Source organism: Clinocottus analis, unplaced genomic scaffold (assembly GCF_023055335.1).
Source record: "Clinocottus analis isolate CAN_PGR_092001 unplaced genomic scaffold, fCliAna1.0.p SCAF_9, whole genome shotgun sequence".
In the NCBI taxonomy this organism is placed as follows: Eukaryota; Metazoa; Chordata; class Actinopteri; order Perciformes; family Cottidae; genus Clinocottus; species Clinocottus analis.
The window spans coordinates 11,544,076-11,661,763 of record NW_027176251.1 but is presented as its reverse complement, the minus strand read 5'-3'; the positions used below and the strand labels follow the sequence as shown (position 1 = coordinate 11,661,763).

Here is a 117,688-nt window from a genome sequence, read left to right as displayed (position 1 = left end):
AAGAGAGTCGTTGGCGGTTTCTTTCCACTCGTGTGGATGAGAGGAGAGGAGCCTGTCCCCACACAGAGCTGCTGAAGGATCTGGAAAAAGGTACTGCTGACCAAAAAATGGCTGTAGATAGTGACAGGATTGTTTTTTCCCAAGCTTTACAAAGATGTTTCTTGTGTCAACAAAGAACAATCATCTATGAAAAGCAATATCAAAACAAAGGACACTGATATATGAATAGCAATATCAAAAAAAGGCTTGGACAGTTTAGTGTAACACATTAAATAGCTTGTGCATATGTAGATAGTGCATCATGTTATAGATTAAACTACCCAGCTTTGTATAAAGCAGAGACAATTACCTGCACCTGGAGCAGCTACAACAGACAGATTATACATGTTAAGGCATTATTATTATACAATCCAGTAATAAGATAAGACTTTATTAAGAGGGTAACTTCAGCTAGATATATATATATATATATATATATATATATATATATATATATATATATATATATATATATATATATATATATGGTTCATGACCTAGTTAACATTAAAAAGCAAGCAGTAAACAGACAGTATCCACAAACTGGATATTAGCAGTATATATTCTTTAGAGATGTATCCAAGCCAATAGTTCTACTGGCTTGGATTTGGAAAAATGCAAGACGCTTACTAGTATTAGTGTTGAACTAGTATAAAACACTGTGGTACTTCTTCCCCCACTGTAAAAAAAAATGTTATCGCTTACTGGTGGTGAGTTCAAGGGGTTTAGCAAAAGCGGGGGAAACGGACCACTTTGTACCTCCCGTCACTTAAAAAAAATAATAAATGTTGGACTGTCTAGTCCAGAGCATATACATGTTATTTCTTTTTTTTTCAGATACACTGGCCCTTTAAGAAGCTCCACCGCTGCACTTCTGTGTTTTTTTTTCTCCTTCTCTTTCTCCCCCTCCAGTTGTGTTTCACTATGGCGAACGTATAAACAAACAGAGCCCAATGGGTTGGAAAACGGCAGTAACGGTGCACACGTCTCTGCAGTGGTGACTAACTAACACCAGTGAGTTAACGGTCCGGTGACTGGCGGTTGGGTTTTCGGCGAGGGTGTGCTCTCGGGACACGGATGCTGTCAGCGCGGATAGCGATGGGAAAAACAAAGCGACAATAGTTCGCTTGTCCCTGAACACCTCGGCGGTGGCAGCCGGTGAAGCAGACCAACCGTTACCGGACCCTTTCTTCTTCTTCTTCTTCTTCTTCTTCTTCTTCTTCTTCTTCTTCTTCTTCTCCTCGTTTTCTTTTTCTTCTTCTTCTCTCTCTGCTATAAAATGACTAGAGGAGAGCAATTGACACAGCGACAGTTATCTTAGAATATCTTGTGGGGTTTTTTTTCATCATTTTTTGGGTGTTTTTTGTCTTCCTTTTTTTAATCGAGTTGATTATTGTCGTCAAAAATGTTGACGGGATCTAAAACGACGTTCAAAGTGAGACAAATGCTCCCGGATATCAAGGTAAGGTCCCAACGTTGAATTAGTTAACCCAGGTTAGGTTAGCTCACGGTGACTGGCGTTAGTTAGCGTTATTTTGTTAGCTTTATACAGTGACTTTAACAGTAGTAGAATTTATTTCATTTATCCCGTTTTAAACGGTCGCACAACTATAGACCGAGCTTTAATTTTAGGTATTAAAAACTGGAGTTTTTTTATTTTACCTTTATTAATTTCTATGCTTTTAAAATGTATAGTTTGGTTTGTGTTTAATAGTAATTTAACCCCCATCTTCTCTGTTCTTGGGATTTGTCACTGCTTTAGTGTGAAGTGTGTCGGTAATAGTCAGGTAAATCATGATTCGAGCTTTGAGTTCTCGCTGTATGTTTATTTCACAACAGTCAATAATATTGGTCTTAGTGGTGCATGTCAACAGTCCTGGTGTGAGGTGACCCCCGAGAGCACATGCAGCAGGAAACGCCATCATTCACCATGCAGAGCTGTACATGTTACATTCAGGTAGTTTATTGCCTCCTCAGGGGTCTCTCTGTGAGCCTCTTTCAGATTTGGTCTCCTGTTCTGGGCTGCAAAGGGCTGCTGTTCCCTCCTGTCTGGCCAACACCCCCTGTTTTGGGGGGATGCATAACTACCCTAACATAACGTCTCTCTCTTTGGCTGCTTGCCTTTTAAAGACCAATTAAGGGGTGGCTAATTTTTGTCATTTCTAGTGGCATGGGGGGGTTCCCTCATATGGGATTAAGATGCTGTGCAGTCACCATTATCTCCCGTGCAGCGAACAGCTGTAATGAATTGCTTTGGAATGCTCAAAGTAAAGAATCCTTGCATTTCAAGTAATCAGGGAGTTACTGCCCCAGTTTTTGGAGCACCTGGTAGGATGGAGGGTCCAGAGGACTTGTTTGGTGGACAGCACAAAACAATGTGTGTGTAAGTGTGTGTGTGTGTGTGTACACGCAGTGTGAATGTGCTCACTCCTTTGGGAACAGGCCATCAGCTCCGTCTTTGTGTTGCCGGGCTTTTTTTGTCCACTCCCTGGTTATTTTCAGCAGCCGCGGGGGGAAACGGTAACAGATGCCTCTTTGCTCTGCCTCCAGGGCGAGGCTTGCATGTGGAGTGTGTGTGTGTGTGTGGGGGGGTGGGGGGGGCGCACAACATCTGGCTGTCGCCATGGAGATGACAGTCTGGAGGAAGAGGCGTTTATTTTTTATTTTTATTTGATTACCTCCGAGTGAGACAAGTAGACATCATCACGTAGTATGAGAATGTGGCCAAGCCGAGGATATGTTAATGTAGAGTAGTAGGCTGTGTAGATGATATGCACAGGCCACCCACACACTCCCGTGGGTTTCACTTCCATGAGCACGCATTAAGACTGCTTTAGAAAACTGAATCCAATAATCAGGCTGAATTTGGGCCATATGGTTTTAGCAGTTTGCATCTACTGAAGAATCTTCTCTTCTTTTAATACCTAAGTAATTTTTGGACGGCATGAATTATGACAGGGCTGTAACTAAACCCATGTTTATTTAGTGGATTACTTTCTTGATGAATCAATTATTTGTTTTACAAGAACAGTACGAAAATAGGTGTGTCACAATGCCTTAAAGCCACAAACGTCTTCAAATTGCTTGGTTTGTTCGGCCAATAGTCCAGAAATCCAAAGAAATCTAGTTTACAGTCGCGTAAGACAAAGAAAAGCAGTTGATCCTCACAATTTAAGAAGCTTGAAGGAGGCAAACATTTGGCATTTTTGCTTAAAATATGAAGGAATAAGAAAACAGCAGTCCTGCTTCATAAGGATGCTGAGGCTTGCATCATAGCAGGCTTATTCAGGCTTATTTTTGGCTCTGCCAATCCCCTGGAGTTCACTCTATCTGCATCTCCCAGCCAGCTTTGAAGCAGTCAGCATGAAAGGCACACAGCACAAAGCTCCACAGAAGCAAAAAAAGAAAATGCCAGAGGACGGATCATCTGAGCTCTGTTCCGAGCAGCTGAAGATCCAAGCCTGATATGAGTGGGCCACAAGCAGTACAGTCACCAACACCCGCTCCCACCGGACACAGACACAACATTCACTGAAAGCCCCTGAGCTGCCGAGGATCCCACTGCTTAAACACAGCACGACAATGGGCTCCTCTTAATGGCTGATCAGATTTATGGTCCCCTTTTGGAGGGTGTATCGATCTGGCATGGGGTGATAATTAACCACAGGCACGATTCACTCGCCAAAGGGCAGAGGGCCAAAGTCCTTTGTTTTCGAGTGTATGTAATGGCTGTGATCATCTAACTTGTGGGAACCGAACCGTCGGGAGCAGAGGCGACTGTCGAAAAGCTTGTCACGCATGTCTAAAAATGATGTTGAGCCACCGAGGACGCAATCTGCTGCATTTGATGTTCCCCTCATCCGTTCGGCTGGCGCTGACATTTGCAATGATGTGAATGTTAATGAAACTCTAAAGAGGTTCAGAGATGCAAGTGTGCTCCAGAGACCAAAGAGGAGGAAACACATCATTGATGGACATGCTGCAGTTTGTGGCTGAAGGACATGTGACCTTTTAGTAACTCGCGGAGTGGTCCGGAATTGGTAAAAAATGTTATTTGTGAATGCAGGCTGACGATCCCCTGACCTTTCATTTAGTGCCACTATGTGGTCAACGTGTGTGGCTTTGATTGAAGTGTCTCAACCACAATCTGATAGACTATTCTGAAATTTGGTCATGAAGATTTCCTGATCCCTCATCCGAGGCCTTTTTATTTGGGTATTTTGTCTACAGAGGTCAATCTCTTTTTCTTTTTTTTTTCATTTACATAAATGCTGATTTACATATCTAACTTTTTAGTGTTGAGCTGTACTCTGTGTTCATCGGGAAAAGAAAACGTTAGCATTCACTCAACATGGTCAACATCACGTTGCTAAACATCGGACTGTAAGCGTCTTCAATGTGAGCATGATCGCATGCTATTTACTCGTTAGCCTCTAGGCTAACGTACCGCCGTACCTATGGTACAAACCTTTACTACTAAAATGCTATTGTGTTTGGTTGTATATGTCCTTTGACCCTTCCTATGCAGACCTTGTGATCATTAACTGCACAAACATCTGTTTAGCTGAACAATTCAGCCCTAAGAGGAGGGGATAATGATAACACGCTGTGAGAAAATTAATTGCAAATGATTCAGTGGGGACACCATTAAAAGAGTCAGTAGTTATCTGTTTGTTGTGCATCGAGAAGTCTAGACTGATGTTATAATGAAGAATGGATAAGAAGAATGCCGAGTCGACACAGCTGTAAATATGCCGTTGTTTCCAGGCTTTCATCGAAGATTCCAGAATAAAACGTTGCAGTAAGGAGAGCTGTTCTAAATGCAGGAGACTTCCACAGAGAAATGGGTAAAAAGCTGGAGATCCACGATAGTGAGATGCAGACATTTTCTCATGAAATATTTATCCTCTGGATTCTCAATTCATGAAACATTGATTCATATTTCACTCTATATTTCAGAATCTGTTTGTCTTTTCTGTCACGTTGAGTCCAAAATGCAGCTTTTGCTGTAATGCAGTTATTTATTATACACTAACTATAGGTTGTTCCACTGCTGAATATACAGTATATTAAGGGCAGTTATTTTTGTCCTTTTGCTTTTAGTGCATTAATATATTTCATATTATATAAAGAGCAGTATAGTATTGCAGGTCTGCTTTGAGAGGAGAGACAAGGAATTGAAGGAAAGACACGGTGAAGTTCTCAGTCTAATTTGTTTCTTGTAGACAAAAAAAGAGATATCATGTTGTTCTGCATGGAGTAAGAGGAAACGCTTCAAAGAGAGACACTTTTAGCAATACTACATCATGTTCTCATTTTCCTTCCAAGCCAATGAAAAGCTCAATACAAAGGAACAGGGTTGTGACTCTGTTCAGCACAGCGAGCAGCGGCAAAAAGGGTCTTTCACAAGTCCAAGAGAAGCTTTCAAAAGACACTCTGATTGTTCGTCTCACCAACGGACGGCCACTGTGTGTTTTATCTCAAATGGGTCAACCACACATTTTAAAGAAATCTACACTTGACAAATTACAACTTTGTTTCATGTATGCATTATTGAAAACATATACACGTGTTGAAGATTGAATGGATGAGATAAAATAAATGGGAGTTGACAGGCTTTTGTTTTTTTTCTTCATCAGTAAAACAAACGATATACGCTTGTCTTTTTAATTGGATTCAATGTCAAAAGTATGTTACAATTTTCAGGACAATAGAAACATTCAGGCTTCCTCATGTGGCTTAAAGGTGTACTGCGGATGTAAAAGATAGCGGAAGGATGTCAATGCTACATTTTTTGGCGCCCCTGACAGATTATCTTTGGGACAGATTTTTCTCTTAACTCCTAGTTATCTCATTGCATTGTTCTACGTAAAATAAGAATTTTATTGTTTGGGCATTCTATTCTTCCAGTGTTCCTCCAAAAGTCCCGTTTGTTCCCCCCCCCCCCCACTGTTGTTGTATAAGAAGGGAGAAGTATGTTCCAGACCCAGGAACAAGTACACTTTAGTGCATTGCAGAAATCTGGCCGCAGTAACAAGGGGAAGCCATGAGCAATGGAAACTGCAATAAGTCTTGGCTGCTGTCCCTGAGGATGAAGGGAAGGAGCAGAGGAGGGCAAAAGTGGGGCAGAGAGGGGGAGAGACAGAGACGCAATGCAAGTGACACGATTAACGCAAAAGTAAAATGTTAGCCAAAACACGGCCCTGCAAATGTGTTTTTGGAGTGATATGTGACTCTCAGATGAAGGCAGCTTTGCAGCAAAATTATGCTTGGATATTATCTTGTTTCCATTTTCCTTATCTCGGTTGCTCGGTTTACGTCTGTGGTGCAAAACCTGCAAGTGAAGAAGAATGCAAATTCACATAAAATTGAAACAAAATAATGCAACTGCTGTTCTGTCACAAATCAATCTTATGCTATTGAACCGATGGGAGCTGCACTCGTAAATCCCTTATCACATTATGTACACGGCCCGGTCTGCAGCGCATTGCCAGCAGTACTTCACCTTGTGTATCACAGAGTTATCTAGCGAGTTCACTTGCCTCGCAAGACCCTGAGGCCTAAGTCTACCAGTCTTGTCGACCCTGAAAGGACACTCGACTCAAAATAAATAACAAAACAAGTCTTAATAAGCCTCTAATGTTCTTGAAAAGAGGAGAAGGAATTCAGCCGCAGGTTTGCAGTGGGTGTTGATGGAGAGACTGAGGGAAAGCATAAAACATTTTAGGGCCAGATGAGAGCAAAAACTGAACAATGCTTTGGCAAGCAGAAACTAAGTCTTGTAAAATGTGAGTGTCCTGCTGTATAATCAAAAATGGTTTGTTTTTCTCCAGCAGTTTTTACTAGAAGAGCTTTCTGCCTTGTAATTTGGTCAGTGACATGGTTGGAACTATGGCCAGATTTTTAAATGTATGTCAGGCCATGCTATTGATTAATGCTTGTAGATTTCTTTGTAGATGTTTCATTTAAGTTGGCAGTATAGAACCATGTTATAACTCGCCCATGTGAGATTATTATTTCTCGTATTATGTGGGTCCATTCAAGCAGTTTCATACTACCATGATCTTGGCTGAGTTTAATGAATGGGTGAATGAATATGTACGATGAGAGCTACGTGACACTGGAGTCAAATTCCATGTATTTGTAAACACACATGGCCAATGAAGCTTATTTTCTTTTTAAGCAGTTTACAAAGTGTTCTATCCTACATTTTCATTTTCGAAAAGTGTTGTAAATGTATGGTTACGTTACCAGAGTGTATGAATTAAAATATTTGCTTCATATTGCATTATATAAAAAACTAAAACCTTCTTGATAACTAACCTAACCTTAACCCCAATTGCAGAATCTATGCTCACACAAAGAAAACCACCAGCTATGAATAAGTGTGATTTTACGAGCTTTTAAAAGGGCAAAGGTGCTCATTGTTAAACTTTATTTTTTATGAGGGGCCACAGACTTGGTCTTCACGAGCAGGCTGCTAACACACATCTGTTAGCGTAGCACTGGCGACTGAGTGGATCCATTGTTGTTCAAGAGTTCATGCTGACTCGCAGAAACGTTTGGCGACAGAGCTGGTGCCGTAAACTGAAACGATGATTAATGGTTCTTACCGTGGGCAAAACTCAGATGGAATAGCTGAGGAAGATGTTTTGAGGCTCAACAACGTATAGTTTTCACGGATGCCTGACTCTATTTCTGTGCGGGCTTGATCACCACCTGTGTAATCACGGTGTCCTCTCACGTTGCAGGCCTTAGCGTATTATGGGATTTGAAGTCGATAAATGTAAATGGCCTTCGCAAGCAGGAGGGGGGGTTCGCAGAGAAGTTAATTGTAAGCATATGTTCTGTAGAGCTGCAGTCTGATTATAGAAACCTCTGTGGCTCTGAGGGCTAGTGTTGGATTCTTGCTTGTAGAAAAGTACGTGAGGCTTCATGACTCTTATAGAAAGCAAAAACAATCAGCAACATGGAAAGTAAGAATCGTGGAGCACTGAGTGGTCGACTTTTCTTCTTTGTCTGAATTGAAAATGAGTCCATTGAGACCAGCCATACTTTTGAACTTTAATTCTAATAGACAAGACCGGAGATGACATATGATGCTTATTGATTGAAGAATTAAAAGAGTCCGCGGGCATAGGTTAGAAATATTTTGTTTCTTGCCGGAGTCGGATGAGAAGACCGGTTCCACTCACGCGTGTTATATTTGAGGCTCCATCCACAGGCCAGTTAGCTTAGCGTTGCACGAAGAGTAATCCTTACTCATGGCAAGAAAGCAAACGAGCAAGTCCCTGAGATGTCAAACTATTCCTTTAAACACAGGGCATCTCTTGTCTCATTGATTGCTCTGGAGGAGGATTAAACCGTGCTAATGTCTGCTGTTTCTCTTACAGGAGAGGATGCTGAGTCAAAGTGGCGTGGCCGCACGGAGTCGAGATGTTTTTGGGCTACGCTGCCTACCAGGTAGGGTTGTGCTTTTCAATGTACTATTGTACTTCCTAAATAATGACAAATGACCATTGCAGCCAGTCAGGCGCAATAAATGTATAAACATTCTGAAATGATACAACACCTCTCAACACAAACTTCAATCGACAACTGCCACGCTGCTCTAGGACCAGATTAAATACAGAAAACTGCTGCTGCATTCATTGTTTTCTGTGGTTTGAAATCTCTGTGTTGCACTTACAGCCACACCTGGACCAGGAATGTCAGGGCAGGCGCTTTCCCTTTATGAGATGGGAAACATCAGCTGATAAAAAGCAAATCTGAACATACAAAAGGGTTTTCTGCGTGTGGTCAAGATCAAACGAGTCTTGTAGCTTTATTGCAAAATGAAAAGTGCTCTGATGTCAACAAAATAAAGTTATAATCGGCAGCTGAAGGTGAGGCGTTGCAGAGCTTAAGATAATAGACGCTTGCAACACAAAGACTGACTTATAGTCAATGCAGAATTTAACCGTTTGCGAGCAACACCACTACAAATGTATATTACAAGTCAGTGTTGTGTATTCACATTTGTATTATTCACTTTGTGTTAACGAGTGACAGTTGTGGTCACTTTCTGGTTGGCCTCGCTGTGTTCTTGGAGCACACCATCCTGCACTCCCCCAGGGTGGACTAACTGAAACATTGTTAAGTCCCGCCCCTTGAAGCCTGACGAGCCAATCATAGCTTAGCAAAGGGTCAATTTTGTTGTTATGTTGCCCCACCAACTGTGATCCTGATCACCCTGAAATCACTCCACTTTCCTCCGTCTGCTGTCGAGAGCTGATCCAAATAGTTTAACCAGAGGTCGACCCTCGTAACCCAAGTGATAATCTGCTTGTTGGTGCTGGGCCACAGACAATCTTTGATGCTGCAGTCTCAGTTGTTTCCTGAGCCCAAACCCTGCTCATATTTCTGTGTCAGCACCACCCTGCTGGAGCTTTTTATGACAATGGCAGCAGACCAGAGGGCCTGGATCTGAGACCGGTTTATCTTTTAATACTGAACATCAGCAGTTACTTACAGCGCTCTTCGCCAGAGCAGATGTAAAGGAGTGTGTGGGTGTGTTCGACAGGAGATTACGAGGTGGGGAGATGCCTCCATGGTGTTTTTAGTCTCAGCACATCATCCTATGACCTTTTCAGTTTAAATTTGTTCACAAAAACTTCGAATATAAGTTCAATTTTACGTCATATTTGTTTTGATGGTTTTATTCTTTTTTTTCTAATTAAGATCCTGTAAGTCATAATTGTGAGACAGTTAAGTCATAATTATGAGATACTATCTTATAATTATGACTTAACGATCTCATAATTTCAGTATAGCATTGAATAATTTGGACTTCGCAATACAACCTTCGTAGGTAACAGCCAACGAGAGGAAGCTAACATGTAGAATAGTGATAATTATCAATGCTATTTTCGGCTATTTTGACAGCAGTGTCTCGATATGTTTATCTTAACCACAGATACTTCATCGAATTTTTGAGACGGTATCTCATAAATATGAGATTATAATTACAGGATCTTAATTGTTTCATCACTGTGGCGTAAATCGGCCTCCATACCTTTCACACAAAAACAGTTATACACAAACAGCACACACAATCATTCATGTCAGCCTTTCTTATCATTCAGAGTCAGCTTCATTTGTTTTTCAGCAGTGTGTTTTCATCCAATACTTTCCAGACACAGCTGATCCTTGACACACGGAGATCCTATTCTTAGCTGTTAACATTCCACTGTGAAATGTTGACTCTCCTTACCTCATATTCTTATCCCCCTGCCGGCTTTCAACTTCATCTCCATCTCCAACACCATCCTACCCCTCCCCCCGTACCTCCCTTCACTCTCTCTCCCTCTTTATTTATTTTTTTCACTAACACCGAGGAGCTAAATTTACTAGCTAATTAGCCTGCTGTAAATGTATTGTTTGATTTCATTTTGAACACCTTATGTAAACCGATTCAGATTTCAGGCAGGGAAATTGATCCCCTTGGCCCAGTGCACGTTTTGCGGAGTAAGTGTTGAGACAATTTGTGAGAACAAGTTCACTTTCAGACACAAAGGAGTCGCGAGTCGGTGTTACCCCACCGAGGAAAAAGGGCTCACATTGCACCTGTAGACTCTCTCTTTCTCTTTCATGCACGTACTCTGCAGAAGGATGGATCATCAGTCCACGCTGCATACATTTGTTTTCGATTTCTGGGGGTTCAGTAGTGGTGCTTTTGTTGCATGGCCGGATATATATATATATATATATATATATATATATATATATATATATATATATATATATATATATATATATATATATATATATATATATATATTAAAAGGCTCAAGCCGTCTCAAGCTCAATCCACCGACAAGTTGAGAACAACTACGGGAATCTCAAAATCAGAAATATCTTTGCAGAAGTTGTCCCGTTCTCCCAGTAGTTAACGGGCAGTGCTCGGTGTCCCCGGTGTTCTCATGTGACACCGGGACACAGGACCGCAGAAACCGAGCCGGCTTGCGGGAGGGCAAACGGGTCAGGACAGCTCCGGCAGCCATAGGTAGATCATGTACCTTTTCAAAGCTGCGAGAGGGGGAGGGGGTATACTGTCCATTCACACACAATGCCAAGAGTCCAGGACCCCCTTCAGAGCAACTTCACAATCCCCTTTCTCCACAGTCTTATGTTACTGTGGGATTAAAAGGCTGTCAATCAGCTTTATACCTCGTTGATTGATGGACAAGAGGCCAGAGCATCGATGTTTGTATACTTGGGTTTCGATCTTTAAATCGGGTATTAAATTCTCTTTTATTTTTTTGGTGGGACTTTTATATTTCTGATACTCAATATGTCTGGAGACATAGTGTATTATATTGTTGTTTAAACTATAATACATACAACTTCTGGGGATTTTTCTCCTTGTGTGAATAACCTCATCAGTGACTAGCTTATTGAAACAACTGGATTCCTAGATTCCACCCAACATGGCCCATTCCTGGTCTTTACTCGTCCTCTCAGTGAGTCGAGGAGGGCCTGGAACCTTTTCTGCTCGGCATGCATCCTTTGCTGGAAATGAGGAACAAATCTGGATGAAAACAAATAAAACTGAGACTGAGAGCGTGTGGTTCAAATCCTTCTCAGCTGTATTTTCTCAGGCTGATTCTTCAGGTCACTCTCTCCTCATCAGTGGCCGCAACATCAACAGAAGCCACTGAAGACATTAAAGTGGAAACTAATATTGAAAGTTCATGTGGAAAAACTTCCTTTATTTTTTGCCTAACAAGGAATGCAAACACTTTTAAAATACTTTCTTTAACACATCCCTGAAATATTCTGGTCTTGTAATGTTTCATCCAACGGTTAAATATTTAAACCTTTCTCCCTCGCAGTCCGCCATTGGTCTGTCCATTAAGCTCACATCTCATCTTGGATACATATGTTTGTTTTTTTCTCGCGTCTGCTTCTGCAAGGATTAGAGGTTAAAGAAGCTACTGCGTTCATACAGCAATCGTTACAGTCTCTCCGTAGCTCTCCAGGAAGCACATAAAATGTTTTATTGATTAAAGGACAACAGTCTTGTAAAACACATTCACTTTTTCACAGCTGACTCATTTAGGGCTGAATCACCTGCTCACACAAACATCGTAAATCTCACCAAAGGGTGCTCAGGAGCCTCTACTCCCGGCCTTTCTCTTCCTCCCCCCAGCTCTGAAATCTGCACGCTACAGGAATGTTTTCAGCTCTGTTGCACCCTGGGGAGACATTAAAACATGGCCTCGGGAAAAGCTACAGATTGTCCTTTAGAAAGACAACAAGGGTTCACTTGTGTCCACTGTGATACTACGCATCTCAAATCTGTCGCGACATCATGTTGTTTGGTCGGATTTAATTGATAAGTCCAGCCTCGGGTTCCATGCCTGCTTTGGAGGTAAAAGGGAATCGGCATAATCATAGAGCGCACCCGAAAAACTCCTTAAACACTTCTTGTGCAATCAGTAAATTATGCTCTTGGAAATAAAGGCCCCTCTTTCTCTCAAAGCACAAACAAGTGTTTCATGTGTAAAAATGTCTTCTTCCTGTTTACGCTTTAAACTAAGCAGCCCAACTGCAAATCTGTCATGTTCAGTGTGAAGGACCGAGCTCGTTCCTTCCACATGTGCAGGGAAGGAATGTTGTAGTTTTCTTCCGTTTTTTATGGACGAGCAGTCTTTCCTCAGCTATTTCATGCTCTTTTGAGCCCATATGAAAATATTTGCCGTGCCATGTGTTTGTCCAAACACAAAGCCCATTTTCTCATCGCTACCCGAACCTGGACTCTGTTGCCATGGAAACCCACAGTCTAGCTGGCAAAGGCTTTGTATTCCTGTGAGGAGCTAAAATCTGCTGTGTGTGTGTGTGTGTGTGTGTGTGTGTGCGTGTGAGAGAAACTGTTCCTTGTCAGAGAATTCTTTGGGTGAAAAGTTTTGTTTTTGGGAGCTTTTGTCCTGGAATTTCAACGCTTCTTCAACCTTCCTCTCCACTAGTGTATTTATCACTTGGTCTCAATCAACAGATTACTATTACCAGATAACATTTCTCAAAATCTATATATTTATTTTACAGATTTAAACTTTCATCTAAAGCCTATTCAGTAGACCATATTCATCTTCTCAGTCATAAACCCTCATTGGCCTTTCCTTAAACAATGGTTACCCAATTATTAAAAATGTTTTGCAAATCATCCTCTGAATTTCATTTCTCGTGCAGTTTTCAAATATTACTTGATTTTATATCTACAACAACTTCCTGTGTGTTAAAATGGCCATTGAAACGTCTTTGGGAGATCTCTGCTATACCTCTGTGAATTATAACTTAGATTTGGTGTTTCACCAATAAAACTTGTCAGGTTTCAAGCGTTTATCAGCAAACAGATGAGTGTAATATCACTTAGAACAGAGTCTCTGGCATCTGTAAGACAGCTTTTCTGTTGTTGTCCTTCCTGCTCCTCCCGGTTCCTCCTCTGTGACCTGTGGACTTGCAACAATAAACAGCTTGACCTTTCTGTTTGAAGATATTCGTTACACCCACTCCCAGTAGCTCCCTCAGTGAACTTTTCATGCTGCTGTTTGTTTCTCTGTTTCACTTCCTGTTATGTATCCTCTGAAGAGCCCCCACCTCAGCACACTCGGTTATGTAATTTCATCTGACATGTAGAAAACTGCAATACCCAGAAGCTCCATCCTGTAACCGCTGCATTCCACCTCCCTTTTGTCCCCCACTAGGCGAGTGTGTGCTTCAGCGAGCCATTATGGTGAGGAAGAAGTTGACTGCCAGGGAAGGAAGGGGTTGGGTGTCTGGGACCCTCTTCTGTACCCACTTCAGAGTGGCCTTTGTGCCGCAGGACAGTCCCAAACCTGACGTGAGTCCTTCTTAGCATCTTTGCGGATTAAATACTCATACTTTATCATGCTGTAATAACTTGTTGTTATTGTCTGTTTGAAAGAATGATTCATTGTGAAAAACATGAAAGTATATTTTTTTTGGAGTACATGTATATATTTGTATTTAAATACCCATCATGTTGCAGGACAATGCAGATCCAGTACTTTTAGGAGATTATGATGTGGCTTTGGCGTCCATAGAGAAGGTTGTGGTTGGTAAGTAAAACCTTAATCTATGTCCACATTTGAACTGCTGACCAGAAAGACTGCAGAGGATATATTGCAATGACTGGAGATCGTTGTGTCCAATCAAAGACTAGTAAACTGTATAGCATGCCTTCTGCTGTGATGACATAAATACTACAGCTAACAACGATCAGATTTTATTTTTCCATACTTATGTTACTTATAATGAAGATAAGACGACACTGTCATCTTTCATAGTCAGTTAAAACGGTTTTGATAAAACTTCCAAACAGAGTGGTTATGATTATCATTAAATTAGTTTGGATGAAAATTATGATTTTTAGACTTTCCAACACCGTGACAATTCAAAGTACGAGAGAGGTGTTTACTGAATGTAAGAAAACATGCTAACCATAAAATATTATCAAAAATGGAATTTAAATTCATATAAAATTTAAGGTTTATAAACTTGCATGATAGCCGTAACTATGGATTCGTATTACAAGTAATAAGGAAAGTTCTCTCTCCATTATTCATAAAATGTAATTATGCAAAATTTGATATTTAAATAATGTGTGGGTTTTTTGGCTCCTTTGCAAAGTTATTTTCAGTATAGTCCACATACTATACATCACGCGTACTTCAGGTGTTTTCTGGTTCTTGCCCCAATTTTCTGTCTAATGTTGAATAAGCCCGCCTCCTGTGTTGCAGTGGGACCAAACAGGACCAAACTAGTGACCCCAAACTCCTCACTGAAGTTCACTCCGGAGGAGCTGGTGCTTTACTGCAAAGACCTGCGAGTCATCTGCTTCCTGTTCGACCGCCTCACTCCTGACGCACAAGTCATTGAGGTGTGTGTTCATCCTCTGATTTAAGGAATTTGATCTTCTCATTTTAGTTCCTAAAAGCTACAAAAGACTGAACTCTTGTGTGTCCAGTCCAAAAACAGGAAATTGCAGACAACCACAGATGTTCTTTTCCAGCCTTTAGAACAACTCTTTATAGTTTTTTGTTATTGAATGCAGGTTTTTTTCCTTGTTCTTTTTAAATCAAGTTAATTCTCTGTGTGTTTCAGTATGCCCTATTTTATGCCTTTTTTTTATATGCGCTTTCAAAATTATTCTCCTAGAGATGTGTGTGTATTTGCATGAGCCTGCATCTTTCAGGGGGCTGTGTGTATGTGTTGGCTTAGATTCAAGGCTCTGGTTACTGTCATTCTGTTCTCCAGTCATTTCAGAGTCTAAAGACTTCTGCGTGGAGAAGCTGATCGGTGCCATACACCGCTGATCAGACTCTGCGCGGCATTGATCTTGAAAGATGATGACCTTTTGTCATGTTGATGGGCTTACTGTGGTTTCCCTCCTCAGATAACCTACACCATCGCCAAGACCTACCAGCCTCTTAAACCAGGGTCCGTTTTATCTTTCCAGAACGCTGCCCTGGGGAGTGTAGGTGAGTAGATTAATGCACTAACCCTCGTATACAGCTCATATAGAGCCAGACATATTCCCTCCCTGGACCCGATACAATAGCTCATCAGTCTGTCTATCATCCTGCAGCTATGGTGAGTCATCAAGGACAAAGAGAGGGAGCTTCAATATAGCTCACATATTTTTGAGGTTTTCCATCATTTGGTTTGGTTATACTAGACAATATAAATGATGATAGGTGATTCAGTCTAAATAGTGTATAAATCTGCATGTGTGAACCTATTCACAACAATCTTAACATACTAACCTCGAGCAAATAGTCTGTAGAGTATAATGCAGAAATACGTGTTGAATTAAATAATGTTTCCGGCTCCATAGTGTGTCTGTCTGTTTGGATGTGTATGACACGGAAATGATCTATGAAGTATTTATCAGTAAATCTGTCAATCATTCTTTTCTGTGCATATTTCACTGTGATGATTATTCATAGAAATAACAGCTCCGTAAAAGTGAGAAATGTCCACATGACTCAAATACACAGCATGAACGTGTCAGTCATGCACTGCACTTGCTTTCTAAAGGTTTGTGTGTTTTCTCCTGATGAGCCTTCCATCAAGTCTGTTCTCACTTTGATTTTCACTCGCTCTCGATCCAGGAACAGAATGTACCCAAGAAATACTGCTTGGCCTTCACACAAGACTTCCACTCCGTTTGATCTATTTTGGTTTCTGTCTACGTCTACAAACGTTAAACAGGGAACATAATCATATCTGTGCAGACCAGAATGACAGAATAAAAAGCTCACATCCTCTCGGTTGGCAAAATTATAAACAAACTCTCGGCCATTATGATTAAAAATGTTCTCTTTGAAACCATGCCCAGATGTGAGGAAATCTCTGACTGGTTTGAAAGCAAGTCACAAAACATTTTCATGGGCGGATTTTGACGGAGATTGAAAGCCTCAATTTATGAAAGGTTAAACCACAGTAAATAAACGAAATACTGTGCTATCAGGGAGGGAATCCAACACAGTGTCAGCAAATGTAACATACTTTACCTCTTTTTAATAAAACAAAAATGATTATGCCCAATTGTAACTAAGCCACTGGCTGTTCACCACAACCATATACAGTAATATGAGCCTGGCTGTACAATATATTATGCTATGTTAAAGCCACGGCAGGCTGACCAGGCTGTGGTAGACTGTCAGCGGTTGGATAAATAATGCAGGGCCCCCCCTATAAAACAAGTCGCAAGATGACCTACAGTTAAACTCTGCCTCAGGGGTCAAGTGTGTCCAGTGTGTGGTCAGTGCGTTGACGACGTGACTTTAACATTGTGATTCTCCAAAAGACTCAATTGCAGTTGTTGTGTTTGTTTAAATTATAAACAAAAAGTCACAATATTGTCACACACTGTACCTGGTCATGTCACTGAGTGTGTTATCAGTATGAAAACAATATTTGCTCTCCGACATAAGATATCGTGTATTATTGAGATGTTACTTTTTTTTCTCGCAGAAATGAAGCAGTTTCTAAGCAACCGTCGGCGAAACACCCACATGAACTGGTTTGAGTCTGCCTCGGACTGGGAGCAAGAGCTGGAGCGATGCGGGGCCACTGGCTGGAGAGTCAGCTCAGTCAACGACCGCTTCGAGATGTCCACCAGGTAAAATCTCATTTGAGGTGAATAGTAATCAACAATTCTTGGGTTTTTAAAGCCATGTTTTAACGTGGTACAATATGGAATATCCATTTCCCAGATATGAGGCACAGTCGAGTCTAAACTTCTATCAACCACTCGGTCTGCCCCATTGATGTGTTCTGAAAGGTCAAACCGGTGGCGCTTTGAATACATAAAAATCTCATCCATTCAAAACAGTGCATTCTTTCTGTTTCCTGTCAGCCTGCCGAGATCCATCGTGGTTCCACAGAAGGTCTTGGACACTGAGCTGAAGAAAAGCTTCGCCCACTTCAATGAAGGACGCATCCCTGTGAGTGCACTTAGTGTTGCAAAATGTTCTGATTTATCTGCCACTTCACGCACCACCATTTGTAAAAGATTGGTTCATTAAAGACCCAGTGAAACTGAATTTAGAGCACTTTAGCTTCTCTACTGTGACTAATCCTCAGTGAAATATTTAAGCGGCGTACAGTCACAAGAGGGTATTAAATAAAATATCTTCCATTTGATTGGACGGCTGCAAAGGGGGCGTGCTTACAATGCAGTGCGATATGAGCGACAGAGGACTCCAGCTCCACTCACACGTCCCTCGTCGCAAAGATGCAGAGTGATTGATGGATGGATGTCATGATATCGTTTGTTGAAATTACTCATAACTAGTTTACGTACGCACACTTAATATTAAGGAAAATCATTTAAACTTGATTTTAATTCATATGTTAACAGCCATTTTATTTTTTAAAAAAAAATTGTATTTCATTTGTATATTTTACACATATTTTTCTTATTATTCGGTCCTTGACTGTATGTGTAAATACTGTATTTGTAACTCCAAAACCAAGACACTAAATAAATGTAATTGACGGTAGAGCTGCTTTCAAAACATGTTTATGATGCTTCAGGGACGATACTCCTTTAATATTCGAACTGTAAACCAACTGTGCTGCCATAGAATAAACCACATTTGTTTATACAAATTCAAACAAACAAAGTCTCTCAACTGGAGCCTTAAATACAAACAACATTACATGTTTGACTTGACATTGTCGTGCTGTAAGGAGGTGCTGATTTTCACAATTTGTCCTTCCCTAGTGCATATTAAATATTGCTAAATAAAGATGCAGCCATCTTTAAATACATCTTCCTTTTTTAATAACATTCCTGTGAGAGAAATTACAACCGATTGCCTTTGAGGGAGTTTTAACAATGTGGAACGTGTTATTAAAGAGGGGGAAATGGTGTTTTGTGTTGTAGCGCTGGTGTTGGCGACACCCTCGAGGCAGTGATCTACTGCGAATGGCCAGCTTCCAGAACAACATCTACCACGAGAAGGACGACATCAGGTGTGTTTGTTATTGTGTATGTGTGTCAGCTTTAGGATTAACATGTGGATGTGTTCAAAGAAGGTTTAGCTGTAGTCTTGACTGTAGACTAACTCTCACAAGACAAAGCAGTAGAACAGGAAACTAATAACAGGTTTGATGTCACGCCTTAAAGTTACAGCTGGAAACAAGCAATTAGCAGTCTGTTTATTTTAAATCATCCTGTAGAGAAGATGCAGTGTTGTGATTGTTAGTTATGTGAATACAGGAAACAAAACTACTGAAATAGTCCTCACAAACATATTTGCTGAGCCTAAATACTGCAAGCTGTTAAAGGAGCTTGAGACTCCAGTTTAAAAGCAACATAATTCAGAATTAAGTCAGAATAGCAGACTCAACTTTCATTAGGTTTTTACAGCAGATGTAACATTTAAACCAACTTCTTCTGAAAACTAGTGTTCACAAAGACGTGACTAAAAAGCCACCGAAAGGCAGACAACCTATTTGCAAAGTTTGCCGATGTGGCAGTGTGTTAACAGCAGGGTGTGCTCTCTAGAAACCTGGAGATGGTCCTGTTTGGTTGCCAGTCGTCTCTGTGTGTGGTGGTGGAGCTGGGCGAGGAGCTGCCCTCACCTGCAGATATCCAGCTGGCTCACGGCCGCCTGCGCGCCCTCAGTCTGGGAGGTGGGGATGAAACGCACATAACACCTGAGCAAATATGTATTTACGCCCAGCATAAAAGAAAACCTCTTGCACCTACTGAATTGTGACAAATAAAGCATCCTTTTATTCACGTAAAGATAAAATATGCCTAAAGACAACTAGACCCATGTTCTATATTTGGTTGAATTGTGTCACATTATCCCAAATGTTTCCAATAACTTTGAGAAATCCGTAATTTGTCATAAATTGGCTTTTTAATCATGTCGTCTCGCAGTGGCTCCTTGGGGCCCCCTAACAGCAGAAAATTACATATTCCACATTTAAGCCACTTTGTCATCCAAACCACTGAGGCTCTCTATATTTTCCACAAAATGCCTGCTTTCTTTTCTACATTTAAGAATCTATAACGACATCACTCTTTTGTAGAGTTGTTTTGGGTCTGAAACTCCAGCACAAGCAGCTCACAACAGGCTTTGTGACATGGCCTTTTTTGTTTTGTTTTTGTCATGTAGGCACACATAGAACATTCCACAGTTGAGTAAACAGATAGATGACAAACCTCATAGCCGTCTACAAACTACTGGCCCTGGAACTGAAACGCTGAGCTGTCACACGCACTCACACACACACTCTCTTTTGCACACGGACAATGTGTAAAGGTCATCGATTATCACGGTTCACACATTTGTCTGCTCAGTGTTTTGTCTTTTGTGCGTAAGTGCGTCACAGCTCAGACGACTGTTGTGATGTATTTGGTCGGCTCACTGAAAGTGAGCTTTGAGTCTTCACAACAGCTAAATATGAAATTAGACTTTGCGGATTGAATTAAAGGCGTCTCTGTCTGATGTTTATTTTCCATTCAGGGTCCCAATTTAGATGTGGATGATTTATTTTGAGGAAGTAGCTTTTCATTTGTTGTGAAATAGTTGTTTTATGTTTTGAATAACACATTCTGTTCTCAGTCAGCAACGGCTGTATTAAAAAGTACTCATTTTAATGTGAGTTGACCCCAATCAGTGTCAGATTGTTCAATTGACAATAGTTGAAGTTGGATCTTTGGGTAAAACTTAGGCAAAAAAACAGGCAAAAGCTTTATACATTAAATTGTCAAGTTCATGACCCTATTTGCTAAATGAGCTTTCAGCATTTTGAAAAGAAACCCAAGACATGTTTTAATCAAAGCTTTTAGTAATAATACATCTTTATTTATAAATGCACACTATATCTTGTGTTGTGTCTGCTGTTATTTATTTGTTCTAACCATCAAATCAGCTGGACTGCAGAGATCATCCTTACTGAGCCCTTTTAAGGCTTCGGTGCATTTGTTGCGATGCATAATGTCTGAACATGAACTGTTTTGCTTACAGATATCTCCACATCTGTGTCAGTGCCTGACGACAAATGGCTATCTACCCTGGAAAGCACCCACTGGCTGGACTACACCAGGTAACGGCTCTGATTGGCCAGTCTGGAATACCTGGAATACAATTTTATAAGTACCATATTTAAATGCAGCATCCAAAGATTTCAGCTTTCTGTTCACTTGGGATCAATTTACTGTACGTTGGTTAAGTGCATCATCCTTGATAAGGAAACCCAAGAACGTTTCTCCAATGTTCATTACCTTGTTATTACTGGGAAAGATTCAGTGTAGCATGTATTTATTTACTAATTTGTGAATGTAGAAATAATTATTGTAATTGGCTTCACCCTCACAATTATAGGGAAACTTGAATACTAGATTATAACATTAGTGTTGTTTATATTCCTCAGTTATTACAGTATTTTTGACATATTTGTGATGTGATTGCTGCGTTTGTAAACATAATGAGAGGAATCTGGTAAGATATAATCCACGTGGCTCTCTGTCCCCCAGGGCCTGTCTGAGGAAGGCTTCAGAGGTTGCCTGCCTGCTCCGTGGCGGTCACCTGACTGTGGCACTGCAAGGTGAGTCACGTGACCCAGGCGTCGGCTCATATTATTCAATCCATTCATTATTCACGGCGTCTCCCTCTCATTATTCCCACATTAAGGCTTGTCCTGAAGTAGCGATATACCAGCGACAAGCACACTCTACTGAGCCTACATGCACACCGTCAATAGGCCCTTTGTGTCACCAGGCTGGAAATTAATAATAATAATAATAATATATTATTAAAGATATAAATTAATCTTAAGACCTTCGTACATTATGTTAATATAACATTTGTATTTTTAACATAAAGCAAATAGTTTTATAACTACTTATGACTATAAAGATGCACACAGTATGTGTCGCTGTACTGTGGGATTGAAAGAATACAGCCCACATTTGGCTAACAGATGTTTTACGTCTGTAACTGTTGTTAGCTGATAGCCAAACACAGCATCCAAAACACTTATAGTGAGCACAATACATATCTTGCCACAGAGTAGGGCCTGGGGTTCAAAGATGCACTCGGGTTGTGGTCTGCCCTGAATCGGCGCTGAGGAAAAGCTGCTGTGGTGTCGCGCAAGCTGTTGGAAATAATGGGTTTGCTGCATTCTGTGTGAAAAGCCCATTAGCTAGTGAGTGAGGAGTCAGCATGCAGTCAATAGCGTCATAAAGCAGGCAGTACAAGTTGTTTTCACCACAATCACAAGAGTTACTTAAGCTTGCAGCCATAAATGAGCGCTCAAAATATTGAGCAGTTTTCTGCAGCAGAATGCGAAAGACGAAGAGGTTCCCATACGCGACCGATCAAGAACATACTTCTTCAGAATCTGAATCAGCTTTAATGGCCATGTGTGTTTACACATACATGGAATATGACTCCGTTTTCACATAGCTTTCCATACTTTTATACATACACAATACATACTTCAATATAAACCCATACGTATGCTGCCACGGTTACTCTCAAGCCCCATCTGACTCTTGCTTTGTTGGAGTGTCCGCCTTAGAACAAGAGGGTCACCTCTCACAGTGTGTCGAGATAAAGATGACGCTGGCTATTGTTTGTTGTGGAGTAGAGGTGTCAACTGATCTCCAATTGGCAGTGAGTTGGATCAGGTGACAGGGAAAGCTGCTGGTCAGACCAGGTAAACCCAAATCGTGCAGTGAGGCTGAGCTCAGAGTGTCTGCCTGGGGCTCCTGTCTGCAAAGTCTTCAGCTTTCACCTCCTCAAGTTATTGCCAACAGGTTTATTGTGTTGTTGTTGTTCTGACTCTGTACATTGTCAATCCTGAGGCTACTGAGACATTTTGTCTGCCATCCAAGCTGTACTTATAGTGCCTCAGAGTGAAAGGAGAGGGACATAAAAAATAGAAAAAGGAGGGTGTTTTTAAAGAGATAATATGTTGCAGTAGATTCTATTTGATGACTCATTTCCCAGACAGTAGGATGTTGTTGATTTCTGATCATCTGGTCTGGCTTCCTGTGGGGAATTCATAAACACCCAGAGAGACAGACACGACACTGCTTACTCAAACAATGGCCGTTTTCAGCTGAGGATGTTTACTGCTTACAGCTGCGGGCTTTCTCTGCCACTCCGCAGCTGTAAGCGACCCAACATCAGGCCGGTCTTCATGAGGCCTGTTTAGGTTCATATATCAAGTAGTGCTTCAAGTCTCCTTCATGCAGCAGAGCTGACTCTGGCTGGGTCAGCCGTAAATATCCCTCTGCAGAAATGACTCACCGCACAAGCCCAAGAAAACTTGGTCTCTCCACATGCCTTTTCCTCTTGCTCTTGTTTTGCATGGCACTGGGTTTTTGGTCTTTGTATTCATTGTCATCACTTTTATCTGCAAGTCTGTCCAATTGACATTTGCTTTGCCTTTTTGCTCCCTCTCCCTTTTGTTGAACTGAATAGGCCTGAAAAAGATTCAGAGTAGAATTAAAGGGTGTTTGTAAATTAAAGGGTTGTTTTTCTGTCGTGGTGCTCTAAAAAACGTTAAACGCTTTAGCTCAACACACAGTTCAGGTAGATATCCATGAATTATATCAAACTTACTCTTCACCTTTTTCCAAGAGAAGTCTTAAACTAATAAAGCCACAGGTATTTTAGTAATGCAGGAGGAATCCAACACTTCACCTAAATGCTAAAATGATCATTACTAAGATATAGAAATGCATTCATAATAATGAAACAACAATGTTGCTGTTCTCCTGTCTGTTCATGTAAAAACAACAGGTAACAGCATAGAAGTTGAAGGCCTTTCAGCATGGGTTTATACGTTACAGAGGCGGACGACCGGGACATGGCCTGTGTGGTGTCCAGCCTGGTGCAGGTGATGTGCGACCCTCACTGTCGGACCCAGCACGGTTTCCAGAGCCTGGTACAGAAGGAGTGGGTGATGGCCGGCCACCGCTTCTACAGCCGCATCAACTACCACCGTGACAACGACAAGGAAGAGGTGAGAGTGACAATCACAAGTTTAACTGTGGAGATTTGGAAGTATACGTGCTAAAGAGAAATAAATAAAGTTAACTTGCCTGCTGACTTCGCTCCTCTCTGCTGTCTCTTGGTCCCTGCAGGCTCCAGTCTTCCTTCTCTTCCTGGACTGTGTTTGGCAGCTCTTCTCCCAGTATCCCTCTCGCTTCCAGCTGACAGATGACTTCCTGTTGGCCCTGCATGACAGCATCCACCTGCCACTCTTCTCCAGCTTCTTGGCCAACTGCCAGCGTGAGAGATGCAAACGCTCCCAGGTACTGGACACCTGAGAGGGGCTTTAGTATTTTGGCAACTCTATTGTGTCATCATTATAAAGGAGGCTTAGGGAGTGACACTATATTTATTTTAAAGTCCTTACAATATAGTTTGCTGCAGACACTAGAGATATGTCAGGATTTATGTGATACTTAATTTCCATGTTTTGTTTTTCATGGCAAAAGACCCTAGACAAATCCCTATTACCCATATAATCTATGAGAACACGTGTGCACAACGTTGCATTGAAAAAAAAAAAAAAACACTTTCAAAATGTATATCCCTCTCTACCCAGAACCTCGGGCAGTCCTACACACCAGTCAATGGCTGGAGAGATGTGGAGTCTTCCTCAGATCCCTCTGACCCACCTCTGCCCTCGGTGTGGGACTGGTCCCTGCAGTACAGCAAGCACAGACGAGACCGCTTCACCCAACCCGTCCCCCCAATCCCTCCTCTCCAACCACTGCTCAATGGCAACCTCAACACCAACCCAGACACACACAGGGTAGGTGACTCCTTCTTGATGCAACACACCCTCTAGTGGCTATGGTGGGGTCTTTAGATTTAACTGCAGACTCCAGAGAGCATCTCATGTTGGGATTTTCATTTCCTTGTAGCTTTTGACTTAAAACTTATCAGTTTGGTTTGTATCTAAACAGTTTTATGCAAAGGCAGATGTCAGTTTGGATGCTTACTAAAGGATTGGTGGAAAACAAACACTCTTCAGTGATGAATAAAAGTTAATATTAAAGACCTTAAATCAGGTTGTATTAAGGGGAAACTTGTCACCTGTAATGTAGAAACTTTACTGTATTTGTAACAAAGAAGCTAGAAATATTATATTAGTAAAAGTCTAATATAGCATAGATATTAAAGTCATGTAAAAACAAAAACAAGTCTTTCCGTGAAAATGTGTGCCAACAAAAACAACATCAACAAGCACAAGTATGCCTGGTTCAGTTCTCGCTCTGGTTTTTGTGACCGGCGGTAGTTTGGAGAGACAGAGCTTCTCATTTCCTCGTGGTGAAATATCTGGAAGTGCGTGACTCACGGTCACCAGTCACTCATGTGTAGACTCCTGACCTAGACTCCTTGCGTCGTGTGAACAGTGCGGCGATCTGACGATTATGAAAGTCCTGTAGTGTGAACACAACTTTACTGAGCTGAGATAATATTTTCAACGGGCCACTGCACCATCTTGTGGTAGCCATAAAATATGCATCTACCCCAAAATGACTCCTTGGGAACAGGGTGACCATGATGCCTTTCAAATTGAGCATCGGCTCATTTCTGAGATGTATTGCTCTTTTCTGGTAAGAGGACTGCAGATCAGACATGTTAGGTTACTATTATCTTTAAATACATAGCTACAGGACACTGCAGTAAATTCCCTTTACACCTCATGGCACATGGTTGAGACCTACGTCACACAATATTAGCTTGTTACTGCGAGTGGAACTTCTTATATTAAAATACTTAAGCAGGTGTCTGTGACCTAAAATCTTGACTCACGGTAGCTTTTCCTCCCGCCAGCTGGCTGACACCATCCCCGGCTCCGTCTTCCTCCTCTCTCGAGGCATCTTCTCCTGTCCTGCTAACCTGCTTCCTTGGCGCGGCGGCAGTTCAGGCGTTTACAAGAAGAGCCACCGGAGGGCGGCGTCCTCGGAGAACGTGCCCGGCCTGGAGAGGCTGCTGAAAGCCTGGGCCCTGGCTGAGTTTCCCCAAGGCCTCACTTCCACCGCTGGACCCCAAGGACCGCTTGACCCCTATGAGCCCTTACTGCCTCTCCTCATGGGGCCCTGCATGGGCCTGTGGAAGGAGTGCTACCTCCGGGGGGCGCTCCATGCACAGGTAAGATAGATTTTTCCCATAGGTGGTTTGGAATACTTCAATAAGAATGAAAGTGAAGTGACATACACTTCAGATTCTCAACAAAACATGTGTTTACTGATTCTTTTGGTTCTGTGCCACAGCCTGCTGTAACTAATGCATCAGTCTCACAGAACTCCATTGTTTCCTTTAGACACTCTCATTAGAGAACCACTCAACTATTTATTTCTAAATCACCAGAAACAAAATCAGGGTAACTTGGCATTTAGTATTTGCATTATAATGATTATTTTAAGCATGCATTTAAAGCCAAATATATATTTTAAAACATGCATCAGATAGGCGGCACTAATCACTGGCTGTCTAATTTAAATATTGCAGGATTTAGTGTCAAGTGGGCGACGTCGTCCACATCGTTTATTTATTTAAATTTGGCCCACAAAACCTCCGTGAGGCTCCACATATCTGCTGCGTTACATCTTCTCACATCATGGCTTCTTGTTCGAGTCTCTTTGAAGTGCAGATTAGTTTGAGCTGTTGATCGGGGAACTCCCGACATGGAGGCGGTGCAGCCTTTGTGATGTCTGCAGCAGCGCTGATCCGTGTCCCTGCGGTGATGTCAAGAATAGTCGAGGGCCGAGTGGGTGGATGCAGTCGTCTGTTTAATGGGAGCTGCAGAGGACCAAGTTCCACCTATCAAACGGCTCAAACGTCTAACTCAGGTTAACGGTGCAGAGAGATTAGAGTAAATTTTGTTCTTCGGTGTAATTTAAGTGTTTCCCCTTCAATTTCACACACCATTAAAGTGTGCCCCTCCCTCACCCCCGCAGGCCAACAAAAACCCTTTTCTGTCTTTTTCTCTTAGCAGCGTTGACATAAGATCTATTCATTCAGAAATCACTGTGCTTGGGAACCTCTGCACAGCTCAACTCCAAAGCAAACACCAGTTAGTTTTATTACCCAGAGAACTGGAGCAGCAGCCAGTCTAAGTCTGGTTTAATGCAGCTGTTGGCAGCAGTTTCCTTGCCGTGTCACAGTTGTAGCAACATCTTGACACGACTCCAAACAAAACTCACGTGTGATGCATTTTAGCGCAACCAGAACACTGACAAACATCCTAAAAAATACTGTACACCTCCCTAACTGTGTCGACAACAAAAACCTAAATGTTGTTTTTCCGGCTTAGCTTCTTGGGTTTTCACAACGGCCGGCGTAGTTCTCCTACGGGGTTGAAACACTGGATGCGCTTTACCACTAAACGACGCCAAATCCAAACATTGCACATTTAACGAAAATGCTTGGTGATACTCAATTTTGATGTTAGTTCATCTTTCATTAGTTTCCAAATCCCCTACCTTCCTTTGTTTTTTGCACCCAGACACAAGAGGGTGGAACAAAAAAACATATCCACAGCCATTGCTCAGCCTCAGAGCAAAAAAGAACATTCCATGCTGTACAACCAAATGCGAGCTAAGACAATTTTAGCCGCCAAAAATGAACATCATGCTGTATTGAAGAAGATTTGCAACTACAGGTTGAGGTTTCATGAATAAAGAGAAGTAGAGTCATTTTCTCACAGACTCTGACTTGTTTTTACATCTGGAGGAGTCGCCCCCTGATGGCCTTTAGAAATAATGCAGGTTTAAGCAGTTTATCATACTACATTGGCTTTACTTCTTAGAACCTAACGTTGTCGTCTGGTAGACACACCTCATATTTTATTTTACAGGGAGTAAAAATCATTTGATTTTGATAGAATAAATATTTAGAAATAAATAATTTACTGTTTAATGGGTGCACAATATGACAGATGATGGGATCGAAAAGGCATTTTTGTCTGAACTTGAAGTGATCATTTAAAAACCCCTCTGGTGGGAGCGATGAGAAGAAGTTACGTTGATGACCACTGAAGTTAAGTGTGAGAGTACTCAACCATGTTCCCTTCCGTCCTCAGGCGTTCTCCCACCCCATCTCAGCTAACCACCCCCACCCTGTGGAGCTGCTGGCTCGGGAAGTGCAGCAGCTCAAAGACAAGCTCGCACAGGTGTCCACCAGCACGGATCCAAGCCCGCCCACCAAGCTGGCCGAGCCCCGGCGGGCCGACACCAACCTGAACCAAAACACCAACAACGGCACCTTCCTCTTCCCGGCATCGCGGCCTCCGAGCATGGCGGCGCCCAGAGCGGCTCCCAGAGCGGCGCCCCCTCCTACCTCCACCAACCACCAGACCTCCAGGGGCCCCCCACCCGCCTCAGCTCCACCACCCAGGCTCGGCCACAAAGACAATAGCGGTGGCGGCGGCAACAAGCACACGTTCCTGTTCGGACCCCCTCCTGTAGCAGAGGCCCGCCTCGACCAGCGCTATTACCCAGCACCCAATAATGCCAAGCTGCCGAAGAGCAACGGGTCCTCGATAGCTTCCTGAGGTCGGGTCCTTGTCTTAACTCTTCTCAGATATGATACAGATCCGGTGCTATCAACAAATCATCTGCACAATATGAAACCGACCTTTCGCTCCCTGGTATTATGTACAGAGGAGGCCCAGGCATTTCTTTCCTGTTAAACAGTATTTGATCGGCTATAAGGTGAATAAAACAGTATGAAATAATCAGTGTATGGGCGCTCATCTCTGCTCTGCATCGTCTGTACTGTATTAAAAGAATGTGACAACTGTTTTGTATATTTGTAAAGAATACCTTAGAGTTCAATATTCCAATCATGAAATATATCCAAGACAAACAAGTGCTGAAGATGCTAAACAATCTAGAACAGCTGAGCTTTGGAAGCAGTTGAAACTGTCTCGACACATTTTGTAAACGCCATGTCCCCCCTAGGAAGGAAGGCTTGTAGTTTTCATTTTTAGACTCTTATTCTAAATGGGCCATGGATGGTGGTGTGATGAGGCGGATCTTAAGGGCCCTTTGACAGGACATGAACCTGTGTGACCTTTTTTTTTTTACAATCAGCTCTTTGATTCTTTATGTCACGCTAATGTGCAAAACATTTACGTTTTTGTATTTCGGCTCTGAATAGAAAAGCAGAACACTGTTTGGACACTAATCGCTTTTGAAAAGTCATTTTTTGTAACTGCAGGCGCTGTGGCCGGTGACTTTAATGTGGAATTTAGGGCACGAGAGCTATTTTGGTACTGCGCTCATATCTCTTCACGTGCGTGCTCGTGAGCAGCGAGAGGCCTGTATTCAGATAGTATTATGTTGGCCTGGACATGGCTGAAGACGCTGCACATTATTGCATTTTTATTCAGGTTCCTGCATTGCTGACATGATTTCAGGGTTTTAGTTATCTTATCTAAACTTTCATCCTTTATTATATCGATAAGTATTTTTGACCATCATCAGTCCAATTTGTTATGTCATACATGCAGAGAAGTATGATTTCTGAATTGTTTCTTTCCCAAAATTTGCTATCGTATTGATAATTTCCCCATCATTTTGTGAGTGGATTGAAGAACACGCACATTACTCTGCCTTATGATTGCTGTACCAGTGTTGGAAGCAAAGGGAAGCTTGCTTATTCTTGTTTTCCTTTTTCATGTCATCTCTTTTCTTTCTGCTCGGAGGTGTATTAGTATGCCGCCAGCATTTGGGTTAAGGACTTGGAAGTGTCTGCCTGTATTTAAGCCCAGATGGAGCCGTCTGGTCCTGCGCCTTTAAAGATTAACCGGTTGTCGTTCGCATGATGTGGGTCTCAAGTCGATGCACTGGCTTCATTCCCTCGGACGGATGAACTTATGTATCTGAGGAAGTGTTTTTTTTTCTAAATGTTATTTTCCGGCAGGATAACAGTTGTGTATGACTGATGCCGACCGTCTCTCATGTCAAAAGGTACCTCACTTGATAGCACTATTAATTATTAAATTGTGGTAGATATTCATCGCATCAATATGAAAGCACATTGATATCAGCTACAATTTCAGAGTTTTCCAGGTGTGATGCCAATGCATTCGCTTGTCTTCCATGGAGAGAAACAAAATGAAACACAAGGTCATCTGTCCTGTCGTATAGAAAATCTAATTGTATCTTCTGCTACGCCTGCCGCTCTGTATTGTTGTGTAATTTAATGTTTTTTGGTACGAGCACCACTTTAATTTGCCAGATGTACATATTTTTTGTATCCGCATGTTTTGATCCTGATAAATAAAAAGTGTTATCAGTGGAACTCTTGGCTGTGTTCGTAATCTGTGCCGCGAAGAAATACGAAAAAAACACTCACACACAGCTAACAAACTTTTATTGTATAGCAAAATAAATATTTACATATGATCTGGGACACTTACAAAGCAGCATGGCACTGTGCATGTCATTTAAAATCCAACCGCCTCGCATGACATGTCGGAATAAAAAAAACTGAGGATTCATGTGCAAAACGCTTGATTACTTGAACGTACAAAATATCTACTGCAGTTGGCTCATGTGAAGCTCTGGTTGGGTTTCGCCAGTTTCCAACATTATGTTGAGTAGAATCAAACTTTCATACGGACGTAAGCAGAAAACCGGCCTGCTGTTCAAAACATGACTGAGTTGTATTTCTTCTTATGTTGCTGGGATAAAAAATAAAATAAATAAATTAACAAAAATTTGTGATGATGACCAACAAGTTTTCCATTTATTGAGATGCATTTTGGCACTTTGAACTCACGGATGTTAGTCTCATGAATTCTCACACGTTTCACCTGGCAACCACGAACGACGGAGCAAGAGAGCCTGCGTGAAGTACAGTTCATGTCAACCGCATGACTTCCTTTGGCAGTGGCAGCGCATTCACAAGCAACAGAGTCACGGCTGAAGACCAAATCCAACGTCAGGAGAGAGTCTGTAGTCTCTCCCGTGATGGAACTTCCTCTTCACCCGCACCGACTCCCGGGGCCCTTCCCCGTGGACTGCTCCTGCTGCAGGACGCCGTCGGGCCCGTAGAAGTACCCCGAGGAGGACGGGCCGAGGCCTCCCATCTGCCGGATGGACTTGCACATGGGGCAGGGGTAGTCGGACAGGCCCTCGATGTCCTCGAAGGCCAGGTTGACGATCTGGTCGCAGCAGGGGTCGCAGTAGAGGTGTCCGCAGGAGAGGCGCTTCAGGCGCGCCTCGTAGGTGATGCAGCCCTGGCAGTGCGGCAGGTCGGGGCCCAGCGACAGGGAGCCGGTCAGGGAGCTGCTCTCCAGGCTGCCGGCCTGGCTGGAGCTCTGCTTGGTGGGAGACCTGGAGAAAAGGGCACGGTGACAGTCACACGCATATGAATGGTAGGTTATGTCGATAAACGAGACGTTGTTACATATTCTTTGTTTGTTTATATGGAATAATGCCAAACATTGGCTGGTTCCAGCTTCTCAAATGTGAGTATGTTCTTTTCTCCAGTTTCTGTCTTTTTAAAACTGAATAGAAGTTTTTGGACAGACATTGAGACGTTTAAAGACCTCATGAAGGCTCAGAGAGATCGAGATTTTTATGCTTTCTGGCGACATCAATACAATATCTCAGGAACACTTCACAACTTACTTCAGATTTGGCACCAACCGCAACTCGGGCTCAAGGATATACTGATTGGAATTTGGGGGTCAAAGGTTAAGGCCACTGTGATATATCGGTGTGAATGCCAGTCAATAGACAACAAGGAACTACAGACCGTAAATGTTTATGTACAGTGTCTCCATCATAATTTGACCACACGTCTTATTTTCAGCTGCAAAAACGTCCCACTCAGTCAACATTGTGGTCACAATTCTTCAGAGGAATATCTTTTTTTTTACAAAAAGTTGCCCAAAAACAAATAATGTTAAATATACAATTACATAAATGCAAATAAATACAAATTCACAGTTGTATGTGCAACATTCGCCAAAATGAATCGACTTATCGCTTCAACACTGCTTTATAGTATCACTTCATTGCCCGCCGCTCTTCTCTAAAGCACATTTGCTTGAAATCCAAAGCGAACAAGCCAAACCAGAGCTGCTGCTGATGCTAATTACACTATTGATTAACCTTCCAGTTACTTTCTCAATTCATTGAGTCATCGTTTCGTCGGTAACGCGAGAAAATAGTTTCAAATGTCCATGAGAGTGACTTCTTCACAGGTCTCGTCTTGTCCAGATACGTCCACTCAACAGTGACATAAAACAGAAATCCTCACAGACACTAGAGCCAGAGAATAGATGACATCTTTGTTTAAAAAATGACTTCAAACGATTATACAAAGTAGAAGCCAGTCGCCTGACAATCAAAACCAGACCTTCGTAAAACCAAAAAACACGAGGCAGCACGTTGGGAACACGCTGGGATCAGGCTTTTCCAGTGACACACACACACACACACACACACACACACACACACACACACACACACACACACACACACACACACCTGATTTGTTCCAGAGATGAAATAACTGGTAAAACAAGACCTCTTTGGGTGGAGTTGTGTGATTGCGCCATAGTTAAAACGGTGTGTGTATGTGTGTGTGTGTGTGTGTGTGTGTGTGTGTGTGTGTCCGTCTGTCTCTCTCTGCTTGTTATTTATTGGTCTTGAGAGTGAGACTACATGTTCCTAATGAAGTGAACACCTGTAATTATGGTAAATTGTCCTCATGTTGAAGGTTTATAAGGCGTGTTCTTAAAATGGATCTGAATGGCACTCCTCTCCCTCTGATTAACCTTTACGCTGTAAATTGTTTGTATATGCACTGCTCTCAGGACGTAAACTCTTGGACACAAAGTGGCCTTCGGTTGAGGCAAAACTGGATGAAATGAGAGTCATGACTCAGAGATCTTGTTGTCATAACAACTGTGAAGTGAAGGACGAGATTTCCTCTTTTATAAAAATCTATTTCTTCCTCAATTGTCACAACGTGCTGACATTTAAACATTTAGCATATCAAATCTGTCCTCAGTGACTGAGCTTTGCCCCTTTGCAATGAGGATTTCACAATTAAGGATTATACCAGTGCTGATTAAAAAAAAATGTAAATTCGAGAGAGAAATAAACAGATTCACAGGAAGACAGATGCTCACTGAAGTCATCATCTAATGGCCACAGACAGACACACACAGGAATATTCTACGGATATTAAAATGCGGTTATATCCAGTGAAATATCTCCACTCACTTTGATGACGATGAATCTTTAAAGCAGTCGAATCGGAGAGCTGCCAGGATCCTCCACAGCAGATCCATGCCGGTTCCTCTCATGGTAAAACTCACATTTCATCGACCTGGTTTCCGACGAGCGTCATCATTATTTTTAATATAATATTTTAAAGAAAACACGACACTACTGAATCTCTGTTGTCTTTAAACAATAAGGACAACACAAGGCCCCCTAAAAATGAAAAGGCACGCAGCGCCGCCCCGCTATGTGTTTAAATGTGCGAAGGAAGTGGATGCGCTACCATCATCATCATCATCATCATCATCGTAGACCGCAGACATTTGAATGGGGGTAAACAAAGCGCTTCTCTCGTTCCTGGACGCGTTTGAGTCGCTGCTTTCTCCCTCTCCCTCTTCTTCCTCCTCCTCTTCCTCCCGCTCCTCCTCCTCCCCAGCAGCAGCGCGGAGTGGACGCAGAGAGGCGCAGCTGAGGAGCTTCACGTGCGTCAATCAGCGAGAGAGATAGACACGTGACAGACCGGACGTCACTAATTACCTCACTTATAGAGACGGAGGCTTAAATGGCCTCAACGTACCTCAAATACTGACCAGGTTTAGAAATGCAGAGGAAGAAGTCATGTTAAATATTCACAGAAACAGTATAACCTCACCGACACCTGCGGATTTAAATCGTATCTGGATATTATTTTTAATAGGGTTAGAGTTTTCCCTAATAATATAATGTGTCAATACAACATTTTGATATAAGGGTAATTTTCTTGAAAAAAGCAAACTGCCAACACTATTACTTTTAGTGCACCATGAACTGTCTGCCATCGTTCTACTCCATAGTCTGCATTTTCAAGTTAAGGAGAAGAGAGTGGGAGCATTTTGATTGCCTCTGAATGGCTCTCAACATGTCGCTCATCACTAACGATGCTCACGGTGCTAATGTAGCAGTGTGCCTTATTGCATACTTTTTCTTTTAACTTAAAGTAGAACTGCTGCCTTTACAAAGTATGCATTGTTGCATGCAGTATGCATAACATTTGGGCATGCTACTCCCTGATATGGCACCTTGAACTTTGACCCTCTTGCTCATGTATGTGCTGCAAAGGATTGTGGGTGAAATAGCCAGAAGAGCATGCTACTGGCTACTAAATGGAACAGGGTGTAGTGGGACATCCTCCTATCTTTTGACATACTTTGTGTTGGAGGACATATTAAACAGTACTGGAACGCACAGTGATGCTCTAAGCTTCCAACAACATTGTGTAACCTCCATAGGGGAGCAGTGCAGGGTGCCGGCTGTGAGCCATTGAAAGAGACACTCCCACGTGCACTCACGTGCACTTAAAGCCAGCCTGGCTAAATCAACAAAGAAAGGGGAAACTTGGATACCAACAGAGGAAGAGTGACTTCATTCTCTGCTCAGACATTACTCCACTATATCACATAGATGATAGTCCTTCAATATACTGATAAGTAGTATTTGCTCAGGTGGACTGAATATTTGACGTTTACTGCAAGCGTTACCTAAAGTAACCACCAGATGGTGACAAATATTTACCCTAAATTCAAACTACAAACGTTGAGTCGTTTATCCTTTTCTCCCTCAGTGACAGGAAGTATATTTCCACCGTTAAATATTTAAAATACTCAACTGTGACTCTTGGTTATCATGAACACCAGCCAACACAGCATTACCTTGTTCAACATATATATTCTACATATAATAATATTTCTGTTTGTTAGATGTCGTACAGGATTTGAATGCCTGATGTAGATTAATGAGTCGTATTGCATTATGGTTTGTATTGAGAAAGTAAAATAATGGACGCACGGTCAGTCATAGCCTTAATGGGGCTGCTCAACACATGTACCTGTGCCACTTTACATGTGTGCGTCTGTTTGCTGCTGTGATTCATTAAACTACGTTCACAGCTGCAGATAAGAGCTGGAATCATTAAAATGGCCTTGGTTGCGTTATTGTGTCCAGGAAATTTGATCCTGTCTGGAAAGCCAATTGTGTGTCAACAAGGCGTGACCGTGCTTTTTTGTTAAGGCAGGAAAAAAGGACACACTCCATAACCAATTAAGAGCCAACAGCTGCAGACACACACACGTACAGTACAGTGTGGAGCTGCAGTTGGTCTCTTGGGGGTTTATTTTGGTTTGTGGAGATGATAATGTGGTGTGTCAGGGCTTCAGTCCCGCCGGCTCCCTTCTACCAACAGGTTAGCTTTTCTACGGTGTAAAAAAGGCAAATGATGATTGGTTCATTGATGTAAGAAAATTAAAAAGAAGTATCCAGAATCCTGAACCTGTTTAATCCGCTACTACATGTTCCCGCTCTATACATTCTCGGACTTGGGCTGTTTGAGTGGCAGGGGCGAAACAATATGAAAGGGTCACCAGCTGCATGAGACCTTTTGTTGTATTTTTGCTGTCACTTAATTGTGGTAAATTTGTGTCTTTTTAGCATCTTGTTAGTAACAAATGTGCATTTCTAAATATGGACTGTCTCAATGAAGTGTGTCATTTTTCAAGGCTGTATGAGTATAGTCTCCGTCTTTGTTATCCTTGTGCAGCTAAAAGTGTGCCTCTGGGCCACCGTATGGCTATATGGGCCTGAATATCTTCGGTGTCTTGATAAGCTCTCTATATGCTTCTATTCTTATCTGATCCTGGATTCAACAGGTTGAGACTGATACTGTATGTATGGTTCTTTGTTTTTTTCTTTTTGTGGTTGACAAAGCTAACACTACTATTTTATTAGATTATTATATATTTATAATGTTTGTCATGCACCAAAGCAAGAGCTTGCATGTGAGAAGGTGCTTGGCAATAAACTATACAGACTGTAAAACTGATCAGTTACCTCTTTTCTATTTTAAATACATGAAACCTCTCTGCTGTGAAAAAGACCCGTTTCAAAAACTGAAAGTATTCCTGGAGTGTTGACCCATCAACACTGCTTCATATCTCAATGCACCGTGTACCGTGTTGTACAAAACACACAGACTGAATCGAGAGTAAAAGGCACTATCTTTTTTACTCAAGGTCCAATTCAACACAAGGCTTTGTGCAAAAATATTTTATAAAACAAATATGACACCGAAATATCTGTCACCTCTAAGTCCAACTATCAATCTTCATGGATGTAACTTTAATGTCATTAAACTTTAACTGTAATTTCAATTTAAAATATATTCCCACTGCTTATAATGTATTGCATTTAACTCGTGGTTTCAGTACAAGACTACAACTCTGCGTTTGTGTCAGATACTAAGAACATTCAGTTGTTTTCTATCAGGGACATCCTTGTCATTTTTTTTCTTTCTTTCTTTTTAAAATGACCAATTATAGGCACGAGCCCAAGCACGTGCAGGGAGAGGCTCGTCCTGCACAGTTCATTGCACCAACCATTTGGTGCATATGGAGCCAGTGGTAGCCTCGCTGAGCGTGCACAGCGCATGCCCACCCTGGTTGTGTGAATCCCATTTTAAAAAGTGTGGCTTTGCGATATTAACGTCCACCTGTGATTGAGTCACTTAGGGGGAAAAAACCAAACAAAATATCTCACATCCACCGTTTCAGGTTTCACGCAAAAGCAGAAAACCCCCCTCTTCTTTCAGGGACGAATGGTGTCTGCTGGAGGAGGGATGGGAGCGGAGGAGGTGGAGGAGGGGGCGGCGTCTCCATCCAAGAGGGATGTTGTGTAGTAAGTGAAGGGGGCGGAGGGTGCAGCTCTCTGCTACTACGTCAGTGTACATCACAGGGGCACACAGGACCTTGCTTTCAGGTACTCCGGGGTGACTCCCTGAACGGAAAAAAGCGAATCCCGGTCACCCCTAAAACGCGCCGACAGTACCACGAGAAAAAGGTAAGAAAATCCATAATCCTCCTTAAATGTGCAATATAATCTTTAATCTCCCTTTTTGAAAGCGTTAATTCCCCTAATTTCCTCGCGTGCTGCCGGTATATCGACCGTGCGTACAGGAGCATGATAACAGGGAGATGTGGATGTGTTTATACTCCAATTCGATATTAATGTATCACTAAAAACACGATTAAAGGCCTTCTCTGCGCTACACGATGACCCCTAAACCGGCACACGACGGGATTCCAGAAATAAAGCCCATTTATGGAAGAGAAAGTGTGGGATATTCGTCAGAAATGTTGCATTTGGGCAACTGTTGAAGATTTCAGATTGCGAATTTTGTCAAAATGCGCCCTTCGTTCCTGTTCTTCCTGGGAGGTCTTGTGCGTTAAGAGTGATCATCGTCACCATCATCATCATCATCATCTTCCTCATCATCATCACCACCACCATCACCACCATCCATCCCAGCGCACAGGAAGGGTAGGAGGTTAAGTGTTGAGTTTTAATGTCATTAAACAGCACATTAGCTCCGGCTTCACGTCATCGATCCAGTCCTGTCTAATTGGCGATGTCTTTGGCACCGATGCCCTTGCCAGTTCCACCTTCTGTCATCAGTACACGGCCATGGCGTTTTTATATTCAGCTCTTCCTCAGTCCCCATTGTCAGATCGTGAAAAAGTTCTCCTGCTTATGTGTTGTTACGTTTAATTAGTATACAAAATCGGGGACATCTCGGGGAACGTGCCGGTGGAGCTGCGCGCGCTCTCCTGCGTCGTGCGCCAACATGACCTTGTAGAAAAACCCAGCGGGGAGAATGTGATGGAGAAAAAGAGTGATGAGCAATTTTCTCCTTGCTCTCGTCTGCTTTGCGGTGGTTTCTGACTTTGCACAAACAGCGACGTTGTTGGATCATGTGATTGTCCTTCGACTCTTGTTTGGAAGGAATATGCTGTGAGAGCATGAATGATGGATTCATGGTCTAATTCGAGTTTAGAGGCGACGCGTTGGCATGTCTGATGTCCCTGTGGCAGCCATGATTGCAGCTGAGGCAGTTTCTGAGCTGTGTCTTCATCGACTCCCATGATGGGTGGCAGTGAGGGGAGCAGCTTCTGATGCACACCTGCAGCACCATATTGACAGCCCTCTTAGCTTAAAAAATACATTTGATTTATGGTTTGTGGTTCAAAGCCTGACACACTTTCAGCCTCTTAATTATCTGGCTGCAACAAGAGCAACATCTTAACTATGGCATACAGTTTAACAGTTCCTCTTCAAAGGGCTTCACAGCGATCAGACGTACCCTGTTGACAGTTTATTTCCTTTCTCAAGGAAAATCACATTGTACAAAATACGTTGTAGTGATTACATCCATTCTTCCTCCCATTTTCTGCACCTGCATTGTCGCGCAGAGTTGTAGTTGTTGGACGTGTTGGAGCAGAACGTATACCCATGTAGAAAAGCCCAAGCCAGCCGTGGGATTTAAACCCCAGATGTATGAAACCAGTTGAGCTGCTGCTTAACATACAACAAACAAAGCTGTAAATATTAGTAAAGATGTCTGCTTCCACTTTGCTGTGGTGCAGTAAACTGATTTAGATTTCAGTAAATGGAAAACCCAAATCCATTCTCCAAAACATCCCTTTTAGAGCTGCAATAAGAAGTCGATTTAGCCGTTAGTAGAAAATCAACCAGCAACGATTTTGATAATTATCAAACTTTTGTGAATTTTAAACCAAAAAGGCGATGTATATGCAGTTTCAACTTTGCAAATATGAGGATTTGATGTTTTTCTTTCTCTTAGATTGTTGGTTGAGTACAACAAGCTGTCTAAATATGTCAGCCTCAGCAGTTTAATGGCTTTTCACTCTTTAGCCACAGACATGGACACGTTGTCTGTGGTAGCATTCATTATGATGAGTATATTTCAATTCAATGTATTTTGTATAACCCTCAGAGGGATTTACAATCTGTACACATCCGCTGTCCCAGGACCTCAAATCGGCTCAAGAACCCCCCCCAAAAAATAAAAAATAACGGGTAACTATCAGGTATCAGGATGGACAGAAGCAATAGATGCCATGCGTACAGGATAAACAACATGCAATGCATACAGAAATTATTCATACAATGAGCATATGATATTTTTGATGAAGCCCTGAGCCATCACACGGGAGGGTGGAGGGACATCAGTGTGAGCAGGTGGGGCTGACGTTCACACAGCTTAACACACAGGAGCCCCACTTGAAACTAGGAGGAGCTGAGGGAGCTGCTCTGTTTGGTGTTCTCATGTTCTGCCTGCTACCCCTGCTGATTGGGCCGTGCTCCGCTCCATCCGCAGAGATTAGCCCCGTCACGAGTTACAACTCGCCTCTCCCTGCAGCTGGGAGCAGTGGAGCTGGATATATATATATATATATATATATATATATATATATATATATATATATATATATATATATATATATATATATATATATATATATATATATATATATATATATATATTAGCATAAGGGCTATAAGGGGGAGCAGTAGAGCACAGATATCCTGCTCAACTACCCCCATCAGGGTGTTGTCAAGACCAGCAATTAGCAGCTGTTTCAACATTTAGAGCAGTGCTTGGAGGAAGCGCGGGTTCATTTGTGCTGCATGGCTTTTCCAGACCGATCTGTTTTCGGCTGGTGACGCTGCTGCCGAGATGTTCCCCTCTTAAGATTTACTGAGAGACGGAGAGATAATCGATGGTCTTCTCTGTCTCTGTGTCCAGATGGGTGGGTCGAAGCAGCAATTAGTGTGAAGCACATAACCCTCCATCAACAACTGACAAAATGAGGTTTCCTCTGCTTTTAAAATGATGCATTAATCTTCGTTGGGCCCGCCTTTTTGCTTGATTTTTGTATTTGAGTGTAGTGTTCACACCAGTGGGTTGGTAACAAATCATCAGAGATCATAAGTATTTCTTTAACCAGTTATAATAATAGTAAGGAGCCTGTGTAAGTGTACTTACCTTGGAAGGTTTCTGGTAAGGGCTTCATTATTTGGTACAAATGGAGACGTCGTTCAACCACTTCTCTGACTAATTCTTCCACTTTGTTACTAACAGAACCGTCTTCAACCACAAAGTAAATTAGACGAACATGAAAAATATTTCTGTAATCTTCATATAAATTAAGGAAAAGGTTACCTACAGATAAATACGGAGATTAAGTGTTCCAAATATATATATTATTTATTTAAATGGATCTCCGTCAGCTCTTCAAATTAAGATTTTGTAGTTTTCTTACAATAACACAGAAAATGTGCCTTTGCTAGTTCTCTCTTTTAATTTTTTTTTTAAATAAACAGTTTAAACATTTTTGGGATGCTTAGTAATTTGTTTTCTTGTGCAGAGTTAGATGAGAAGATTAGCAGTTAGCTTAGCATAACGACTGGAAACAGCAGGCAACTCCTATTGAAACCACAACTTTTTACAGTTCTGATTAAACAAATGGTCACATTTTAATAAGTCGTGTGAGCTTCACTGGTGCTGTGAGACATTTCTGTGTGTGTGAGAGAGAGAGAGAGAGAGAGAGAGAGAGAGAGAGAGAGAGAGAGAGAGAGAGAGAGAGAGAGAGAGAGAGAGAGAGAGAGAGAGAGAGAAAGAGAGAGAGAAAGAGAGAGAGAGAGAGAGAGAGAGAGGGAGAGAGAGGGAGAGAGAGGGAGAGAGAGAGAGAGAGAGAGAGAGAGAGAGAGAGAGAGAGAGAAAGAGAAAGAGAAAGAGAGAGAGAAGTTTCCCCTGCCTGTCATTATGCTAAGTAAAGCTAATATCATCCACACTTCACTCCATACTCGACACACGACACGCTGCAAGAACCCACAAAAGCCTGTTTTGCAAAATGTTGACCTTTGTACCTAATCACAAAATCTTTTCAAGAAACCTTCAAGGAAATTATTAAGAAATCAGCGTAAAATAGAGCAGCTGCTCCTCTCAGCTCCACTACTTTAATGATGAGGGTTCGGTGCAGTGATGACTTGAGATGAGACTCGCTGAAGCTCCGGTGGAAACACAAAGAGATTTGATCCTTAGCGAAGCCGGAGCAAAGCTTGTAGTGGCAACAGTTTAATTGAAACAACCATAAAAGAAGCCAGTGTTCATCAAGAGAGAATATCTGCAGTGGAAGGATATCTGCAGAGAGAGTTTGGCCTACATATCCTTTGGTGACGAGGAATAATTCACATTCTATGTTGTTGTCTTGCAAGGAGATAATTCACTGTTACACAGATCATGTTAATCTCATTTCTTCTCTTTTTAACAATTCATTTGTCACATTTCCGCTACGAATAGTTACGTTTCAGATTACAGTCAGCCCCTTCCTGTCCACTAAAAACCGTGTCCCCAAATGTGGTGATTTAGATATTTTTTTCTTCTTTTTTTCCCCTCCCTACTTCTTAAGCTAAATCAACAATTAAAACTGTAAAAGCCTCTTGGATCAGCTGTCAAAAGGCTTCGTCACAGAGCTGAAAACGGGGCCGTCTTCCTGAGTTCATCAAAAGTTGACTTTTTCGAGCTACGTGGTTTCAGCACAACTTTGAACATTACATTTCATTTTATAGCTGACGCTTTTATCCAAAGCAACTTACATTTCTTTGCTCTATACACCGTAGACACAACAACGGGGAGCAATTAGGGGTTAAGTGTCTTGCTCAAGGACACAATGGCGTGGACTAGCGGTCCTCTGATCCTCTGATTGAAAGACGGACATGCTAACCACTGAGCCACAGTTGCCCTAAAAGGTTTTGAATGCAGCACTTTTACTTGTAGTGGAGTATTTTCACAGTGAGATCCCTTTTTTTTCCTGCAGGTCAGTCATTTTCTAACAAACACACCTTCTATTAAAGGCATTTCAACTGCTGGTCAACACCTTGTGGAGGCGCATGTGGTGAATGCTAATGAACTACACATTAGACATTAACGTGAGCTGTGAAAAACCCACACGGCTGTATTTTGCACAACAGCTTTTATCTGCCGTGCTGCAGGTTTTGAACTGCACCTCTCAGCTGCCCTCATTCTGACTCCTCTTTAGTCCATTTTGCAGCGAGCAAAGCCAAAATGGATGCAGAGCGCTGACGTCACACGGTGTTGCTAACCGCCTCGTGCCACCAGGGTGACGGCGCACGCTGAGAGCTCGAGCAGGCGAACAATGACGTGAATCATGTTAGGCTGCTGATTCTCCCAAAGGGGACTTTGCAGCCGGGGAGGAGCTATGACCCAGTGAGCCTCACAACCAATCATCACACCCTCCTCTCAGGCTGCTGTTATCTCCTCAGCCTGGATGGGCCTGAAGCCATGCAGGAACGTTGGGCAGCTGAGTAAAACTGTCACTTCCTGTGTGACTCTGTGCAGATGTCACACTGTGGGTGGTGCGGATGAGCATGCAGGAGCCGGACTGAGGCTGCTGTGAGATTTTGTGTGTTTCTTATCCCACCCATTCGTCACAGCTGAGGGGCGAGTCGACTCGGGGCACCGCCGTCCTTGTGGCTAGAAAACAAGACATGAATAATTGATCCTCCACACAGCCTCAGGACGAATCCCCTGGAAGCTCAGACCAGAGTAGTGAAAACGATGGATGAGGATGGATGAAGAATGCTGGCTGATGGGTGAAACTCAGAGGCCTTAGCTTGGCCAAGATGATGCCAGACTGTGTGTATATGTGTTTGTGTAACACGGTTAAAAGATTATTCAATATTCCACCTCTCCAATATTTAGCTGTGGCCAGTATTATGATTTAGCAGAATTTAGCCTTTTTTCATGGTTTGGCTAAAAAGCTCTGTCATGTAATTACTGCACGGCGTTTACGTCCCAACTGGGAAATATCCCTAATCTGGTAAATTAATGTCACTTTACATTCAGTTTAAAAAAATCAATTCTAGCAATAGAGAAGAGTGTAACTTCCTAAAAGATGCTGTTCTTGGGTTTTCTCCTGGCACTTATAAAAGTCTAAGATTGGACAGTCATGAGACACATAAATACATACATATTTATTTATTTACTGTCTCAGCTGTCATGTCTCAGTCTTTCCACATTGGCGAGCTGATTAGAAATGAACATAAGGCTGAACGTAATCTCCTCCTGCGGCCTGAGAGTGTTTTGATTATGAGCGTAGGTGTTTGTTGACTGAGTCTTGTGTGGGGGAAATCTTCAAACAGAGCAAGCGCGTGGGCTGTGCTGACCTGACCCAGAATGCAACGCTTCTGATGCACTCGTGAGAGCAGGAAAGACCCTCCAACGGGAGATATTAGCGGCCATCCGGTGGATTGAGCATGAAGTCAAAGCCAGATTTTATTACCGTGTGCTGCGGGAGTGTTTCACCTGCATCTCAGTGGGCAGTGAGGAATAGTTATGCAGATGGACATGTCTTCCGTTGTGAGGAATACATGCTCCTTGTTAACTGCCGGAGTTGAGGAATTTTCTCAGATGACAAATCAACAAAACACTCAATTCACGAACATCATTTGTAAACGGAAGACCAGCTTGTATCTCTGAAAAATACTGAATGTCAAACTTAAGCTGATTTTTTCTTCTTCTCAAAATGGAGATGTGCAGCGGCGTTTCAGGAAGGAACTCATCACATTTCATTTGCCGCCGATGCTCACTCTTGTCAGCGTGCCGTCTCGATCAGGATTGCACCGCTGAGTCTCAGGGACGATCTATCAGAGGAGAAAAATCCACTGCGTGCGTCACGACGATGTCAAGAGAAATTAATTCAGCGCTGCACGACATTAGCAGCCATCTGCAGCTCTGAGGATTCCACTGACCTAATCATCACCATCTCTTTCTCTCTCTCTCTCTCTCTCTCTCTCTCTCTCTCTCTCTCTCTCTCTCTCTCTCCCTCTCTCTCACAAACACACAAATACGCACACACAAAACACTCACAGACAAAGACTGTCATCACTCCTGCTCATCTGCTCATCTCCGTCACACTCCCTAACTGCAGCGTCTGTGCCGTCAAAGTGAGCATCCAAATTTTATTTTGTGTGCAAATGTGTGAAAGAAAAATGCAACAAGACCAAAATGAAATGAAAGACAATTTAAAAGCTTTAAAGCTGCAAGACTAGGTGACAATTAATAATGCATATTCATTAACTTGATCTGCACAGCTGTCCTGCATGCCCTGTTTGTTTCTGTAGATTAGAGCAGAAACAATTCATTAGTTGATCTATAATAATAAGAACAAAAACAACCATTTTGATATGTGATTAATCATGTATGTCATTCTATTTCTAACATTGGTTTCATGTGTGACAATTAATTATGTTTGGTTTTAAGACATTTGAAGACGCCATCTTGGGCTGGAACACTGTAACATGCATTATGAACTACTATCTGACCTTTTTATTGGCCAACCGATTAATCGATAATGAAAATAATTCTTAGCTGTATATAGCTGTATAATAATAATAATAATTAATAATTCTTCAAGTGGAGAATGTTCGCTTATGCATGAGTGTGTTAATCTGTTTGCTGATGAAACCTGAGGGTTATATTTGGAGACAGGAATGACTCATCCTGGCAGCCAAAGAACAAGCTGTTAATTGGATGCAACTTTAAACGAACGCGAGAAATTCAGATGTAAAAAAATTTACCTCAGGCACTGAGAGCTTAAAAAAAAAGTAAAATGTGCTCATATCTGCTCTGTTATTGAAGTTAATACATTCAGAGGCCTCTAAAATAATTTATTATTAAGGCTTCCCTGTGCCATAAAATTGGTAAGTTATGGATATCCTGAACATCTTCATTTTAAACATGAACCCCAAATTCAGCCTGAATAGAATTAGATTATTTTTGTTGGAGTGAACAATCCTCAAATCCCCATCATTTCCTGGCGGAGGTTGTTGTTACTTCCTGGTGTTGCTGTGGGTATGTTTGTTCTCTGATGCTTTGTTTTTTTTACGTCACTATATTGTTGCCGATAACACTGAAGGCTCTTAGGTATTTTAACACAAGCAGAACAGCAGCCTTTCACTTCTGTTCCATGAAGCCATCTTTCCTCATGTCGGATAGAAACCCAGGAGGTGAATATGAATATAGTTTAGAAGTCTGGTTTGTCCCAATAGGATGCTCTTGGTTGCTTTAAACCTGTATTTTTTGGGGTTTTCGGCCTCTCTGGAGCAGCGTGTTGACCTGTTATTGCTGTATATACTTAAATCGGTAAATGTGTTATACATCTAGTAGACAGGAAATATTAGCATCTAATTGGAGTTGTGTTCAAATAGTTTATGTCCTACTCAGTCTCTTTTATCTCCACAAATTCTGAGGGAAATGTCTTGCTTTTGCGTTGCACAATGCTCCATTTCTTTTAAATAGTAATAGTCTCTAACTATGCCAGTCTGCTGCTCGGTGTTGTGCTTTTTTTGTGCTGAAAACATGGCTGATGTTAGCGGTGAGGACGAACCAAAACAGTTAAGTTGTGGGCTGGAAAACCAAGACAATTAGCTAAAAAATTGCTAAAAGAATTGAGGAAAGATGGGTAATAAATCGCTGTGGCTTTGTTGAGCGACACCTTTCTCATGCACATAACCATTTGGCTCATTGATAACGTATGTACATTCATCAGTGCATCTGTGATGGGACTCCACCAGATGATTAACAGATTAGAAAATGCTGCTAATTGCATTATTTAACCGGTAATAAACTCTAAATCAAGAGCCGTCTTATGGCTCTAAACATTGTGAAAGCTGAGCTGGCGGCTCGCAGCTAATGGTGCTAAAACTGGTTGGAAAGAAGCGAAGTATACGTCCTAAATCCTGTCCCAATCAAATGTTTCACAGCTGTTGCATTTCAGTTTATTGTCCCAGTCAAATGAAACATGTTTCTTGGGTCTATTGAGATGCAGAAACTACACCTCTGGTGGTTTGGCACCTTGCTTATTGCTACACTCTGCACAGCATACCTCCACCTGTCGCTATGAGGTCAAACTACAGTGTGCAGCAGGTGAACCTGAACAAAGACGCAGCAGTTTCTCATTTTTAATCACTGTGGATATGAATATTAATCTATTCTACAAAAAGATGCAGTGACACAAGCACAATGTGGACATCTGTTTATGTAAACATGGTAGTTAACGGTCAAATTCATGGATAGATTCATCATGTTCCTCGTGTACACCTCATGTACACCTCTCTATAGATCTTATTTGGGCATGAAGGAAGACACAAAACGCAGAAGAAAAGATGGTAACTCTGTGTACCTCGTGCTGTTCAGAAAATAAATCGAGCCGTGAGCTTGACAGGATGTCTCCAAAACTACTTTATTCAGAGAAGGTTTTGGCGTGGCGCGGTTCAAGGGCGAGGGTGGCGGCGCTCTATAAGAACTGCTCATTGGTTTCATCCTCCCCATCCATCTTCTTGGAGCTCGTAAACGCTTGTCTTTTTCTCTGCCAAAAGCTGTCTGCTGCTAAATGGGTCTTGTATTTCCACTAAATAAAATGTCCCGCTCCTGTCATCGAGTGCCAATGCCTGATGTGGAAGTAGAAATCCATTTTCGGCAGTTTATCAGATGCTCTTAAGGTTTTTTCTTTTAACAGTGCAGTGAGAGTAATTGTTAAATGCTCAGTGGCTATCAGATCAGTGGCTTATAAAGGGAGGTTATGCGCTGGTGTTGAAAGAACTGCCCTGTTAGAGTCGGACTAATGCGGTTATAACTCCTTCAGGGGCCGATGGAGAGCTCTAGTGCTTCTCTGAAAGGTAAATAGTTGCGAGGTCTGTTCACAAATGAAATGCTATACTCCCAATACAATAGAGCTCTCCTGGAGAACGAGACGGTGATGTAGATCTAAAAACAGCCGCCTGCTGCGTCTGGAAACAACACTGAGGAAATAGGTGAGAATGAACAAATAAAGCGTGAAAGACACAAGAGAGCTCCATCGAGCTGAAGGTGATAATTATTTGTCACTATGAGTGACTCCTCCCACTTTAGACATACTCATTTGATCCAATGTGACTATAAGATTATTGAATAGTGAAACTAGAAGTGCAGTTGACCTGAAGGTGATTGCTGCTCATCCCCTCATGCAAACAGGCCTTTGCGTGCCAGACGGGACCGAATCTTTCAATGTTTCCGTCCCCAGACGATCTGTAAAGCATGTGCGATTATTCGGTGCAGCGCGACGTCGCGGCTCCAAGATGTCATGAATCATTTAGCTCCCGTGTTTTTCCCCTCCCTGTTTTGTCAGCGTGCTTTCAGCCGGCCACATTGTATGCCGCACGTTTGTTAGTGTTTGTGAGGCTTCTCGTCCCTCTGGCGTCTCCTCTGCTCGCTTAAAAGAAAATGGGATTACATAATTAAGTCCTTCAGCATTAAGTATCCCCCTTCACTGCTAGTTTATCAGTAATCTACACTTCATTACAGATGCCAGAACAGTTTGGGAAAGGGCTTTGTTTCACAATATCCCTTCATACTGTGGGCGTATCTATTTTCTCTTGATCATCCACGCCGGTTGCATTATTACCCATCACCAATAAGTAATGTTGTTAATGAGATCATGCTGATATTTTTCCTGCAACAATCAAGCAGTGACAGGAACCCAACATATGCACTCTAGGATGGTATTTGTTGTTCATAGGCAGAGACCACCAACACGCAGTCTCATCTCAGTATTTCCGGCCGGTGAAAGGCTGATCGGGTGGTGATGGGTGGCCTCATTGCTGTCACATGGCCCTTAAGAGTCTCCTTCTACAAAGGTCGTGACCATGGTGACGAAGGAGGACCAACCGACTGGCGGCGTGTCGGTGCAGAGATGGATGGCGGGGATTTCATCTGTACAATGTCTAACGGGATACAGGAAATACAGACGTATTGTACTTGTAGAGCAGGTGGCCAAGGTGATGAACTGAAGGCTGATTATACACTAAATAACCTGGAACAAGAAACCATAATATGAACCACATGTTTCTTTATATAAATGATCTTTCCAAAGACCAATATGATCCCAAACGTTGCAGAAAAGATGAGTAGACTAAGCCCCAGTAGCTGCATGCGAATGTGGTATCAGGTTTGTAATAATACAGTCATTGTGTGGTATGATGCACAATATTTTTTACCAATTTTCTCGTTTCCTGAATAGATTTGTGTCATTTTATATTCATTCTCAGGATTACAGGCCTGATAATAGATAAAACACACAAAAGTAATATTTATTTAAAATGAATTTATTACTGGACAGTTTTTTCATATGTGGGGAAAGTGTTTGCTGATAGACATATAACTGTTTTTCATGTTCAACTAACCGATGTGTACCGATTAGATAATATATGTTCCCCATAATCAGTAGACAAAAAAATCTTATTGACTGTGTGGGCTTCATGTGCATTGCAAGGGTCTGAATCAGTGTATTTGCGTTGCACCATGCCTAGCCTTTGAACACTTACTGGGACTGACTGCCCGAGCAACAGACTCCACAGCAGCTGAGCATGTGAGTCAAAGCTGAGCAACTAAAACAAAACAATGTGGGGCAATGTGAGTTGGTCACTCAGTTATCACAAACATGCAAGTGAAAACTAAAATGAGCAAATGATAGGATGAGACAGGCTGGTGACAGAGCAAATGTCTTTCACAACAGTTGCTGATGATGTGATGCTACCAGGCAGAGTGGGGATCTGTTGACTCTCGAGATGACCACAACATGAAGGACATGAACACGTGCATGCATGTATTACTAAACTCTTTCCAATAAGAGGTTCTTTAAATCGTTATGCTGGAAGATATTTGAGCCAAGCATGAAACTGGGAACTGGAAACTTAACCAAATCCTGGGGCCTGAGGAACGTTTGTAGGGCTGGAAATCAAAAGAAATAATCCAAAAACGGTAGTTTTTTGCAGTCAGTTTGAACAGAGCTGTTCCGTAAGAAATTGAGCCAGACCTGAGCCAAAGGCAGTGCCACAGAGCCATCAATAAAGCCCTGGCTGCTTGTCGTTCAGCCTGAAGTGTTTTTGACCACATGTTTTTCACTGGTGCAGTTCAGCATCTTGTAAAGCATCCTGCCTGCCTGAAGTAATATAGAAACAACATTAATGCAACACAGCGGCGTGGTGGAGATGTATGGTGATTGATTTAAGGTTATAAGGGTGGAGCCACAGATCTCATTTATAGACAGTTTGATGACTTATCATAAAATTGAATAATGATGAAAGTGAAATATCTCCAGCAGACATTAATGCTCCCTTCGGGATGAATTATTAGCAACTTTTGGTGATCACTTCTATTTTCATATCGCGCCATCATCATGTGAACATGTTTATTTTGTTGGCAATCTTTTTTTTGCCTGCAAAACGACAAACTTTTCGTCAGCCTTTGCTGACGCTATGTTGTGTTTAGTGCTAAATAGGTAATGTTAGCATAGTGCACTAATCTAAGATGACTTACATGGTCAAAATGATGCAGCATGTTCACGTCGTTATTGTCAGTATGTTGTCATGCAGCACAGATCTCTCTCTCAGCTCCTTCAGTCTAAATAAACCTGAAGGAAAAGAGCTTAACGTGAGCCATGTATCTAATTTCAGCAAAGTTTTCTTCATATGTAACTCTGAATAACTATGTAAATCTTTGAAATAATCTGAAATTGAATAAATCAGATTGTCAGTGAAAAAAATAAGATGAATTACTCTTAATAGTACACCCACAAAATTACCATTTGAATATAATTTAATCTGTCTTAGCATGAATTTACAAAGAATATTTTGTAAACGAGAAATAAAAAACCCCTAGAAAGTCTTAGTGTACTGAAGTAGAAGGAGGCCAGCTGTAAAACAGCAAAACTGTCAAAACATGGTCGGTATTCTCACAAGAACAGTACCGTTCAAAACACGCTTTAGCAGTCTCTCGCTTGCACATGCGCACTACTAATGAGTTGTAAATAATGGAAAGGTTTTAGCAAAAGTTGCATGTGTTCAGGAAGTACTGAGCAATCAGCAAATGTTTTGATATAGTTTTGCCCCCATTTACTTTATTTTATTTGTATTCCTGGTTCCGACTATTAGAGAGTAATTGATTTGCAAATGGTCAAAGAGCAGTTTTGTATTCTGTAATCTCTGTATTATATTATTCAGACAATATCCTGACAAGCAGGAGATCTACTATAAGATAACCATTAACAAAACTGCCCCCCTCCTTCCTGGGCTTTACGGCTGGCTCTGGGTGAGCATGTTCATAGAAACTCAGTCGTCCCTGCAGACCTCAGGGTCGTGTGATGTTGACTTGGAAGTAGTTTGTGTCTGTTCAACACCCCCGACGCTACACAGGAAGCTTTCAAAAGTTCCCTCCCTCCCACTGCCTGCTACCCTTCCTCCTCTTTTCAGGTTACATCTGCTGCCGTTTCCTTGCTGTAATAAAATTATGTTGCAAATATTGTAACACTAATAGACTGAGCACATTTGAATGAACAGCAACAACAATAATAACAAGGTTAGCCTGCAGTTTATTGGCCCTTATCCGGTATAATTTAACACCAATCCTCTATTGTAATTACATGGCTCATTGCTGCATTGATAACTACACTGGCCGTGCAGTCTGATCACTTCCTACACGAGTACACAAACACATATTAAGCACTTGGACCATATCAATACCATGAAGTCGTCAATGCCAAGATTCAACATAAACATCCAGTATGGTGAAGTAGACTTGTCTCATGCATTATACTTCAGAGGTAAACAAGGTCACAATATGACAACATGAACAGGTATTAATGAACTCGTTATGAGCAAAAGTGTAAGAAATCAGTTAAAGTGTCGGTCTCACATAATGGAGTCTGTCACGTTGCTCTCAATTAAAACCCGTTCAGGACCGGAGCATTTCCCCACTGTGTAGTATTTCATCACTGTGTGCAGCGTCACCTAATGTTAGCAGCTCTGTAAAGACCCTACAGTCTGCAAACAATCATGCCGCAGGCTACGTAAGTGTGCGCGCAGGTTGGCAACTGAAGTACGGTATGAAAGTCACCAGTGAAAGGATGCTGTGGTGGGAGGCGGGTGGAGTAGACGGTAAACAGTTCGACCGGAGCAAACGTGGAGAATGACTCAGAGGAACTGCATAGTAACCCTAATTGCACCTGCAACTCCTTCTTCATCCTGGTTATTAACCACAGGCAGTAGCTGGAATACTTAAACCCATTTTACTATAAAATCTATAAAATTAAAGGTTTTATGTGATGTCTGCGTGCCACCTATTTGTACCATCTGCAGTTTGATAGTGTTTCACTCATTACGAGTGGCTATGAGTTCCAACATAAAATAGTGCCGTTTAACAAGAAGGAGAAGTAGTGGGGTGTTGTTGCAAAAGAGACCAACAGTGTCTTTTTTCATCTTGTCTTTCAGTGTGAGCAGGTATATGACAGCACATGAAACGTGAAGTACCAAGAAAGGAAGCCTATTTAGTTTTATTGTAATAACAAATGTAGCACCTTCTGTTTGCTTTGACACAACGTTATTGTGCAGTAAGCCAGCGTTTGTGGTTGTGTTGTTGCGTGTTGCAGACTCCCTCGAGCTGAACGTTCTCTCTCTCGCCCCCATGCTGAGCCACGGCTGTTGCTCTCTTTAAAGAGACTATGGGAAGCGAGTAGAATGATTTCAGTGTTGGCTACAGCTGCAGTCGATCCCCACGGACTCACTCTGTGGGGAAATACAATCTCTGCTTGGTCTCATGAGCACACACACATGCTAGAGATGTGTTATCGTGGCAAACCCACTGTAAACAATTTCTTATCTTACCTTCAGCGGACGAGGTTATGCAGCTGGGAATTTACTGGCCTACATATGTCCTCAACATTGATGGCTTGGCAAAAGCTGTGGTTTCCAGAAATGTTGGCAACCGTCTTCATGCAACATTTAAGCATTAATAATACAAGAATGCTTGAAAACATATTACTTGAAGTACAATACAAAACAAGTGTAAGACACTAGTCATCAAAGGCATCCAAAAATGAAAATAAAGCTAATCTTCTCCACTCAATATTCAATGTTTCATTTCTTGCTTCATATTGGTGTATGACAAAGAGCATCATTGAACCAACAGCTGTGCACACGGCTCGCAAGCTTTTGCCAATGTTTTTAGCCGCTGTGTATCCTCTGGTTGTGATGCATTACTTTCAGGTCTGCCACACATTAAACAGTCTGCATGAGCTGCAGCATTCGTTATGTTAAAAATAAAAAGGTGTGCTGCTGCACAAAGGCAATAAACAAACAGCTGTACATAATGCTTTTAAAAGATTAAAACATTTTAAACGAATAGTTAGACAATTTAGGAAACGCGCGGTTGAAGCTCTGGAAAGTTAGCTTGTCCTTCTCCGGTTCTTCAATTTTACTCTTCATGCTTCATAACATTCCTACTCCACTGCTTGTTTTAGTAGTTAATACAAAACATTAATGCAAGGAGTTCTCAACTTGCCGTATGCTGCTTTAGTTTACATGCAAGTTAACAACAGTCATAACGGCAACGCTACACATAAATATGGCCTCTCTGACCATCCTGCTACGTTGATTTAAATGTTCCTTCTACTGTTATTACGTTTCCGTAGTTTGCCATTATTATTTGATGCTGAATGTGTGTTTTAAAGGTATACTCTCTACAATATATAGAATCTCACTGAAACACATATGCTGATGATGTTTTGCTTACTTGTAGTTTTTGCGGCCCTTTCTTTGTGTCCCAGCCAGTGGGACAAACAAGGGCAGCGTCACAGTGACATAGTGTCATTGAAACTAGCGGGGTGGCCTGCTGATAGACTTACAATAGCTCTTTTTTGCTCTGTTCTGCATTAACTTGATACAGACTAAGATAATGGAGACAGGAAATTTAAAGTAGTGATAGAAGGGTGTGTCTGTGACAGCAGGAGGAGGAGGGAGCATGACACAGCATGGACAGCATAGACGAGCACATGGAAGGAAGATACATTTAAAAGTGTAGACATTATGTTCTGACTTTCCGGCAATGAACATGTGGTTTTACACAGATTGTAATCGTGGGTGTCTGACCTGGTACCTCCTATGTACATGGTCCTATACAGCACCACACTGGTTTTTACTAACAGATGTCTGTGGATCCATCTCATGATGGCTCTGCGGGGTGCCACAATGTAAATGCCACACTGTGGTTTGTGCCGGGCTGAGGAGAGAGCCATACGATGCCTGCTGTTCAGTCGTTATAGGTCAACGAGCACTAAGACTCAGATGTCAGCACCTTAAAGCTGTTATGTTCTCCCCCCTTTTTCTATTAGTGCTGAGAAAGATGATGAGTCCTGCAAATGTCAACGCAATGTGAATGCCAATGGTCCTTCACTATGAATTGGCTCCGATCTAGATTGTGCTAACAATGGATGTCTCTCCTGCACATGCACCACTGGGATCAATCAAGCTAACACAAACCCTTTTCTTTGCTTTTCCCCAGGATTTGGTATCTGAGCGCACGCTGGCCAAAGTCCAACAGCAGCAGTGCAGTGGAGCAGGGAGCTGTCTGCGGTGCTGAATTCATCAGCTAACAGAAAATCCCCAGTGCACACTCATGTGCTTGGGCCGCTCCTGAGAGCTCCTATTCCTAGCAGCAACTGACCACCACCTCCACATCCAAGATGGACGACGACCAGCGCTACAGAGACGGGCGCTCAGACTTTGTCCGCGGCGCCAAGGACATTGCCAAAGTCGCCAAGAAACAGGTCGGCAAGAAGATGGGGCGCGGCGTGGACAAAATGACCGACGAGTACACCAAGCGCTCCTATAAGCGCTTTGAGGAGGAAGATGACGATGAAGACTACGGGGGCGTGCCAAGCAACGACGGGTACTACCGCAATGACAGCCGGGCCAATGACGATGAAGGTCACAGCGACTCCACTGAAGGACACGACGAGGATGATGAGATCTACGAAGGGGAGTACCAGGGGATCCCGAGGGCCGACTCGGGCAAGGCTGGCGGCATGGATGGAGCGACGGCCGCCCCGGCGCAGCAGTTCAGGGATCTGTCGGCCTACGAGGCCGAGAGGAGGAAAGACCAGGAGGAGCTGGCCGAGCAGTACGAGACCATCCTGCAGGAGTGTGGCCACGGGAAGTTCCAGTGGACGCTCTACTTTGTCCTCGGGCTGGCGTTGATGGCGGACGGCGTGGAGATCTTTGTGGTCGGCTTCGTGCTGCCCAGCGCGGAGAAGGACATGTGTCTATCTGAGCCCAACAAGGGCATGCTGGGTAAGAGTTTCAGATATTTTGCTTCTAATTTTAATAAAAAAATAGATGCATAGTCTTGTGTCTCTGTCCACTGAGCAGAGTTTTCAACTCATCTGCTGTCCATATCCTCTGTCAGTTGTCTTTGTCTTAGTGCTCCTTTAGGAGTTTATAACCACTTTACATTTTATCTGTCTTATCTTAGAAGTGACCGTTGCAGTTTATCCCCCAGTAATTGCTTTTCTTCAGCCGAGTTGTCAAAAGAACTACAGCTATTTAAGATTCAACTGCCCGTGCAGACTCAGAACAGCCGTAGAATTTTAATCAAACCCTTCAGCCTCTCCGTTCTCTGCTTCAGCGTGTATGAAGTGTGTGTGTGTGTGTGTGTGTGTGTGTGTGTGTGTGTGTGTGTGTGTGTGTGTGTGTGTGTGTGTGTGTGTTTTGAAGGTGTTTGTGGGTGCTTTGAAGAAAATGTTATGCCATGGCATGCTATTTGTTGGCCTCCTCATAGTATATGCGGCATGTCTGTTGCTTTGCCCACTTCACAAGCTTACAGAAACACAGACCTCGTCGTGATCGTTTTCCTATCCCCAGGGCCAAAGTCCAATCAGAGTCCAAACCTGCCTCACCATCTGTCATTGGCTGCCCAACAAGGACACCATGAACAAGGGCCAGAGGTCTCCCGGAGATAAGGAATTCAAACACACTGTTCAGTTTTATAACTTTCATATAGAACTTATAACATTTGGATTTAATCAAATGTGTCAGGGGATACAAATAGACACATCTTCTACATCTCTAACCCTGAGAGAGACTTGGTTTTAGTCCAGTGGATGAAATATATATTGACATTAGTGAGATATTCTTGTCCAGATTTGTTGGACATGAAATATTAATGGGACATTTTTACCGCAAGCAAGCTCGCACCCATTCTTTAATGTGTTGTTCTGGGAAAATTCTGTAAATATACTTCACTCGCTAAAGTAGACATTTACAATCTGAAATGTTTTGCTAAACGTCGCATCAGGCTAATACAGACTGACAACATCGTCTGTGAATACATTGACTTGTATAGTTGAATTCAGATGCTCGACGAGGTTTCAATTCTGCGTTTCCGTTAGTTTGAGGGAGTCAGATGAGATCTGTTGACATAATTTCCAGTGCTCTCACCGGGCTTTGACTGCTCAGCTGTACTGCTGCTACATCGATGAACATTGTTCCCCTACAGATGGAGATGCCAGTGTATTGAGCGTCCGTGCTGTTGGACAGTGGCCCTCATGCAACCCTAACCATCGTCATCCTCGACAGATCAATTCAGACTGATTTCTTTTTATCACGACGAGTTCACAAGGTCACAAGTTTAGATTTTCTTTTGAGTTCGCTGATCAAGTACAGTACGCTTGTTTTCAGCTCGAGTTCAAGCTTGTGTATTGTCAACTGTAATTCTCCAGTTTGACCTTTGTACCAAGGCTATATTCCTATCAATGTGTAATTATACATAACATGTGTTCTCTTTGTTTTAAGTGAAAACAGTAGTATGTAACCACACACGCATGCACAAACACACACGCATGCACACGCGCACACACACACAGCTGTTTTTGGCAGGCACTATGCCTCTAATTGGTTACTGGGATGTGTGATTTTCCCTGTGGACCAGCCTTTGTGTCTGCTCGTACATCCATAACAATTTTGACTCAGTGTGCATGTGTGTCATTTTCATTGTGTGTGTGTGTGTGTGTGTGTGTGTGTGTGTGTGTGTGTGTGTCCATTGCAATGTTGAAATAAATAAAGCAACAGAGGGAGCAAGAATAGCACTGTGCAAAGATACTTCAGTAAAAGCCCATTCTGGAAGGAAGAAACGAAGGACGCAAAGAAAAAGTGTATCAACTATTTGCGATACAGTAGTGAAATCTTCCCTTCTGTAATGTAGCAGAGTATCATACTTGGCAATTCCTATAAGATGGAAGACAATAGTATAACAAGCTAAAATGTTATACTCCGTCACTTCCAGCTCTACTCCCTCCCCTCTTTGCTGGTTTTGTTTGGCCAGGGGGGAGCCAGTAGGGAGACACGACCGGCCCCTGATTCCCTCCCCCTCCCTGTTACGCAACATGCCTGACTCATTCTAGAGAGCCTCCTTTCCTCATGCCTCTCTGCATCCTATGATTCCCCAACCCCCCGTCCTCACCCTCTTCTTCCTCACGACGTACAAACAGAGCTTCCTCTGCTGTCGTAGTGCCAGTTTCTTTTACCAGACGCACTTTGGTGGAATCATGTATTGTGGGACGGATAGCGTCTACACATGTGTGAGGGGTTAATCGCCTGAAGAATATTACCTCCCTCTCAGCAAAAAGCATTCAGATGTAGGCAGAGAGAAGGATTCAGAGGCAAATGGATCATTGTTCGACCAAAGATCCACAAAAACTAATTGTCTCTCATGGCCTTTTTGATTTTGTTAGATGTGTTAATCTGCGTAAATCTGTTTAAATACATATTACACAGATCTCATATTCACTGCATGTTTCCAACGTCGCAGAAATGAGGGAAATGAAAAGCGGGACAAGCGGAGAGCGGCTTTGAAATGGCAGCAGTGATGCCTGCGTGGTGCAGCAGTTTTTGCTCGAGGAGCGAGAGGAGACACTTTCCCAGGCAGCAGAGAAACAGAGTGGTTGTCATTGATTTGTCCTTGTTGTGAAGCTGCGGAGGTTGAATCTGCAGCGTTGTTGGTTTGCCATAATGGGAAAAAGAAAGTGGGGTTTGCTGTATGCCACAGCTCTAGAAAGAGGTTTCTAGAAAATCGCTGGAAAAGTACTTTAATGTCAAAAGGTATTTGGTGTTCCTGTTGTGACCATTATGTTGACATAGGGAAAGATATATTTTCTTTGATATTCTGCTGGAGATTGAGCTGTAAGGTTTGGCTCTGTGCATTGTGCCTATATGCACAATTAGCTATTGCACAGTTAGAAACCTGTTGTGCATCTTAATGAACATAGAACAAAGAGCTGAGATCAATGATGAAGAGAGACAGATGGGATGAAGAGAAGATGGAGAGAACGACCACTTGTGTCAGTTTGATTTATTAGCTCCTGGGAGATGCTGGCAGAGGAAATAAATAACATTTAGTTCAACATAATAGCTTAGATATTAGTATTTAGCTAACATCTGAAAATAGATATGCAAGTTATTAGTCAACAGCTGCAAAAAAATAATAGCAGCTGATTCAAAAAGCCAAATTTATTCATCTTTAAGTTTCAAATAGAGGCATGACATGTCTTTTCATAGCACCTCAAGTATTCAGTCTATTCAGTTAAATATTTTAATGTCAGAGAATATTACTTTTTTTTCTTGTTAAGATATGACTTTTACATGTTCTTGATTGAAAATAAAAATCCTCATTCTACAATAGCAAAGCCGGTTAATATAAGACAAACCGAGAACTTTACACTGCATGCAGAACAAGAGCTTTATTGGAAGTGAGTTGAGGGTGTCACTTCCGACCATGTGCGAAGCAGAGCTTTTTATATGCAGGTGGTTTCACAAGTCATTTCCACCCTTCTGAAGGTGTGTTCTGCCGTGTTAGTTTGCCATTCACCTCACATCGTAGTGCAGCCGCCGCTGTCACAGGGGGAGGCAGTCGCTGCTCTCAGTGGTTTGCAGTGAGGAGTGTGATGGCTGACTGGCCAAGTCAACATGAGGGCGTGCGTTCTCCTCTGGTGCTGACGAGCATCGGCCTCCCGGCTCATTCAGAAAGCCCTGTGCGGTCTGGCAGAAAGGGAAAACTGTCTATTAATAGTGTCCACACTGCCCTGCCCCCTCCCTCGCTCTTGAACACAAACACACAACCCTGCAGAGCCACACGCTTTCTCTTTCCATGTTCATGCACACACACACACACACACACACACACACACACACACACACACACACACACACACACACACACACACACACACACACACACACACAAACACACACACACACACACACACACACACACACACACACACATGCGCGCGCGCCGTCCCAGCAGCCTTTGGGAGCTCTGTCACAGGGCAGACTGGCCACAGTTCTCCTCCAGCTTTCTTTTTTTCACACTATCTTTCTCTCTCTCTCTCTCTCTCTCTCTCTTTTTCTCTCTCTCTTTCTCCTTCGCGCTCCATCCTCCCCTCCCCCCACTTCCTCTCCAGAGTGATGAGGTGCTCGGCTGACTGAAGACTCCTGCTTCTACTCTCTCCCGTCCTCTCACTCAACATCCTCTCTTTTCTCTCTCTCTCTCTCTCTCTCTCTCTCTCTCTCTCTCTCTCTCTCTCTCTCTCTCTCTCTCTCTCTCTCTCTCTCTCTCGCTCTCTCCACAACATATGAATTATTAAAGAATGAATGAGGCAGCAACCCCCTACCTTAATATTAGGTTCGGCAATGCATTGCCAGTCAAAGGAATCAAATATTAAACAAATACTGCACCTCTACCGTTAACAAACATATTTAACTGAACAAAATGAACATCTAAGCAGTGAAATTGTCAAATAATTACAATGTTAATCAGTAGTTGGCAACGTAACTGCTGCTGGATGTTTTAAAGTGCAAACATCATTATCGTCAAATCTTGTTATGGGCTTTGAATCTCCTTGCTGCAGTCTTCACGATACTGAAAACAAATGCCAGATACTAAACAATCAAAAAACATCAGCTCAAAAGAGTGCAGAATACAAAAGCTTGTACAGTTGCTCAGCAGTTGCCATCAGTTGCTTTCTTAAACATCTAGCAGTTTGGGGACAACATCAGTGAAGTCAAAAGTAAGTTCAATATTATTCAGTCTTCTGTTAGCTCACATTGGGAAATATCTGCCTCTTAACCTGCTTGTTCCCGACCTCGTCCCTCACTTTTCGGTCTGCTGTTCAAGCGTTTTCAATAAAAACAGCTGCTTGCCGCAGTAGAGAGTGAACCGAAACAATGGGCTGAAAGCCGCTAAAGCCCACAGAGTTGAGGGGAAATGCAGAGTTAGGTGATCATTATTTGCGGGTTCATCAACTGACCTCACTGAACTTGTAACTCTAGTTCAGACCGAATTGGTACTAATAAGAAATTATTTTGCATTCAAATGTACAAACTGATAACAGCAAGACGGCACTTTATTACTATATTAGATCTGGTGCCAGGACTCCGCACATCAGAGGCTGCGGTGGGTCGGACAGATAACCCCGCTAATCGCACCCATGAGAACAAGGTCATAAAGAGGCCAGTGTGTGGCTCGTCTCTGGCTATCGTCTGTGAACACCAGAATCAAGTCATAAACAATTACCAACAAGGGTACACAACCAAGCTGGATGCTATTCTCTGCAACAACTCCTGATCGTTTATTTTGCCCCTCAGTTGAACGAGATAAATTGGGACATGTTTTATCCTTGAGCCAAATGCAGCTGCTAACAAGCCGCCCAGATAGACAGACCTTAGCCGGCTGTTTGTGACGACATCGGGAGATGGAGAGACAGAGAGAAAGAGAGATAGAGGGATTGTGTTGCAGTGAGTGCTGAAAAGGTCAGGTGACAGATCAGCTCAGCAGATTCTTCAGACTTGAGAAGATACATTTTATGGTCCCATGCTGGTCACCATGGCTGTCCTTCTGTCTTTCTGGTCGTCGCCAAATGCTGCTGCACTGCGACGACAGCTATGCAGCCCAGTCCTCCTCAATGCCATCCTGCCCGGGTGAAACACATGCAGACACAGACGAAGCAGGAGCGCAGGCTCTACAGTACACGAGAACATGGGAGTATTGACATAAACTCGTAGAAGTAAACACACGCCGGTGGGGGACTACACACCTGCTTAGCACACAAAGAATCACCTGCAATCAATCAAACAAGGGAATGAAAGTCACCTTCTTCCCTGTTTCAGCACTGCAGTGTTGACACAGAAACACACAGGCAGGCAGAGGAGAGCCAGAGGGACTGAGTCACAAATACACTGCTGTCAATGTATTTAAAGGTCTTTTCATCCAAAATAAATGGAAAAGCCCTCTTCATATTACATCAAGGCAAGAACATCCATCCTCAGTGCCAAACTCTGCTATTTACCCTCTCACATTTTAATTATGCGTTCAATTTCCTCATCCCAGCAGTTAGCTTGTTAGACTGTGTGATGGATGATCTTAGCTGAGCCAACTGATCAGCTTGAAGACCATGGAGGTGTCCTCTGTTCTCTCGCTTAAATAAACGACCCCCATGATGGCTTATCTGTCTGGTTCATTTACACCATTTAGCAATAAAGAAACAACTTGTGCCCTCATTGTTGCGGCTTGTCTCCTTGACTGTTGGGGCTTGTAGGCAAAGGGCAAGCTGGTTGTTACAAACAGGCTGTGACATGCAGAATTAAACATATTGCTGTCTTAACAGTTAAACAACACAATGCACCCACTCTGGTTCAGTGGCCACTTAAAAGGGAAATGTAGGAAATGGATCATAGTTTAGTTCAATTTGTAATTATTAAACCCACAATAAAGGCAAGTGACAATCACCTTCTAACCACCACACAAGGTATGTTATCTTAAAGGTGACATGTACAGTGTCCCTGTAACCTTTGGCCGGTCCAAACACTCACGGCGCACAGCTTCGGTAAAGTTCTAATAGAGAAAGTAGTGTGTCCTTTATGTTCGGCGGAGTTAAGGGTGCGGAGGCACTTTGTTAAGGTTATTTTAACCACCACAATAATAAATATGTGATTAAGGTGAGGGAAAAATCTTGGCCCAAAAAAACAGTTTGGTTTCCGTGTTGAAGTTCAATGTTGTGTCGTCACCTTCAACCACCCCGCCTTTCTTCCTACTTGGATATATATTCAACGGACTTGTGCCTTACAATATATTACGGCTATTAGAGGGCTTCGTCACTTGAATGTAGACGTATATCTTTTTGGAGCATTTAATAACTGGTGCTGTTGTTTTTCTTGGGAGGACAGTCCTGCAGATATTGTCGATAGCAAGAATGAATGAAAAACAAAACACTGGTATTAGACTTTGTAACTGAAGGTCATCCAGGTGTTGCGATTACAACACCATTTGTGAAATTATTCTGATCACTTTTATTACTTCAATGTTCATTTTAATAGTTCTAGGCTTTTTAGAGCAACAGTTGAGATCACAATATCCAATCAATTTGCGGTTGAAAGTTTTGTTTGCCGCTGTAATGAGGCGCTGTCGTCTCATTAGCCTCACAGAATTGACTTTTGGCCTTGACTTTGGTATCGTATGATTAGCTGTGAAAGATTGTGTTGATTGTCCAATCCGAATGAAGTATTTGATAAAGCTTTAATATTCAATGGGAATACTGTACATGCTAAACACACTGGTTTTAATTTGCCCATTTGATAAAAAACAAAACATTTAATCCAAGCTTTTTTTTACATACAAAAAAACCGAGAGTGACATTTAAGAGCAGATGTCAGGACCAGACACCACACTGGCCTCACCCCCACCCGTAACTGTGTCACGGCAGGAGCAGGGAGCGTGGAGACTGTTGACAGGATATCAATACGGCAGCAATTGCTAGGGAGCAACTGGTGTGTGTTTGTGTGCGTTCGAGCATCATGTCTCTGTAAACTAGAGAGAGAGAGAGAGAGAGAGAGAGAGAGAGAGAGAGAGAGAGAGAGAGAGAGAGAGAGAGAGAGAGAGAGAGAGAGAGAGAGAGAGAGAGAGAGAGAGGAGAGAGAGAGAGAGAGAGAGAGAGAGAGAGAGAGAGAGAGAGAGAGAGAGAGAGAGAGAGAGAGAGAGAGGAAGCTGCCTGTCCATGTTATCTCGTTTTAGTTTCATCTGTACACATGTTGGTGAACGCAGGTCACACCATTTTTTTTTTAGATTTATGCTAACTTGCGCTCATAGCCTGTGGTCTCTCGCTCCATACTTAACATATAAACAGGTTCAGTTTAAAAAGTGCTATCCAAAAACTATTACTATTATTATAATCTTGACCCCCACCACCTCCACTGTGGTAGTATGATTGGTACTTCTCTCTCTGTTACAAAATACTTCAGCAGTCCAATAAGTCTGTCAAATGAGTTAATTTACTGGAGATTTAAGATAGAGATACATAAATCTAACGAGAGTGGAAGTGAGGATTGGAAGTAATAACAATGACTTTACTGATGAATAATTATTCATTATCGTGCCCTTTGTCTCTTCACTTCCTCGTTATCTCTTCCCATCACATTATCCTCTCTCTCCTCTTTCTTATCCACCAACTCTTCCCTCTTCCCCCCTGCAGGTCTGATCGTGTACCTGGGGATGATGGTCGGGGCCTTCGTGTGGGGCGGCCTGGCCGATCGGATTGGCAGACGGCAGACGCTCCTAATCTCCCTCTCCATCAACAGCGTGTTTGCCTTCTTCTCGTCCTTCGTCCAGGGCTACGTCTCCTTCCTCTTCTGCCGCCTGGCCTCTGGTGTCGGGTAAGAAGAGCAATGAGTCACACAGTCACAGCAGAGCTGGAAGTGAGACAGTCACGACCACTGGGGAACATCAGTCGGCTTGACAGGCCGAGCAATGCCACATGTCAGGGAACAGATGAAAATACTGCACTCATATTGCTGTTAAAGGAAAGCAACCTTCTTCTTCGATGTCTGTGAGGTTTTTCTGCATTTCAGGAGCCGTTTTTTCTATTAAGCGTTACAATGTGCTTTCCAATGTTCCTATTTCCTTCAATCCTGTTTTACTTAAGGAAGTAATTTACTGCACTTAAGTCAACAGCCTCCACACAATGAGCGGGATAAGTGGGCTGTAAAGGCATATACAGAAAGCCATTGTCACACTCCTTATCTGAAATTAATAATTTGTGGCCTCGCATTGGTGAAAATGAAAACAAAAAGGCAAAAACAAAGGGAGCCCAGAATACATTGCCCTTTTTACCTACTGTTTAGTTTACTGTGTGTTGTGTGTATCTAGGGCGGGCAATATCAGTTGGTCCATCACTTTGGATCAGGCCGAAATGTCTGAACAAATATTGGACGGATTTCCATGAGATTTTGTACAGAAATGTTTCCCCTTAAGAAGATGAATCTGAACGACTTTGGCGATCCTCTGACTTCTGCTCCTTTCCGGGAGCTTGAAGTTTATAGTTTGATTTTGAAAGGTTTCCGTTTAACAGCAGGTCAATATTTTGAAATATATAGATATTCATGTTCTCAACTGTAATTACTTAGACTTGGTTTATGACCAAATACCTGCAAAACGAAGTTCTTTCAACCTCAGCTGTAGTTTGTATTCAAGGCAATGTACACATACTAATGTGCTAAGTTAAGCCGTACGGTACACATGGTACACATCGTCTGTCTAATATCAGCTGGTTAGCATCGTCAGTGTGAACATGTGAGCTTGCTGACATTAGCATTTAGCTCAAAGCACTGCTATGTGTTTGCAGAGTCGCTTGCATGGCTATAGAGTTTCGTTGATATGACCACTTGGGATCATAAAGTCAGACATTGAAATTCATCAGACAATGGCTTTAATGTGCAAAGATGTACAACAACTGTGAATTTGGGCGATGAAAACAAAGTTAACCTACTGCATGCAATTGGGCTTCTTCTTTTATTAATATTTGATTGACATAGTGCTCTAGAAAAAAAAGCTTAGACTCCTCTTCCCACCTTGCCTTACAATTAATAGACTGTAAGTGTGTGTTATTCTGGTGAAATGTGCATAGTGACCTTTTCATTATGGATATTTCTGCCATTTGGCCGTTTGGACTTTATCCAAATCCAGTCATTGCGTTAACCATCTCTGCTGTGTGACTGCAGAGCTCTGAGTCTGACTGTGTCCTGGCATTTGTTCCCGTTGGATTGTATAATGTTGTGATGGAACATGTACATGCTGCCATGAATATAGTGTTATTGATTGCAGTCAGCTCGGCCATTATTGGTGTTTTTCGTGAAGACAATTAATCTGCATTTCTCGGTTGCTTTATTGTCTCCCATATCTCCTGCTGTTTTTTCTCAAAACTCCTTTTTTTCAATTATTTGTGTTCTTTTCTATACTCTCTACGCCTTCCTCCCTTTGTTGTATTGCTCTTTTGTCAGTCTTCTCTTTCTTCACAAAATTACCTAATGTATTTTCTTTTCCTATTTTCCACCTTTTTAAATGACTATTGCCGTCATGCTTTTGTCTTCCCTCTGTTGTTTCTCTTGTCTCACTTATCTCACCAACCATTTGCTTCTCCATGTGGATCGCTTTTCCTGCTCTTCTTTTAATTGTCTTTTCCCTTTTTAATCCCTGCCTCCCTCTTTACTCCACAGCATCGGCGGCTCCATCCCCATTGTGTTTTCCTATTACTCCGAGTTCCTGGCTCAGGAGAAGCGAGGAGAGCATCTGAGCTGGCTCTGCATGTTCTGGATGATCGGCGGTATCTACGCTTCTGCCATGGCCTGGGCCATCATCCCACACTACGGTATGAAAAACAAACAGATCACTCAGTCAGGAAATCACTTTCCAAGGCCATATGTATGCCGAACGCCTGTTAGTCAATGTGTCAGTTAGCTAAACATTCATTTTAACTCTCTTCTGCAGAGATGAGATGTCATCTTTGTTTCCATGTGACACTGGTGTAAAGCAACTAAATACAGTTTGGAAATGTGTGCTTGAAAAAAAAGGAAATGGAAAATGGATGTAATAACTTTCCTGCCGTGTAAATAAATGCATACAGCCAGAGCAGTACGGTTTCAATGGAGAAGCTTCCTGTGTACACAGTTCAAGTTTTGCAGCTGCTTCTAGACCTCTCTCTCTCTCTCTCTCTCTCTCTCTCTCTCTCTCTCTCTCTCTCTCTCTCTCTCTCTCTCTCTCTCTCTCACCTCATTTAGGCTGGAGTTTCCAGATGGGCTCGGCCTACCAATTCCACAGCTGGCGTGTCTTTGTGATGGTGTGTGCCTTACCCTCTGTGGCGGCCATCTCTGCCCTCACCACCATGCCCGAGAGCCCTCGCTTCTACTTGGAGGTCAGTTCATCAGTGCTCGCCATTGTGCTCAGAAATATATTAATATGTATATATCATTTAAATAAACGTTGACATACTGAATGCATAAACAGCATTCGTGGAAGTGGAAGATGCTGTGTTGGAGACAAAGTGCTGCTTACACACTTTTCTTGAATATTTTGAATAAGTAAACAAATATGTGCATATATGCATACTGACGCAGGCTAAATAAATAGAGAGGTGCTGTAAGATATGTATTGCTGAAGTTTTATGTTTCTTTTTCAGTATGTTTTAAATATCGACACTAAAAAGTAAACATGAAAGTTGCAGATAAAACACGAGAGTTTTAAGATTGTTTTTTTTGTGTTCGTTACTTGATCCTTTACCGTTCGTATAAAGTATGTGGACATGTAGTGTGCTGGTGATATGGTCCAAAATAATTACCATCCGCCTATAAGGCTAGCTCTTTTTCTGTGCTGCTGAGCCACTTTGAGCTAGCAAGCATAGAATATAGTCAGAATTTAGTGACTTGTTCCTATATATTTTTGAGTTTTGGTTTTAACATTACTGCTGACACACACACACACACACACACACACACACACACACACACACACACACACACACACACACGTTTCCAGTATTTTAGCTAAGCTAACTGGCTACCAGCTGTAAATTCATAGCCACAACGGTTTCAATCATTTTATCTGACTCCATATCCGAAAAAGTCAAACTATTTCTCTAAGAACATACATCACGTATTAGCCAGTGACATCACATACACAGGAAGAAGAGATTACTGGAGAAAATCAACGCATTTATCAAAATAGGACAAAGCTGTGTCAAGGTATTCACATCTTAAAAACATTTTCCACTCGTCATGAAAATAGAATACAAGGTGTACATATATAAAAAAGGAATGAATACAAGAATAAATAACTAAATATGAAATGTGGAAAATCAGAGTAATTTCATTTCCAAAGGGTACTTCAGTACAATTTGAACACTGGCTAACATTTACATTTTCTTTTGTTTCTCTCCTCCAGAATGGGAAACATGACGAAGCGTGGATGATTCTGAAGCAGGTCCATGACACTAACATGAGGGCCAAGGGTTACCCAGAGAGGGTCTTCTCTGTAAGTCACAATCACGAATGATATGCTTTACATGTTTGTCTGTATGCAGGAGGAAATGCCTTCACACAGTGTGTCTGTCTGCAGGCAGTGCAGAAGGTTATAAGCTCTGTGCTGCATACATTTGCATATTAATTACATTAAAACACATTTTCTTTAAACTACTGTAATCTCCTAAGGCTTCAAGCCGCACCTTATTTATAATACTTGATGAAATATGAAATATGGTGACAAAAATACTTTATAACCTCTTCTTGCTACATTAATTATCATAACTAGCCATGTTTGATATATATCAGTGTTAATGGTGAGACGGACAGATCCGGTGCCTTTCACATTACGTGGTGCCTTTCCATTGTCTCAGCGGTTGTGTGCCCTTATGAGAGAGCTCATTTGGCAGCTGTTGTAAATCTGCTGTACAGATTTGCTGAGATTCGTACGTTAATTTAAAAATGATATGGATGAATAATGATATGGAAACAACATTAATTCTATGCAGCGTGTGTGATATCTCTAAGGAAGGGTGTGAAAATGAAATGGTGCAGCACAATGAATTCATTTAGGTTTTGCATGTCTGATATCGCATGCAGAGTATACAGAAAAGCAAGAAGAATACATTTAACAATGCATTCATGTAATCCACATTTTTAATGATTGTGCTGTTGCCTCCAGGTGACCACCATCAAGACAGTGAAGCAGATGGATGACCTGGTGAACTTGGGCGACGGTGCCGCCTGGCATGAGAAATGGAGGATCAAACTCTCGACACTTTTCCACCAGGTTACAGTGTTTTTTTCTCTTGATGTTACTGCTTTTTATTAAGGAATATTTAATAATCTTTTTCTAAGACATTTTTATGCTTCCGTGCCCACAACAGCCGCGGTTGTAGTCTACCAAAAAGCTGAATACTGCGAGTGCTAAAAAATAGTCATATTCGTTGTTCATAATGATAATTTTGAGGGAGAACGGTCTCAACGGCCTCTGAACTGTTGCCAGCTTTCTTTTTTGGAAAAGAGGTGTCTAACGTACATACTCTGACTTTAGCAATTTTTCTTTAAGGGTTTCTTGATAAGAATTAGATGAGAAGATCAATACCGTTCTTGTATTTGTTAACTACATACGAATATGGTAACAAAGCCAGGAAGCAATTAGCCTGTCTGAGCCTAAACACTGAAATCATGGGTACACAGCTACTCTGGCTGTAACAGAAATTACCCCCCTCCCCACAGCTTCCTTATTAACAGGGATCTTGATTGTAGCAATGAAAAGATGTGGTTTGACAAGGAGTATTTCTTGGTGACCAGCAGCCCATTGAAGTGACTTCCTACTGTACTCACCATGAGACCAAAAACAATACCTTTTTTCTTTTTGTTTATATTTCTGGTTCTGCACAGATTAAAAAAAAACAAACATCATACAACATGTCTGTCTGGCCCCAGTGTGCTTTGGAGAGAGCTAGCTGTTTCCCCATGCTGTCGGTGTTTACGTCAAACGAGGCCAACTGTCTCCTGGCTCTAGCTTTGGGAGAGTGGTGTCAATCTTCTCATCTAAGTCTTTGCAAGAGAGTGAATGAGCGTATTCCCCACAAACCATTTATTTAAAACACAGTGTCATCAGTGTGCACTGGGGGTTTAACTGCCTACCAAATATTGTGAGCAAAATACAAACCATTGAATCATCAAGAACAGCTATTATGATCAAGGGAATCCGCGTGATTATTTTAATCAGTGTTGAAAAAGCGCATTCAAAAAACATAAAATATATATTGGTCAGAAGACTCTGCTCCGCTCTGCCTTTGTATATATTTTATATTCTTTGTCTTTGTGGACGGTGTGCATTTAGTGAGAGGACGTGTTTGTCTCTCCGCTTGTGCTGCCGAGGCTGTCTCAGTTTGTGTACAGGAAGCGTGGAAAGGGATTCTGGGACATGGTGTTCATTTCTTGCAGTGTTCAGAGACGTCCGGTGTATATGTTTTTTTTTTGTTGTATCTGATTTTTTGTTGTATCTGTGTTTCCATGTCCGTGTCTATGTGTGTGTTCCATTAGGTGTGGACTAATTTCCAGGCTATTTTCACCCCCGAGTACCGTCGCACCACCTACATGATGATGGCCGTGTGGTTCTCTATGTCTTTCAGGTAAGATGTGGTTAAGGAACTTTCACCTACAGCAGGCATTTCTTTATTGAGACACTACCCAGCCAGTGATGTCCATTTATCAGTTGCTGGCTCGAGTCGTACTCGTCAGTATTGTGTCGATATCTGTTGGCTTAACTAACAGCTTGCTGTCGGGCAGCTGTGGCTGATCTGAAAGCAGAGGAAGTGCTCATTTGTCAAACATTATCTAGAGCCCAAATGACATGGCCGTGCTGTGTCAATACTGCTGATACACAAGAGTGTCTCAGTGAGTAGGTCAGAATATAATAAGTAAACAGAAGAAACTTGCAGCGGGCAAGATGTTTTTTAATCATGGACTTGAGTTACAAGTCCATTACAAGTAGAATTTAACATGTGTAAAAGTATAGAAGTATTATCATTAAAATATATTAAAGATAGACATTACTGTTTTATATCCTTGACTGATATTTTATATACCCCCTGTTGTCTGTCCTTGTGCTAAGCTAACCATATTTCATATTTAATGGGCTTGTGTGAGAGCAGTATTGATCTGCTCATCCATATTTGTTAGAGAGCAAATAGGCATAGTGCCCAAAAATGTTGACCTATTCCTTTAAATTCAACATGTGCGAATGTACTTAATTCAGTACCCGAGAAAACTATTTCAGTTTGATACATTATTGCTAAAAACATTGCATTATTTACAATCCATTTACCTGACTTTTTTTAATTACAATAATCTTGAATTCCTCGGATGTCAACATGTATAATGCCAGCAGTAAGCCATAGTGCACAAGCACTGTCACACATCCAGTACATCTATTTTTCCTTGAATATTCACGGTCACAGCAACACCGCTCGTGTGTCTCTTCGGTCTTCATGTTTTCTCGGTTGAGACAGCAGCTCTCTCACCTTCTCAAGCTCTCTCTCTCTCTCTCTCTCTCTCCTCGTCCAGCTATTACGGTCTGACAGTGTGGTTCCCCGACATGATCAAGTACCTGCAGAAGCAGGACTACTCCTCGCGCACCAAGATGTTTGCCAAGGAGAAAGTCGAACACGTCACCTTTAACTTCACCCTGGAAAACCAGATCCACCGACAGGGAGAGTACTTCAACGACAAGTGAGTCAGCTGCTTCCTCTCGTTAGTGTTGGCCTGTTGAATGAGTCTTAAATGACATCATGGTGAGGTGCCTTTTATTCTAAGGTTGATTTTTATATTTTATACATCCAACATCTTGTTGATGAATTTATTCACAAAGTGTGAAAACGAGGCGGATAAAAACAAACCAAAATCAAAATATGAAAGTGGCTTCAGCAAACGTTTTTACAAAGTATTGTTTTGATTGGATGAAAGCCCTGCAGACGTGTTCATGTTTAACAAGCCGGTCTATGATGTTTCCTTTGACCTTGCCTTTTCAACCTGAACTCTGCGTGAGATTTTTAAACGGCTCCCGCGATCTCTTTTTGCACCTTCCTTCCTTTTTGTCTCCTCAACTCCTCGCTCCATCTATTCATCGTCTCTTTACCTCCATTTCTTGATCTCACAATCCCTGTATGTGTTTGCTTGCAGGTTTATGAACCTGAAAATGAGATCCATGGTGTTTGAGGACTCGCTGTTCGAGGAGTGTTACTTTGAAGACATCACTTCCAGCAACACCTTCTTCAAGAACTGCACCTTCATTGCCACCCTCTTCTACAACACAGGTAGGACATGCATACACACATTCTCGTCCCAGTCTTTCAGAATGTTTTCAGAAGTAGGTCTGTCTTTCCTTCCTATCAAAAATGTTGGCTTTTCTTTTGGGCGTGCATCGCTGCAAACAATCCCACACATGTCTTCATTGGAAAATGCTCCTTTCGGAATAAGGCCTCACAGGAAATCCTGTTTACGTGACTCAAATCAAATCCTGAATATTGTCATATTCTGAATAATAGTGGAAAATAAGTGTGCATCATAATATTTAGTTAAATCAGTTAAATCAGTTTGATAAAAAATGATTTGACTTGAAAATGATAAAGTGAATAAATTAAATCTAGAAAATGTAAATGTGACGTGAGCTGTGCATTTAACCTCCACTACAAGACCACCGCTAATAAACTATCATACATTATTATGTGATGTTGTCTCCCCTGCCTCTCTGTGCTATTTATAGTATTTTAAAAGATATCCTTTTCAGTAAAGCTATTGGCACAGTGTCACTCTTGTGTGTTGGCTGTCTACAAAGGCAATCTCATCAAGGGACTGTGTGAGAAAACTGTCGTCGAGCATTATGATGGATAGAAGATGGTGTCATCTGTTCCATTAAGACCTGCCAATTAACAAAGAATACTTCTGGCAGTAATTTGTAACATAAATACTCTGTTTTAGTGGATGCAGTATGTTCCTTCTTTCCTTATGTCGAAAAGAGAAGCATCATCAGCTCCACCTGTTTGTCGAAAAGGCTCAATTACTCTCCTTTTCGCTCTCTGCGCCGGCTGACTGGCACTACACCAAATGCAGCATCGCAGGGCTGCAATGTCTCCTAGCAACCCAGGCTCAACCCTCCATTATTTCAGCTGAAAGATGGAGAGGCTCTCGCTCTCCTCAAACTACACAATCGATTTTTGGCCACAGAAACGACAACACAAAGTGTCAGATGTGGAAAGTTGGTGAAAGTTGTGTCTTTGTACATTTTAGAAAAGAGCCACCATCCACTGTAGATTCAGCGCCTGCATCCACACACACACACACACACACACACACACACAAACTAACACTGAGGAACAGCTGTTTCATCCAGACCTGCCGCTGGCTTTGTGGTCTGAACACACGTCATGCAATCCTCACTGCTGCTATCAGTGCGGCCAGGAGTTGCTCATTAGAATGGGAATTAGAAACGTGTTTGCTTATTAATGCTCAATCTGTTTTTGGGGCTCTGTGTTCAGAACTTAGGGCCGTCTGATAGTTGCCATAGTTTACCTATATTGTCACAGTGCTGCATGAAGGGAACACAATGCGGTTGGACTGTACAGATGTGACATAATGTTAGTTTTCGTGCATTAGCCACAGGCTTAAAGGGCTTTCTTCAGCCGAAGCAATCCTCAGGAATGTTGCAGCTTTTTGTTCCAGGACCAGAGCAAGAGTTCCTAGGTTTTTCACGATCAGAGAATATATTTAAGCTGTTCTTAACTATGATCTTGCTGATCACTACCCAGAGTTTAGTTTTCTTCTTGGTCTGTGTTGGGAGGTCGCTTCTTGTTTCATCCTCTGGTATATGGAAGGTTTTTTTTTAAGGACCAGAGCAAAAATAGCTACTGGGCTTCCTGCGATGAGAGAAGATATTCAAGTTGTCATTAACTATGACTTTGATGGTCTAGATGGATTGACATTGGAGTTGAAAGTGGTGCATCAGCATCGGACGCAGAGGAGCACTGACCAACTGTCGGTATTTGACGAGTTGTGTGTGAGACAGAGTTTAATTTTGTAGATGTTTTTTATTTGAAGGAAGAAGGACTGGCCACCTTTTTCAATTTGTGGTTTGAGGCCTAAATCTGGATTCCCAAACGTTTGGCAGATAAGGAATCATTAAGATTGATGGAGTTTTGGAAACTGAACAATATGATTTCTGATTTTGAGTTATTGAGTTGAGGAAAATGTTGCACCATCCAACAATTTACAAAACTGAGACAGTTCAAAACTGCAGCGCAGCTTCTTGGGAGACATGTAATAAAATAATAAAGTAAAATAATAAAACCAAGCGAAAAAATGTGTGTGTTTTTTTCTAATCATTAAATAATCTTGACTTTGACTATTGATAAAAATGTGATACTTCATATGATCTAAAAATCTGAAAGATTTACCATCACATGGTCGAAGTATGTTAGTACCAGATTTACCATTAAACCAATGAGAACAAAAACTGTGCCATTTTTTCTGCATCATGGGGCTCAATAAATAGTCTTTGGGCACACATGGGTCTAACAATACTTCCTGCAGATGTTGGAGGGGATTATAGTTGCACACAGATTTATCATCACTATGGGCATGTTTTTCCCCATCATGTCAGCAAGTTTCCTAATCATCCGCTTCATCTCTGCTCCCACCCTCTACTCAGATCTCTTCAAGTACAGGCTGGTCAACTGCAAGCTCATCAACAGCACCTTCCTGCACAACAAAGAAGGGTGCCTGCTGAGTGACGTCAGTGATGAGAACAACGCCTACATGGTCTACTTCGTCAGTTTCCTGGGCACCTTGGCCGTGTTGCCAGGCAACATTGTTTCGGCGCTGCTCATGGACAAGATTGGACGGCTGAGGATGCTAGGTAATGTGAGCGCAGGGCCACGACAGACAAGTAGAACAGGAATTAAAGGAATACTTCAGCCACTAAATGACCTGAAGTATATCAATTACCCACTCTGTGTCACCTTACAGTTTGTAGGAAAACTTGAACCAAAAAACAAGAGAGAAGTCTTGATGATTTGAAGTAAAAGGTGGCCGTTGTGTTTCAAATACTAAGGTTTTGGCAATGACAATGAGATTATTGATGCAATGAGAAATTAAGATATATTTTATTTAGAATTGCTCCTAGTCAAATTAATGTTATGTTGTAAGTTATGTTGGCTTGGAATTATAAAGCAATTGTTGATATTTATTTATTACTGCAAAGTGACACTTTGCGCAGGAAGCCACTTGGACAAAAGGCATTTCAAATAAGGCATCTTGGTGTCCTATAGTACCATTTTGCATCTCAACAATACAATACAACAAAATATGTGTTTGCTTTCGGCCCTCCAAGGGAAAAAGTTTGGTCAGACCCGGATGTAGAGGAACTTTATAAATTGATTTCTTCTTTTTAGGCAGAGACGAGGTCGGCTCACATAAAAAGTTGACCAACTAATCTAATTGTAGAATTAGAAATTACATCTAGAGGCTGATGCAAACATACTGTAGATATTGACCGTAATCTAGGACTGATAGGACATTTGCTTCCACAGCTCAATATTTGCAGCATCTGGAAAAAAGTTTAACTCCACCCCTTATTTATCAATAACTCTTTGACATGCACTTTCAAAGTTTGCCTTTGATTCTACATTGGACATGTCACATTTAAATGTAACATTACATTTTAAAGGACGGCATGATGCTAATTTTCAGTTGATATATTGAGGATTTCCTTCCTTTCTTCATAGGCCACTCTTTTCCTTCACATTTCTCTTTCTCCCTTTGTCTACCTCCAGCGGGCTCTAGTGTGATCTCTTGCGTCAGCTGTTTTTTCCTGTCCTTTGGCAACAGCGAGTCAGCCATGATTGCTCTGCTCTGCCTGTTCGGGGGAATCAGCATCGCTTCCTGGAACGCCCTGGATGTGCTGACCGTCGAGCTCTACCCCTCTGATAAGAGGTAAGCATGTTAGGCGTGCCCTGAAACCGCCTTGACACCGTGAAGCCATGGTCAGTGGTGCTGACGTGTCAAGTGATGTCATAGGTGTCGCCCAGCAATTATTGGTTGGCTTTTAGGGATGGATGACATTGTGTGTGGTGAAATCATTGGTGGCACACGTGCTCTAAAGCATGTGATCTTGTTGCTACCTAATGACAACTTAATGATACCTAATACAAGATACTATTTGGCGAGCAAAATTAATGCATAGAAGCAGAGCAAGAACATGAATCTTTTGTGTCGCTCCTCTTGAGTTTTCAGTTTTAATTCTATGACATGTAGCTCCATCTTGTGGATGTATAGAATGCATGCAGCCTTTACAATGAATTAGAAGTAAACACAGACTCACTTTAACTGTTAATATCAGAAAGAGCATGTTTGTATTTGGGATACAAAGTGAAAGATTACTCTTCTGTTGCTCTATATACTTTGGCTGTGTTTGTATTCCTTCGTAAGATAAGATCAAACAGACAATCACCTGACTCTTTACTTTTTATCTGCTCCTCTCTTTTCTCAGAACCACGGCGTTTGGCTTCCTCAATGCCCTCTGTAAATTAGCGGCTGTTTTAGGCATAAGCATCTTTACCTCCTTCGTCGGCATCACCAAGGCTGTGCCCATCCTCTTTGCCTCGGGGGCGCTGGCGGCAGGCAGCTTTCTGGCCCTCAAACTCCCAGAGACGCGGGGTCAGGTGCTGAAATAGTGTGGTGCCAACAACTTTGCGGAGGTGGGGTTGAGGGGGGACAGAGGAGTTTTCACCACACTGTGAACAAACAGCTCAAGAGCGCTCCAAATCCTTCCCTCTAACCCCTCTCTCATAACGATAGAGCAAACGCAGAAGGGCGACACAGATCTGCTGTACATATTTGGGATTGGCAATTATTAGATAGGCCTGATTAACGGTTGAGCTGAGACAAAATATAGTGATATTAACATGTTCAGTGAGAGCATGTCATTTCATCCCACTGGAATATATTAGTAAATATAGATGCAAGTCCCCCAATGTGAGTACATAAACCTGGGGTTGGAGGTCAGGGGATGGGGGTTCTTGATAATGAATCATGCAAAAAGACTCATAGAAATACCCACTAGCCATTGTTGCAGAGTTATCTGTAGTCACCTCCATTCTTCTGAACAAATTCAACTCATAATCAAGTCTTGAGTACTTTGCCATTGTTGGACAAAGAATCAAAAATGTGACACTGTACGCGTTGATTTGAAGCATTTTTGACTTTGCAGGGTACAACCAAGACACAAATCTCTTGGCAAAGACGTGTCCTCATTTTTATCTCCTGGTCTTGTGTTTGTTTTCAGACTAACTGCCGTTTTATAGATTATAGAACATTCCAGGTTTGCTTTTGTTATTGTTAAGAGTGCGATGAGGAGATAAATCGAGGCCCATCTCCCTTTAAAGAGTTGTTTCCGATCGCCTCCAAAAAGCAGTGAAATCATTCAAATCCAGTTAATGCACACGACCCCATGCCGAGTGGTAATTGTGTGCTGTCATGATCACCATTTCCTTGCAAGGATTAGGCATTTTGTTCCATTTAAAGCACAACCATTTGCCAGTGTGAATGCCCCTGACATTTTCTTGACCTGATGAAAATGTTCAGAATCTCATACTCAATCACCATTTTTCAATCACCGTATATCTCTTTGTAAGAAATGCCTTCTCAGTACCTCTCCTCCCAGGCTTACAATATGTTTGTCTCCAATGATATATGTTTCGGAGGGTGTTATGCATGTCACAAAGTATGTATGTAAATTTATGAAAACTGAGAGTACAACATATAAACAGTGTAAGGGACAAGTTTGTTCATCCATTCGTCTGGCTAAAGTCCTCATAATATCTTTGACTTTTCCTGCCCACAAAAGACAGCACTGTGCTTTTACTCTGCTGTCGGCAGCAGGGACACCATGAAAGTTGATGAACCCGACCAAACTCTCCCTTCTAGCACACTCCACAGGATGATCTTAAGAAGAAAATGTCCCTTTATTACTTAAAATCCCACCCACACAAGGAGGAAAAGCAGGGAACCACAAGAGACAAAGAGGCTACTCTTTAAGTTTTAAAGGCTTCAGTGCAGACGTGTGAGAGATGACGGATAAACTATAATCTAATTGTTTGTGTGAAATGAATGTTTATATTAATGTGAGTGTGCTTCTTGGTGCAATATTGAACCTCTGTGCAATATTGGGATTTTTATTTATTTTGTATGTCTTTTACCATTTCATATTTGGTAAGCACTATTCTGATTTGTGAACGTTTGTGGAGTAGATGTCTTTTATTGATAACTGAACACGGTGTGAAAACATACAGGACTTAAAATGATTATTTTTTGTTTTGCTCTTGGATGAAGACAGGCTGATAAGTTTGATTTTAGCATCAGTAGAGTCAACATGAAAACTGTTGAAAAATACTGCACCCAAAGTAGAGTTGTTCTATTTTAAATTCTCCCAATTTGGGATGCCCTTGGGAAACATAACACGTTGAACAGTGAGGATTAATTGGCTGTGAGAAGGATTATTCTGCCAGTGAGGGATTTTGGGTGCATTGGAGAGTTGTGTTTACTTGCACTTTATTATACAAATGTAGCTAGATATAACACCAGATCCACCGTAGAAAACTCACTGCTAAGGGCTGATTGTCTTGTATCCCGCACTGGTAACAGCACAGAGTGTTGGTGAATACCATCGCCACATTCCCCCTGATTTTAGAAAAGCAAGGGCGATGTGTTCACAATTGCATGATGAAAGAAAAAAAAGAAAAAACAATCATTAAAATGTCAGATTAACAAAAACGTTTTTGCCCAAACTGCCATTTTGTAGGATAGCAGCCATACGTAGACTCAATACAGTTGAATAAATAGACAACCCATTGCACTAAATGTACACCGTCGTACATGCACAATTGTGAAAGCCTCGAGTTCTTCAAGACACAATCGGATGCAGCCTTGCTAGCGATTTCATGGAGAACAAGGTGGGCGTTTAGCAAGAGCACAAAAGACCAAAACCTACCAAGTGACAAGATTGTGAACACGAGTGCAGTTGTGAACATATACAGGTGCTTCGAGCTTTGAAGACCTGCCCCTTGCATTTTGCTCCCTCCGCCTCACACTGATCTAACTCCAAATTTGACATCTGGCCCATTATCTTTGAGTGTGCCACCTCATTAATTATTGCCAAATATTTTGTATGGCCTGAGTTTACACATTACACCATTGATTCTCCGTTATATATATATATATGAATATATGTAAATACAAGTACTTATAATGTAACTAATAAGATAGCTCTTCAAACCTTTTGACCCCCTGGATACAGATGTCATTCAGTGTTTGTAGGTCTTCAGCCACCGATCATGTGAAACAAGAACAACTGGACTTGTTATGGTGATGCAGACTTTTCACAAGAGACTAGTTGTGTTTTCTTTTGGTTTAGAACGGCAAGAAGTGATGGTTGCAGAAGCCCTAATGACCAGCAAAATTTGCCTAGATTCCCTCCCAAGAGCACATTAATAATGTAAATACACATTAACTGTACTAAAAGCTGCACACCAGCAGTCCTCTTGTGTGTCGTCCTGTGTCACCCATGAAATTTAGGAGCAACGATGTCAAGATAACCGTTGTACTTGTTCAACATGGGCTGCTGTTAAAGCGTGCTAACCTGTCTCAGTGACTCGGTTCAGGCTCCGTCCAAGTTCAAATTGTCTCTCGTAGATGCATATCTTAGCTTATGTTACAGGGTTTTCTTTTGTATAATTAACTTGAGTGCAAAACGTTTAACAAAGCAATAAGTGTTTGGGTATTTGTCTCTTATTCTCTTCTTTGAAGCTATTGGGAATTGGATGACATTACTATATGCTGGCCCTGTCAACTGAAATGCTGTGTGTTGGCTTAATGACACAGGACTGTAACAGCGAACACCCGTGTGTACTCTCTAAAACAACCCTAAGTCTTGAGGCTTTTGTCAATAAGATTGCATTGCCATTAATTAAATGTAACAAAGAATTTATCACCTTTGTCATTGTAATGTGCTGTAGAAACTGTAGTTGATTGTTTGTAAGTATAGAAACTGTTTATGGAATCATGAATATAAAAAAGGTATAAAAAAAAAGTGTAAATGAACAATGGTGTATGTTGTCTTTGATTTTATGTATTTTGTAAATGAGAATGAAATATAAGTAAATACATCAATGTTAAATACCGGTTATGAATCATAGTTAGCCTAAATGTGACAACATCAGTTCTGTTAAAAGGTGTGTGAGTTTGTTTTCTTATATTTTCTCATTGTAGATTTTTGATTGGGTTTGCACTCTGCCGTGTAACTGACCCCTTTGGAATCACAATGGATAACAAAGAACCATGAAATAAACAAAAAGAAAAGTCAATCTTTGTTGTTTCTTTATGTCTACAACTTTAAATATTGTTTGACGTTTACAGACACTACAAGTTCTTAACTTCCTTCCGCTGCCAGCGGTGCTGCTACGGGACTGTAGGATGTTCCTTTGTCTTTGTTTTTTTTCCTGAGACCAGACAGCTGTTGGACCAGATACAGGTGTATTTAACAAAAATCCCACCTCGACCTGATCTCCAGTGGATATAATATGCAACTTCTGTAAAAAAGACTCTACTAATGTTGTGGTGAGGAATGTTTAAAGCAATCAATTGCTGTTTTTTTTCATTTTCATTGTCATTTAAAGCCAGTTGTTTTTCAGTTGTCAAAAAGAAACCTCATCTGTGATACGGCATGTTGAAAAGTGTGCTGGACATTTCAACATTACGCACATTTAAGGGGAATGGTTGATTTTGAAAATAATATTTGAGTGAAATCCATGTAATTGTGCTTAAAGTTTAAAGGTCTGGAGTTTTGGGCTGAATCCGACATTACATATTAAGATGCTATTTTTCAGAGTTGTGTGCATATAGTTGCATTTGGTGTGTGTGTATGTAATGAAAACAAACTGTACTATTGCAACTTTATCTTCAATTGTTGCTACAGGCACCCACTTTGCAATTCTGCAGATATATAAATATTGCAATAGTTTCATCATTCTATGGTGATAGTATGCTCTGTCACTATTCACTCCCCTTCGGTAATAGACTCCTTTACTTAAATGAAGATATTTAAGATTCACTAACACTAAATTTCACTAAAAAAGTGTTCAACCTAGATTTAAAAGAACTGGCATTCTTACCACAGATTACACACATCTCTCTCATACCACTTACGTGTAAATCACAGTGTTCATAGGATAAAATGGTGCGAGACGTTTACGAGTTGAAGCCACGTGCGTAAAAGGGGCCGGATATATATTTTGAAACTGGGAAAGCTTCATGTGGGCTCTGTCCATGGTGCTGATATATACCTACACTGCAGTGAGTCTATACATGTGGTGTAATAAAGTGATTCCCAACCGGGTCTAACCGGGTACATATAGTCTACCCGGTGGTGATTTTATCAGAAGTAATGTTGCATAGTAGGTACCAAATGTACCAAACAGACAGATGATAGTTGCTGAAAACAGGACAAATATGAGACAGGAAAACTTCACTACAGTTTGTTTAGCCTCGCTCTGCAGAATGAGGACAACAATGGGATTGCAGCGTCTGCAAATCACTCTCCTGTCATAAAACCTGCCCCAAAGCAAAATTAAGCAGAACCCCGCCCCCTGCTGGATACAAGCTGGGACGCAGTCCACATAGTCAGTCACGTCAGTCAGTGATCAAATTATTTCAAGAATACCAAAGTGCACGCTAGCCAAAGCACATCAACAGACATGTGACAACACATTGTGGTCGTGACAATTACAAATCCCAGTGGTGTTGTGTCACATAAAAACAAACAAACTGTAATAGGCTGTGACACACATTACATTTTTTTTGGGAATAATTTATTTGTTCAGGAGCTGCTCCTGGTTTCATCAGGTCTGGTCTGGGATTTAATCGTTCCAGTTCACCCCCAGTAAACCCAGCAGGAGCTGTGCTCCAGGAATCTCCCATTGACAACGGTCGACCTGCTCAGACAGACTTTGCGATCGGAAGCTATGGTGGTATCAGATTGTATCATGCTGATAGGAATTATGGAGCAATGAAACTCGGCAAAGGACAGGAAAGCAGGACAGCACCTGTGTGCAGCCGCCTGTGATTCACAGAAGCCTTTCTGGCATAGTGTTTCTCCTTTCGCCCTCTTTTTGTCTTTGTGCAATCCTTTCCCTATGAATGAGAGAGCCTGGGGAAACATTGCATCACTTGACCCACAGCCAGCACAGCCTGTTGACAGAGGAATTACAACAGTACCTTTTACAGCCCAAACAAGAATAGTAGCTGTTTATTCTAGGACCAAAGCATTTCTTGTGTCCTTTGCCCAAACAAGCATTGCAACTTCTTTTTTCAGAACCGGAGATAATTGTTGTTGGTTATTACAGGACCAGAGCAATGATTGTTGCTGGTTATTAGAGGACCAGAGCTTGTTGCTGGTTATTAGATGACCATATAAGTTATAAGAGGCAGTATTATTTGAAACCTCAAACCCTAACCTCAATCAAGGTAAACTTGTGTGTTCTTGGGTCTTTGTACAGTCTCAAATAGTAATCTTACAATTTTTGATCACACTGTGAGGGCAATTCTTTCAGAAGCTGGTACGGCATCAGTGAGTTTTGCTTTGAAGAGTTTACTCAGGGTGCTCCAGTTTCTTCCCACACAAAATCATAAACACAAAATAAATAAAAATAAGGTAAAGGTTTATACATTTACACAAAAGGCAAAATCTCTTACGGATTTAGTGTATCAATACGCTCAGTGTTAAGCTTTGAATCAGCATACAAGGAAAAGCTTCACCTAGTGTGTGTTCAGAAAAAAAGGAAAGTGTTTACAAACAGTGTTGGAAATTAAAAATTAACAAGATTGTGTCGACTTTCCTTCACTCGTTGTATTCCTTCTGAGCCACACTGTTGTATCAGACACTGATAACCCTCTGGTCGTGGTCAGGTCAAATACGACGGATTTATGATCAATCATAAATATTGTGTTTTACACCTGATTGCCTCAAGGCCTTATGCTATCCTCTACTCGAGGCATTTGAACATATAAAATTACTGATCATCACTTTCATTGAATTTTAAATTTAGTTAACTTTGTAACATCCATGTGTTCCCAGTCAAAAGTGGCCGCCATAGGAAATTAATGGAAAACACTACAGATTATATCCATTTGTCAGATGGAAAACAGCCCCACACACACCCACACATTCACAACAACAACAACAACAACAACAATAATAACAACAACAATAACCACCCAACCACAAACATTTCAATCTTCAAACAAAAATATCTGGTGTTTGTTAATGGAACCCATCTCTATCTCGCGTTTATGTGCCCATCCACCCAGGTGAACCACACCTTCCAGACTAAACAATGTTTCATATCTTCTCACTTTACCCCGATATAAACCTTTATAATAATAATAATAATAATAATAATAACAATAATAATAATAATAATACATGTTATTTATATAGCACTTAGTCGCTTTATACTCGCTTTATTTGTCTTGGTCTCATTTTACTCTGTGACCATAATGAGTTGGCGACTGATTTGACCGATTTTCTTTCAGTATCTATTCTTTGTATATCAGAGCCACCAACTCTCACGGTTTGACCGTGTGACACACGCTTTTTCATGTTTTCACACGCGTTGAAGAAAATTCGGTGATGATTCATGTTTTTTGTGTTAATGTAAGAGCAGTTATATATCTCTATCTCGTAGCTGCCAGCGATGCTGCTGCAGGACTACAAAACATGTACAAAGACAACTACAAAACCCAGCGCGCGAGGAGTCACTTCCGGTGAGTGTTGCGTCGCGAGAGACGTAACTTGCTGAACTTACAAGGTGAGTTGTTCACTAAATTCACTCCACACGTTTGCTTCATGGCTCGGTTTAGTGTAACAATACTTACAGACCGATACAGGCGCGGTTGTAGACGCCATTACGTGCTCGGGCATCTTACATAGTGTGTGTTTATTGTGCTAAAGCTAGCAAGCGAGCAGTGAATTAGCCACGAAGCTATTAGCAAAACAGGCACGTTTCCGGTATTGCAAGTTGCATTTGCATAGGACGTTAACTGGCTTTATTCTGCCATTCACTGGAGAGGATAACACAGGCTCACGTGAGGCGGTAACGTCAGTAGGTTTTGGGTCCTGCAGGTTGAAACTCGTGCGTTTGTATACTCTTCAACGCGTTGCAGTGACGTGACACCTGTGTTGGTCATTTTACGTCAATACAATTCTGCCTTTTTGTTTTAGTTGTTGACGTGGTCTCTGTTATGTTTACTCTGGAGGTCTTAGTAAGATGGTTTTGTTAGTAGTTACAGTTAAATGCTGACCCTCTTTGATATGAAACATGTATTTTACCTCCCAGATGAGGCTTAAAAAGGCCAAATAACGTACGGAGAGCTGCGTTTAATCACTGACCAGCAAGATAATATAATGACAGGGCTCTGGCTATGAAGGTGATTCTCTTCTAAAGAGACTTTCTTGGGTTAGTTTCCAGTTCTTCATCTCAGGGTATCTGCTGGTAACATGCATTGTTTTTAATACACCCCAAACCTTATTATGAAATAATTATGCCAACCACAACATGCATATATTTCTTGTCATTAGGTAGCACTTGTAATTTATATCCATCTGGCTTTCATAGGTGGTCTCCTGACCCCAACCATCCGATGCTTCCTACTATCCTCCGCTGTGCTCGGCCCATCTCTACCAGTCTTGCCTCAAGCCGGCGTCTGGCCCACTTCACACCATCCATGGATCCAGACCAGAGCCGGCCCGTTGAAAGATCTATAAGAACCAAACTGACAGACAAACTCAAGCCGGTCCACTTAGAGGTCCACAATGAAAGCCACATGCACGCTGTGCCCACTGGCTCTGAATCCCATTTCCGTGTCCTGGTTGTCAGCTCCCAGTTTGAGGGTCTGCCTTTAATAAAGCGTCACCGTCTGGTAAATGAGGCTTTGAAAGAGGAGTTGAGTAGCAGCGTTCATGCACTGGCCATTCAGGTAAAGACTCCCGAGCAATGGGGAAGCAACCCGTCCCTGGCTAAAAGTCCGCCTTGCATGGGCGGCTCAAGGAACGATCACACGGTGGAGGAGAAACTGAAGGCCGGCCGGGAGTGAAGGGTTGTGGACTGTGATGCTTTTGGACTGAACTGTGAAATAGGTGGATGCTTTTAGGAGAGGCAACAATGCCGTTAATGTAATGACAGACAGGGTTCTGTTGCAGATTTCAATACAAAAATGTCTGTATGCTTATTATATCATAATAAAACAAGAATTGGAAACACAAAAGCAGCAATGCGTTTTTGAGATGCATCTTGTGCAGTAAAACAAATGTAATGGCCTTCATCACTCCAGATGTTTAAGGGTATTTTGCACGTATTCAATACAACAGAGGAAATAATGTGAGGACTTTCCACATCTGTGCTCGTATAGCTCGCAGTTCATTTGTCAGAATAAGTAATGTCATTTTATGAGGACCAGAGATCAATATATGATGGTTCAGAACGTATTTCTGCTCGTGAATTAGAATAAAGTTTTCTTAGAAAAAGAAATCTTGTGACGGTCATGTGAGTGTCGAGACATCTGAACCTTTCTTTTTGCCGCTTCTTCAAGATTTAATAGAACAGCATTATGTGTTATGTTCAAAGCAAATGCATTACTTACAAAGGGATTGCAATGAAAAAAGCAAAACTACTTTATTGTTTAAATTAAAAACATAAATAAAATTGAGTTATTCCTGTGGTGCATTTCTATCAGTGTCTTTAAGCCTCCTCTTTCACAGAAATGACCCCTTGTATATTTATATCAAAACAATCTAAAATACCAGTGTAATGAAGTTAAGTGATCTTATCAAGAAATATAATGGTTTAGTTGTGTCAAAACTTGTTTTTGTGATGTGTGAAAGACAGGGACTGTTAGCGTCAAGTAATTCACACATGAAATGGTTTGGAGGATAATGTCAGTACCGCCGGCTCAACACACGAGGGCAGCAAGTGAACAAGCCAACTAAATCTGGCGAATTGGCTGAATACAAGATGTCTTCATTCTTAGAAGTCAAATTTGTTTATGCCAGTTTTTTCATATGATTGTACATAATCTTAATAAAAATAAAATCTACTGATAAATCCATGTGAATAATCCCATAACTAATGTTGACAACCACCCAATAAATGTGTTAAACTAAATATAAAATTACATTTTAGTTGACAATAAATGCCCTCCAGAAAAAAATGTCTGTAATCAACATTGAAAAAAGTTTTGATACAACTATCCAATCATTCTGTTAAAAACATCTTAATTGTAATTCATTGGATCATCATTATTATACCTTTTCAGCAATTGGCTGGACAAACCAGAGGGCAAAAGTACAAAGTGTTTGCAGTTTGTTCTCAGAATGACTCGTTACTGCACGTGTGTGGGTGGGCGTCTATTTTTGTCTTGGGGGTTGTTTGTGTCACTGTGAAGGTCTGCTCGTCCTGCCCTCAAACCCTGATGACGGCCAAAAATCACTCCTCAAGCCTGTGAGAGTGATGAGACAACAAATACACGCCAAAAAAAATCGTTGGTGGGAGTCTCAACAAACAAAGATTCCTTTCCCCAATTATCATTCATCTCCAAGATTGATTCATTTTTATTTTTTAAAGAAACGCATCTTTTTCTCCTTTGCTGCAAAAAGCTATTCAAAGTTATTATGAGCCGATAAAGACAGGCCTTCAGCGGAATGTGGTGTGACCTCAAGGTAACGCATGTCGTCTTCTACAATCATCCTCCGCCTGGAATTGACAGCCTGTCAGCCCTCACAAAAGGACCCGGTGAAGAGGGTGAACAACTGGTGTCACTGGTTTGCAAAAAGGAAAACAGTAACACAACCACTTTATGACCCCTGCTCGCCCATTAGAGCCAGGCCTAAGGGGCCAAGAAGCAAGGTCGGGGCTGTGGGAGAAAGCAATAAGCTGCGCCGCACTGCCCCGGGACCCGCAGACTGTCTCTGCCGACGAGATTTACGTGTCACGATTCCAGGTGCTGTTATGATGGAGAGGGAAAAGACGTCAAGTCGTCAAGGGTGATGAGGTGGAGTGCAGAGACTTGTCTTGCACTTAAAAGGTTGAGCCCGTTTTACATGTGTGAGTATAGTACACTCATAGTTTCTTGTCTGTGGCGGTTACACAACAAAATAACAGGGTCGGTCAGGTCACCGTTTGTGACTCATTTGGGCCAGAGGTGGAATTGCAAGTGCTTCAATTAACTTTCTTTTTCATGCACTTTTTTTTGTTGCTGTTTTCGAGAATATTCTTAGGCAATCTTCTACTTTCGGCATAAAAAGAAAAGACAGCAGTTTGAGAGTAGCCTACTGCTGTGTATTTAAGGCCGAATCAGGAGGAGAGTCCTCGTAAGTTTTTTTTTAGGCCGCATGAAATGAAAGTATGAGTACTTTACAGTACTTTGTGATTGTTGAAAGGCAAATTAATGCCATTCCCACATGGGGACGGACACAATAACGCAATTATAAAAAATAGCTCTAAAATATTATAAATAAGCTTGACTTACATTTACTTTACTTGGCTCTTTTACTTGTAGACACTTTGTGTTTGTCTTGTCAACGTAACTGTTTTTGATTTTACTGTTAGGACCTCCTTTAATTTGTGCACTGTATCAGCTCATTCAGAGTTAATTTACAGTGCACCAGTACACCGAGCCTAGTCTCATGTCCGTACTGCAGTGTGATGGATCTGTCGCCGGTCCCAAGTCCGCCCATTTGGCCTGAAGGGTGCAGAGGGTCAGTGGGAACCCACCTTGGCAGCGCTGCCTCTACGTCAGAGCCCCGGGACAGATGGTGCCAGGCTGGGCTGAGACCTTGGACAGGGCAGGGTTCCCGCGATGAACAGCCTCTGATTTACGCTGCGGCTCCGGACCTTGGGCATGGTGCGGGGGGCTCCTTCTGCGCAGCTGACCCCTGCTGGTTGCAGGGTCATCCATCGGGATGGAGGAGGTGGGGTGAGGTACTACGACAAATGGGTGTCTGAGAAAGGGTGGTTTGGTCCTCCCAGGGGACTGGCTTTATCCTCTAGCCGCCTGGTCAGCTGCAGGATCTGTGCAGCATGTGTGTAGGAAGAACTGCCTGTTAAACACATAAAATTTAAACCCCCACTTGGAACAACAATCATTACTTTTATTGTTTTCAATGCAAAACTGGATTTGTCATTAAGGAAACTATCAAAAGACATATATTTCTTTCTAAAATACTGAACCAGTACAACAGCACATTTCTTAAGCAAAACCATTATAAATGGTTGCTCAAAATCATCCGTCCTAATTTTAGTTAATTAATCAGAGAATGACTTTTAAAAGCTCCACGCCAGGACAGTGATTAATCTTGAGCTGGTTTTGTGTGTAAAAAAACAGAGTTGAATTTAAGGTGATGGTAATAGACTATTAAGGCCTTTTAATTGGGAAGGCCCCCCCTATGCCAACTCTCTCTCACACCACACCGCCAACTAATGAAATCAGTGAATAGCCAGCTCTAAAGGGAAGGACAAAGCAGAGATAGGGAGAAGACAATATCCTTGTGTGGGAGAATTAGTTACACTCAGTAGTCTAAGTATTCAAAGCGCACAGCAAAAAAAAAAAAAGGGAAGGGGGGTGCAAGGGATTAAGAGAAAAGTCCCCACAGGTGGGTTTCTAGGAGGGAGGAGGGGTCACATGACAGGACGTTACCTCGTTTGATAAACAACAGCCGGGGCCCACAGGAAGGAGGAAGGGAGTTATTTTATAGGCGGAATTAAGTGCTTCACCACATCAGGTATTCATTATGGTAAATCTCCCAGGTGTGCTGTACATGCAAGTAAAGTTAAACATCTTAGGAGGTTGGATTTGATGCAAAACAACTTGGACTGATAGATATTTGACGTGAACATTAAGGGTAGGAACCGGTAAGGACCTCACAAACTGATTCCAAATCAGTGATGTGCATTTTTAACTGATTTGAAGCTAAGTTTAATGTATACAGAATCTCAGGTCAGCGCCTGGTGGTGTGAGATTGTTGAGGCCTTAAAAAGCTTCCCCACAATGAAAACAGTGTACATTATGAGTAAAATTGGGTGGAAATTCAGATGAAACATTTGTATTTAAAGCATGACAGATAACAAAACTGTTTGATCAACACTTTTTAAATTTCTAATTTAATTTAATTTTAAGTACATTTGTGTACACGCATACCAAGTTAAATAATTTTAATCAAGATGTCACAAGGTATGTGAGACTGGGAATGGTGGACTTGCAATCCTGTGATGTATAAGACTTCTGAAATCGGTGAAAATTACACTCATGATGTTTGAGTGTAAAAGTGTATCGGTAACAAGACAGCTGGTTCTAATTCCTCACTTAACCTTTCAGGCGTCTAATGAAGTAAAATGAGTGGTTAGGTCATGGAGAAAAACAGGAATGCCACCTTTTCCCTGGCTCACTTCACTGGCAATTTAAAAGTTCTTGATGTCCGTGATTTATTGTGTTTGTTTTTAAATCAATAACAAAATGACTCTGTTTAGAACTAAAAAAAATCTCCTGGATTCACCCGTGGTCATCAGACAGCCTGCTCACGGATCTGATGATTCGGTGTTTCGAGACAAATCACCAACAAAGGAAAAGAGACACCACTGAAAAGGTGACAAATCAGCTGACAGCAAAGATAAAAAGTGAATTGTCAAAGAAAGTAACATCTGTATCTTCACTGATGTGTGACAGCCTTTTTTTTGTTAATGCGTTTTTGGGGTTTTTCTTTTTTGTTCCTCCTGCGTGGCTCAGTCAATCACATAATCACAGCAGTAAGTCATGAGAGGTTTTCCTGGGGGCGTTGAGGCATAGGGCTGGTTAGGCTGGTTTTCGGGCCAGAGTGCACAGGCCAAGGCCTTAGCCCTAAGCCCTGCACACTCAGTTACCGACACGCATGCAGCTCCCCGTCCCTCCCCTCCAGGGCACTAACCAGAGGAGTGTGCATGTCAAGACAGATGGGTCACAGATAAGGCTCTTTCAAGGCCTTCTCTCTCTGGCTTCCCGCTGTACCCTCCCTCAACCTTTTTTGCTCAACCTCTGTGATCTTCCCACTCCTGCTCGTGAGCTTTGAACCTGTGCCTCATTCCTATCGCACCCCCTCCGTTTACACTCGCTGTCAATCACATCATTTTCTGTGCAAGCTGCGACCCAGTTTGCGCACTTTGGCTAGTTACCCTTTTGCCTTAAGCAGCTTTCGCCTCATAAACTTCTTTTGACCTTTTATCAACTTACATTCAACATTTTCAAACAGCCCTCTCTTGGTATAATGATTAGCCCCCAAATATTTCCTCAGCCTCCCCAGGGCTCCCAGTTGCTCGTAGATGAACTCTGACACATGACTTTTTCTGCCTCCTTTTTTCCTCCTTTCGCACTGCGTCTCAACGAGGATTACGTTCACTTAACCCCCGTGGAGTACTCAACACCCTATATGATCATGTTTAAATCTCATGCGCAGCCTGAAGCTATTATCATATCACCTTATTATGTTATTGCTTCTCCCCTTGGGTATTACTCAGTCCTGATGTTTGTCGTTGAACGGTTGTAAGTTATTCAAACACGTTTGGAATATTGTGCGGCATTTGAATGGCAGCCAGCACACAGGAACATGCAAGCAGAACCCATGAAGCATATGACATTCACATAGCTGCTTTTATAGTCGCTGCAGAAAGACCCAGCCGCACTCATAAACCTCCACACCGACATGTTTATCATCATAAAACCGAGGGGAGAGTTAACAGAGATTGAGCACATTTATGGCTGGGCTTCAAATATCATAAAAAAGGAATTGATTAGCACCAGGTTTCCTCATGCGGGCCGTGGTGTCACGTTGCACCTGCTGAACCCTGGTTTTAGATGACATACATAAATATTTGTGTGAGTTGTTATTCCTCAATTTGTAGAGATGATAGCGTTGTGAGTCTTGAAGTGGCAATGTTTGTCTGCTAGTACTAGTCTACCATTTTGGTCCAGATAAAAAAATTTGAACAACTATTGGATGGATTATTATGTACTTTGCTGCAGACTTCCCTGGTTCCCAGAGAATTAATCCTGGTGACTTTGTAAACTTCTGACTTTTCTTCGAGCTCCACCTTGAGGCTAACATTTGTGGTTTTAAGGTGCATTTTCACTGTTGGTTAGTCATAAAACATTAATGTTCCGATTGGGGTGATTTGCATTAACATTGGCCTACGACCAAATATCTGCAAAAATAATGACATTCCTACCAGCATTATCTGCACTTTGTCTGCACTTTACACCAATAATTAAGTACATTAAAGCTTCTTTCTAATGGCCGTTAGGGGCGGCAATACTTGTTGCAAAAATTCGTTGCCTAAGAATATCTAATTTAGCATTGGGTTTTACTCAGCTCCACCCTAGTTTGTCTCTTCTGGATGTAAAAACAAACCAAAATGGAGACCGTCAAAATGCCTAACTTGAAGCTTCACAACTGTAGTCTAAAAACCAATGGGTGACATCACGACAGTGGTGGTCATGGATTTTTTTTACCTGGGCCTTCTGTGCCATCTCATATAGTTTACATAAATACGTGCATGATTTGTTGCGGCATCATTAACACATGCATGTAGTCCACACCAACAAGACCCAGTCACATTTAATTACAAGAAACATGACAAAACAATCCAACAAAACAACAGTACTAAAACACTGCACACTCAAGAGAATAAGCCAGAAGGAAAAATTCGCCACCACGCTTACCTGAGGAGGCGCAAAGGAAAAACGGTGACGTGAGGGACCCCTCAATTCTCTTACGTTTCAGCCTGAATTCTTCTTGCGCCTACTGAGTTTTCCTAGCACCTAGATAGCTTTCTGTTGTGTTGACAGAAGTCACGCTAGCTCACTGACCAATCATACATCCAGTGCCAGGATGCTGGCGCTGGCACATCAAAGAATACGCCCAGCATGTCAAACTAAAGATCTGATTGGTTGAAGACTATGCCAATCAGCGATAACATCCACGCTCTGTGTACTTTAATCTGCAAAGGCCAACTTCAATTGCTCTCCTTCCATTGAGACATACAGGTGGAATCTGATTGGATGAAAGCTCTCCTTAAAAAAGCTTCAGGCGTTGCGAGCTGGACGCAGAGCAACAGAAGAACACAGGAGCTGTGCAATGAGGAAATAAGCTCATAGGGACAAACGATTACAAACCGCTATTGTGTCTTGTTTCATTTCCTATTCAAACAGTCAGTTGCTAATAATCCCCAAACAACATGCAACACTTTTTATATTGATTGTATCCCATTTGCTTCAAAGAGGAGGATTCCCTCATCTATAGGGTGTCTTTGAGTCCTATATTAACCCATAAGCGATATTGGTGAAGCTGCAGTTTGGGTCAAAAGGGTCAGCCATACGCAAGGCCAGTAAACACAGGGTTAATCTTGGCTCTTCCAGATGTACCAGCCAGCTCAAAGGAGCAGCGAAGGCTCCACTCGGACTTCCACAAAACGTGAGCTATTGTTCATCTGTCAGCAGCTCCGTGATATATTCTATCCTACACTCGTGGACAAAACATACCCCGGCGATTATACAAGCGGGGCCATTCGCCCTGCAACAACGCCAGGCCGGTGACTGTGGACACCAGGCAGCTTGACCCCGGGGTCTCGCACTCCTTTGTCTCCACTGACCTCTGTTTCTTTTACCCCCCCTCTGAACCTAAAACCTCTGTCCTTCCAACTCCCCCCTCCTCTCCCTGGCTCTTTCTCCCACACACTCTTCACACACATACAAATAAAGAAATGGGCCCCCTTCAGTTTATTTTATTAGCACTTTGAAACCCAGGCCTTTTACAGGGGAGTAGAGAGAAAAAATAATAGGAAGGGGCTTTAATTAGGAGAGTTATTAGGGCTCAAATGAAAAACAACGGGGTCAGGGGGAAGCGCTGGGTCAATTGGGAGTGTGTGGGCTTTGATATGAAGACTTTGTCATCTTTGGCTTCGACCCTCAAATCCTCAGAATAGGGCATGGCTCAGGGTAACACTGAAGAGCTTTAAGGGATGTGCACACTTTCTCTCATTTGTAGTGGCTGCAGAAATGCCTTCATGAATGAATGAGTGAGTGAGTGAGTGAGTGAGTGAGTGAGTTCTGGATGTTACTTACATCTGATTGTACTTTCTGCTGCCTGGTGGTTTACATTGTATGTACAGGATGATGCATGCTTGCCACACAGAGCACTACAGCTCCAGCTGTGTGTCTGTGTATACATACGTGTTTGTTCAGTGCCAGGTGTGCCGTCCCTTTTCTTTGTGATCAGCTCAACTGTGGATTGTGACATGGAAGCCCCTGCAATTTCCTTTACTCAGCTCTTTACCGGCTTCCGACGCAGTCATACCTCAGATTCCCTTCTGTCCTCCTCCTCGTCTTCCCTCGCCTCCGCTTCCCCTCTTCCTCTCCTCCCGTGTAGCCGCTCCCTCCGGCTTTCTCACTGTTTACCAAACACTCCAATGGCCTCCTCCTCCTCCCTCTTCCTCGCTCCCCGCACATGCATGTCTTTGTTTGCGCTCATCTGAGTAGAAAATGGTTCCCAACTACCGGCGGGGCTGCAGTGTGAGACAGGAGGCCTTAAGTGGTGCTCGCCGGGGGAGAAACAAGGGGCTCGGGATGCTGCTGAGTGCTGCAGACGCTCCATCCACCTCCTCTGGGGGTGTAGAGGGGTGAGGGAGGGTGAGAAAAGATGAGGAAGAAGGGGGATTCCCAGAGCTTTGTGCAAAGGGTGACTGTCATGGGTGGAGCTATTACAGCACGATTGTACTTTTTGCTGATTTACTGTAAATCTTTCACAAATTACAAGTAAACAACAGTCCAAACTATTTCGAGCGTTGATTTTTTTCAACATAATGTACATCTCTATAATTATTTACTTTTATACCTAGATGTGTTTTTAAATAAAGTAATTTCCATATACTGTAAGTTGTGAATGTTTTAGATCTCCACACATGTGAAAACAGATGAAGGATCCCGGGAGATTTGGATTAAAAAAAACAAACAAAAGGATTGGAGAGCGCGGGCAATGCATTTCCCAGAATTCAGCCTGCGGTCTAAAACAATATTTGGCACAAAGGGATTAAACCTTTATCTCTAAACTTTTGCATCAGTCACAGTCAGAGGCCATCGCTACAGATCCCTGCAGAGGGAGAAACCAACAGACAGATGTGCGAGACAGATGTGTATGTATGTGTGTGTATGATAGGGAGAGAGAGAGAGAGCGTGCTGCTGGGTAAGATGTAGGTATTATAAGTGGCTTGCTCCTGGATGACCAAGTAGGTCAAGAGAATCAAGACGGTAGTGAAGGGGCTCACAAAGCTGTGAGGGGAAGGTCAAGCGTGAAATCCCTCCCTCCTTTCCACTGTGACCCCCCAGGGAGGAGCTGTGGACAAGCAGTGAGGCGTGTGTTGTAGCAGAGTGGAGTGAAGACGGGGGCAAAATATGTGGCATGTATCTACAGTGTATGAAACTCCATGACCAACAAGTATCAGTATACCCAAAAGGCCTACTTTGGTTGGTAAAAAAAACAATGCCTATTGGATCCATTACACACCTGAGGTACTCTCACCAAAAATACTTGCAACACAGGTAAAATAAAGGTGCTGCATTTTAAATTATGACCATTTCTATTGCCTCCACACAGCTCTCAATGTAGAGAGCAATGTCCCGGCGGCCACAGCTAACAGTGCTAACAGCGCTATTGGTTGAGGCGGCGTTATTAGAGGTGACCAACGTTTAATCGCAAGGCTGAGCGCCGACCATGAGGTAACCAGTGGGGCACGCTCACATGCAGTAAAATGCAAGGTCTGCATGGCCATGTAAACAAAGTATAGAGAAGCCAGGACTACAACACTACAACACAGGAAGACAGACTTCATTCTCTGCTTAGGTATACACCACTATATCTTTATATGGACAATAGTTGTTGGATGCTTGATACTCTGAATATCATAGAACCTTACCTTATATACCTATAGTAGATTTTTTTTAAATCCATTTTTAACATTGGGATTTGTGTCAAACAAAAATAGCGCCGGCCCTGATAAACAGCTTAACCTCAGGCTCAGTGACAAATTTGTCAAATACAATTAGGAATGGTTCAGTGAACTTACCGTCAACCCGAGGAAGGTTTTTGACATCCAAGTCGGGAATGTTTCAGCGCTCACATTTTTTATTAACTATCAAACTGACCACATGTAGAGAGAGAAATACATTTGTATGTGCTGCAGGTACATTTAATGGAGCACAGATGCTCCAGGTAGAAAAGGCTGGTAAGTGCTCTTATGAAATAAGGGAGGAATCCAGCTTTGTACACATGTGTTAGGCTGTTTGGGCCTACCTGTGTGTTATTGCGAATGTCCATTCATGTATTTCCACTGCAAGAGAAGGTGTACAGATACATACATGCATTCAGCATCACTTGCATTGTCTGTTACTTGTATTAACCTACTACCTAATAACTATTTATCAATATTAAGAAAGCAATTAAGTACAAAACATGTTTTGTGTTTAAGCAACAAAACATTCAGGCAGCACATTAATAAGTCATCCTTTAGAGGCTTTAAACATAACTCTATTGATGCTTGACAAATAATGTACTAATGCTTCATCTATAAGTTACAAGCCATTAATATGAATATATTTTGTCTTACCAGGTTGTGATCAAACCATATGGCAACTCGTCCTCTGGCTTCAGACGATCTGGACCAAAATTCATTTTATAAAACATTTATTATTAATGAACTAGCAACATGCTATCACAAGCTTATTTATGAATAGAAAGGATAAACACCAACAGTGGGGATTTTTCACAACCGAGCAACATGATGGCTGATAATAATAACCATTAATGAATGTCAAACTTAAATATATATATATATATATATATATATATATATATATATATATATATATAGAAAGGTGTCTTACAGGAAAGCGGTACCAATATTTGATCTGTGGGATCAGAATATTCATGTTTCTGTGAGCGTGTTTGTCTTTGTGTGAGAAAGTGGAAAGAGTTCTACTTGTGCGCCCTGCAGCCTGATGGCTCATCCTGTCACACCCTGTCGCCTTCATGTCATTGCTGCACGGCGGCTGCTTTTCTCGCCCTCTCTCCACCTCAGCGCCCGGTAACGGCAGCAGTAGAAACGCCACGCCCACCGCCACTCACCCTCCGCCACTCACCCTCCGCTTCTGTTAAATGGTGACAACGGTTTTTCTTTCTCCAAACACTTAAGAGTGTCGGCTTCATTTAACCTTTGGTGGCAGTATTACACATTCTGGCTGAACTGGTTAAACATCTTGTTTTTTTCATTTGAGGGTGCTAGATCTTCTCTCAATTCTGTCTCTGTCACCTGTAACCTCTTCTGTCGGAGTATAAACACTCACATTTATGAGACAAGCCAATGGTACAAATACAAAGATGATTGAAATCATAAGAACAACATGTCAAGGGTAATAAATGGCTGTATGGCTACTATATGCTATTATGACTGATTAGTGCCAGTATGTCCCAGCTGGCTAGCGTGTTAGCAGTTAGCCTTCCAGCTACAGTGGCCTCATAGTCTCGCATCGCCAGACGTATCTCCTCAGCAATGTGGTAGCGCGAAAAACCCTGTAGCTTGTTTGTAATTTGGTTTGAAGAAATACAATCGTGTTGGGTGGTGAGCCCAGAATGCCATGTCGGTGCCCTTGCAAAAATAGTACTAATTGGATCATGAATTCGGAAGTATACATTGGCACTGGGCAGAACAGAAAACAAGTTTTACCCTCGTGTCTCCATCTTAAACACAGTGAACGAAAATGACTAACTTTAATTATCCATTGTCATTAATTAACCACAGAAAATGTAACTCTTCTCGGCTGGAGGTAATTGAGCATTAACACATTTACAATTGCTAAAAACTTGCCAATGATGGTCCCTTACGGCGATACATCATCGTCACAAAGACAAACGTTGCATAGGAGCAGAGTGATCGATTTCCCCTGTGAGAAGAGGTGTTGCAATGCTTCAGGCTCGAATAATGAATGAACAGTAAACTCTTTTCGCCTGTGAGTGACAACTTGTAAGTGACTTAAAGGTGTTCTTTAACACGCTGTCTAAGAGAATAATGCAGCTGTCTTTTAAGAATGTCCCACTGAATTTTGGAGTTTACTTGAATTGAAAGTTTGTATGGCTGCTAATGTGTTGAGTACATTTCATGACCTTTAGGTGTTTAGGGGCCGTTGAATCATTTCCAAAACCTGAAAAAAGAGAGGCGGTGGTTTTTCATCTGTCAACAGCCATGAGCTGAGTGTGAGGTTAAGGAAGGCTGTGTGAATATTTAGCAGGATCACAGAATGTAAACAGTGTTCAGAGGTTGAACTACAGGTTTCCAAAAAATAAAATCTATAGTCTTGCCTTAGAGTTAATAATTCAGAGTTTTCTTTACTCTATTCAGTGTTCATATTTAACTCTAGATCATGATATATTTACTAGAATTGGATTAAATTATATATATAATTGAACCCAATTCTATAGAACTGGATTCAATTCTAAATAGAATTCTACAATTAGATTAGAACGTGTAACAAAAGTCATCAGACATATTCAAACAGTTTGTATGATGTGATGTCCAATTATTATTATTACCTGTATCGTCCTTGTAGTTGTGCTTTGTAGCAATACGTATTATCCTCTTTTTTTGGGGTGCGGGGGAAGGGGGAGGGGTTACAAATAAATGTGTATAGCTCATCTGTAGCTAAATGTTTATTCTTCATCTCTTAGTCTGACAACTCATACGTGTTGCTCTGTTGAAGCTATTCATTGATTTTAAATTGATTTCCACTGCTGTCTGTCACTCAGCAGTGGTAAAAGTACTTGGATCCTTGACTGAAGTTAAAGTACCAAAACAAAAATGTCAAAAACCTCCATTACAAGCATTTAAATTAGTTGTATTGTCATACTAATGCAACAATATATAAGCCAGATTTTACTGTTGTAGCTATAGTTAGTTCTTGCTGTCTGTACCGGCAGGTTGTATAGGTTACCGATCTCGGGTTTGGGCCCCTCAAACAAATCACATGATGAATTTGAGGGCACTTCCATAGTTAATGGGAGAGGAATCAAGACACAGTTTAAAACATTTTTGAGACTTTTCTTAAATTTTTAAACTCTTTGTGAAATATTGGATAATCACACCTCTTGAAATTAAACCATATGAGAGGTTTAGAAGCTGCTTGGAACTCAAAGACATGTGAAACATGACAAGGAGTCCCAACGAGGGATCACAAGCTAAAAAGGTTGAAAAACACTTAACGTTACAATATATTTCATAATTTATTTATTTTTTTCAACACAATCTCATTAGAGTATTAACAGTATATACTTAATTGTATATATACCATTTATTATTCAATTATTTTTTATTTAAGGGACAACTTTTTTTTTAAACGTTATGGTTAGGCTTACAATAATTACATACAGTTAAGTTTAGGCATCAAAACCACAACCCCCAAACCACAACGCGTTGGTATTTTTAGATAGACCAGCTTTGTTGCTTAGTCACGTGGATGCCATGTCCACCACAAAAAAAGATCCTAATTGACTTACCATTAGCATTATTTTCATCCTAAGCAACACAGGAAAAAAACTAACTGCATTTGTTTCCATGTCCCCAAAACAAATAGATTGCATTCCATGACAGTAAGTGCAGATGTTAAATACATGTTGTGGATTAATAAAATAAAACATTTCCCTCTGAAATGTAGTTAACCACAGTACTTGAGTAAATGTACTTTGTTACTTTCCACCGCTTCTCCCTACATACAAACAGCCCATGGAGAGGGGAAAGTGTGTATATGTGTATTAGTGAGCGGGAGGCGGGCCTGTTGGCGGAGAGGGTCAGCGGGCAGAAAGGCGGTGGGCCGAGCCAGGAGCCGCAGTCCCTCCCGGGGGTCAGGGCAGAGAGGATGAAACCTGTCATTAGGGAGGTGAGGGGAAGAAAGCGCTCAGCGGGGGTGGGCATTGTCCTAGGGGCGGGCGGTTAGGGATGGCTCTTTAGTGCCTCAAATAACACGGCCCCCGGCAGCCATTGTCGCGGAGTGAAAAGGCCCAATGGGGGAGGGAGGGGGGGTCACAGGGGTGAGGGGGCAATTCTGAACAGTGGTCAGTGGGAGAAAGGAGTCCGTGGGTGAGGAGGAGAGAGGGGTGGTAAGTATGTGAAGGGAGGGTGGGGGGGCTTTTATACAGTTGTATTCCTCTTCTTTGTTGACAGCTCATCCAGAACCAGGTTCCTGTGGTCTCATGAGATCTCAGCAGATTCAAGCGTGTGAGGATGTTTCTGTGCTGCAGAATCAAACCTCAGAGATTTTATAAATATATATTGAAATGCTTGTGTTTATGCATAGAGGCACATTTTGCAGGTTTCTGTATGTGTGTGTGTTTGCACTTCCTCGTCCTGCAGCGGTGGTGTGCAAGCGTGCAGGTTGAATAGCAAAGGTTGACATCTATGCCAGAGCTCAGGACCTTTCACTCGTCCGAAGTGTTTTAAGGGGACGGGTCACACAGATAATGGGGAACCCGAGAAAAAAGACCAAAGACCAAAGCTGTGCTCTTTACTGGAGGTCGTGGACGGAGCCTTTGACGTCCTGTCACTTCCCTGAGCAGCAGACAACAAATAGGACACAATATATCTAGATGACAGCTTAAGTTAGTGATTGCATTGGCAACCAATTCTCCTGCGGGTTTAAGAAAAATGAGAAAGTGTGTGTGTATAGGTTTGACAGAATTACTTGATTAATGGATCAAAACACAGAAAAGTGCCTATTTCTTGGGAGTTTTGACTCATAAGATGAAGTATTTTTTTACAACAGCTTTTGTTTGTCCCTGATTCCTTTCAGACTTAAATTGAGAGGCAATTTGATGGAATTTGCAAAATGAATGAATCTTTAATCGTTTTCTGTTTTCTCACCCTTCCTTAAAACAAACCTTAAAATATTCCTTTTAAACACTTAGTTTCCAGATGACATGAAGTCCTGCAAACAGTTTTGACTAAAGGAGTCCGGTTCTTTGCTAATGATGTATACTTTCCTTTTATATGTCAAAGCTGTTCCCACAGCCAGAGCACCTAATAAACTGATAAACTGAACCAATTACTGACTCCATTAGAGGGCTTTCATCCAATCCCAATGCACTGATGACTTTAGAGGGCCAATAAAACTGCTAGGTCACAACCTTAACGTTAAGGGACCTTAGCAGAACGAGAGGGGACAGACAGGGGTCAACAACATCTCACACTTGTCACACCCCAGTGTGAAAGTGTTCACATCTCATTTCTGTATCAACACTGCTGGAGATTAGGCAAATGTAATTGTTAGAATATTAAAAAGGGAAATCAAACAAAGAAGAAGTCAAAAAAAATGCCATTGTGTGGATGTATTAATTGATTTGTCTACTCAACTAAATAGAATCCCACTTTAACAACAAAGTCATCCAGGATACTGAATGATTAAATCTTATTTAATGTGATGATGGTTAAATTATTTGACCCTGCACTTAGGAGTCTTCTCTAACAGTCGTTAAACATGGAGACATATGGATATCACTCCAACGTCCAGTATAATTAAATAGTATAACATGAACATAAATTATAGCACTACTATACCACTTTAAATTGTAATTTTCTAAATCTTGTCATCTTAAGTTTGATGTTTTGATAGAAGAAAACATATCTCCTTTATAGTTGTATTTTTCATTGAAGGTTTTTAATTCAACATCTGAACTAATCTCTGTGCTCTTCTGATTGGACAATCAAGACGTCATATATGTGTGTTTATGAAGTATGTGTGATGATTGTTTATATGATGACGGTTAAACAAATTAAGGAGTTTATTTTCCAAATAGAAGAAATGTGTTGAGGATGTATCTCAAAGTTTCTGCTACTGAAGGGTAACAAGCTAAATCATTTACATGTATTTTGGTTGTACGTGACAGGAGGAGGGGGAGTAGTTTGATAAATTGCAGGTGTATTTGTTTGTTTTGTCTGCGTCAGTGGAACATTAGTGAGGTGAAGAAATTAGCACCAGGCCTCATTGAGAGGCCTAAAACTGTTGCAGTCTGAATTATAGGGAAAAATGGAGGGAAGGAGGAGAAGGAGGAGGAGAGAGGCAGGCCTAATCACTTTCCCTGCTGACTTCACAGGAGGGAGGGAGGTAAAGATCACAGCTCCACCAGCACATTGCAGCCGTCCTCTTCTCCTCCCGGCCTATTGAAGAAGGGCCCGGGGGGCCAGCTCCCCTCCTTCTGCCCACAGGGCTATTGAAGGAGTGATGGATGGCTTCATAAGGAGACTAGGTCCATCTCTCATTCACAAAATATCGCCCTCTTTAAATGACTCTTTCTTTTACAGTCTGTCTCTTACCGCCTGCATTTGGTTTCTCACTGATAACAGCCCTTTCTTTTTCTTATTTTTTTATTTCCTCTCTACTTGCGATGGTCGCCCACCTCTTTCTTTCTTTCTTGCTTGTGGATGAAGGAATGTTCCCTTTTCCGTCTCGTTCCTTTACTCTTTCCGCCCAAGGCTTGGGACAGATGTGGAGGCCTTCCTTTCCCAGCATTCCCTTGGGAGAGTGGGGACAGGTCTTAACACCCTTTTTAGAGAAGGGAGGAGGGAGATGGGGGAGGGCAGTTTGTTGTCCGAAGGGTCACGTATTGCGAGTCAAGTGATGCATAAGTAATGCTTTGTTTGAACTGATCTGGGGGAAGGAATTTACTGGATTTGCCTGTAATTGGGTTATTTTCCTTTGAAACGGCTCGTGAAACAAAGATTGAGGAGGTGAAAAGGGTCGATGTATCATGAGAACTATTATAAAAGTCAACTTTTATAACAATAATACCTCAATCAGCACAATACTATGAGAAAACTTATAAAAGTAAAAAACCTGAATCTATTCATCCAATTTCAACTATACATTTAAACATGAAGGTGTGAACACAACAAAAGAGTTATTTCAATAAATCAGGTTACTGAAAGAAATCAGGCACAGTCATAAAACAAAAAAAAATTGTATTGTATTGTATGAGGATCTTCTGATGGCATCCTCCGAGAAACACCACCTAAAAACTAAAACTTTTAGATGACTACATCTAAACTTCAGTTATTTTCCTCTCAAATTAAAACTTGTAATGGGTCAATTCACCCAAATTACAAGTTTACCTTGAGTGGTATCTGGCCATGCATATAGTGTTGGTTGTATTGTATTGGGAACTTTCTACAGGTCTGGCCCACCTTATGGGCTCCGGTGCAACCGCACTGCCTGCAATGTCTGTTTATGCCACTGTAGAGCAAGGATGCCAGAAGTTGTTGCAGAAATCTGCCAGGTGTGTCTGTAACGACCACTGCTGTCTTGTGTGATTGAATGAATACAACTAATGCTGTAAAGAGTCATCAATCAGGCCTTATTTAAACTCAAAAACAATAAACAGTATATAAGCAATGGACTCAAAGTTGTACAGTTCATACCAAATACAAAGGTAAACTCATTAAGCTGTGCCGCGGCTGAGTGGCAGTGAGGTGCAGCAGTGTATGCACCGGTGGTTCTGTTACCTGTTAGCATTTAGTCAAACACACTCAGCAGTGTGTGTGTGTGTGTGTAGAGGAAGCTCCGTTAGCTGGTAGTCCAAAAAACAATAACAGTGCGCAAACTGTTTCCGCCCCACTGTGTCTCTGGCTGCAGAGTAGCGGTTAGGGGTCGATGTCGCACTCCGCCGTGTTACCATGAGCCCATGCCGGCCAGGTGTTGCTTATGAGTGGTGAGCAGGCATCAATGGCTGTATGAAACAGCACAAAAAGGTGTTTTGGAAAGTGTGATTCTCCACAACCGAAAGAGGTCATTGAGCATGCAACCATAACTGGGCACCCAAAATGTTGTCCAGTTTGCTGCAGCAGAATTGGAGATTAAGCATGGACAGCCACAGAACTGCACACTCACTCACTCAGTCATGGACACACACAGTCACACACAGAACCGAACAAATACGCTTATGCCTGGCGCAGATTTAAAAAAAAAAGATGCCACCGGCCGCTAAAACTCGCTCTGTCAGTTCAGCCATAGTGATGCTTCAAGCTAAATGCTAGCATTAGCATGCTAACATGCTGACGATGTTTACAAGCTGATGTTCAGCAAGTATAATGATTACCATGTTCACCATTTGCTAGTAAGCAATAAATATAGTACAGCTGACACTGAGGGGAATGCCAGTTTGGCAGGTATCATAAACTGGTATTGCATAAATTTAAACACCTCGGTAACTGAGTTTATGGAAATAATTAGCCTAATAAATAAAGCTGAAGGCAGGGGAGAGTAACTTGAGCACTAGTCGAAACTATTTTTAATGTATTTGTAAGAATTTATGTGTTTTATGTGTTAAGTTAAGTAAATTTGTGTTGCCGTTAGACAATTAAGTCAGTGTAACGTCATTACATTCAAGTGGCATTTTAATTTATATCCTTGGCTACTTTTCTGTACAGCTCTCTCCCTGGTTTGATGGTGTCCCAGCTACTGCACGGGGGGAAAAAATGTTTTTTTGTTTATTCGTCTGGGACAGTGGATCATTCAATGATGGATTAGATATTTCAGAACATTTTGGGATGGCTCGTGATTGTTTCAATGGAGAGAAACTTCGAAAAGAGTGTAGTCACTTGCATGCTGAGCGCAGTCACAAGTGACGTATTGTCTGTGCCGAAGACATTCTGTCTACAGTCAATGCATATCTGTAAAGGAGTATCAAGGTCTAACCATGATTTTAAAACTTGTACCTTTACTGTTCAGCCTGCTGGTTATCCTCTCCTTCCTCCTCATGCTGTTGGAGTGACAGCACACTGTGGTCGTGCTGTGAGAAGCCATTCAGACCTCGCGGCCTCCACGGCACTGGCGTGAAAATCGGCTACATTTAATCAGCCACGGTGGAGGATTTAAAGAAAGGGATCAAGAGAGCTTTGTCTTAATGGATTGGCTACAGTTTAAGGCTCCAGTACACAGTTATACCTAGTTAAAAGCACATCACTTGCTAACAATATAACTCAAACCACATGGCACTTCTCTAAACCTTACTTGGCTTGAATCTTTATTTCACATTTAAAAATGCAAAATATATTGGTCCTCATATTTTTTCTATATTATACCCCTGCGTTTGAGAGCTAACTGAATTCATGCAGTTTGACCCGAAGATGATTGTAATTGATTCTTCAGTCAATCATTTCATCCATATTCAGAAAACAGAAAGTTAGGGAATAAGTCTGCTTTTGTGTATTGGGATTACATGAAATGACCCACACATACAGTGGGACAATTCTTTCAGTCTGTCTGTACATTAAAATTTCAAGCTTACGGCCATGGCAATTTTTACCAATACAGTGAGGCCATACAAGACGGAGGCGACATTCAGAAAAGAGCCAGTGCAGTCAAACAAAGCACTAAATCAAGTGGTTTGACACATGCTCACCAGACAGTTTGCCGTTTGTCACAGCGCCTGAATGGAACTAAAAGCAAAGTTGTGGACGCGTCGGGGTGATCGGCATTGCTCAGATGCTGCACAAGAGGCCTTTTCAGACAGCTGCAACACTGATTACATTGTGTGAAGGCCAATCAAAGGGGAAAATGACGAGAGCAGTCATGCTGGACACACACAATGCACAAATGGCAGCGGTCAGATGGTGGAGGAGAGAGATTTTTAGAGATGCATTTTGGGAGACGTATGGGAAACTTTTAGTACATCACGGAGAGGCGCGCAAACAACTTTGTATTATCTGAGTTAGTTTGATTCCAGAAGAGAGTTAAAGTATTACGACTTCTTTTGCTCAATGGTTTTCAAGTAGGGTAATAAACAGAGTGGTCCTGTCTCCTAAATTCATGTAAAATCAATCAATATGTTTTAATTGTTCTAACAAAACAGATTATAGGTGCTTTCAGTTTTGTAACATTTTAGTGAAGAAATAATGAGGATCTTCTGACGGCATCCTTTTAGAAACACCACCTAAAAACTAAAATTTTAAATAACTACATCTAAACTTCAGTTATTTCCCCCTCAAATTAAAACTTGTAATGGGTCAATTCACCCAAATTACAAGTTTACCTCGAGTGGTATCTAGCCATGCATATAGTGTTGGTTTTATTTGAGATGAAGGCATAAGTACACTTCAAACGAAGTCCTTGTCGGATCATCAAACAGCATTTGAAACCTTCCTTGCTCCCACACCTTTCCGCCAGACCAGTTTTTGTAACTTTCCAAAACCATCAATCTGACAAGCATGCCCACTTCCTGTGGTAATTAGCCAGATGTGTGGACTTCTTCAAGCTCTCATCTTTCAGCCTTCACACAACTGCTTATGACACTTTGTGTAGGTATAAGCACTTTTGCCTCCGGACATGGACAGACAGCAATGGTTCGTTTCAAGCAGACTTTGGCCTTATTCATCTCTGAGATTTCTACCACCACTCCAATGAAATGCATATGACTAAGTGTTGATCTATTGATCTTGAATATTTCAAAACTTGAGCAAATGAAACCAAATCTAAAAAGGCAACCAAGAACGACAGGATGAAGGATTTGAGTGAGAAACATTTTTATTTGAAATTAGAAATATAATGTGGAAGAGCCCTGATCTGAATGGACCAACACAAAGTTATAGAACGTGTGCAGTGCTCATGCAATCAAATGTATCAAACAACCTTTTCTGCCACTAACAATGAACTTACATCAGTGACACCAGATTACCAGGTCATATTCTCTTACTGCCACTTCACATCCTTTTGGGACAATAGTTGAGTTGAAGATTTTGAGGCAGGTGAGACTCCAAACACACAAGAAATGTCATGTACAGAGACACAAAACACAGTGACACCACATAAAAACAGAGTCAGGGGGGCAAATGACAGAAACATATGGCTTTGACCCTCTCTTTGACTCTTTATCCAGTCTCTTCCTCCTTGTTGATGAGGACAATGATGAGGATTGTGGCGACGATGAAGAAGAAGATGACGATGATGATGACGGTAATTTTAACAAGTAATGGCTTTTCCGTTGTCCCTTCACTAAAACCCCTCTAAGCTTTAACAGCTCTGTTACATCTTTGCTTTGTGAAGGATGCAATGAGGGGATTTTGAAAGTTTCTCTCTCCGTCTCACATATGCACACACACACGCACACACGCACACACACACACACACACACACGCACACACGCACACACACACACACACACGCACACACAACTTTTCTCTCTCTCTCTCTCTCTCTCTTTCACACACAACTTTTCTCTCTCTCTCTCTCTCTCTCACACACACATACATACACACACACACACATGTGTGTGTGTATGTGTGTGTGCGCGTGCACACACCCGTTCATGTGTGGGAGGGCTGCAAGAACAGGGGATTTTTTTGTGTTGGGGAAGAGAGAGGCTTGGGCACTTCATCTTCTCTTGTGTGCACTGCCAAAAAGGGCAGAGGTCAAAAGTCAGGGCGATTGGAGAATTCCGCGCTGCATGCCGACAGATCAGGTTTCAAGGGTGGGGGAGGGTCGCGGATCGCCCTAGAGGGATAGGTGCTTGTGCTTGTGTGTGTCCGTGTGTGCTTGTGTGTGCATGCGTGCATGCGTGTGCGTCAGTACACGTATACATGTATGGTGCCGTGAGTGCACACGTGCTCGGCCTGCGTGTGCACAAATACGTGTTTATGTGTGAGCTTGTTCGGGCTGCCACCTTTTTTTTTTTCAAACATCTTTTTGCAGCTTTAGCGCTCAGAGTATTTGGAACTTTCTCTTGATGTTTACTGCTTTGTGGTAGTCATTTGGCGGAGACTCGCCCATCATAAGGCAACACCTAAGCTCCCTCGACCTCAATGTCACATTGTCCGCAGTTGAAAGACATCTATTCCAGAAATGCTTTGGATCCATTTTGGGCCGCTGGTCAGTCAGGAGCTTTGAAACCTGTCATGATTTGTAAAATAACAAAGTACATTTTTCTTGCCACATAATGGTCCGGGTTTATTTTTAGTCATCTCAGTTACAATGTCTATGCTGCAGATAAGGTTCCTTGAGTTGTTTCACTGCTCAAAGGATGGAGAAAATGTGTATTAAACATTAGTGAAACCATGTTACATTCAAATGAATCCAAAAGCTGCATTCTCAACAGACAGTAAGGAACTTTTAGAGGGATTACTGATTAAAGAGTCTCTTTATAAAAAGAAGAAAAAAACAACTTTTAACGCCTCACTCAGTTAGAGTTTAAACTGTCGACTCAAGCGCAATCAATCCAGTGCGACGCATCCTGGGTTCAAACATTTAGCAGAAGGTGCAGTCATTCAAATGGTTTGAGATGCAAAGGAGTACAGACCTCAGCAACCAGCGGCTCCCATTGTGGCCTTTGTAACTGATCATTAACGAACATGTGCTCTGGGCCTCCTGGTGGCTCCTGGGGAGCCCGGACTGATCGCCACAGCTGTGTTTCTATTGTGCTTACCCGCGGTGCCGAAAAATAACACAACACTCTGTTGGCAATGTGCTGGAATTTGTTGTATTTACTTTTCAAAGCGTAAAGACGCAAAGAAACAAAAATAACAACAACAAAGAGGTCAGTGGTCCAGAACGTAGGAAACATTGAAAGGGATAACGAGGGTGATTATATGAAACTGAACATCAGAGGGTGATTTATGTTGGCATGATGTGACAGTTTCTTTAGGGATTATAATGTTACATGAAAACTGAAGAGACTAAAGGGAAAGCAATGTGAAATCTGTCGGGGATGGCTTCACTTAGCGTCTCACTGTAAAGACACTTAAACTCAAAAGACAGATACTCAATGATGGCCTTGTTCTGGGGCCATATCTTGTTGATTTTAATTACACATTATATCAGAACCTTGAGATTTATTAAAAACACTTTTCATTTTAGACACTGATGCCCTTTGCAGGAGCTCAATGAACTACAAAACTTGCTGAAACAATGTCAAATGCTACACATTACAATAAAAGCTCTTTGTCAGCTGTTTCAATGTGACAAAGAAAGCTGGCCCGCTTCCTCATGACACTTGCTTTGACTTATATTCTGCCTCACAATATGAGAATTGTAGATTCATGCGTTTGGCTGTCTGTGGTTTTTGTGGTCTTCGTGGTAGGCAGAGGAAGTGCCATACTTTGACTGTGCAATGACAGCAGATCCAGAACAAGAAGCCCTCTTTTCGTTCTTCTGTTTTCAGGGAAGATATTGGGGTCAAAGAATCTACGAAATCACACAGAACAAATATTGTACTGTATGCAAGCAGCAGTGTATGCAAATTCATTTAACCCCATAACCGGCCAGCTGGATGATCATCGGTTGTTACAAACTCAAACTGTGCAGCCAAAAAATTCCAGTTTTACATTTAACTCTGCTGGTAATTTGAAAGTTTACAAGGATACGACATATATCCATCTGAATTTAGGTGAAAATGTGTAGAAGATGATGACAAGAAATCGTGAATATATTCACTTTATTTTACTTTAGTCTTGGGTTTGACTATTTAAAAAAAGAGTTGGAAACTGATACAGAAGACACATGTTATAGTGCCAAACTTGACTTTTAGGTTTGTTCATACTTCAATATGAGCACAGACAGCTGTGGACTTCCACACATGTGCACGAGAAAACAAGATGGCGACCATGCAACAGGAAGAAGAAGAGCTCCTTTGTTTGCTATATTTTGCTGAATGACGAAAAAAGTCAAAAAGAGAAAAGGGTGTGTACGTGGAGCCAGGGCATTAGTGGACATTCCAGTGCATCGCCGCAAGGGATGAGAATCATTTTGAGTTTGGTCCAATATTTTGGATGGCTTGGACCCCCTTCACAGCCACATGGAAAATGAAAATTGGTGCTATTTTACATTTCTAAAAACAGTACATTCAAAATCGCACAGCCATAAAATCATAGAACATAAAATTGAAGCAGCAGTGGCTATCCTGACTTCAAGCTTTGATATTCCGGATTATACGTTTCCCACAATACAACAGGGTAATGTGACCATTAGTGTCGGTTAAATGCCCTAATCTTTCAAACTCCACACGCTCAGTCCATAACTCAGGTTTCTTGTCAAACATTTGAATTCTCTAATTCATGTTAACCCTCCCTGGTGACATCGCTATGTTTTTTTTACATTTTTTATCAGACTTCATAAAGCCCCTTCAGAGCCCAGCCTGGTTTCACTCCCAGGGCGTCAAATACCAAGACCTGGGCAGTGGCCCTTTGGCGTCTTGATACCAACGCACAAGGTACCCTTTGACATCTGCATGAGACATGGGGCTTTCTAACTAAATTCAATTTAAACCCATCCGCATCATCATTGGACACACAGATCAACGGGCGTAGTATTAAGAGCGAGAAAAGAAGAGGTGGGAAGGTTGCTGGAAGGGTCAATCAAACATTTTATTTTTGCTGACGACGTTATGTCACATGACATGATGTCATTACATCATACAACGGTACCATCAAGGCTTAAGTTACTTCACAAACGTGCTTGTTGATGTTTACTTTTCTCACCCTAACCACAAAGTTTTGGTTGTCTAAACCTAAACCGATCCAGCTTCACAACGTGAAGCACATGTTACAACCTCGGCCGCAACCATTTTATAACGATAACCACAAGTTACAACACCGCTTCGTAACGTTAACCGTGTGTTATGACGCCACCTGCGACCGTCCCACAATAGTGCGTCGTAACATTGTCAACCCGGACTGTTTCACAAATGTGACGTCGACCTGTCAAAATACCACAAGCAGGACCGAAGATCACGTTGCAGAGCCACACAAGACGCTCTACATCTGTTTTCATGGGCATGGTTGTACTAACCATGACGAGTAAACAGACCTTTGTGTGTAGAAGTAGTGGAGTGCGACATTGAGGGGAAACTGAATGTTATTAAGGGGTTGAAAACGTTTTCACAGGCCAGATCTGTCAGAAGGCCTGTGCACGATGTGCATCTGAATGTGAGCGAACATATATTTAGAACTTCCACAATCCCAGTCTCCACCATTTTTTACACTTCTAAAACTAGCCAGGCTTTTGTTTTCTCGGTTACTGCCGCCCTGCTGCACGCACGCGCTCGCACCAGCACCTGTGCTCATGTTCAAAAGCATGAGCGTGTTATCCACTCACACGCCTCACTGCCTTTACTTCTTTCTCTGCATGGGGAAGTTGTCACTTAATGAAGGCCTGTACACTCGGTATCAGATCCTTTACTGCCCCTTTCATGCTTCGCTGTAGTTTTCTTTTCTTTTCTTTTTTTTTGACATGGCCAGGGATCATGAAAGAGTGCAAACGAGTCATTGATGGATCGGATGGAGCAGACTAAACGTGAGGCTTGACCTCCCTGCTTCCCCCCCCCCCTCTCCCCCACCGCCTTCTTCCAGTTCCCGGGCTGTTTGAGCAGAGCATTCGGATCAGGACAGAATCTCAGGCCTTAATAGAGGAAACTCATTTCTGGTCCATATCTCTGATGCTGAGCACGTTAACAATGCGTCCTTTCTGTGGCTGGGTAAGAATTGGCCAGCAGGGTTCCTGGGAGAGTGGAAAATGTAAACGGGGGATTAGCCGGACTAATGGTCCCAACTTGTCGTTGATGTTAATTAGTGTTAATTAGGACCCCCTTAATTTAACATGTTGGATTGAAGGCGGAGGCGGCGAGGTGCTGGTGTTTTTGCAAATGACCGGGCTCATGTTAGTGCACACAAATTCTCACGCACATGTTTTCACACAGGCACGCACAAGCCGGGGCATTTTCTTGGTAATTTCAGCATCTCGTTGCCGCTCGCGCTCGTCCACTGACGGCTTCCTTCTGTTTGTTCTGTACTCGTTGTCAGAGGCCATTTGCTCTCGCCACAATGACTCCCTTTCACTAGGTTTGATTTCTGGAGCTATTCCGCCTCCTCTTTTCGAGTGGTCAAGAGAAAAAAACACCATTCCACCTCGACTCTTTGCACAGCCCTAAAACCAACCATACCCCCTCCCCCATGCATGTGTTTGTGTGTCCACTGATCCAGGGGAATGACAGTGGTAGGATTTGGGACCTTTTTGCTTCCAAGGTTCCTCCACTGTGACATAATCGGTCACTTTGTCAGGTCGGTTAACCCTGTATTGTCCCAGAGGCCCTTTAGAGCTCCAATGCTATTCAGCTTGCTAGTATCCCCCCTTCCCCTTTGCTTGTGGTGGCAACTTTTGTGCGACATGTACATGTGCCAACACACACACACACATTTAAGAAACAGGGGTGGACGATGTACACATGCACACAAACACATAAACACAGAGAGGGAATGTCCTGCTACCTGAGGCTTGTTTTTACTTTGACACGGCCACCCCTTCCAATAGGCTTGCTCTCAGGTTCGACGTCCCAGCAGGATTCAGTGGTGTGAAATGGGGGGCCCACAGCTTGCTGCTGGTGGGAGTTAAGAGAGAAGACATGGGGGGAAAACGCTTCTCTCTGGCCAACACCTGGTATCACTTTATTAACCCTCGGCTGTCTTGACCCCTGGGAGCCAAGGAACAGCAGGGCCAAAGGGGGCCGCGAGGGAGTGAGAGGTGGGGGGCTGGAAGAGGAGAAGAGGTGCAAGGGGTGTATGGACGTCACCGCACAGCCTTTGAAGGGGGAAGCGAAGCCCCCACATCGGAGCCCCTGCGATGACTTTACCAGTACTGTGACCCCCCTTGACCCTGACACCCCTTTCTGCCCAACCCAAAACCCCGACCCTCTCTCCCTGCAGCTGCTGGTTCCCATTGGCCCGCCGCGGGCCACTGTAGCGGAGGAGAAGGAGGAATGGACGGATACAAGGAGAGCGAAGGAAAGAAGGGAGAAGGACGGGGAGCAGCGAGAAGGGGGCTACGCAAAAGGTCAACTGTTGGTCAGAGGTTTTTATTGGGAGTGCAGGAGGGAGGGAGCGGGAGTGGGAGTATGCGTTAAAGACCACCGTCTGAGATTTTAACTGCAGGGAGGGGAATTTGGCCTTTTTCCACCCCTACACACGTTGAGCAGCTCGAGGACAGGCTCTGGGTAGACCTGTGTGCTGGCGGATAAACGCTGAAGTACAGAGGAGTTATGTGAAGTGACGCCCCTGGGCACTGCGGGATCATTTCAACTTCAACAACTTCAGTGAATCATTTGGGTCGCATGGCGATACGTTGCATGTTGACCGGCGCTGCACGGCAACCAGACAGCAAAGTTGAGAGAATACACTTGCGTCGCATGCATTGCTTATTCAGGGTATTGAAGATCTCTCGGGTCACGTAATTACCGTCGGATAGTTGGCCTGTGGAAATTCCATCAGAGGGACGTCATTCTGGAGGATTAGCGCTGATCCAATCAGAGGTTACGATCGGTGTGAGGCAACTCTAAAAACCCTATATGATCCTCTGATTAGTTGCTGGCACTCGATTGGGATTCATGATCCACAAATAGAACCTGTAGGAACAAGTTAGCTCCTCTGACCTTTCATCAAAATCACCATCAAGATGCTTGCTAAACAGTTGGCCATCTCACCTGAACTTCAGACAACTGATTCACTTTTACAGTCAAAGGTAGGGCTGGAACATAACATATGAATTGATCGATTGGGTACTCATATGGCTAGCACAGTTTCCAAAGTGATCTAACCACTTGTTTTGTTCGACCTACAGTCCAAACACACAAAGATGTTTTAAAGTTTCAAAGTGGTTTTGCGAGGAGGAAGTTTCATTTGTTTGTCTGTGTACTGACTATCAATCTAGGTTTAAGAGGAAAATGTTCAATCGTAATTTTGTGACATCCCAACTAGCTTGTAAGCAAATGGCGGCTCAGTATGCAACTCGCACGAGTGGGATGTGGAAACGTGAAACCACCCGTGCCCATATTCTGAGAATGGACTTAACGGTGAATTAGGAGACATCTTTTGTGCAACAGTTGGATTATTAATTATACCTGGATACACAACTTATTATTATTGAGGGACAACGAATAGATAGAATATTTCGAAGTTTAGTTTACCTTTTTGTGGAATGAAGAAAAATGTTTCCCCTATGTCTTCAAAAGAGTCTGGTGGGGATCTACAGTAATATAAAGCTGCAAACTCTAACAGTTAATGTTTGGTAATATTTAACTTCAATAGTATTTGATTAAAGAAATGGTTGATTTCTCGATATGTCATTTTTTTAAGCATTACATTTTTTTAATCACCCAGATATCTATGATCAAACACTCGTTTCCAAACGCATTAGATGAAGCCGACAGCAGGCAGATCTGCAGATCGTTCAACTCACTCAGGGGCCACTTGGAGTTGAATCAGAACTGCCCTCACTATCTCCAGTCTCTCTGCGCTGCACTCCCCTGTTGCCTAATTTTTTCACTGGCTCTTATCACAACCTGAACAGACACAAGTTCTCTGAGACACACAGACAGCAGTCGCCATGTCGAGCCCCTCTCCGCAGATTACAGATCGCTTTCCCTGGGTCGAGTCGGGCATTCATCCAGACTTCGCTCCACCACGACCGGGAAGACATCGTGAAAAACAAGGTTATCTCCTGACTCAACCCCTGGAGTGCAGAGTCAACACTGTTCTGCTGCAGCTCGCCTCGACCGGCGAGTCACAAGGGCTGAGCCTTCAGCCGGGGTCCAGAGGTTAATTTATTGCCTGATCGCATGACCGCAGTTTGGAGTAAAAATGGCAGTAAACGTTGCATTATGACAGTGGAGGAAGGGTGGAGAATCAGAGTCGGCCTGCAGAGTACGCTGCTTGGTTAAGGGCATTGGTCACAGTCTGAACGCCTGACGGTTTATGATCGCCACAACTAACCAGATAGGAAAGTGTCTGTGGCTGGAAATGAATCACTATTGAATTCATAGAGGTGCATTTTAGTTTTTTGGATGGATAGATGGATAGATAGAGCTGTTCCTGTGTCTTCTTTCATCCTTCTTTCTCTGTAGGCGTCTTTTTATGGAACTGACATTCCTGAAGTGGTCGAAACAGAAGCCCTTGTTTAGAGGCGAAACCCTCCCACCCTATCCCCTTTTTTCATCTTCCTAGTTTTGGAGCCCTGGGTCAAAGGTCGGGACCCCCTCCAGCTTCAGAGACATGTCAGGTCATGCAAGCCACATAGCATTCCCTGTATAGCCCCCACCACCCCACTCTGCCTCCCCTTCGCCCCAGCAAAAGGCCCGCTGCCTCTTAACAGTGACAAACCCCCCTCACACAAGAGGTGTGAGAGTATGTGCGGCTGAGCAAGCATGTGTGTGACATTTTGAGAGATAGTGAGTACTAGCAGTCACTTGAGGATTTTTACGCTGTTAAAGGTGGTTTTTGAGATATTGTCTGACAACGAATCTTCACATGAATTCATATATATGAGCCTGATTTCAATGCAAAAGGAGGTCTAATCTGGTTGCATGACTACGGAACACAATGACGAAAGATGTGTATTGTTAAAAGTTCTCTAAAAAGTATTTTTGCAAATATAAAAGTCTGGCAAATGGATTTCCTAGTCAGACTGAAAACTAAGTAAATACATTTCTCAGAAATGGATTTTATTGTTCTGACACTGTGATGAATCTAAATGGCAAAAGTAAATAAACATGAGATGCTGGGTTGCAAAAATAGCTTGATGATTTGTATTGATGATGTTTTTATTTTTTCTATCTGGGAAGGTTATACATTTTCCTATGTGAAATGATAACCAAAGTTTCATCTGTCAGCATTGCAAGCCATTACTCGCTGACTTTATAAAGCACACGGAAACACTTTAATGAAATAATGCAATAATAGGAAATAAAAGGCCATAAATTAAAGCGGCGCTGAATTAAAACTGTCAGGAAGCAATTAGGAAAACACCATAATTCCTCCAAATGGGGGCCAAAGTTGAACAGACAGCAAAATACGTGTGAAATGAAAATAACCGATTTTGGGAATGTATCGCTGCCAAATATCAAAGGTCACGAGACTTGGCGGGGCCTTCTCTCGCGTCCTCTTCGCTTAGTCAGCAAATGGAACCAGCGCCATGATCCCACAAGAAATGACATGAAAAATGGGTTTGAGATGCACAAACAGGGCGGAGATGTAGTGCAGAGAAAAGGGTGACCCCTTTCCAGCAGATAAACAAATAACTAAATAAATCCTGGGGACACTGGGGGTGAGGGAAGCTTCCCCCGAGGGGTCAGAACAGGAACAGATAAATCTCCCTTAAAGACGCCAATGCCTCTCCACAGTTAACCTCTTAATCAACCCCAATCGGCCAAAGGAAATGGCGCTGACTTTCAAAAACTATCATCTGCGTCTATGCTGTGAGTAAACACCCTTGCATATTAGCATTGTGTGTGTAGAAATGTGGGGTTGTTTACTCCTGCGTGACGAGAGATTAATTACAACATGCTTTACAAAAAGAAGGAAATCCCCTGAAGTTGATCGTCAGAGTCTGCAGGAGGTTCAGGGCGCTAACATTTACGTTGCGAGCCACTCAGTTGTTCACATGATGTCTTTTTTTGTCAACACACACTCGGGCAACACGTTTCTTTATACACTACAATTCACTTCTTCCTCGTCCATCCATCAGCGAGCCCCTCTCGAGCTGAGCATCAGCGATTGACCTCCGGTGAGTGCGAGAGAGCGTCCAGATCCGTATCTGCTCACAGGTCACGCACCACACGGGCTGCAGACGCAAGACCTCCTAACAAACATGTCATCCTCAGCTTTGAGTTTCTATTTCTGTAGCGCGCTCCGGTTACATACCTGGTCACTTGATGGCTCCTTTCCTCAATGGGATCATATTTAGCATCGGGTGAAGCGAAGTGTTGCATTGTGGGCTCTGGTTTTGTCAGGCTGTCCATAAATTAACAGGCAAACCGGTGGCCACTGCATTTCCTAGGCCATCCGGTGCGGTCATGTTGACCACCCTTTGCCCCCACACTGACACCCTCGTGTGTCAGAGCTGCGCCGCACCAGTTGGTCCAGCCATCCATCACTGAGCATCAAACGCAAACTGGCAAGCTGTTCTGCCTGTTTGTTTAAGGTGCTTGCTTTCTGGTGTGATTGCACAAGGTTTGATATGATTAGAGCATTCAAGCGAAATCTTTTACATAAAATATGTTAAATATATGTTCTTCTCTGCGTTTGAACTCCCTGGAACAATGTCACGGTGCCATGTGACCGTGTAAGCCTTGATGTCGGAGGAAACCAAACTCACAAGTGCTGACTGACCCATGTTGGTTCAGGTTATGATCTTGAGTTTCAAATTTGAAAGTGGCTTTTGAAATGCACATTGACATGTTCAAACACAGTTTCATGACAAAACACTTACATTTTTTAACCTTTATCTTAAAAAAGAAAGGAAAAGCTTCTGTCTCTTATCACATCCACAAGAGGAACCAACTCTTTCGACATATGTGAGTGTTGTTTTTAAAACAGACTTAAATATACATGTTAAACTATATCCTTTAAAGTGATGCACACCTAAAAAGGTTACGTGTTTTTATTCTAGGTGTCTTTGCCTGCTGGAAAATAAAATCAGTAATAAATCTAATATTCAGTGAATTTTATACAAATATTTGTTCTTAAGTAATATTTTTATATGAGGAAAACATTTCTATACTAGATTATTAAGAATAATATATCTTTGTACTGCTCTGGTTAAATGTAAGATATATGTTCAAGCTTGACTGCACAAATAGTGTAAGGCTAAACATGGAGAAAATACCCAGTGAAGTATGTTTACTCAAGTTCATTACTTGAGCACAAATTACGTATTTGTACTTTAGTTGAGTATTTTCATTGTATGCAACTTTCTACGTTCTACTCCATTATATTTGTCTGTCAGCTTTAGTTAATTTTTAGTTTACAATTCATCTATAAAGTAGTTTTCTGATAATATTAAAGATAAAGAGTGTAGAAACTTCTCATACTTGTTGAGCCAAATCAAATCTTTGAAAAGCCTCTTGGATCAGCTGCATCGTCACAAAGCTGAAAACAGAGCTGTTTTTCTGAGCTCATGAGAAGTTGACTACAGACATATTATTATCTTTCATATATATTTATTATATATAATATCACACATTGCTGAGGATTAAATTACCAGACTAAATATAAAGAAGTCAGATTTAGCACAACCATAAACATCGACAGCAGTGAAACGTGACATAATACAGCAGTATTATTAATCCAGAAACATCATATAATAGTTAAACACTGAGAGGAACATTTAACTACACCATGAAAAGTTTAACTTTTGATATACTAAGAACATTTAGCTAATAATACTGAATAGAACATTTAGCTAATAATACTGAATAGACACTTGTACTTAAGTAAAGGATCTGAATTCTTCACCACTAAAAATAACAAACAATACATTACAGTTTGGGATGTGGCTCCAACAGATAGATACTAATTACATCTAATTACACAGTTAAATTAGGTTAAATAAAAACAACAACAACAAAACGTACTGTCCTAAAGAAGGAGAGTGACCACAAACATATTGTCTTTATTAATGTGTGAACATCACATATATTACTAAACCTGTGGTTGATCCTCATTTAATTAACCCCTTTTTGGTCAAATTCATCTAAGCTCAGCTGTATAGAATTACACTCTAATTATTAGGGCCCCAGACCCCGAGGTGCCCTTGGTCACTGCCTACAGCTCGTGGAATCTCCTAATAGCGACTCGCAGGGCTAATTGGGAGACAGGTAAGGTTACATGTGACAGCAATTAAGCCGAGCGCAGGGCCAACCTCATGGCCTCGGGGCAGCCCGCTGCACTCAGGACCCTCAGTGCAGCTTTTGTCTTTTCAGCGCTCTCTTTCCCTTTAGGGGAGAAGCAGAGTTGGGAACAACAGTTACCCTATTTTTATTTGCGGATTCACAGGATTATGGATGTAAAGTCTTCCTGCTGCTCTTGTTGCGCTCCGATTAATTACTTATTTATCAGCTGTTTCACTGTACTCCCCCCTCCCAGTTTATTTACTTATTTGTTAATTTTATTAGTAGTATTAAACGCGTGGGTGTTGTTTAATGGCAACAATACAAAACAATATACGTGCTGCGTAACTATCATGACGTTTGGTTACAGTTACGTATCAGAAATAGATAGATGGATATATTTTTGTGACGATTTATTTGGCAGTATATTGAAATAATTGACATAAGGTAATTAATGGTAACTACATTTAGGGCCTACATACATCTATTATGTATAATGATCTTTAATTTAGATAGCGATTTGCACCGTGTCTGTAATTTTAAGGGTTAAGGTCGGCGGAGTGATACGATGGTGAGGTGGTGTACGCTTTGTTGTTCGAGTTGAATTGTCAGGATGAAATTTAAAGTGGTCTAAGGTTATCGTGGATAGGCTGTCCTCGTGATCACGCTTTACCCACGTCCTGCAAGTATAGTTTTATTAATTCAGACAAAATTGGAGACAGGTATATATGTGTGTGTGTGTGTGTGTGCGTGTGTGTGTGTGTGTGTGTGTGTGTGTGTGTGTGTGTGTGTGTGTGTGTGTGTATTTGTGTATATATATATATATATATTTGTGTATATATGTCTATGTTACAGATTCATGTCGCTGAGAGGGGAAGTGTGAGAGCGTGTCTGAACACATTATCACTTTCCTATCCTCGGTGCACATGGAGCAGAGAGGCGGTGGGACACTCGACCCCCTGACAGCGGTGTCGGAATTACCTTCACTTGACAATTCAAGACCCAGTCAGGGGACATCATCAGGTCCCCGCTGCTCTCGGCGTGAAAAAAACTCCCATTAGAGAACAACACTGCCACTGTTAATTACTGCACTTGCCTTTTGTGCGCATGGAAGGGACACAACACACCGACAGAATCAACACTTTCTCGACTGGTAAACGGTTTAAGGAGTGTTTTATGGCTCGGCGAGAAGTTTGGCACGTTTGTGTAGTTGTTTTGCTGTTGAGATGGGATTGTTCGATTATTGCTCGACAAGATTAGTCGTTTGATTGTGGCACAATTTGATGTATACACAATTTAAAACTCGGAATGGAAGATTGTGTTGATGATACAACATCATGGGATTGCATGCACTGGACAGCTGACCCGAGATTGATGGCAAAGCAGTGCGGCATGGGAGATAAAACGCTTGGTAAACTGTGACCTTCAGTCGTGGATCAGAGGGCAAAACAATAAACAACATGGCATTATATTTTCAGAAATAATATATCATGTCATGAAATAATAAATACCTGAGAACCAGACAGTCGGGACCTGCACGCACCATGTCATGTATATATAGAGACGTCTTTTAAAGCTGTACTCTGCTTGTAATACTATTTTTTTTACAGGCAACTGGTGTTTTCTCCTCCTCGTTTAAAACTTCTTCCTCCTCAAGGAAAAGTTTAGTAGAGCTATATGAAAACTCAAATACTGATCATTTCGAAAGTGTAATCCCTAGACAAGAAAAGTATTTTCTTATGGAAGTTTTTATATGTAAGTTGCATATTGGGCCAAAATTAGACTCCAAACTATAGTCACACAATCATGACACACACGAAGACACACACACACACACACACACACACACACACACACACACACACACACACACACACACACACACACACACACACACACACACACAGAGACACACACACACACGCACACAACTTCAGCAGATGAATATGAGAAAACAACCTTCCGCCTCCATCATTCTGCAAAGTGAGGGGCAAACATTCAAGTAATTCAACGCAAAGCACAACATACTGTTAATGTGGAGAGGAACAATAAATTCGTATATGAAGATTTAAAAGATGTGAAGCCGAGTCTAAAAGTAGTTAAATAGTTGTTTTTTAAAAAATCATCTAATTAACAGGTTTTGTATATTTGTCTGGACGCACAACATGCACATTTCATCTTCAATGGGACACTGAGTTAGCCACTTTAAAGTACTTGTACGACAACAACCGCTCCTGTCAGTCAACCACATCCCTAATCGACCGCCGTCCAATCAGAAAGCTTCTTACTTTTTTTTTTAACAGACTTTGGGGTCCAATCACAGCACGCGCTGCGTGTCTCCCCCTCTCCCGCCGAAGGGA

The 117,688-nt window shown here is 42.0% G+C and overlaps 3 protein-coding genes across 4 annotated transcripts; all 3 read left to right on the top strand.

The window, feature by feature from the left end:
• Positions 1 to 955: 955 nt before the first annotated feature.
• Positions 956 to 28,396, top strand: mtmr11 (myotubularin related protein 11). Its single transcript, XM_068570411.1, has 17 exons — positions 956 to 1,501; positions 8,433 to 8,502; positions 13,785 to 13,921; positions 14,090 to 14,159; positions 14,841 to 14,980; positions 15,497 to 15,581; positions 17,080 to 17,227; positions 17,465 to 17,552; positions 18,497 to 18,585; positions 19,121 to 19,248; positions 20,595 to 20,673; positions 21,104 to 21,174; positions 23,429 to 23,601; positions 23,723 to 23,893; positions 24,190 to 24,399; positions 25,428 to 25,745; positions 27,679 to 28,396. Exons 1-17 carry the CDS (start codon positions 1,445 to 1,447, stop codon positions 28,147 to 28,149), a joined length of 2,505 nt encoding a protein of 834 aa, XP_068426512.1. The 5' UTR covers positions 956 to 1,444; the 3' UTR covers positions 28,150 to 28,396.
• Positions 28,397 to 36,534: 8,138 nt separating this feature from the next.
• sv2a (synaptic vesicle glycoprotein 2A) lies at positions 36,535 to 77,886 on the top strand. The gene is made up of 13 exons (XM_068569523.1): positions 36,535 to 36,709; positions 53,127 to 53,914; positions 62,143 to 62,323; positions 64,163 to 64,314; positions 64,724 to 64,857; positions 65,883 to 65,972; positions 66,642 to 66,749; positions 68,015 to 68,103; positions 69,038 to 69,202; positions 69,653 to 69,786; positions 72,177 to 72,383; positions 73,300 to 73,459; positions 74,016 to 77,886. Exons 2-13 carry the CDS (start codon positions 53,308 to 53,310, stop codon positions 74,197 to 74,199), a joined length of 2,211 nt encoding a protein of 736 aa, XP_068425624.1. The 5' UTR covers positions 36,535 to 36,709; positions 53,127 to 53,307; the 3' UTR covers positions 74,200 to 77,886.
• A 3,451-nt stretch (positions 77,887 to 81,337) lies between these two features.
• Positions 81,338 to 83,283, top strand: bola1 (bolA family member 1). Of its 2 annotated transcripts, none has more exons than XM_068570362.1 (2): positions 81,338 to 81,387; positions 82,195 to 83,279. In XM_068570362.1, exon 2 carries the CDS (start codon positions 82,220 to 82,222, stop codon positions 82,670 to 82,672), a length of 453 nt encoding a protein of 150 aa, XP_068426463.1. In that variant the 5' UTR covers positions 81,338 to 81,387; positions 82,195 to 82,219; the 3' UTR covers positions 82,673 to 83,279. The 2 variants fall into 2 exon arrangements, with proteins under 2 accessions (XP_068426463.1, XP_068426464.1); XM_068570363.1 differs by having other exon boundaries at positions 81,348 to 81,387; positions 82,264 to 83,283.
• The last annotated feature ends 34,405 nt before the right edge of the window (positions 83,284 to 117,688 follow it).

What these genes read in the sequence shown, in the direction of transcription:
- bola1 (XM_068570362.1), top strand. Translation starts at nt 82,220, where the DNA reads ATGCTTCCTACTATCCTCCGCTGTGCTCGGCCCATCTCTACCAGTCTT.
- sv2a (XM_068569523.1), top strand. Translation starts at nt 53,308, where the DNA reads ATGGACGACGACCAGCGCTACAGAGACGGGCGCTCAGACTTTGTCCGC. An exon ending in GCCCTCGCTTCTACTTGGAG is followed by an intron (nt 64,858 to 65,882) that starts GTCAGTTCATCA and finishes TCTCTCCTCCAG; the next exon opens with AATGGGAAACATGACGAAGC. An exon ending in ACCCAGAGAGGGTCTTCTCT is followed by an intron (nt 65,973 to 66,641) that starts GTAAGTCACAAT and finishes TGTTGCCTCCAG; the next exon opens with GTGACCACCATCAAGACAGT.
- mtmr11 (XM_068570411.1), top strand. Translation starts at nt 1,445, where the DNA reads ATGTTGACGGGATCTAAAACGACGTTCAAAGTGAGACAAATGCTCCCG. An exon ending in TCAATGAAGGACGCATCCCT is followed by an intron (nt 17,553 to 18,496) that starts GTGAGTGCACTT and finishes TTTGTGTTGTAG; the next exon opens with CGCTGGTGTTGGCGACACCC. An exon ending in CACGAGAAGGACGACATCAG is followed by an intron (nt 18,586 to 19,120) that starts GTGTGTTTGTTA and finishes TGTGCTCTCTAG; the next exon opens with AAACCTGGAGATGGTCCTGT.